At 37.3% G+C, this 144,179-nt stretch overlaps 1 protein-coding gene and 2 long non-coding RNA genes across 3 annotated transcripts; 1 reads left to right on the top strand and 2 right to left on the bottom strand.

Annotated features, from left to right (window-relative positions):
- Window positions 1-64,237: 64,237 nt before the first annotated feature.
- Window positions 64,238-74,275, bottom strand: LOC122032300 (phosphatidylinositol transfer protein 3-like). The gene is made up of 6 exons (XM_042591581.1): window positions 74,057-74,275; window positions 66,982-67,067; window positions 66,676-66,852; window positions 65,925-66,023; window positions 65,572-65,814; window positions 64,238-64,769 (listed from the first exon to the last, which is right to left on the bottom strand). The coding sequence occupies exons 2-6, from the start codon at window positions 67,048-67,050 to the stop codon at window positions 64,413-64,415; spliced, it is 945 nt and encodes a 314-aa protein (XP_042447515.1). The 5' UTR covers window positions 67,051-67,067; window positions 74,057-74,275; the 3' UTR covers window positions 64,238-64,412.
- A 7,195-nt stretch (window positions 74,276-81,470) lies between these two features.
- On the top strand, window positions 81,471-81,952 carry LOC122032609. Its single transcript, XR_006126153.1, has 3 exons — window positions 81,471-81,645; window positions 81,733-81,806; window positions 81,906-81,952. It is a non-coding gene; the product is annotated as an uncharacterized LOC122032609 (long non-coding RNA).
- A 9,844-nt stretch (window positions 81,953-91,796) lies between these two features.
- LOC122032485 lies at window positions 91,797-106,003 on the bottom strand. Its single transcript, XR_006126104.1, has 2 exons — window positions 105,930-106,003; window positions 91,797-91,881 (listed from the first exon to the last, which is right to left on the bottom strand). It is a non-coding gene; the product is annotated as an uncharacterized LOC122032485 (long non-coding RNA).
- Window positions 106,004-144,179: the final 38,176 nt, after the last annotated feature.

The raw sequence follows: 144,179 nt of genomic DNA, 5'->3' as shown, positions 1-144,179 counted from the left end.
AGTCAAGAGTAGTAATTAGATTCAATCTCCTCGAGACTAAAATCTAGTCAAAATCTCAACTTATATTCCCAAATGGATGTAGGTTGGATCGACGCCTACTGTTCTCTCAAATAAGGAACACGTCCTCACCATGTCACTCTCCTCTAGTGACTTACCTTAACTTACCACTTTGCCAGACATCCGGTCAGCCCGTTGACCTGTCTGAACTTCATGCCAACTATTCGGTCAGCCCGTTAACCAAGCTGAACTTCGTGCAAGATATCCAGTCAACCCGTCGATCTATCTGGACTTCGTACCAGCTATCCAGTCAACCCGTCGACTTAGCTAGATTTCTTGCCAGATATCTAGTCAGCCCGTCGACCTATCTGGACTTCTCCTGAACATTTAGTTAAATCGTTAGAACACATTAAACCTAACTTAACTTACTTTTTGATTCATCAAAACTTGAGTTAGACTGTTAGTGCAACCTGCACCAACAATCTCCCCCTTTTTGATACAATGACAACCTAGGTTAAGTTAGGAAAAAATATTATGCAAAAATAAATGACATGATTTTTATTATGCAAAAATATCTAGTCTTGTTTTGATGTTATGCTTGGTATTTTGCTAACTTAATCCACCTAACCGTCCCCCTTTGGCATTTATAAAAAAAAATAGGAATAGTCAATACATGGAAAAAATTTGCTAAGTAACCAAAAAAAAAAACTTTGACAATAGAAAATTTTCAGGATTACTTGAGAGAGTTAAAACAACTTAAGAAAATAAGTTAATTAACTTGAAGAGAGTCTTTAAAGACATCTTGTAGAGTGATTTTTAAAAGTAAAAACTTTATCTCAGGATTTCCAAAAATAAGGTGATTTTGAAATTGTTTTCGAAATCTACAAAGTTTTCAAAATATAAGATTTCCAAAAGATACAAAAATTTGATAATTCTAAGTTTTTGTAAAAATAACTTTAAAGATTAGAAAATTTGAAATGGTTTTCAAAATCTACTAATTTTTCATAAGGTTTTCAAAAGAAAAGTTTTTGCACAAATAACTTTAAGGTTAGGAAATTTAAAATTATTTTTCAAAATAAAAACAAGAAATATTTTAAAAATAGCTAGGTTTTTTAGGATAACTTTTGAAAACATTTGAAAAACTTTTTTCAAAAATATCTTTTAAAATAATATTTCAAAAACTTAAATAGTGGTCAAACTGATTTACAAAACTATCATTTAAAAACACTAACGGTGATAAAGTTGAAGTGTTTATGAACTTTACAGTTTTGAAAATGCTACTAAAAAAATGAATAATTTTTAAGATAATTTTTAAGTTATTAATCCTCCCCTTGAACCTGATATTATTTCAAAATAGATAACTAAAAAATGTCCTTAACTGTCTAACCATTAGTTACTTACTAACTATCAGAAGATAGTAATTTTTTATTTGGTTAGTCAGGTTAAGTTAATTTATCCAATTAGTATTTGACAAAGCTGAAAAACTTAACCTAATTACTGTTAGTTTGGTATTTAATGCTCAGACTTGTATTGATGCACTGATATAAGCATCTTAAGTCTTGATGAAGTGCAATCCAAGTGCAATCCAAGTGGCAAGAAGGAAATATAGTACTCTTAGAAAGAAATTGATGAAGTGCAATCCAAATGGCAAGAAGGAATTGGCTTAGTTTTATGATCACCTTGCTAATGCAAAGAGAAGACATTTTGCGCATAGTGAAAAAGTCGATTTATGGTTTAATAGTACTAAATTCAAATGTGTACAATTAATTTTGCAAATCTTAGTTGACATATTTTTGGTTTCTTTTACATAGTTAAATTATCTTCCAATTAAGATGCATGCAATTAATTTTGAGATCTTGAACATAACATAGCCACGGATTGAATATAGTAAATATTTTGTTTTTGATTGGTTTTTTTATGTTTAATTATTATCTTATATATTATAAATAGACAATAGTTTTTCTTACAAAGACAATGATTTTTAACTATTAAAAAAAGTGATTAAAGACAATGGTTTTGAAAATATTGTGAAAAAATTGAACCATTAACTAACATTGAGGTACTCAAGAAAGATAGCGGTATTTAATTGTTGTCAAAAGCATCTAAAAATAATAGTTTTTAAACATTGTGAAACTATTATATTTGATATTCAAAGACAACGATCTAAAATTGTTATTGTTTAGCGTACTTTTAACAACAATGTAAATTACAACAGTTTTTAAATAATAAAGATAATGGATAAAATTTGTTGTTTATGAGCATTTTTGTTGTAGTGATTTCTTATAGTAGTAAGTGATCCTACACATATAAACATGAGATATCAAAACACACATATAAGTATGGAGTTTAAAAATTCACATGGGCATGGTTCGTGTAAGAATCCATTTGATATACTACCTTGTTGACGAGTGACTCATATTTGGATGAAGGCTAATGCGATGGGCATTATAGAAGAAAAAATCTGTTAAGGTTTTTTGTAATAGAATTCTGTTATGATTTTTCATAATAGAATTTTGTTGTGATTTTTTATAACAAAATTCTGTTACAATTTTACCAGATCTAGAGTTTAGGCACTATTTATAAGGATCATTATAAACATATTATATAATCACAAGAATCATGGAATATGATTCAATTATGTAGAGAGAATTCTAATAAATCTTCGACCGTTTTTGTGGAGTAGGCACATCGCTAAACCACGGTAACTCTTCTTCTTCTTCTGTAACGCTAAAAAATTCTCAAAATAATTTTAGAAATATTCTATGATTTTTCTGAAATTTCAGGATATTTTTATGGAATTTTTAGAATAGCGGAAATAGCAAAAATAAATAGAAACGTAAAATAGCCTAAGCGGGAATTGAACCCGAGACCTATGAGACCCTATGTCTTACAGACAACTCTAGTAACCAGGAGGTCCCAGCAGGGGTGTGTTGAAAGAAGAGGGAAACCATTGTATTTATATTTAAGTTGGCCGAATAAACCACTTAATATAAATAGGAAAATTATTAATTGGGGAATTGTTTTAACGTAACTTTTCCTCTCCCTCAAACCCTCACGCCGCCCTCTTCTCCTCCTCATCCTCTTGGCGCCCAAGTCCAAGAGACCTAGGGTTTCATCCCAAGGGCTATAGGAGTACCTTCCGGTGACAACTCTGGCACGAGAACGCTCCTATCCGAGAGAAGAGCACGTAGACACGAGGAGATCGATGAAGGGATCTTCTCCACCGGAAATCTAGCGACCAGATCATAAGGAAATCTAGCGCAGGAAGTAAGAAACCCCTCACCTGCAGTATAAGTAGCTTTTCGCATGTTTTTATGTGTTAGTTAGTTGTATGCAGATTTTCAGTTCGTAGGGTGTGATCTAGTGCACACCAAATGTTTGATTAAATGTTTAGCTTAGTAAAATGCTACAGTAGACATTTTAATATTCCAGTAAATGCAGTAGAAGCATTTAAAATGGCATATTTAGTCTTGCTTCAGCTTATATGGGACTACGGTCCAATGGGTGGGCTCCCACAGTCGCCTCTAGGTTCAGATAACCTAGCTCTAGGTTCAAATAACATAGAAATAGCAAGATAAGATGATTTAGTTATAAAACAGTATTTGACTTTTATCAGTGGCACTGTACTGGACTTCAGTTGTCCTTGGGTTGGGCTCCCATAGTCGTCCCTAGGTTTAGATAACCTAGTAAACCCTACTAGATTTGGGACTAGCTATCTCAAGTCTAGTTAGGGATGCGCGCATAGCAAGTACAGTTGCCGGCCCATCAGCAGCATGATTAGCATTTTCATCTATTTATGATAAATAGCTTTCAAAAACTTACAATCAGTTATGTGAACATGATTAAATTCAGTATTAGCTTAGTTCAGTTTAGCTCAGTTTATGTTCCAGTTTAGCTCTTTCTTAATGATATCCCATGATTGGTTTTGATGACATGTTAGTATTCATGTTAGTAATTTCAGTATGTCATGCTTTAACATGTTCAGCATATGTTTTAAATAGCATTCTTTAAAAGCATGTTTTCATTGTGTGCATGTTTTTGTGAGGTAGATGATTTCTTACTAAGCTCCCAAGCTTACAGATACTTCTTTTCCTTATACTGTAGATAAAGGTAAAGGAAAGATGGATTAGCGGAGGCTGGAGGACAATGCAATGAAGATGTGTGTGGATAGGAACTTGGAATAAAGATCTTTGGAGAAACTAGCAACCTAAGAACTTAGTATTTCTTGTAGTGTTACTTTTCTGCACTTTTAGTTATTTAAGTGTCTTGAATTGCGATAGTTATGCTTAGATTACTGATTGACATGATCTTAGTTAGCTAGCCATGGGTAATGATAGGTCTAGTATCTTTGTTTTGCTTATAGAGTTGATATATGTGATTTGAGCACGAAACAGTGCTGAAATCAGACTTCTGATACGAAATCAGAAACCTCAATCGATCAGCCGATCGATTGGAGGCTCCTCAATCGATAAGCTGATTGATTGGGCAGCTTGTTCCATGAACAGTAAACTTCTGAATCGATCAGCCGATCGATCGGAGCTATTGTCGTGAACAGTAGGCTTTTGGATCAATCAATCGATCGATCGGGGGATTAGCCCTCGCGAACAGAGAGCTTTGGAATCGATCACTAGATCGATTGGCAAGCCTGGATCGATCAGCCGATCGATCCAGAATTTACCCAGTGCACAGTAGCGAGTTGGATCGATCAGTGGATCGATCCAATAGCTTTCAATCGATTGAGTTCGATCCCAATCGATTGGGAAGCTGGGTTTCGACCAAGAAACCTTGTAGTTTAGTTCCTTGACCATAATGGATGTAAGATATGACAGGTACATCCTAGATTATACACCTTAGCATATGATTGATGATAAAAAATAGTGATTTGGGTATTAGTTCCAGATTTTAGTAGCAATTAGCAAAGTCTTTCATTAGCGCAGCTTTCCGCACCTAGACTTTAATGATGGTCAGGGAGTAAGTTAGCATAGCATAATGTGATGGTCCGGCCTCGCAGCCTAGTTAGTAGGAGGCGGGTCGTTACATCTTCTCCTTTCTCATGTTTATTCCTTTTATGCATGTTTATCTTATTACTCTGCGCGATCTCTCTTTCTCTTCTTTCACGTTAAAGGTTGAGAGATGTTTCCCCCACCTCTTTGCGCAACAATTGGTATCAGAGTTATAGGTTTTGGCATATTTCTTCAACATGTTGGGGATGACTTCTGCGAAGTTTGATATGGTGAAGTTTGATGGAACTGAGATGTAAAAACGCCCACCCTTCTTACCCAAGGGCGGCGCTACGATCTTATACTACTTACGTTCATGCTTTAGTTATACTATAACAGCGGAAAATTTTAAATCATTCCTTTTATTTAAATAAGCATGATATCACATATTCTGATTAGTTCGAATGTGCATATATTGATCATATAACTAAAAATATTAATTTGTCCGAATCGTTCTTGCCGAGCCACCACCACACACATCACTATCTGCTCCTCCTGCTGCTCTGTTGTACATCCAGCTTTCTCTTTTATCTGCGGTACAAGGAAAGTAAGCTATGAGCACTCATGGCTCAATAAGTTCCTTTCCTACTCACTAAAACCGAATTCATATCATTGCATATCAATATCATGCGAGGTATCATAAGCATACGACATACAAGGGTATCATATTCATATCATAATATCACATGACATTATATCTAATCATCATATAATTCAAGCACATATGAATGTAGGCAATGCATCGTGAATTTGAAAACTTATACTTAATAGTACTTGAAATTAATATCATCATTAGAGGGGATCCCGGTTTGTACCACATACATAATGCGCGCGCTTCATAGGTAGGTCCAAGGTAGCAAGTCTTGAACCCTACCATGCATACATACTAGGCCCGAGTCTTACTCCATCGACCTAGGGCATTCAGAGGCCCATTACTGACGAGGCCCGAGTCTTACTCCATCGACCCCGGGGCGTTTACGGAGCCCACCCTTGGTACAAACCATACAAAAAAAATAACTTATCATGCATAACTATCATATCATGTCCCTAACAATCTTTCATGCATTTCCTTTTTCATTTCTTTTCATTATGTATAACATTTCCTATGCTATAACATATCATTACGTAACATAATTTCATTTCTTCTCATTATGTATAGCATTTCCTATGCTATAACATATCATGGCATATTACGTAACATAATTTCATTTCTTTTCATTATGTATAGCATTTCCTATGCTATAACATATCATGGCATATTACGTAACATAATTTCATTTCTTCTCATTATGTATAGCATTTCCTATGCTATAACATATCATAGCATATTACATAACATAATTTCATTTCTTCTCATTATGTATAGTATTTCCTATGCTATAACATATCATGGCATATTACATAACATAATTTCATTTCTTCTCATTATGTATAGCATTTCCTAGGTTTCTTTCCCTTTTTCTTTTATTTTCCTTCATGGCTGAAACCTACCAGTCCTTAAGCTAGGTTTCTTAAGTGGCCTAAAGCATGGAAAGCCTAAGTAAATATCATGGCAAAAGTTACTAAGAACATCATACACAAAATTGGATCATAAACAAGTTAGGACTCTTGTGATCTTACATGTCTTATATCATGTAACTAATTTTCTACATTCCAATTAAACATGAGAGCATTAATCAACTTTCATATCATAATATCACAGAGGTCTTGAGCATATTAATATTTTTGTTTAGGCTAATCTAAGCTATCCCTTTTATCATGGCCGAAAAACCCTAAAAAGAGTTCATGAGTTTCTAGCAATGTGAACACCCTTTAAGAAACTTTATATCCTATCATAGGAGCATGTTTATTTAATTTTTTTTTTGAAGGTCTTTCTAACCCTTAACCTTTCTGGTCCGAAGCATACAAGTGAGTTTTCTTTTGGTTCCAATTAATTTCCAAGCAAGAAAACTATAGAAAGGTCCTTAGCATTTCATAGAAGGAACCTTGCACTAGTTTGGTTAGACAATAATCTTCCTAGCCTCTTTAAAATATTTTTGGTTAAATCCTAGGGTTAGATACTCCTCTGATCATACATCATATCAGTATAAAATCATGGAAAAGAATCCTTCTACATAGCATAGAAAATCTTATCATGAAATGAGGTCTTGTTTAAATCATCTTAGATTTGAAAACCTTTTCTTTAGTCGAATTTTCTTAAATTCTTTCCTAGGTTTTCTAATCCTTATAAATCGAAAATCACATAAAGCCTTGTACCACAGGTGAGGGAAGCTTACCTTCTTTGCTTAAGTTTCCTAGAGTTGAGAACTTGCTTGTGGACCTTTCTTCCTTGCTTGCTTTGCTCGGCACCAATGGAGGAAGAAGTGGCTAGGTCTTTTGGTGGAGAGGAGGAGGAAGAAGAGGCTTCTTCCTCTTGTGTTGCTCGGCAACAAAAAGAAATAAAGAAAAGAGGGAGTGTCTCGACACCTCTAGGAGAAGAGGAGGAGAGTGAGTTGAGGATGAAGCCACCCTCCATGCCTATTTATACTAAAATGAGGGAGGAAAACTTGACTTGATTCATCCTCCTTATTTATTTCTCCTCTTTAATGATAAGAATATTCTAGAGAAATGCTTCTTGAGTTCTCTCTTTTCTTTCCTTTAATTTCACTCTTTTCTTTCCTTTAATTAAAATTCCTATCTCCTCTTACAATATCCTCTCCTATCACACTTGGTTAACATATGCATGCATCCACAAGAGAACCAAGGATCAAAACTTGGTTATGTATATTTTTACTTCTTTTTACTTCCTTTTCCTTTTAAATAAAAGAATCCTTTCTTATTCTTAACTACTTAGTCCTTTCTCTCCTTATCAATAATTCTCCTATCCCTTTGATATCCTATACATGTTCCTTACAAGAGGTCCAAGGTTCAATCCTATTTCTCTTCTAACATATTATTGATATTCTTTTGTACATAATAATTCATATATCACCATATTATGCATTATGCATAAATATTTCATACACATATATATTATCTCATATTCCTTCCTTTTGTTTACATTAATTCCATGTATTATAAATATAGATGATTTATATTCTCAACTTTATTTTCTTTCATAAAGTTTTAATCATCTAAATCCTTCCCATCTTAATATTCAACTTAGAATATTTACACCTTCTTTTCACTACCTTCAAACTCTCATTATCCTTACTTTCTTATCTAGGCTTTCTAGGGGTGTTACAATCTCCCCTACTTATTGAAAGTTCGTCCCCGAACTTAGAATGACAATTTCTGCTCAGATTCCTTAGACGTTGGTGGAGCTTCCAATCTCCCTTGACTCATTGAAGGTCCCTCAATAGAAGTCTGCAGTTGGTGTAACCTTGCGGGACCACCTTGATTCAGAACATACTGTGGTGCTTTAGTTTTGGTAGGGCAGTCTCTAGATAGATGTCCTTCCAGTCCACAGTCGTAGCATTTAATTTTGCCCTTACGACAGTCTTTTGCTTTATGACCCTCTATCCCACAGTTGTAACACTTATTAGTGCTCGTACGACATGTTCCTGGATGTTTCTTCCCACATGTATTGCACTGAGAAAACTTGAGCTGCTTGTTGGACGGACCATTCTTAGTGTCGTTCCGTCGCTTTCCCTTTCCACCGTGGTTCCCTTTCCAGTTGGCCTTGATATTTTCCAGTTCTTCCATCTGAGCTTGCTTCTTGTCCTTGCCTAGTGCCTTCAGGTAGTGTTCAGTATTCAGGGCACTGCTAATTAACTCCTCTGTGGTCCGCGGCCTGTTAACTCCGCCGGCCACATTAAGTGCTATCTCGGGTCTGAGCATCTTTAGCATAAGCCTGACCCTTTCTCCCTCCGTCCTAACTAATTCCGGGCATAGTCGTGCCAGGCGGTTGAATCTTTTCATCGCTTCTTCTACCGTTAGGTCACCTTGCCGAAATTCGGTGAATTCATCATAGTGCCTACTTGTCACCCGAGTGTGGAAGAATTCTTCGAAGAATTCCGTCTCAAAATCTGCCCAACTCATTTGGTTTACTGGTCTTTTCACTTTCACTCTGTCCCACCACATTCAGGCGTCTCCCGTGAGACAGAATGATACGCATTTGACCTTTTCATGCTCAGGCCAGTCCAATAGTTCTATCATGCTCTCCATTGTCTTAAACCAAGCTTGTGCGTCCCATGCTTCACAATTACCAGAGAATTTCTCTGGCCTCAGTCTTTGCCACTGGATCAGATACGCTTCTTGACGAACTACCGGTGCCAGATTCACTAGTGGTACCGGTGCTGCTACTGGCTCCGGTTCAACTACTGGTATAGTTGGCGTATTATTCTGATTTGGGGTAGCAGGATTCCCTTGTTGATTCATCATGGCAGCAATCATCTGTTGTTGTTCCGTAAGCTGTCGTTGTAGCTCAGTAACTACATGTGCCCAATCAGGTGGAGGTACGGTCTCCTCCGTTCTGGCATTTCGTCTTCTAGTCATACTTATTTTCCTAAATGATAATAAGTTTAGTCTAAGTTATCATTTATGCATGAATATCTTAACATATCATGTCTAGGTTTCATGCCATGTTTGGGTTATCGTTGAGGTATTCTTTCTTAGGTTGTCATATCATCTTTAGATTACCTTACCATTCATACGCGTCAAGATCTAGCCGATGGTATTATCATTCTTACTTGACTCATGCCTAAATTGATACCATTTCTACTCTTTTTATTCATCAAAAGCTTTTATTACATTTTTTTGTTCATAACTTCTTCTCTTAAAAGGCCAGGTAGGTTGTGACTACTCCTGCCATAAAGGACATGATAGCAGTAGTCATCATCAACCCAACCTGTATCGACTTGCCCAGATCATTCTGGGGTGGATCAGGCATTATCGGAGGTTGAATCTCCGATGCCTCTTCCGGGTCGATTATTGTCTCTTCATCCATTCCCTCGTCTTCTTCAACATGTTCGTCCGGTTCCATCGGGTCTTCGTTTAGTTCCCCCTCGAGGTTGTTCAGTCCCCACTCGAAGTCTATTATATCGTTGGGGTTGAAACCCATTTCCATGTATTCAGCAAGGTTAAATTCATCCTCGCCCATCTCAGGAAACTCGTTCTCTCCTTCATAATATTCCATAATTTCTGAATCTTCATCTTCATTATCGTCCGAATTCCCTTCCTCGATTTCCTCGAGATCTTCCTCTCCGAACTCGCCGTGTTCCGGAGATTCCGAGTCGCTCACATAGTTGTCGAAGTATTCCAGCATATCGGGTTCATCCGCGAACTCGAGGTATTCGCCAAAATATTCTACATCCTCGGGATCGTATTCGAACGGGATATGGTCCATTTCTACAAGATTTTAAAGATTCATTATTCCTCTTATGTTATAGCCTAAGGTTCTTGTATCTAGGCTACCATTCATGCATCCTAGAATATCACCTACTTATCATCTTGCACCATTTTCTAGGGTATAACTTAAGGTATCCTTCCTAGGCTACCATTCATGCATCCTAGAGTATCATACTATTTTTAACACATACTTGTCATCATGCACCCTTCTCTAGGGTATAGCTTAAGGTATCCTTCCTAGGCTATTATTCATGTATCCTAGAGTATCGTACTAATTTTTGCATATAAATAAATTAAGCAACTGTACTTACTTGGAGCGACAGGAAGGAGCTTGATGTGTGTGTAGTGAGCTGGCAAAACTTTGCTCTGATACCACCTGTAAAAACGCCCACCCTTCTTACCCAAGGGCGGCGCTACGATCTTATACTACTTACGTACATGCTTTAGTTATACTATAACAGCGGAAAATTTTAAATAATTCCTTTTATTTAAATAAGCATGATATCACATATTCTGATTAGTTCGAATGTGCATATATTGATCATATAACTAAAAATATTAATTTGTCCGAATCGTTCTTGCCGAGCCACCACCACACACATCACTATCTGCTCCTCCTGCTGCTCCGTTGTTCATCCGTCCCATATATCTGTGGTACAAGGAAAGTAAGCTATGAGCACTCATGGCTCAGTAAGTTCCTTTCCTACTCACTAAAACCGAATTCATATCATTGCATATCAATATCATGCGAGGTATCATAAGCATACGACATACAAGGGTATCATATTCATATTCATATCATAATATCACATGACATTATATCTAATCATCAGATAATTCAAGCACATATGTAGGCAATGCATTATGAATTTGAAAACTTATACTTATAAGTACTTGAAATTAATATCATCATTAGAGGGGATCCCGGTTTGTACCACATATATAATGCGCGCGCTTCATAGGTAGGTCCAAGGTAGCAAGTCTTGAACCCTACCATGCATACATACTAGGCCCGAGTCTTACTCCATCGACCTAGGGCATTCAGAGGCCCATTACTGACGAGGCCCGAGTCTTACTCCATCGACCCCGGGACGTTTACGGAGCCCACCCTTGGTACAAACCATACAAAAAAAATAACTTATCATGCATAACTAACATATCATGTCCCTAACAATCTTTCATGCATTTCTTTTTTCATTTCTTTTCATTATGTATAGCATTTCCTATGCTATAACATATCATTACGTAACATAATTTCATTTCTTCTCATTATGTATAGCATTTCCTATGCTATAACATATCATGACATATTACGTAACATAATTTCTTTTCTTTTCATTATGTATAGCATTTCCTATTCTATAACATATCATGGCATATTACGTAACATAATTTCATTTCTTCTCATTATGTATAGCATTTCCTATGCTATAACATATCATGACATATTATATAACATAATTTCATTTCTTCTCATTATGTATAGCATTTCCTATGCTATAACATATCATAGCATATTACATAACATAATTTCATTTCTTCTCATTATGTATAGCATTTCCTATGCTATAACATATCATGGCATATTACATAACATAATTTCATTTCTTCTCATTATGTATAGCATTTCCTAGGTTTCTTTCCTTTTTTTCTTTTATTTTCCTTCATGGCCGAAACCTACCAGTCCTTAAGCTAGGTTTCTTAAGTGGCCTAAAGCATGGAAAGCCTAAGTAAATATCATGGCAAAAGTTACTAAGAACATCATACACAAAATTGGATCATAAACAAGCTAGGACTCTTGTGATCTTACATGTCTTATATCATGTAACCAATTTTCTACATTCCAATTAAACATGAGAGCATTAATCAACTTTCATATCATAATATCACAGAGGTCTTGAGCATATTAATATTTTTGTTTAGGCTAATCTAAGCTATCCCTTTTATCATGGCCGAAAAACCCTAAAAAGAGTTCATGAGTTTCTAGCAATGTGAACACCCTTTAAGAAACTTTATATCCTATCATAGGAGCATGTTTATTTAATTTTTTTTTTGAAGGTCTTTCTAACCCTTAACCTTTCTGGTCCGAAGCATACAAGTGAGTTTTCTTTTGGTTCCAATTAATTTCCAAGCAAGAAAACTATAGAAAGGTCCTTAGCATTTCATAGAAGGAACCTTGCACTAGTTTGGTTAGACAATAATCTTCCTAGCCTCTTTAAAATATTTTTGGTTAAATCCTAGGGTTAGATACTCCTCTGATCATACATCATATCAGTATAAAATCATGGAAAAGAATCCTTCTACATAGCATAGAAAATCTTATCATGAAATGAGGTCTTGTTTAAATCATCTTAGATTTGAAAACCTTTTCTTTAGTCGAATTTTCTTAAATTCTTTCCTAGGTTTTCTAATCCTTATAAATCCGAAAATCACATAAAAGCCTTGTACCACAGGTGAGGGGTTGCTTAAGTTTCCTAGAGTTGAGAACTTGCTTGTGGACCTTTCTTCCTTGCTTGCTTTGCTCGGCACCAATGGAGGAAGAAGTGGCTAGGTCTTTTGGTGGAGAGGAGGAGGAAGAAGAGGAGGCTTCTTCCTCTTGTGTTGCTCGGCAACAAGAAGAAAGAAAGAAAAGAGGGAGTGTCTCGACACCTCTAGGAGAAGAGGAGGAGAGTGAGTTGAGGATGAAGCCACCCCTCCATGCCTATTTATACTAAAATGAGGGGAGGAAAACTTGACTTGATTCATCCTCCTTATTTATTTCTCCTCTTTAATGATAAGAATATTCTAGAGAAATGCTTCTTGAGTTCTCTCTTTTCTTTCCTTTAATTTCACTCTTTTCTTTCCTTTAATTAAAATTCCTATCTCTCCTCTTACAATATCCTCTCCTATCACACTTGGTTAACATATGCATGCATCCACAAGAGAACCAAGGATCAAAACTTGGTTATGTATATTTTTACTTCTTTTTACTTCCTTTTCCTTTTAAGTAAAAAGAATCCTTTCTTATTCTTAACTACTTAGTCCTTTCTCTCCTTATCAATAATTCTCCTATCCCCTTTGATATCCTATACATGTTCCTTACAAGAGGTCCAAGGTTCAATCATATTTCTCTTCTAACATATTATTGATATTCTTTTGTACATAATAATTCATATATCACCATATTATGCATTATGCATAAATATTTCATACACATATATATTATCTCATATTCTTTCCTTTTGTTTACATTAATTCCATGTATTATAAATATAGATGATTTATATTCTCAACTTTATTTTCTTTCATAAAGTTTTAATCATCTAAATCCTTCCCATCTTAATATTCAACTTAGAATATTTACACCTTCTTTTCACTACCTTCAAACTCTCGTTATCCTTACTTTCTTATCTAGGCTTTCTAGGGGTGTTACATGAGAACTTCAGATTATGGAAAAGAAGGGTCAAAAACTTGTTGGTGCAACAAGGCATGATAAATATACTAAGAGAAAGGAAATCAGAAATCATGGAGAGATCAGATTGGGAAGAACTCTAGGCAATGCAGTGATAATAATCAAGCTTTATCTTACAGATGATGTAATGTACCATGTCATGGACTAGGAGTCACCAGTGCCAGTTAGGCAAAAGTTGGAAAGCCTGTATATGCCAAAGTCATTGATAAATAAGCTGTATCTTAAGCAGAAATTATTCGGGCTGAAGATGACAGAAGGAATCGATCTGAGTTAGCACATCAATGTATTCAACTTGATTGTGAGCAATCTGAAGCGGGTTGATGTGAAGATCGAAGATGAAGACAATGTTCTAATGTTATTAAATTCTCTACCTTCATCTCCTACATATGAGAATTTGGTTATTACTTTGATGCGGGGTAAGAAAACTCTTAAATTGGAGGAGATCATAGGTGTGTTGGTAGATTTTCACCAAAGGAATAAAACAAGTGATGAAGTTTTTCAGGGAGAAGGACTTGTGGTAAATAGCAACCAAGAGTGTGGTAGGAGCAAATCTTGACATGGATCTAGTAACAACAACAAGGTTCGTTCTAAGTCAAAGAGGAAGAAGGTGATCACGTGCTACAAGTGTGGAGGAAAAGGTCATACAAAGAGAGATTGTCCAGAGATAACAAATATGTTGTAGAGAATAAAGGTAGTTCGACAAAGTCTGTAAACATAGTTGAAGAAGAAAATTCAGAGAGCGGTGATGGAGATATACTATCAGTTATGTCGAGTTCAGAGCAATTGACAAATGCATGGATTTTAGACATTACAGTTCATATAACATGACTCCAAACAAAGATTGGTTTGACACCTATAGGGCAGTGGATTATGGTTCAATGTTTATGGGAAACGATGTGTCATGCAAAGTTATCAGTATAGGGAACATTAGAATCAAGATGTTTGCTAGTGTGATCAGAACTCAATGTGATGTTAGATATATATCAGAGTTAAGGAAGAACTTGATCTCGCTAGGCACACTAGATAGTATTGGTTGTAGTTACAAATCAGTGAGCGAGATGATAAAAGTTAGCAAGTTAGCAAGGGAGCTCTGATGGTAATGAAAGGACAAAAGTTAGCAAGAAATATCTATAAGTTGATAGAGATTATAGTTATAGGTGGAATCGCCTCTCTAGAGTCTGAATCAGGTAGTACAATCTTGTGCCATATATGACTAGGGCATATGGGTGAACGTGGGATGCTAGAACTTTATAAGAGAGATTTATTGAAGGGTATCAAGATGTGCAAGCTTGAATTCCATAAACTATGTGTTCTTGGGAAACAAAGTAAAATGCAATTCAAGATGGAAACAAATAAGATGGAGGGGATTCGAGACTATGTACATACGGATCTCTGGAGACCAGCCAATGTGGCATCACGTGGAGTGCACTTGTATTTTATGAGTTTTACTGATGATTACTCATGAAAGGTTTGGGTATACTTTATGTGTCACAAGTCAGAAACTTTTACAAAGTTTAAACTGTGGAAAACTGAAGTGGAGAACTAAATTGGAAGAAAGATCAAATGCCTTAAATCAGACAATAGGATTGAGTGCATAGATTTAAAATTTCAGGAATTTTGTGAGCAACATGGGTTAATGAGGCATTTCTCAGTTTTTAAGACACCTCAGTGGAACAAGATGACAGAAAGGTTGAATAGGATAATCATTGAGAAGGCAAGATGTCTAGCAAAGAATTTTTGGGCAGAAGTGGTTAACATGTCATGTTATCTCATTAATAGATCACCAAGAGAAGCACTAGAAGGCAAAGTATCAGAGGAAGTATAGACTGGGAATCAAGTAGATTACTCTCATCTTTGAGTTTTTGGATTTTCAACCTATATGCACATATCTAGTGAGGAAAGATCAAATATGGATGTGAAGTCAAAGAAGTACATTTTTCTAGGGTATCAGAACGGAGTTAAAAGGCTTTAAGCTTTTGGAACCTAAGGCAAACTTGGTGGTGATCAACAGAGATGTGATGTTTGATGAGAAGGCTATGATATACTATACTTAGGAAGAAGGAAAGAAAATACCACAGAGCAACATAAAGAAAGATGTTATGCAGGTGGAGTTAGAGACTCATGACTCTGATAATTCTAGCTCAGAGCACACGGAGCATTGCACTATAGCTAGTGACAGAATGAGATGAGTCGTAAAACCATCCACCATATATGGATTCAAAGACTTGGTATCTTATGTTCTTTTCACTAGTAGCAGAGACCTTATATCTTTTTAGGAGGTGATACACAGCTCTGAGGACAAGTGGATGGGTGCTATGGCAGAGGAGATGAAGTCATTGCATAAGAACCAAACGTGGGATCTAGTGGAACTTTCTGAAGGAGAGAAAGCTATAGGGTGCAAATAAATATTCAAGAAGAAAGAAGCAATGTCAGAAGGAGAAGTGAAGTTCAAGGCTCGGTTGATAGGAAAAGGGTATTCACTGAAAAGGGTATTGACTATGAATAAATTTTCTTTAGTAAGACATACATCAATTAGAGTGGTGTTAGCTTTGGTGGCATATCACGATTTGCAGCTGGAGCAAATGGATGTAAAGATGATATTTCTTCATGAAAATTTGGAGAAACAGATTTTTATGTCACAACCTGAGAGATTTAGTCAGCTTGGACAAGAGCGGTTACTTTGTAAGTTGAATAAATTACTCTATGGATTGAAACAATTCCCTAGGCAATGGTGCAAATATTTTGATTCATACATGATTCAAAACAGATATAGAAGATGTGAGTATGATTGTTGTATATATGTGAAGAGTTTTGAAGATGAATCACTAATTTTCTTACTACTATACGTCGATGACATACTCATTGTTGCAAAGAAGATGAAAGAGGTCAATAAATTGAAGAGGTTACTAAGCAAGGAATTTGATATAAAAGATTTGGGAGAGGCTAAGAAAATTCTTGGGATGGAGATTCATAGGGATAGAGCTGCAAGGAGATTATGGTTGTCTCAACATAGCTATATGAAGATGGTGTTGGATATGTTCAACATGAAAAATGCAAAGTTTGTGAGCACACCCTTTGTGCATCACTTCAAGTCATCTAATACACAGTGTCCAAAGACGGATTACAAGATCTAAGAGATGTCAAAGGTTCCTTATACAGTGCAGTTGGTTGTCTGATATATGTCATGGTTTGTACGAGACTAGATTTGACACAAGTAGTTAGTATGATAAGCAAGTTTCTTCCAATCTTGATCAACCATATTGGGATGTAATAAAGTGGATTTTCATATACTTGAGAAATATAACTGATAATGGCATCATGTTTAGTAGACAATCAAAAGATCCTTCAGTTGATGGGTATGTAGATGCAGACTATGCAAGAGATTTAGATGATAGGAGGTCTACTACAGGATACATGTTCACTGTGATAAGAGGAGCTATCTATTAGAAATCTATGATATAATCTATTATTGCATTGTTTACTACGAAGTCAGAGTACATAGAAGTAGTTGAAGCAACGAAGGAAGCTTTATGGTTACAAGGTTGGTCAGAGAACTGGGCATTCAGCAAAGTGGAATTAAGTTATTATGTGATAGTCAAAGTGTTATCTATTTGGTAAAGAATCAGGTGTATTATGAGAGATCCAAGCACATCAATATGAGGTTTCACAAGATCAGAGGGTTGATTGCTTACAAAGAAATTTAACTTAAGAAGGTCCACACTGCAGATAATGTTGTAGACATGTTGACAAAGCCAGTGACCATAAAGAAGTCCAAGCATTGCTTGAACTTGATCCATATCTCTAGATGCTAGAGGAAGGAAGCCTAGACCCAGAGATCTAGGTGAAGTTTTGTTCAGATACTCATGTTCTTTGAAGGAGTGAATATTCACCAAGGTGGAGATTATTGACGGGAGGCTCATATTTAGATGAAGGCTAATGTGATGGGTGATGTGCATCAATTATATATATCTCTAGGCATTGTTTGACACACATCTATTTGAATTTCATCCATATAATCTATTTTTATTGTACCCTATTTCATTATAATATCATACTTCTATTATATTCTATTCGGAGATCTATTCTTTGCATATTTTCATTGTCAGAATGCTATTTGAAACAAAAATAGAGTAAAGGCACATTGGAGAAACACACGAAGATCCTTGACAAGGGTCATGCTAAAAAGAACGGTCGTGTGCCTTGTCCGGAGCACAATCTAGGGCTGGCCTTGCCTTAAGGCATGATTGTGTCTCCCGAACATCAACCAATAGGCTCGGATCATGTGGTTTCACACAGCCATGACCTCCGACCAGAGCTCAATCCAGCTCAGGCTATGTGGACTCACACGGCTATGCCAAGATTTCAAAGGCCAATAGAGGTCTAGTCGTGCCTTTTGGCATGGTCGTCCCTCTGTGGCCATGCCCAACAACACCCAGACCATGCCAAAAGGCACGACCATGGCAAACTACCTGAAGGGGGCATGCTCCCTACTATAAAAGGGGATTTCTCTCCCTTTAGGTAGTTGGGATCTAGGGGAAAGGTTCTCCCCCTTGGGAGAGCCCTAGGCTTCATCCTCGCCGATCTTCACTGATCCGTCCACCTCCGGAGCAAGGGAGCGCTTCTAAGGATGCTATGATTCAAAGATAAGCATCTCTTCTCTCTATCTCTATATATTGAGTTATAGTTTGCATCTTTCTTCGTATTTGGATTGCAATCCCTTATAATAGAGTAGATCTCTAGATCTAGGATATAGAAAGTAGTTATAATATGATGTGATGTATGAACTATGTATTTGGACATTTTTCCTATGCAATGATGTGTTTACTACTTGTTCTATGTGTTATGTCTTTTACGTGTTTGACGAAATGCGTGAATAGTATAAACATATAGATATGAGAGATTTATCTCTATATTAAGGTTGCTACTAGACTGGATAACCGGGGGATCCTTAGTAATAGAGGATACCGATTTAACCGGCATATTATGCCCTTAGTGACAAAGGGAATCGATACTTACCCACTTTCTAGAGTCAAAAGATCTTAACATAGGGACTAATCCTTATTACGGCATTCTAATTGGAGTGGATGCTCCAGTGCTACCGTTAATAAGTGACTTTGTAATCTAGGAACGTATGACCGGGGGTCATAGTGATAAGGATTTCCTCTTAACCGGACTTCCTAAGTTACCTCTTATCTTAATGGCATTAGAACTTGGGTAGACTCTCTAGTGCAACCTAACCGGGGGTTGTGTTAAGCTTTAGTTAGAATCCCTACATAAGTGCAAGCATGGAGTTAGGTAGATGAATAATGCATAGGGGCATTAACTAGCATTATAACGAAATTGAAATCCTAGCATCTATCCATCTCCAAAACCAACTTCACCTTCTTCTTTTGTCTCTCTCTTCTCACTTAACCTCTAGTTTCCAAACCTGTCAATCAACAATTCGAATGTCTAGATAATTCACCGTGCAAAGTTAACTAGTGCTTAATCAATAGTGCCTATGGGATCGATATTTTTATTACTGACGAGTAGCCGTGCACTTGTGGTTTCGTAACAAGTTTTTGACACCGTTGCTAGAGACTGTTCGCATTAACATTAGTTGATTAACATATTAGTTACTCTAGATATTTTTCTTTTCCTTGTTACATTCTCTTTCTTATTTTCATTATGCATCTTATTACTTGTCTTTAAATTCTTTATTTATTTTTAAAAAAATTAAAATAAAAATTGGTTGAGTGCCTTGGTTATTTTATATCTCCTATATCCATGTGATATGTGATGATTACTCACCGTGTCTTGTGAGTTTTGTGCTATTGTTTCAGGTGAAACTAGAAATTTTCTTTAGTCATATGTATATGCATTCTTGGCAACCTAGAGGGTTCAATGCAATATATAATTTAGATAACAAGCAAAATGTGAACATTTGCATAGCATATAGTAGTATAACCCATCCGGTTGTCATATGACACCTCTTCCAAAATGAAGTTGGCCCTTCCACAGAACCAACTAATGATATCTGTGTAGTTTGTGGGAGTCCATCCCATCCAATTGTTATATGTGACTTCTTCCAAAATGTTGTTACCTCCTCCACAGAACTTCAGAATCTATTCCAACCTATGCATCAAGACATGTATGATTCAGTTCCTAGTACTTCTAGCTACGACTGGGGAGATCAACAAATTCAGAATTTTCAACCCTAGCACACTTCTGAGGAGGATGAGCAATTACTATTACAGTAGCAGATCCCTGACTCACCTCAACACATCAGTCAAGATGTGATGGATTATTAGAATTTTGAGTACAACAACATTCAAAGTATTGAGCAGTCTTCTTAAGCAAATCAGAGTCCATCAAAATTTCAAGATATTCACTATTAGATAGACCACAACAGTTACAATATTATGAGCTGACTGACTGGGAGGACTTCCAAGACTCAGATATTTCTGCTCCCAGTCAGATGAAGACCAAAATAGTTAAAAGAATTAGAAGAGCTCTTGATATAAGAGGGGATCTTGTTTCTCCGATCCCTACAGCAAGATGATGTGTCAAGTCCAAATTTAGAGCCTCAGTTGAAGGATGATTTGGAGGGGATGGAATGTAAAGCTGAAGGTAACTGTGATCATGATTCTGTAGCTCTACAGGACTCCTCTATTGCTTTTCATAGTGATGATGTATTTGGTGATACTCTAGACCTCCATAGGCCTCAATGCTAGTCAAGGAAAAGGATCGAGATGAAACCCTGTAGTACATCTTCGTGATCGATCACAATCTATCACATGAAACATTGTTGCCCAAGGATTTCAACCACTCAGTGATGAGATAACCAAATGGCATATGAATGGTACCATGGACAAGTTTAGTGAAATGGATGATAAAATGAAACATGTTCAATGCTATATTAATGTTAAGAGTATGACAGAAGCCATAAAGCATGAAGAGATGGGAAGGTCGAATGGAAGCTAATCCCCGAGACACAATAGGTAACAAATAATTGATAACAACCTTGAAAAGATGTGGTCCAAATTGGATCTAACTCTTTCATAAGAGATGTGGTCCATCTGCGCTTCCGTTCTAATAAATATTTTCATATTTATCTTATGTATGGTCCAACCAAATATTTATCTCTTGATCTGAAAATCCTATTATCTAACTTGTTTTATGTCTTTTAGAGACTCATAGTGCATGTAACCCAATAGGTTTTCGATTTATTTTAGTCATCCATAATTAACTACTTAATTATGGAACAATTATGAGTGATACTTAGTAGTACATTATGATTCCCAATTAACTAAAAAATCATAGTTGATGTCAGAACTAATTCTAAACTTTTTAGCAGCTACAGTGAGTCGTGCCTCGTTCCTTTCGCTCATCTTATACCCACTTGATTAGGACATGGTCTATGTGTCTGCCCCCACTAAGTTGAATACATCACACCTAGCCCAAGTAATACTTCCTCGTTCTACGGATTTAAATTGCTCGAACATGTATACAAGAGTTCCATACTCTTAACATGTAATACTTTGGCTAAAGACTTTGAGTAATAATCCTAATGAGTGGCCATAGGGTATACATCTCCTTGTAAGGAGCAGTGAATCATCTGTGGGCTATCCAAATATCTTCGAACAGTTCGACTTATACCCAATCATCTCGAGTCCACACCTCCAAGAGATGTTTACTTAAGATGTCAAAATATAAGTCTCCATGACCAAGATGACTTGTATATCTCAAGTCGAAGTAAACTTGCACTCGAGCTACAGTAAGAACTTCAGACATATCCATATATATAGAGAGAACCATATGAAGTCTTACAATAAGTCACTCCAATAAACTAGTTACCATAACTAGCATCCACATTTAACTCTCGACATCCTAATGTCTCCAGCTAGTGAGAAACAGCTACTTGATTGAACCAAGAAGTATAACTCATGCTGGTCTTACATAATTGATGATGTCTGAATACACCAATTTAACAATTAGAGAAATCCTAATACGTTCATAATTATACATGTAGCGATAATCACAAGTTGTGATCCAATCATAAATTCTCTCATGTTATGAATTGTATCACAGACATTTAGTAAATGAGTTTAAGATTATTCCAACATATAATATGTACTCAAATAGTGAATCTATATTTATCAAATAAATAGCAAACCCGTAAGATGATTTACCTTAGGGCATCCCTCAAAATCTAATAGGAATGAATTAATTAGTTAGGACACTAGGTTTTAAAATTGTGCCTACCAATCGATTGGCTAGTTTCACCAATCGATTCAGTGAGTCATGATTTGATCAGCACAATCTATTCAAATAATTTGTGTGCTTTGGGAAAATCAACGCCAATCTATTGGTATTGATAAATCGATCACCGAGATTGAGTCAACAAGGTTCTGTGCTCACAAAAAGAATCACTCATAATCGATTAGACCAATCAATTGGTCTAGCCAAATCGATCACCATAATCGATTTAGAGAGGCTCTATGCTCACGAAAACTTCACCATCAATTGATTGAATTAATTGATTAGTAAAGACCAATTGATTAGTGTGATCGATTAGGCCTGGTTCTTTGTCTATATAAATATTTCCCAATTAATTGGCCAAAATAACCAATCGATTGAGCCATCAATGGACCCCCACGAGATCAATTGCCCCAATTGATTAGGAATTATTCTGTGGTAAACTACAAAGCTATCAATCTATTGGCTTAATCGATTCCGAGTCTTTCTATGGCAAACCTTAGGATTACCACTCGATTGGCACCAATCGATTGGGATAACTAATAAACTCTGATAAACCTGATTTTTGTCCCATTTCGTGCTCATTTTCAAGGTTAATGACTTTTAAGCATGTGATGTAGTGTAGTTATGTTATATATATGTGAAGTTAAGTGTGTTGAATGATTGGTTATGGGTTTCTTCCATTGAAATGTCCAATCACAATCTTCGGACCAAATACATATTAATTATATATTGGTGTTCCCTATGATTGGTCAAGTCAATGATTCATAAAGGATTTCAAAATAATACATCATAATGAGATTATAATCAAGAAGATTGTCCCTAGCATCTCACTCCTATTTAGATAAATCAAAACACAAACTAGGTAAAACCTATGTTCTTGTGAGATACATTTTGAAGGTAAAATGAGTTTCAATGAGTTACATCCTTGAATCATGAAGGGTTGTTTGTTTATTCAACAAAACATATTTCCAATTCCCTTTGTAAATAATTAAATTCAGCTTGGGGGAGTGGTTTAGTGAAGATATCAGCTAAGTTAGATTTTGACTCAATATAACTAAGGACAATATCACATCTTGCCACACAAGCTCGATTAAAATGATGTTTTACCTCAATGTGCTTTGTTCTTGAATGATAAACTGGATATTTGGTCAACTTTATGGTACTCACATTTTCACGAAGGACATATACATTTTTGTAGATGAGTTATCCTCTAAAGTGTGAGTCATCCATAATGTAATACACACTCTCCCATAGCAATGTATTTAGTTTCGATTGTAGAGAGTACAACACAATGTTGTTTGTGACTTGACTAACTAACTAGGAGGATTCAAGGAATTGACATCCTCTTCTAGTGCTCTTTCGATCTAATTTTCATTCTACATAATCAGAATTGGAGTATCCCACAAGATCAAAAGTTTTAGTACTAGGATACCAAAGACCTACATTTTGAGTTCCTTTAAGATATCAAAAAATTTATTTGATGGCACATAAACATGACTCCTTGGCATAATATTGATATCTTATATACATACCCATGACAAACAATATACCGGATCTACTAGCCATGAGATAAAGAAGACTACCTATAGCACTATAATACAATTTTGTGTTAACTTCTTTACCTTCAAGATCATTGCCTAATTTTGTTTTAGTGGCCATAGAAGTAGATATTTCCTTGACATTTTCCATCCCAAGTTTCTTGAAGATTTCTTTGGTATATTTAGATTGATGAATGTATATGCATTCTTTTATTTGTTTAATTTGTAGTCCTAATAAAAATATCAACTCACCAACTAAACTCATTTCAAACTCACTTTTCATGTGATTTATGAACTCATTTAGATAGTCTCTATTTGTATAACCACAAATAATGTCATTTACATAAACTTGGGTCACAAAAATATCATCTCCACTCTTTTTATAAATAAAGTAGGACCAATTTATCCTCTATGAAATCCTTTTGACACTAAAATTATTGACAACCATTCATACCAAATACGAGGTGCTTGTTTTAGCCCATACAAGGCCTTTTTAAGATTATACACATGGTTTAGAAAATCTAAATTTTCAAACCCCAATGGTTCTTAACATAGACTTCTTCCTTAATAAAACTATTTAAAAATGTTGATTTCACATCCATTGATACAACTTAAATCCTTTATGAGCAATGAATGTTAACATCATCCTAATGGACTCTAATCGAGCTACATGCCCTTCTACTTGATTAAAACCTCTAGCAACCAATCTAGCTTTGTTTCTCACAGCCACTCCCTTATCATCAAGTTTGTTCCTAAAAATCTACTTTATATCAATAATTGATTTTTCTTTGAATCTAGGAACTAAATCCCAAACTTGACTTCTGTCAAATTGAGATAATTCATCTTGCATTGCTAAAATCTAATCCAGATCAAGCAAGACATCATCAATAGTTTTTGGTTCAATTTGGGAGATTAAGACTATTTGACTTCCTTTATTTCAAAACTATGATCTAGTTTTTACTTCTTGTGTAATATCTCCCACTAATTTATCTATGGGATGATTAACATTTATCTATGGGATGTAGTAATTGTTGGTTCAACCTTAGGTCAAGGTTGACCTGGTTGACCCGACTCGAGTTGACCTGACTCGAGTTGTATTTTGATGTTTGACGAGAATAGAAAAGTTCTATTCTGATGTTTGACGAGAGTAGAAAAGTTGTATTCTGATGTTTGACAGAATACAAACTTGGAAAATTGTGGGTGCAATCTTTGGTCAAGGTTAACCTGGTTGACCCGAGGTGAGTCGACCTGATTCGGGAAATCCTGGTGAGTGAAGCCAGGTGAAAGTCCTGGTGAGTGAAGCCAGGCAAGGGAAAGTCCTGGTGAGTGAAGTCAGGCAGTTGGAAAGTCCTGGTGAGTGAAGCCAGGCAAGGGAAATCCAGATAGGTCAAGATTGACAAGACATCTGGTGAAAAGTCCAAGCAGGGAGCTTGGCACGAGAAAAGTCCAAGTATGGAGACTTGGCACGGAAAAGTCCAAGCAGGGAGCTTGGCACGGGAAAAGTCCAAGTATGGAGACTTGGCACGGAAAAGTCCAAGTATGGAAACTTGGCATGGGAAGTCGGAGAGGACTTGGGAGCTCGTTCTCCGAACTGTGGTCAGAGAGGGCTCGGTAGCTTATTCTCTGGACCAGATGGAGTCTAAGAGGGCTCGGTAGCTCGCTCTCCGAACTATGTCAGAGAGGGCTCGGTAGCTCGTTCTCTGGACCAGATGAAGTCGGAGAGGGCTTGGTAGCTCGTTCTCCAGACTAGGTCAGAGAGGGCTCGGTAGCTCGTTCTCTGGACCGGACATGGGAAGTCGGAGAGGGCTCGTTCTCTGGACTAGGTCTGAGAGGGCTCGGTAGCTCGTTCTCAGGACCAGGTAGGGTTTAGGGCTGGGAGCTCTAAACCTGGATCGGTCTGGTGACCGATCCAGTGATACGCTGGTTGGCTGATCGGTCTGGTGACCGATCAGTAACCAAACAGTGTGTTTCTTTGAATTACCTGATCAGTCTGGTGACCGATCAGTAATCATACAAAAGCGAAGAAGATCAGGAGAAGAAAAAGGGGGATCGGTCTGTGGACCGATCCACCTGAGTCCTGATCGGTCCACAGACCGATCAGAGAGTTCGGCAACTCTCTGTGAAGCGTGCTGATCAGTCTGGGGACCGATCAGCATAGGTCCTGATCGGTCCCCAGACCGATCAGAGAAGGTCTGGACCGATCAGGGTGGAGCCTGATCGGTCCAGCTCTAGCCGTTGAGTCACAACGGCTAGCTTTCTGCTGTATCCTCTGCCCTCTTCGCAGGTTCGCAGGTTCAGGGATATAAAGGGGTCGAGTGCCTCTACAGTAGAAGGAAGCCACTCTTTTCTTTCTGATCTTACTGTAATCAGAGCTTTGCTGAGCTCTCATTTTTCTGAAGCTTCGTGGAAGCTTCCTTCGGCTGGTTCCTGCTGTTATAGGTGTTTCATGAAGTTGCTGCTTCATCCAGTCGACGAGAAGGCAAGCTGTGTTTTTTACATTCTTACTGCCTTTGTATTGTGCTGTATCTTTGTACTCCTATCTTGCTGTTGCAAGAAGTTTGTGGCGAGGTTTCTCCACCCAGAAGGAGTTTCTATTAGCCGGTTTTTCGGGGTCTCATCCACCGACGGATTGATAGGCTTCGTCCACCTTACGGACACACCGAGGAGTAGGAGTATCATCTCCGAACCTCGTTACATCATCGTGTTTGAGGTTTGATCTTCTCCACTTTCGTTTCTACATTGTATTTCCGCTGCGTTAACCTAAATTGTAGGAAGAAACGTGAATTTGGGGTCGGCTATTCACACCCCCCCTCTCTAGCCGCGTCCGAAGGTCCTAACAAGTGGTATCAGAGCGAGGTTGCTCTTCGTCGGATTAACACCCGGGGGAGCACAAGCTAGAGAATGGATCTACTTGGAGAAGACATCACGATTCCACCCTTCTACGATCGCGACGACTTCGCGTATTGGAAGGTAAGAATGAAGTATTTTCTTATGACTAACCTAGTGAATTGGAATTGTGTACGAGTAGGTTTTACTCCTCCGGTGGATAAAAAGGGAGAACCTCTTGAGAAGAAGAAGTGGACGAAGGAACAAATCCACCAATCCACAATCAACGATGAGGTAACGAAAATCCTTGAATTTTCATTACCTAATGATATCTTGTGTAAGATAGGTGGATACAACGATGCCAAGGAGTTGTGGAACAACTTGGCTAAGTTCCATGAGGAGAGCTCCAATTCAAGTCATGAAGAGGAGTCAAGTGAGCCAAGTAGCTCACATCATGGAGGTATGGAATTAGAAGTTGAGGGCTACTCAACATCTAAGGAAGAAGAGGAGGAGAGTTCTTCATCAAGATTGGTTCAAGAAGAAGCCTCTACCTCCGGAAGGGATGAAGAAGAGAGCGTATATCCATCCTCAACCCTAGGTAACTCAAGCAACTTAATTTCAAATAAATTACATATAATGTGCTTTGAGTGTAGGGAATATGGTCATTACAAGAGTAAATGTCCAAAGAGGATTAGGAAGACTCCACCGGCGCCAAAGGTCAAGGAAGCCGGAGTCCCGATACGCAAGGGCAAGGAGCACGTGGTGTGTTTCCAATGCAAGCAAAGGGGACATTATAGGAGCCAATGTCCGAGGGGGAGGCAACCTCACAAGGACAAGAGACCAAGCACATCAATAGGGGGAGCTAAGGCAAACCCTAAGGTACCCTTTAAGGCACATTATTGCAATTCTAATAAGAAACATGCTAGTAGCTTTATTTCAATTGCCAATGATGATAAGCATGATAACCATAGAATTCGATACATGTTCTTAGGTGCCAAACATGTTAGTCTAGGTAAGGATAATACTAGAAATGCCAACCCTAGAATTAATTCATCTAAGGTTAAGGAAAACCTAGATAGAAATCCCAAAACAACTAGACATATGCCTAGGAATACCTCAAAGAAAAATGGAAAATTAAAACTTGAGGTATTAAAGAAGGAAAATCAAGTCTTGAGGTCAAGACTTGACAATTTAGAAAAGGCCCTTAAGAATTTAGAGAAGTCAACTCTAGGGTCTAAGGGTCAAAAACCAAAGCCCAAGGACATGAGAGGTTTGTGTCACAAACCTAAGTCTCAAGTAGTCAAGCCCACTTATCATGATGTTCCATTCGATTATGGAACAAGACCTAGGGCTAGGAAGACCATCACCAAGGTCACAAGGGGAGTCACCCCTAGAGTTGATATTGATGAGTCTCAAATGACCAAGGCTTTAAAGCCTAGGAGAGTCACTAGGAGGGTTGCTAGGGAAGTCATCCCTAGTGAATATTTAGTGAACCCAATGAGCTCAAATAGGTATTGGGTTCCTAGGAGCGTGATTCCATCACGCTAGATGAATTAGGGTGTGCCAACCTTAATTGAATAGGTAGTTAACCTAATCATGGAAAAATGTGGCACTTTAGGAATGTTCAAGGTGTAATCAAGCCTTGAAAATGAGTTTAAAAAAAAATTATTCCTAAGGTGATTAGCATGTGCCAACCATATTCGAGGAATTCTCTAGGGTCAATCTAGTTGGCACATAGTGATCTAAAACCCTTAGTATATGATTTTAGGTCTATTACACTTAGGAATATAGAATTTATGGCAAAATGATCAAAATTATCAAAATGGAAACTAAGGCTAGAATTAGGTATTTTCTATACCTTTATATATTATTTGCCATGTATTGTTTGTCATATGCCATGTCATGACATCATATTTAATTTATTATCATTTGGAATGTCATGATAATACTTAGGTTAGCTATATGTCATGCCTTATTTAAGTTTCATACTTTATGACATGACATCATGACATCGGCACATATGTTCACTTATGATATTATTTTATGTCATGTCATCATCTCTTGTATTTATGATCAATTAAATTGATTTAAGGATAAAAACACAATTTGATATGGAGATCAAATTGTTGTTTAGAAAATGCATGAGAACTTAGCTTAAGATGACCTAAACCCATATCTCACATCAAAATTGACTTGGATGTGTTTGATACACCTTAGATGTGTGTGATATATTAGGATTATGAGTTAGGATCAAGGTGCATAGTTCTTGTACCTAGATGAGCCTAATTCGAAATTGAGGATCATAGGGAAAGCATGCGTTCAAGTCATGTACACTTAGCCCTAAGGTTGTGGTCCTAAATTAAATGGTTTAAAATCATTTCAAAATTGATTTGAAAAACCTTGATGAAGCTTTTCTAGTGATAGCATTCATCATTGAGCAAGTTGATACAAAGATGGATTAACCTTGAGCTATTTCAAAGTTTTTCGAACTTTGTATCAAGATTTAAAAATGGAAGTTATTTTCATAGAAAACTATTTTTCCATGATAATATATGTTATGAGGAATGTATCCTCAAAATTTTACAATTTTTGGAATTTTCTGTGAATTTTTAGGGGTTTCTGAATTTCGGGAGAAAAATCAGAAATTCCTATCAGAGCTTTGTGGACCGATCAGAGGGGATGCTGATCGGTCCAGGGAGGTCTGGATCGGTCACTGGACCGATCCAGGGAAGTGTGGATCGGTCTGGTGACCGATCCAGTAAAGGGCTGAGCATGCCAAAATGCTGATTTTCGACTGATTGTCTGAAATTTCAGCTGGAAGTTGGTATTTTAGATTTCTAAAGGATTGAAACTCTCCAAGACATTGTTGGTGCAATGGTCAAGGGGGAGTTGACCTTCAGGGGGAGTTTTACCTATTGGTCAAAGGGGAGTTGACTTTTAGGGGGAGTTTTTACTCGATTTCTGAGGATGAGTGATATGGGATTATCACTAAGTTGATTATTGTCTTTAGTATCAAGGGGGAAATTAAGGGTTTCAATGAAAGGTATGGGACTTTCATTAGGAAGAAACTCTTAACCTTGATTCACTCTTTTTGATGTGTGTCAAAAAGGGGGAGAATGTTTAGAAAATGTTCAAGGAAGAACATTGGAGTTTGGGGAGAATGTTCAAGGAAGAACATTCATTGGAGAACTATTGGAAAACCTAAGTTAGGTTATCGGGTTAACCTAACTTGATTATGGTTTTTGTCAAACATCAAAAAGGGGGAGATTGTTGGTGCAACCTTAGGTCAAGGTTGACCTGGTTGACCCGACTCGAGTTGACCTGACTCGAGTTGTATTTTGATATTTGACGAGAATAGAAAAGTTCTATTCTGATGTTTGACGAGAGTAGAAAAGTTGTATTCTGATGTTTGACAAAATACAAACTTGGGAGATTGTCGGTGCAATCTTTGGTCAAGGTTGACCTGGTTAACCCGAGGTGAGTCGACCTGATTCGGGAAATCCTGGTGAGTGAAGCCAGGTGAAAGTCCTGGTGAGTGAAGCCAGGCAAGGGAAAGTCCTGGTGAGTGAAGCCAGGCAGTTGGAAAGTCCTGGTGAGTGAAGCCAGGCAAGGGAAATCCAGATAGGTCAAGATTGACCAGACATCTGGTGAAAAGTCCAAGCAGGGAGCTTAGCACGAGAAAAGTCTAAGTATGGAGACTTGGCACGGAAAAGTCCAAGCAGGGAGCTTGGCACGGGAAAAGTCCAAGTATGGAGACTTGGCACGGAAAAGTCCAAGTATGGAAACTTGGCATGGGAAGTCGAAGAGGGTTTGGGAGCTTGTTCTCCGAACTGTGGTCAGAGAGGGCTCGGTAGCTCGTTCTCTGGACCAGATGGAGTCGAAGAGGGCTCGGTAGCTCGTTCTCCGGACTAGGTCAGAGAGGGCTGGGTAGCTCGTTCTCTGGACCGGACGAAGTCAGAGAGGGCTCGGTAGCTCGTTCTCCGGACTAGGTCAGAGAGGGCTCGGTAGCTCGTTCTCTGGACCAGACGAAGTCGGAGAGGGCTCGGTAGCTCGTTCTCCGGACTAGGTCAGAGAGGGCTCGGTAGCTCGTTCTCTGAACCGGATGAAGTCGGAGAGGGCTCGGTAGCTCGTTCTCCAGACTATGTCAGAGAGGGCTCGGTAGCTCGTTCTCTGGACCGGACATGGGAAGTCGGAGAGGGCTCGGTAGCTCGTTCTCTGGACTAGGTCTGAGAGGGCTCGGTAGCTCGTTCTCAGGACCAGGTAGGGTTCGTGCTGGGAGCTCTAAACCTGGATCGGTCTGGTGACCGATCCAGTGATACGCCGGTTGACTGATCGGTCTGGTGACGGATCAGTAACCAAACAGTGTGTTTCTGTGAATTACCTGATCGGTCTGGTGACCGATCAGTAATCATACAGAAGGGCTGGGGAGATCAGAAGAAGAGTGATCGGTCGCCGAGACCGATCGGGTACGACAGAGAGTTCGGCAACTCTCTGTGAAGCGTGCTGATCGGTCTGGGGACCGATCAGCATAGGTCCTGATCGGTCCCCAGACCGATCAGAGAAGGTCTGGACCGATCATAGTGGAGCCTGATCGGTCCAGCTCTAGCCGTTGAGTCACAACGGCTAGCTTTCTGTTGTATCCTCTGCCCTCTTCGCAGGTTCGCAGGTTCAGGGATATAAAGGGGTCGAGTGCCTCTACAGTAGAAGGAAGCCTCTCTTTTCTTTCTGATCTTACTGCAATCAAAGCTTTGCTGAGCTCTCATTTTCCTGAAGCTTTGTGGAAGCTTCCTTCGGCTGGTTCCTGCTGTTATAGGTGTTTCGTGAAGTTGCTGCTTCATCCAGTCGACGAGAAGGCAAGCTGTGTTTTTACATTCTTACTGCCTTTGTATTGTGCTGTATCTTTGTACTCCTATCTTGCTGTTGCAAGAAGTTTGTGGCGAGGTTTCTCCACCCAGAAGGAGTTTCTATTAGCCAGTTTTCCGGGGTCTCATCTACCGACGGATTGATAGGCTTCGTCCACCTTACGGACACGCCGAGGAGTAGGAGTATCATCTCCGAACCTCGTTACATCATCGTGTTTGAGGTTTGATCTTCTCCACTTTCGTTTCTACATTGTATTTCCGCTGCGCTAACCTAAATTGTAGGAAGAAACGTGAACTTGGGGTCGGCTATTCACACCCCCCCTCTCTAGCCGCGTCCGAAGGTCCTAACAGTAATCACATGCTCAAGTGGTGACTCTTCTATTCCTTCACTCTCACTCTCTTGGTTTTCTTCCCTGTGATTATTTTTCTCATTTAATGTTAATTTTTCCAATTCAATTTGTAATTTGACCTCAATTATTTTTGTATGATTTGAAGTTGAATTTTCTTCAAAAATAATATTTATAAATTCTTCAACTATTTTAGATCTCTTATTGTAAACTCTATAGACTTTGCTATGATTAGAGTACCCTACAAGGATACCCTCATCCACCTTAATGGAGAATTTTCTTAAATAATCTTTGGTATTTAGAATGTACACTTTACATTCAAACACTCTAAGATATTTAATTGTGGGTGGTCTTCAAACCATAATTCATGTGGTGTTTTGTTCAAAACCCTATGTATTAGGATTTGATTTTACACATAGAATGTCATATTTATTGCTTTGGACCATAGGTAACTATGAAGTGAATATTCATTCAACATACTCCTTGCGGCCTCTTGTAAAACTCTATTCTTTCTCTCAATAATTCATTTTGTTGAGATGTCCTAAGGTAGAAAATTCATGTTTATATCCATTTTGTGAGCAAAAATTGGTAAAACTATCATTTTCAAATTCATCTCCATAATCACTTCTTAATTGATTTATTTTTAGATTTTTCTCATGTTCTACTCTTCTACAAAAAGCAATCAATGTTTCTAAAGTATGATCTTTATGTTTCAAGAAAAATACCCAAGTGTATCTAGTAAATCATCTATCACAGCTAAACAATATCTACTACCATTCAAGGAAATATGTTTACTACTATCAAATAAGTCTATGTGTAGTAGTTCTAATGTGACATATGTACTAAAAATAGTTTTACTTTTGTGGGTAGCTTTGATTTTCTTACCCATTTGACATGCATCACACAATTTGTTCTTTTGAATTGTCCTTTTGAAACTTCAACTTTAGCAATCCTTACACCAACTCTTTCTTCGATAGCCTTTTGATATTCCTCATGTTGGTATGAGCAAGTCTCTGGTGCCAAAGCCAAGTCTCTTATTCTTTAGACAGGAAACACTTAGCAAACACATTAGGAGCACTAAATAATTCAACTTGATAAATATTCTCCTTCCTATGACCTATAAGCATGGTGGTGTTTAGTTCACTATGCTTGATTAGACATTGAGATGAGCTAAACTCAACTCTATATCCCAAACCACATAGTTAATTAATACTTAGAAGATTGAAGGTCATACGTTTAACTAATAAGATATTTTTAATCACAAATTGTTTAGAAATTTGAATGTCTCTTATTCCTATAACCTTAAGTTCACCACTATTACCAAAAAAATTGTATCTTTATTTTTATTCTTAAGTGATGAGAATTTTGATGAATCCCCTGTCATATGCTTAGAGCATCCGCTATCTATAAATCATGTTGTTGGATGCTTCCCCTCGGTGCATGCTTGTTCAAACACAATGAACTAAATGTATCGGTACCCAAATGTTGGGTCCAATAGCATCAATAATATATTGCTTGGGTATCCAAACTTGCACAATTTTAACTTTTGAAACATGATTTCTACTAATTAGGGGCATAAATTTAATTTTTTTGTGCTTTGGTTTGTACCCTAATCTTGCTTTGTTATAAACCGCCCTTTGAGATCCTAAAATTATGTCTAAATATTTAGAACTTGAAGTAAATTTTTTGAATGTCCTTCTAAGATCATCTATTTGCAATTTTAATGATGCATTTTCATTCTTGAGCTCATCAAATTGACTAATAGCATTTTCATAATGCATGCAAGTCTCACATGATACATTTTCCTCTCGAAATGACTTCAATTTATTTTGCAATTTACTAACCTTACTTTTTAATTTTGACAAAGTATTTGTTAAATATGTGATAGTAGCATACATCTTATCAAGATTGGGAGAGGTTATTACCTTGTTATCACTAGATGATGACTCACTTGAGAATTCCACATCCTTACTATGGCTATCTTCACCTTTACTACTCTCCACATTGCTTAACACCATGAGTGCCACATGCCTTGAACTCTTCCCTTCATCTTCATCTAATGAGCTTGAAGAGGAGTCATCTCATGTGGCTTTCAAAGCCTTCTTCTTCATAAGTTTATCCTCTTGCTTCTTCAATTTTAAACATTCAGATTTGAAGTGTCATTTCTTATTGCACTCATAACAAACCACATTAGTTTTTTAGACTTTGAATTCACCAGAGATTTACCTCTTCTTTTTTTGTTATTGTTGAACCTCCTAGAGCATCTCATCATTTTTCGAATAAAGTTTTCCATCTCGCTTAATGATAGCTCCTCGTCACTATCACTCTCTTGTTCAGATTTGAAGGACTCTTTATTATTCTCCTTCTTTTTTTTTGTTCTTCTTCTTTCTCTTTTCGCTTCTAACTAAAGTTATACCTTTCTCCTTATGACTTGCATTAGCTTGTTCATTCTACTTCATAAAAATAATTCATCTAGTTTAACAATTAATAAGTCCCTTGAAATCTTGTAGGCATCTACCATTGATGATCATAGTGAGTTTCTTATGAAGGATTTAAGAGCATACCTAATGCGAACTCAGTTCTCCACACTTTATCCAACCGAATGGAGACCATTTAGAAGTTCCTTGAACCTCTCATGTAGTTGACTTATAGTTTCTCCTTCCTTTATGACAAAATTTTGCATTTGCTTTATTAGATTGTCCCTCTTTACAATTCTTGAGTCCTTTGTGCCTTCATTTAGCTCAATGAGCTTGTCCTACAATTTCTTGACACTCTTGGATAGACCAACTTTGTTGAGTTGCTCCAAACTTAGTCCACATTGAAGGATTACAGTAGCCTTAGCATTTTCTTGTGGCATCCACTTTTGTGAAGTAAACTATTAAGAAGATTCTAGAATTTTTCCATCTTCCAAAGTTGACACAACGAAGCCCTTGGTCATAGAGAACCAATTATCAATTTTTGTCATGAGATTGTTCTCCTTGCGACTCTTCCAGTAGGTGAAGTTGTTTCCTTCATAGTGGCGATCGAGTAGTGCTATGACCCTCTTTCAAAGACATTTTGTAGCTCTAAACTTTTGCTCCTTTGGATGTGAGTTTTCTAAAGAAATCTTACTCTGATACCACTTGTTTGAAGCTTGAGAGCTAGACAGGGGAATGAATAGCTCGCTTCACTTCTTCAAAGTTGATTGGCAGCGAAAAACTTAAAATAAAACACAACACTAACACCTGTAATTTTATTTAGTATCTACCTCCTTAAGGTGATTAATTCAAGGGTCACTCCGAGCTATCTACTCCCACTATCACTTCTCCTTCTCGGACCAAAACTAAAGGTGGAGAAACATTTTTTACAATGCGATTACAAAGATTTGCAAATGAAATAGCAACAGTAGAGAAGAAAAAAATATTACAAGTTTTTGGCTTAGTTCTCCTTCTCTTGGTTGCTTGAAGATCTTGTAGATGGAAGCTTAGAACTGAGATAAGCAGAAGAATAACAATGGAATAATAGTTTTTGTAAGTACTCCAAGTTGATTTTGATGTAATCAACCGAGTTAAAATAAGTCCTATGTTATTTTGATATCTTGTATCTAAGTGTGTAGGAACTTAGGAATATATGAAGTCGAGTGGAAGATGTAGTAGATGAGAAGGATGGCATGGGAAGTGAGTCGACGAACTCAATGCATTCAAGGGATGAGATACTGTGAAAGAGTACACAGGTGTACGAGAAGGATGTGTGTGACATTCAAGGGTTGAGAAGCTGGGGATGAAGCATGATTGAGGAGAAGGTCAGAGTTGAGTTCGGGTGAGCTCAACTCCTGACGGTCGGAGCATCACCCAAACAAGAGTGAAGAAAATTTAACCAGTTTTGATGCTTAACTAGTTGAGCTATGTAGTGGAAGGCACCCTCAAGGTGATGGAAGACGCCCTCATGCCTGGTGGAAGACGCCCTCAAGGTGATGGAAGATGCCCTCTTACCTTTTCATAGAAGAGACTCTCAAGGTGATGGAGGGTGCCCTCAATCTGGTTGGAGGTGCCTCCAGAAGTCGTTACCCTCTTGTTGGAAAGGATAAAACTCCATTGGATTAAGGATAAACTTTATCCTCTTGAAGGTGCCCTAAACCTTATTAGAGACACCTCCAAGCGACGAAAACCAATGGTAACATCTGTCCAAAATGCTATCCTAGCTATTTTCTTGAGTTATCAATGTTTGTAAGAGACTTCTCCGCCTACAACTAAGGAGATTCTTTTAGTGCTTTTATTGCCTTGTAATAACAACCATATAGGTTGTAACCAAGTAAAAAATCTATGCCTCTTATTTTATTTCTTTATGTTGTTATTAATTATTCTATTTATCTAATATTCATGTCCTTGCTAAGTTCTAAGAAAAAGAAATTTCTAACTTCAATTATAGGGCTATTCACCCTCCTCTAGCTGGACTACTAGGACCTATAAGTGGTATTAGATTCCAACCGTCTTAGAAGAACTAATCACTAACTGAAGCAATGAGATAATGGTCAGATCTAGTATTCATCCGCTAAAGTTCTAGGGGGAGTCCGCGATGTAAAAAAAGCAAATGGAGGTATTTTTTAAAATACTTTGAAAATTTTTAATAATCAAATATGGTTTTGTAGCACCTAAAGATTAAAATGAAGCTTAAAAAGAATAATACATGTGGACCAAAAAGGAACGTTCTGACTTAATGGCGAATGATAAATTAGAGTTCCATCTGCTGAGCCTTCTTCTACCCCAAGAAGTCAATCAGATCGACAACTATGGCTCAGCTAAAGACATTTGGGAGAAGTTCCTAGAGTACATGAAGAGACCTTGAAAGTTAAACTTGCAAGATGGAACCTACTCCAGAATCAACTCAGCAACCTCCTGATGGAAAAGGAAAAGATAGTACCTCATATACACATAAGAATCAAGGAGCTAATCACCGGATTAATGAACCTCGGAGAAATAGTAACTGATCGGGACTTGCAAAGGTTGCGTTAAATGTGTTCCCAAGAACACTGGAATGAACGTCTATAGTAGACTCCTACTATATCTCCAAGGACCTCGAGGATAAATACTTTAGAAAGTCTATTTTTTACTTTTGAATTACACAAGTTTTAATGTGTAGTAAAAAGAAAGGAGCCAAGTTAGAACCTAGCTTTACAAGCCAAGAAGGACGAACTGGATTCTGATACATCCCTCGACAAAGATTAAAGAGCATACATGGTAAGAAAATTTTTAAAATTCTTTAAGTCTAACAGTTTTAACAAGTCATAGGACAAGAAGCCTCTTTGAGGAAAAAGGAGAATAAGGTGGTACAACTGTAATAAAGAAGGTCATGTAAAAAATAACTACCCAAAATTGAAGGAGAAAGACAAGGACAAAAGGCCAACATGAATGAAGCACAAGAACCTTAAGACGATGTGGGATGAATCATCATCATCCTAATCAAAGATCGATGCATACATCGGACTTACACTAATGACAAGTTACCAAAAAGATAAAGACAAAGAAAGTTTATCCGAGATGAGCATTGATGAAGGAGGAGTTATTTCAGAGGAAAGTAGCGATGAAGGGGAAGAGTCAAACTTCAAGATCGACATGGTAAATGAGGTATGCCTTCTTCCCCCTAACCAACTTTATGAAGGTATAAAATTAATGTCTAAATTATTATATAAGTTTAAAATTGAGAATATCAAATTGAAAAAGGAAAATGTAGATTTAAAAATTATTTTAGTTAAAGCATGCCCATTAGAAGATTTTGATAGAATTACAAATGAAAAAATAACTGAACAAATAGAAAAAGATTTTCCATGTTCAAGCTCATATGCCCCCACAAAATAATTTTAAAAATTTTAGAGGGTTAAATTGGTATTTTAGATCTCATAAGGGTCAAATTAGAAAAGTAACTCAAAAATATATTCTAAAAAATTATCTTGTTAATCATGTAGGTAGAAACTTATATTGGGTTCCTAAATTATCCTTAGTATAATTAAAGTAAATTTCTATACATGCTTTAGATTTAATCTGCTTTAATTTTTAATATTGCTTACAAAATTAATTAGTTTATATACATAATCTTCATAATTCCTATTGAATTTTTTCTCTTTAATGAAAAATAATTAACTGATGGTATAAAATTTTTCAGGATATTTAGACTACTAAATAATTTTTTTATGAATTTTTTTATCAAAACATGTAATTTAAAGTTTAAAATTTTTTGGAGATGAATTTTAAAAAAATAAATTTTTGATAATTACCATTGTATTTTTAATATCTACAAAAAAAATCTTCCATGTTTTTAGAATTCAAAAATTAGTTTTAAATATTTATTTTTAAAAATAACTTCATTTGTTTAAGGCAATTCCTACTGTGAAAATAAAAAATATTTTATGCTTGAAATTTTTATTATGATTTCAAATTATTATGTTTATCATTTCTAAAAAGTTTCAAGATTTTTTGACACATTAAAATAATTATTAAATTATTTTTTAAAAACCCCTGATTAATTGTTTAAAAATTATCCTTTTTTGAATTTAATTTTGATAAAATGTCATATTCTTGAAAATTATTTTAAACACCCTAAGAATATTTCCCAATTTTTTAATTACTATTTATATTTTTCCTAATATTTTTTTATGTGATCAAAGGTGGAGAATAATTAAGTGTTAAGTCTAGGGGCGATTTTATTGCATTTATCACTTGCAATTATATGACATATTTATTTAGTTGAAATTTTAATTATCATATTTAAGTTATTATTTGTTTGTTTAACCCTAATTTTAAATCGGTTGATGCACATCAAAAGGGGAAAGATTGTAAGTATCCCAAGTTAGTTTTGATATGATTAACTGAGTTAAGTTAGGTCCTGTGTTGTTTTGATAACTTGTGTCTAAGTGTGCAGGAACTTAGGAACACAGGAACTCGAGCGGAAGATGTAGCGGACAAGAAGAATGGCATGGGAAGCGAGTCAACGGGCTCAGTGCATTCAGGGACAAGATGTTGCGGAAGAGTACACCGATGGACGAGAATGACGCGTATGATGTTTGAGGGACGAGAAACTGAGGAGGAAGCCTACTCAATGAAATGGTCGGAGTTAGGTTCCAGTGAGCTCAACTCCGGGTGGCCAAAGCATCACCCAGAGAAGATTGGAGAAGACTTAACCAGTTTTGAAGGTTAACTAATTGAGCTGGCTGGTGGAAGGGACCCTCAAGGTGATGGAAGGCTCCTTCGTGCCTTTTCATGGAAGGAGCCCTCAAGGTGATGGAAAGCACACTCAATCTAGTTGGAGACGTCTCCAATAGCAGTTAACCTCCCATTGAAAAGGATAAAACTCCATCGAATTAAGGATAAACTCTATCCTCTTGGAGACGCCCTGGACCTCATTGGAGGCACCTCCAAGCGACAAAAACTAACAGTAATATCTACCCAAAATGATATAAATAACATCCTGAAGTTAGGAACTAAGACAACAACTTCTGAAATTAATTCCTAACTATTTTCTTGAGCTGTCAACATTTGTAAGAAGCTTCTCCGCCTATTACAAAGGAGATTTTTTTTAGTACTTTTTATTATTTTAGATTAATAACCATCTAAGTTGTAACCAAGTAAAAAATCTCTGCCTCTTATTTTTTTCTTTATGTTGTTATTAATTATTCTGTTTATCTAATATTTGTGGCGTTGCTAAGTTCAAAGCAAAAGGAATTTCTATTTATCGAACGGCTTGGTCAAAACTCGATTCAAGCTTGAAGTTGACCGAGCTTAAGTCGAGCTTGAGCCAACTTGATTAGAAATTGAGTCGAGCGTGAGCCTAATTATTACATATTATAATATATATTATAATATATAATATATTAATTTATTTATTAAAAAATAATAAAAAAATAAAAAAAATTCGAGCTTGAGCTCGAGCCCATAATTAAATAATGAGCTCAATTCTACAAGCTCGAGCGAGCTTGAGCTCGAGCTGAGCCAGTATAAATTGAGTTGAGTCGAGCTTGATCCTAGACTGGCTCGAGCTCGACTCGGCTCGTTTACTGCCCCTACTTGAGTTCAGATCCTTTGGTCCACAATCCCTTATCCCCTCCTAGTCTCTTCTGCCATTTGCACATCGAATCGTGGTCAGAATCCAATCAAAATCTATTACAATTTCTCCTGGATTCACCTTCTCACCTAGGTTATAGTTTGGGTCAAACCAAGGGGGCGGAGGACGCCTGCTGTTGGATGGATTGTATGGTGCTGACAAGTGGGTGGCCCGCCCACCGTCTGCGGCCTCCGGTAGCCTGGCTTAACCCAAACTATAACTTAAATGGGAAGGTGAACTTAGGGGAGATTGCAACCAATTTTAACTGGATTCTGACTGTGATCTAACATGCAAATGGTGAAAAAGACCAAGACAGAACTAGGGATTATAGACTAGAGAATCTGTTCCCCCTACTTGCCCTTGTTGGCTCCAACCCGCTACCATTTGATAAGATTTTAAGGAATTATTGTTTTATTTCTTTGATTCATTCGTTTACTCTTGGAGAATTATTCTATCTATAATAAAATTATACTTTTAATAAAATTTTATTAAGCTTTGATTGGCTTAAAATTTAATTTCTTAAATATGTTGTTATAAATTTAAGATTTTCCATACATGTAATAATAAAGTTTTTCATTTTTTTTTAAAATTTTCTAATTTGGTCTCTTACCATTTTATCTTCTATATTTGTTCAATAATTTTTAAAAAATAACTCTCAGATAGATGATGAAAACGAAATAAATGTAAAATGAAAAGACAATGAAAGAAAATTGTAATTAAATAATCTCAAAATATAGCCTATGTGGTTTGGATATATAATCTTAAACCAATATCATTAATTTACTTTAAAACACTTAAATTTTTTTCCTTTTTGTCAAAATATTTTAATTTTGATAAAAAAGAAATTATAATATTTTTTTAAAAAATCATCCATAATTCCAATTTTTATTTTTGTTGGCAAGACTTTCTTTTTCCCTTGATGAGATGAGATGAGATGAGAAGAGAAGAGATGAGATGGATGAGAGGAGATATCATACCATTATAATAAAAGATAATTATATTCATCCGTTTTTCACAAGTCATTTTCAGATCGTATAAAAAGAAGTAAATCACGAAGTCGATTTATATTTAAGTGTCAAATGAATAGGCAGTGAGATGTTATACAAGAACATGAAAAATGATGAATGTGGTGAGTAGAAATGAGTGAGACTTGTCCCCCATGATTGGTGGCCCTATGAGCTGGCCTTTAATTTCTCCCTTTATTTTTAAAATTTTTATTTCAGTTGCACACAGATGGCTGTGTGGAATGCAAAATAAACACTCAAATTTTGATTTTTCAATTCGTGTATCATGAACTTGTAGCCATTCCTTATTAATTGTACGTCCTAATCGATCAACTACATGCCTTTACTACCATTGTCGATAAGTCGATGACGACATCATTAGATTAGACACGAGATTAAAAGGAAGAGAAAGGGCAATGGGCTACCGATGTGAGAATATCAAAGCTCTTACCTCATTTTTTTTCTAAAATATATATTTATTTTGGGCGCTATTGTAGAACTTACCACATAGAATTTCAGCTCTAGTCAACATTTGTAATACTATGTTATAACAATTAGAAAAATGTAGCTCCTATGAATATTTCATCTTTGACAACACTGATTAACATTATATTATATAGTTATGAATTGTAATTACTACAACATAACATAGACACTTGATTTCTAACTCATACTGATCAATATTATATTATAACAACTATGATTTATAACTATTACTACTACTAATTTTAAATTATTATTTTTAGTTGCTATAGTAGTTATACCCGGTAGCTACTATAATATCATAAAAACTAAACCTATTTGTAGAATGAAAATGAAGTTAAGAGGGATGAGACTTGTTTTTGATGATAAATAAAAAAAACACACGCAATAAAAAAGAACACCTGTTTAATTTTTATCCTTTTTATTTAATCCAAAGAATTAAAATTTTTAAACTATTAGTAACGCTAAGAAACGCTCAAATCTATTAAATTCTAGATGAAGCCGCTGTCTAAAAAACGTAGTTGTTTTACTAAATTCCGGCCACTCCCTTCCCTTCCCTTCCATTAGGATCTAATTAAGCATTTTTTTTCCCGGCCTTATCGGACCATGGAGTCCCAACAATTGAATCAAGCAACTCATCTTTGCGGCTAGGTGCATCATCGAGCATTTCATCTGCTCTTAGTAGTGTGCTATTTGTAGAAATGATTTAACAGGTTTTCATGCTCAAATAAGTGACGTAACCCTATGCTGATCATTAAAAGATTACACAATCTCACACACACAAAAACAAAAAAAACAAAAATCTTGAACCATTGGAAGTGGCATTGATGCAATCTGTTATTACCAAAATGATGAACATAACAAAAGTAGTATGGAACGAACAAATAAGGTGTTCCCTCAAGTGCTCCCAAGAAGGAGATCAGATGGTGGCAAACTTGGGGCTTGCAGTCACTTGGGGGACTTGGTCTGCATGAGCTGAGTGCCATTAGAGGTCTCAACTCTGAAGATCTCAGTCACAGAGGTCTCAACTCTATAGGTCTCAGCCACAATTCCAAATGTCTTGGCCATACTCTGGAGGTCTTGGTCATAGAGGTATCGTGTGGGTCTCAACCACAGGGTTCTCGACTATTGCTAATAAGTCAATCGAGAGATAGCCCACTACTTAGTCCAAGCATGTAGAAGAGGCCTAACTTCGCCTCTGTGCAATCCAAGCCCAATTGGAGCAGCATGTAAGAAATCATCACACCATATCTCCAAGAGAATGTCTCTGCCACCGACGAAGATTGGGATAGGATTCCCTCATGGGATAGAACTAGACGTTTTCCCCATATGGACCCAACACCCGCTTCCATCCTAATGGGATTGAATTCTCCTTCTAGAGGAGAAGGCAGAAGAGAGACTTTAAATAGGAGAAGGGCTAGCATTCAAGAAAAGAAGTAACTCGCCTAGATTCCATACTTCTAAGCTTCATCCCGCCATTCCTTAAGAGTTGAAGTTGTCACGTTTTCTTGGCGGCATCCATGAACATAACAAAAGTTGTATGATGTCCTTCCACAGTAAAGTGCAAGTAGTTCTGTCTATGAGTGAACATTTTTTGCAGTAAGTTTTGTCAGTGTATCTTGTAGATCCATGTTATCCATATTTTTATTGATTAACAACGAGCTACAGAACAGAATCATGTCAAAATAGACGTGCATAAAACAAGAAGATGACCATTGTAGCAGTTTACATCAACATAAATACATAATATGAGCTTATTAGAGACTATTAAGTATCAAAATTTAACCAAAATATGCAAGTCAAGTTGTTCTAGAGGTAGCTTAATCTGACAATGTTATGTTGTGCCAAAACAGGGCGATATGATTCTTGATCACAATGGCAATCTACATCCTTGTATGCCTACTCGTTAAGCTAAACCGACAGCTAGTGTTAAAAATTGTACTGACAAAGACAATTATAAAACCTTATCATTGTAGAAACTTACCTCTACAAACTCATATCAAACTGTTCAATGCCTAAATTTGATGAAATCAACTTGACTGAGAGGTTTATATGCCAAAATGCATCTATATATATCAATGAAACCATTTACGTACAATCACAAAGAATAGCATGTTGAACTGTAAAGGAAGCTGAAAATTGCTTCTGATACATCACCATTCTTATCACGACATTATTTCATTTCACGGACTTAAGAAGGAAAAAAAAATCAAAAATTATATTTACCTTTAAAAAAATGGTTTAAGATTTAAACACAAACTATACCACATACCAATTTACGATCTCAATGCCAGGCAAGACTAATGAATGAGTGTCGTATAGCAATTTAGATTGGGAATTGATCTAATGAGACCTTCAATTTTCAGATGCTATACAAATGAATAATATGTTGAGCACACACTTCATGCCAAAATGTATGAAATTTTGCATCTCATGGGTGTAAGATCATCGCGCCATCGTGATATGGAGTAATTGCTGGGAAGAATGGTTATGATAAATGAAACCCTGGGCCACTTAAAGAAGTCCATGCAAAAAGACCTCCACACTGCCAGCATTCAAACTCTTGGGCTGGTGCAACAACAGCCGGGTAGCAAAGTCAAACTGGAAGGAGAAGTACTTACAGTTGAAGCAATTGACTATGCAACAAGCCTCAGGCGAGTTGCTCCATCCCATTGTTAGCACCATCCACGCTTCCTACAGAACCTCACCAGAGGCCACATGCCAGGACACTATTTCATTGATATTGTACAATAGTGCAGAAAATAAAGGTATTTTTTAAAATAAAAATATGTTGAGGTGGGATGGAGTTTGATAATAAATAAAGAAGGATCCCCTTTTAAGGATTGCAATAAAAAAGAGCACTACTTTTATTTTTGCCCTATATATACAAATGCTCAAGTATAGACTTTTGTCATATGAAACAAGATAAAATTATTTAAGTATAGATGATGATATAGTAAAAAATAGAGTTCAATGGAATAAAAGGATCCATATAATCGAGATATATATATATATATATATATATATATATAAATCTTAAAATTTTTGATATGACTTTTAGATTAAGAAGAATTGTCTTAGGCCATTAAAAATTTATAATTGACCCCTATCAACTCAAAAAAAAACACTTAAATACTCCACATGCGACTACAACTAAACCTTTTATATATTTTTGTCAAAGTAAGTTATTTTAGATTATCAATTCACTATTTCTACTTAGCTTTTGAATCTAAAACATATATGTAAAATACAGAAAAAGAGAAAATAACCATAAGGAAATTTTTTGAAATTTTTCAGGAATTTTTCAGAGTCCGTATGGCTTAAGTTACGGGGATAAATATTGGGTCCCGGGAAAACATGTTTAGGCTATCCCGTTTTAACGAGGAAAAGTCGAATTTTTCCTTTTCTTTTATTTCTTTTTCTTTTTCTATTTCTTTTTCTTTCCTCCGTTTTCTCCTCCCGCGTGCCGTGCCCTAACCTCCGCGTACCCGATCCATCCTCGACGTCGATTCCCTTCTCCTCTCACGCTGATCTCTGCCCTAACCGCACACGGCGGTTTCTTCTTCCCGAGGGTACAAAACCCGTGCCCGATCACTTCTCGCCTCTTCTTCTTCTCCCGAACTTCTTCCCCTCTTCCTTCTCTACCTCTTCATCGCCGGCGATCACCGATCGTGAGGCGTAGGCTGTCGTGCGACCTTCTCGTTGTGGATGCCGATCATTGTCGCTAGGGTTGATCCACCAATCTCCCCTGCTACGACATTGTGCCCTAGTCCCGACATCACTGTCGAGCCCTAGCTTTTGTACCCGACACCAGTAGAAGACTTGCCGCACTGACCTTCGCCAGAGCAGGTCGAGACCAGCGCTATGGCGTCCACGATCTGCCACCGTCGACCCACTACTGCCCTACCGTGGCCACCACTCCGGGTCCTTATACCGTCGTTGTCCCTCTGCTCCGGTCCACTTCCTCAGTAGCCACCCACTTTGACCTGGCATCGCTGATTCTCCTTCCTTTACCCTCTGCCTTTGCTAAAGAGGATCAGATTTCAGACAGGAGCAAGGAATCCAAGCCCTAGTCTCACCCTATGTTAAATCTCCGACAGAGAGGAAGAACTTGATATTAAGTTAGGTAAGACCTAATTGGGAATTTGGATTGGGATCCTTTGCTGAATTTGTTGGCTGATAATTGTGGTACTCGTCACTGTTTTTCCACAGCATCTCCTGCGAATTTCGGCAATGGGTTCGTCAGGATTGGTTCAGCGGCTGAGGCATCAGTTTCGGGTGAGTTTTTGGATTGAGGTAAATGCATTGATGTTAGTATAAAAAGGGTTACATAGTTAGATGCTATTCATCTTGTTCGTTAGGTTTAATCCAAATAATGGAATAACTAGGGTCAAAAGGTTGGATTAATCTAAGCTTCGGGTTAGATCCGATTTATTTAAATTAATCGAGATTAATGAATGAATTAGGGTTCCTGATAAATAAGGATTTTGGTTTAGTTATCTTGTTACAATAAAACTTACCTAAACCGTACGATTTATTACAGAATTCGGATTCGGGACGAGCACTTCGACATAGAGGTTGATTAGCTCGATCTACATTGAAGGTGGGTACCTCGACTTATCTATTTTGATATGTCATTTGATATGCATAGTAATTTTTAACAAGTAGTAATGATTATGTTTCATATCTGCATCGATTTGTCACTACCGGATATCTGTTACATGCTTGTTTTTGCTTACCTATTTTGCATTTCATGTTAGTACCCACCTAATTATATATGCTTATAGGGGTAGTGACATAATCATACCTTATTATGTTCAGGACCTAGGTTTTTATACCATATCTGCCCTGTGTACCTAGACCATTGATCGAATCTATTTATCCTATGGTACACATTATGTAGAGATGGACAGGATCAGGATATTTCCATTCTTAGTGTCATGCACCATCTCGCATGATTGCATGTTGTGCGATAGTCGGCTCCATTATTGTTGAGCACATCGCCAGTTATATAGATCTGCACACACCACCACTCATGGGTTAGTGGTATGTCAGGCAGGGTGTGTGGTAGTTCTACTGTTAGGCTCCGCTGGTCCGGTGACTCAGCGTGGTAGCCGGCAGACAGTTCTACTCTGTTAGGCTCCGCTGGTCTGGTGACGCAGCGTGGTAGCCGGCAGACAGTTTTGCTCTGTTTGGCTCTGTTGGTCCACTCATAAGTAGTGTAACGCGGTATGGTAGCCGGCAGGGATCCCTCCTCTGGACTGGTTGTTGGGTTTTTCGGGCCGTGAAAATCGCTTTTTCGCGTCACGGAAACCCCGAAACTCCCTAGCCAACGGATCCGTGCGAAGAGTATAGAACAAAAATTTACATGTACGAATTTACTAACTAGATCTACACTTAGATCTACATGTTTAGAAGGTTACCCTTGTTGCGTGCCTTTTGCGAATCCCGCTCATCCAAGGTGCGCCGGATCTCGAGTGTGTTCAAACGTACACACCTCTAGTAGTATCCACACGAACAAGAAGTGTTCTCTAACACTCAAGGATGGAGAAGAGAACACCACAAGTGTGCTAGCACTTCTTGATGCTCTCGGATAGGATTGGAAGATGAAGAAAGGAAAAGAAGAGAACACACTCCTCTAAAAACTCTATGTGACTTTCACTAACCTTTCTTCTTGGATTAGATTCACTCACCTTTCTTCTTCCTTGCTTGAAACCGGCAACAGTAGCAAAGGAGGAGGAAGAACCCAAGGAAGAAGATGCAACAATGAACACACATCAATGCCACAAAACAAAAACCTCCACCCACATTAGTGTGGCCGGCCACATCTTGTAACTGCCCTCATTTAATGTGGTCGGCCACATTAAATGGAATGGGATGTGTAACCTCCATGAGGTGGCACACCATGATGAGGTGGAGATGATGTGGCAAGGTTAGTCATGCCATGTAGGATGAGTCAACCTTCATGATGTGGCAATACATCAAGTCAAACTTGATGTTTCAACTTCCATTTGGTTAAGTCAAAATTGACCAATTCTCTTCCTTGTTGAGTTAAAACCAAACCTTTGGTTCAAGTCAATTTTAATCTAATGAATCTCAATTCATTAATATAAATTGACTCAATGAATCAAATTTAAATTAGACTCATTCAACAATTGAATCTAATTGAGTCTAACTCAATAAGTCTAATTTGAATTAATCTGAATCCAATCTTTGATACATCATATGAACCTAATTCAATTGGTTCATCATATGAACCTAATCTCCATCCACTTGTTCTTTGTGTGTGACCCAATAGGTTCTTGTAACGTTGGCAATATTTCTAAACTCCTTTAGAAAACATAAGCAATGAGCGGCATCTAGCAATACATCATTGCTACCCAATGTTACAAGAATGTTGAGATCCAACATCACATTGTGACTACTAATTGTGACTCCTCACAATATATGACAAGTGTCCTTCTATCCTAGACATCTAGATTGATCAATGTGAGGCATAGACCGTGTCATCCTCTGATCAATCTAAATCTTGAACTCCAAGTAGACTCACTAAAACAAATGAGCTCAATATCTCATATTGACTCATTTGGGCATGACTATGCACTTCGTGGTCTCACTCTATCAAGAATACCGATGTCTCTCCCGTCATATAGGAGGGATAGATCCCATCTACATCACTCACATCCCTCTGCATAATTCGTTACATACCCAGTAATCGCCTTTATAGTCCACCCAGTTACGGGTGACGTTTGACGAAACCAAAGTACATAACTCCTTATGTAGGGATCCATGGTGACTTCAGGTCCAAGGACTAGTAGTCATACTAATAGCCACATGAGAAAGTATATGACACTCATATAACGATCCATGATACTTTCTCATGGCGGGTCATTCAGTATACATTATCTTATGCATACTCATGTGTCAACTTGATATCTCTATATCCATGACTTGTGAGATCAAGTCATCGAGTTGACTTACATGCTAGTCTTCTTGCATTAACATTGTCCCTGAATGTTAATACTCGACTAGGAATGATTAAGAGTAGTGTTCCCTATATCATCTCACTATCGGTTCAGCTAACCGATTGATATAGGTAAGAACCTTCTACTCAAGGACGTTATTATACTTAGTTTATTTGGCACCAATACAAGTAAGTATAATAATAAAAAACCAAATACCTTTATTTATATAGAATATGATACAACAAGTCCACAATACAATCATCAAATGATTGGCTCTAGGGCTCTAGCTAACACTGGTTCAGGGAGATGAGAGCATTGAACTCCCCCACTTATGATTTGGGATAAGGAGGATAGGTGTACTCCGACAACATCCCGTCCACTCGGTCACTCAGGAGCAGTGATGGCAGAGTGCAAGGTTGTCACAACCCTACCCACTCGGTCTCACCATCGTGTGTGAGATGGCTGACTGCAGTAGGGGTGACCAGGACATGTCATTGGCATCATACACATTGATGCATTTATTGCTTGTGTTTGTTGCACTTATATGCTACATATTTGGTGGATGCATATGTTTGACATGCACATAGGATTTCTATACCTCTCGATCTATTATCCATATACCAGGTCATGGTTAATACAGCTTTTCTCCTATATATTTCAGTTTGCGTTTATCATTCCTATATCAGGAGACTGTACGCATAATTATTGCTATTGGTTATTTCTTACTATACATATCAGTAGTTAACCGCTGAGGAGTTGACTCACTCCGTTGTTATTACTATTTTCAGGTTGAGGCTATCCGGAGAGTTCCAATCGCTAGCCCCCCTATAGATCGCGAGGATATTTATTTGGTCATTTGGTTTTTCTTATGATGCTATATAGACTACGTTTTAGACTTGTATTAGTTTTGTTCTATGGATTACTGTATGGTCTTTTGTTTGTCGATGGGTTTTCTTTTTATATTTATTGGATATGTTCTGCTACATGTCTGCCTAGACGGCAAAAGAGGTGAGTTGATTTTATTTGCGTCGTTGTAATTTGTGTTTTATGGGTGTAGTTGAGTAGGATATAAGTTTTGAGCTTTATGGGTGTAGTTGAGTAGGGTTTTTGAGATTGTTTTCCTTATCGTTGCATTAGTTTAGTTTTACTATTAAATTGCGTGGGTGTTTGCTTATTTTTATTGTTATTGTTTGGGTCGTGTTGGCTGAGGTATTTGGATGGTTGTAGGAAGTTTCAGATTGTCACCCGTATAAGGGAGATGCTGTCGAAATTTCTTCTGGCAAGGACTATTTAGGGCGTGACAATATAAGACACACAATGTCTCTCATATACAATGATATGTTTTAGGTATTAAGGTGTTTAAACCAATTCAACTTGTAAACCAATTTAACCCAAAAAAAACCATTTAAATACTCTACTTGAGAGTCCTACAAAAGCATCTAGTGTAAAATGTAAATTGTCCAATAGTGTATTTTGGATATAAACAAATTGATGATCATTTTCAATTCAAAAAATGACTTTAAACTCAAAAATACTTGAGCATTCAATCTATGACACGCAAGAAACATATGTATGATCATGGTTTGAAATCTCATGTCGTATAAGGTAAAATAATCGTTCAGGTAAATCACTAAAACTCGATGTCATTCAACTCCAAAGTTCAAAATCTCAAGTCATGTCATAGTTTCGATCTTTGGCAAGAAAGATATTGTTCTGAGATCGTATTGATGCTTTGAAGCATGGTATCGATGACGGATTAAAGGATGAAGAAGGAAGGAGATGAAGTAAAGGAATGAGACATTCTTTATGCTGAGTGATAATAAATTTTAGTAATTTAGCGGAATGATATGTTTTAATTGTTTTTCTTGACACGGTACAAGCTTTAAAATCATGTTTGACATAGACAATATCTCCTTCCTATGTTATCTCCTTCCTTCTTCAACTCTAATCTATTATCAACATCATACATCAAAACAAAACATTGATACGATATAGAAATTGTATGATTCTAGTCATAGATTGGAACTTCGGTGTGGCACAAGATTTTGAACTTGGTGTATGATTTCCTTTTTCCCATAATGACCTTAATTTGAGTCATCAAAAGCGCATTGATGTCCTATTTCAACTCAAAAATACATGAAAATATTTTGTGTCCATGTTTATCTATATATATTTTTATCATGCTTATAATAGTGTTTTATTTATTGAACGATTGTCGAGGTCATTACAAATCTTTTGTCAGTGGATTGTTCATCTATTTTAATCATGTAGATGAGTTGAGCTAGGTGAGCAAATTGGTTTTAGAGCAATTAGTAAAACAATTTACTTAACTTAGGTGCTTAGTGCTTAGTAAGGAGAGTTAATAATTAATTTGCAAATGAGGAGACTTGAATGAAATTAATATAATGTGACAACTCAAAACCTAAATCCTCAATTAGGAAAAAAGTGTTACCAACTTATGGTGTGTACATGAGGAGGGACCAAAACCTCCTTCTGCCCTAGTCGATCAATTGCTAGGCAAACATCTCTTCTCCTCCAAACCTCTTGTTCTACAAGTCCTCTTCCTTCCCTCTTCTCTATGGGCAGAGGCACTCCTTTCTTAGTAACTAGCGGCTATAAGAGGAAGGGGGAGGTTACGAGGAAGCAATGAGAGCATCAAATTGAGAGGCGCCAAGGGGGAGAAGCAGACCTAGGTTGAGATTTAGAACTCAATTCGAGTTCTTTATGGTTTAAGGAAACACTTAATGGAGATTTATTTGGATCCCTTGGAGAACATAAATCCTTGTTTGGTTCATGGTAAGTATCCTTAAACCTTAGAAGATAGCCTCAAGGCATGAGATTGTTTCCTTAATGTTGTTATCAACAAATTATAAGGAATGACTTTGTGAAGGGAACTCAGAGCAACTCAACAACTTGTTTAACTATAGAAAACTAATTAGAAGACAAGTCTAACTCTGATTATCAAAGTCTAAGATGTGGGAAGGTTTGGAAAATGGTTGTAGATATTTGTACAATAGATCTCAAAAAGGTACAAAGTTTGCACCTTTCTACTAGGAGACAAATTAGAGATCATCTTAGGGTAGATTAAGAAGTGGAAAATGGTTTAGGGGTGGGGGTTTGGTCCTAGGGGACAATTGGGATCACAAAACTAATAGATTTTCTTAGTCAAGTTAGATAAATTGATGTTATTTACACATTGCATAATGATGTCAACCAATATTTATATAATGTTCATATAATGGCATTGACCTGACGTTGCATTGGTAGGCATTGACAATGCACATTATTCTAGGCTTCAACCCTCATACTAATGACGCACAACTAATATACGTGCATGAGGATAGTGTTTGGTCTTCGTATACTTGTATCATCGATGTTTTTGAATGGTTGAAATTATTGTCTACGGGTAGCTTCTGGAGTATGCAAACTGATCGTCGAGGCTAGTGTTCGACACTATCTCCGTAAACGATATTGCTCCGCTACGGTGCTTAACGGATTGTTACAATTCGTTCCCAAGATACAACGACGACGAACGTCTCGGAATCGTAGCACTCCGACTTCCGAGACCAGCGAACCTTTAGTAGACTTCTTGGACTCTTGAATGCACAAGATGTGATGAATGCTTGAGGAAGAGAAGAGAAGATTGAGTGAGTATTCCATCATCTGGAGGGTTCTATTTATACTGAACGAAGAGGTTGAGTGTCCTTTGGGTGAGTGGATGTGTTCCTTGGGCTGGATCGATCTAGATCATCTATTCTGAAGGGTTGTAACCCTTCACCAAGCCCACTTCAATCTCATCCATCAGATCTGAGGAGTTGTGACCCTCAGATCCCGCCTATTGTCATCAGCCATCGGATCTGGATCCATTGATTCGATACTTCAGATCAAGCCTCATCCCAGGCCGTCAGATCGTTACTCTTTGCGATCCAACGCTCTAGATCGCATCACAAGCGATTCATCATATCTATTTGATCAACGTTGATCAACGGTATCCATCCATTCCCTAAGTCAACTGTCCAGTCATCTCCCTTTGCCCACGAGGATGCCGCATAGGCGCTGCCACGTCAGGTAAGAGCCTGACACATCACCCGAGTGCCACGCAGGCGTGCGAAGTGCAAAGTGCGCCTACAAAGCGCCCATTGCGCACGTGCGCACGTGGCGGGTGGCGGGCTCACAGGTGCGAGCACCTGCTCGCCCTGGGCTAAGGGGTCACCTGTCCTTTTATTTTTTGTGTTAACTCCATTAACACATCTTCATTAATAAGTAGAGAATATACATCGAAAATTTTCGATGTGGGACTATTCTCCTATGCACTTTATTAATGAATAACAAATGTTATTTTGGGTTGACTTTAAACATTAATTTCTCATTCACCCTTAATCGGTTTTGAGCAAATTAATAGTCTAAATCTATCTACGCGAATCGTAGATTTCAATTTTGAAGTCAATTACGACTTTCAACAATTGATGGCTTCCTTCCTCTAAATCGTTTTGGTCCATTTAAGGCCCCAATATCCAACAATCCCCCACATGAATGGAAATTAATGCAATGCGTGTATGCATGCTGACATTTTTCAAGAGTCCAATCGATAAGTCACTGCATCGGGAGAGGTAGCTTGTGGCTTTGAACCTTCCGTAGTGAAATGTTATCGAGTATACTAGGCTGCGCAGTGAACGTGATGTCTTGAACTGCTCAGCTGTTGGTGTATACTTAGACAATAACACCCACACAGAGATCTATCTCACCTACTTTAGGTTCTCATGGTTGGTTCCGTTTCGGCCATGGATACCATCTTGGATTCATGAGTGTTTCATTGAAGCGGCCTGTCTTCACACTCACATAGGTGACACTTCTATCAAGAGTATCCTACCATACTCCACCTTATCAGGTATAGAAGTCACTAAAAGCATAAGCTTAACCTCACTACATGAGGTAGGACAGCATAAATTCATCCTAGGATTGGGATAGAGATAAACTATCTAATGTGCTGGACCACAACTTCTGTAACTTCGTTGTCCCATTGAACCAAGATTTTGGGATCTCCAGTCATCAAGGTTGGCTTACCGCTACAGTCGTTTTTAGTTGTAGATTTTTAATCTCATTCCTCTAGATGAGCAGTATACTTGATCTCGACTCAACCCCTTCGTTAGAGGATCTGCCAAATTATCTTTAGACTTAACATAGTCAATTGCAATCACTCCATTCGAGATCAACTGCCTAATGGTATTATGTCTACGACGTATATGTCGTGACTTCTCATTATACATATTACTCTGTGCCCTTCCAATCGCCGATTGACTATCACAGTGGATTAGTACGGCAGGCACAGGTTTCACCCAGCTAGGAATATCTTCCAAGAAATTCCGCAGTCATTCAGCTTCCTCAGCTGCTTTGTCTAGTGCTATAAACTCGGATTCCATAGTTGACCGAGCAATGCAAGTCTGCTTAGTGGATTTCCAAGATACTGCTCCCCCACCGATCATGAATACATATCCACTAGTGGATTTGGAGTCTTTTGTATCTGATATCCAATTAGTATCACAATATCCTTCCAATACAGCGGGATATTTTCCATAATGTAATCCATAGTTCATAGTATATTTCAAATATCTGAGAACTCGCATCAATGCTTTCCAATGGGTGTCGTTTGGATTACTCGTAAAACGACTCAGTTTGTTGACCGTACAGGCAATATCCGGACGTGTGCAGTTTGTGAGATACATCAAACTGCCTATTATCCGAGAATATTCCAACTGTGATATGGTCTCACCATGGTTTTTTGCTAAGTGTTGACTTAGATCCATAGGTGTTTTCACTGTAGAGAGATCGTACGCATTGAATTTTTTCAATACAGATTCTACATAATGGGATTGTGTTAAAACTATCCCTTCTGATGTCCTGAGAATTTTAATTCCCAATATAACATCTGCTTGACCCATATCTTTCATATCAAAATTTCTGGTCAACATTTTCTTTGTAGTTATGATTACATCATGATTACTGCCCATTATTAGCATGTCGTCTACGTATAGACAGACAATTACATAGCCTTCAGGTGTGTTTTTGACATAAATGCATTTGTCACATTCATTTATTCTGAATTCGTTTGACAACATTACTTTGTCAAATTTTTCGTGCCATTGTTTAGGCGCTTGCTTAAGTCCGTACAACGACTTAACAAGTCGACACACCTTTTTCTCATTTCCAGGAGCCATGAACCCTTCGGGTTGCTCCATATAAATTTCTTCTTCCAACTCACCATTTAAGAATGCAGTCTTAACATCCATTTGATGTATTTCAAGGTCATACAGTGCTGCAATGGCTATTAGCACTCGTATGGACGTAATCCTTGTCACCGGTGAGTATGTATCGAAGTAATTAAGGCCTTCCTCTTGCTTGTACCCCTTGGCTACAAGTCTGGCCTTATACTTGGCAATTGATCCATCAGCTTTATACTTACGTTTTAGTATCCACTTACAACCTAATGGTTTATTACCAGAAGGAAGGTCTACTAATTCCCAAGTATGATTATTCATGATAGACTCAATTTCACTATTGACAGCTTCTTTCCACATTGGAGCATCGGGTCTAGAGAGAGCTTCACTTAATGTTCTTGGTTCCATTTCTGACATGAAAGTCATGAAATCTGGCCCGAACGATTTCTCAACTTTAGCCCGTTTGCTACGACGTGGCTCTTCACTTTGATCTTCAATAGTCCTTTTATAACAGCTAAGTTCGGTAACGTCATTTTTGTTTGAACTTCCGTTGTTATCACTTTCAACATTTCCCTTTTTATTTGGGAATACGTTTTCAAAGAATATCGCATTTCGAGATTCTATGGTTGTTCCCACATGTATATCAGGAATATCTGATTTGTGAACTAGGAAACGATATGCACTACTATTATGGGCATATCCGACAAATATCGCATCGAACGTTTTAGGTCCGATCTTTACTTGCTTTGGTTTAGGTACTTCGACCTTTGCCAAGCACCCCCACACTTTCAGGTATTTGTACGATGGCTCGCGGCCTTTCCATAGTTCATATGGAGTTTTATCATTTTTCTTATGAGAGATTCTATTGAGAATGTGATTTGCCGATAATATTGCTTCCCCCCACAAGTTTTGAGGTAAGCCTGAATTTATCAACAAGGCATTCATCATTTCTTTTAGTGTCCGATTTTTACGTTCGGCAACACCGTTTGATTGAGGTGAGTAAGGCGTCGTTGTTTGATGGATAATGCCAGATTCTGTACAAAATTCATCAAACGGTGCACCATATTCTCCACCTCTATCGCTTCGAATTATTTTAATTCGTTTGTCAAGTTGGTTTTCAACTTCTGTTTTATAGGTTCTGAACGCCTCTAGGGCTTCGTCTTTACTTCTTAAAAGAAAGACATAACAGAACTTTGTGCAGTCATCGATAAAAGTAATAAAATATTTTTTACCTCCTCTAGTTTGCACAAATTTCAAGTCACATAGATCACTATGTATTAACTCTAGAGGAGTTGTCGTCCTTTCCACCGAATGAAAAGGTAGTTTCGTCATTTTCGCTTCCACGCACACTTCACATTTGAGTGTTCCGTCAACATTGACGTTTGGTAATAAATTTAATTTGACGAGACGTTTGAGAGTATTATTATTCACATGTCCGAGTCGATCATGCCATAAATTAAAACACTCAACAACATAGCTGGAAGCATTTATTTTATTACCATCAAAATTTCGGAGTACAGGCATTACAACCATTTTGAATAGACCCTTTTCTAGGTACCCCTTTCCTACGAAGACACCATTCTTCGTAAGTACAAAGTTGTCTGACTGGAACACTAGCCTAAATCCGGCCTTTACCAATGCCGCTCCAGAAACTAGGTTCTTACTGATGTCGGGAACATGGAGTACATCAATGAGTGTTAGCTCCTTTCCGGACGTCATCTTCAGAACAACTTTCTCGAGTCCAACAATTGGCGACGTCGTGGAATTACCCATATAGAGCTTCCTGTCATTTATCGGAGTATACTTGGAGAACATTGCTTTATCGGAGCAGATATGACGAGTTGCTCCAGTATCAATGAACCACTGCTTCGGGTTGGTATCCACCAAGTTGGCTTCAAATACAACCGCAGTGAGATCCAAGTCCTCAAGAGAGGTTGCGACATGATTCGCAACATCCTTTGGCCCCTTGGTTGGCTTCTTTGGGCGTCTGCAGTCTTTGGATAGGTGTCCTGCCTTTCCACAGTTGTAGCAGGAGCCTTTGAACTTCTTTGCTTGAGCCTTCCTTTTGAACTGCTTCGGCTTTTTGGCGTTCGGCTCGACCAGGTTGGACATTTCGTCTATAGTCCGCTTGGTTCCTCTGGAGTCGGATAGCTTTCGATTATCCTCTTCTATTCGTAGCCTCAGGATCAGATCTTGCAGCCCTATTTCCTTTTGCTTGTGCTTTAGGTAATTCTTGAAATCCTTCCATGATGGAGGGAGCTTTTCAATTACCGCAGCAACTGCGAATGTCTCGTTCAGCTTCATGCCTTCGGCGTCCAGATCATGCAGTATTAATTGCATATCTTGGACTTGAGATGAGACGCTTTTTGAGTCCACTATCTTGAAATCCAGAAATCGACCGACGATGAATTTCTTCAATCCAGCATTTTCGGTCTTGTATTTCTTCTCAAGGGATTCCCACAAAGATTTTGTCGTCTCCAGAGAACAATATACGTTATATAACGTGTTGTCCAAGGCGTTGAGTATATAATTGCGGCACAGAAAATCTCCATGAGACCACGCATCGCTAGCAGCCTTACTTCCTTCCGTAGCGGCTGGCGTGTCTTCGTGCAAAAACCGTACAAGGTTTAGCGTTGTTAGATAAAACAACATCTTCTGTTGCCATCTTTTGAAGTCGGTTCCGGTGAATTTCTCCGGCTTTTCTCCGTGCGGAATGGTTGTCGGAATGACGGTCGGAACGACGGTCGGAACGGCCGTCGGAATGTCGTTGGTAGCCATATCAGTTTGCAGGAAATATCGTTTACGACTGTTGTCTACGGGTAGCTTCTGGAGTATGCAAACTGATCGTTGAGGCTAGTGTTCGACACTATCTCCGTAAACGATATTGCTCCGCTACGGTGCTTAACGGATTGTTGCAATTCGTTCCCAAGATACAACGACGACGAACGTCCCACGTCAGGTAAGAGCCTGACACGTCACCCGAGTGCCACGCAGGCACTGCAATGTCACCTGGAGCATAAATTTAAGCTCCTCAATGCTCCTCGCGACGATGCGTACGTCGGAAGTGCAAAGTGCGCCTACAAAGCGTCCATTGCGCACGTGCGCACGTGGCGGGTGGCGGGCTCACAGGTGCGAGCACCTGCTCGCCCTGGGCTAAGGGGTCACCTGTCCTTTTATTTTTTGTGTTAACTCCATTAACACATCTTCATTAATAAGTAGAGAATACACATCGAAAATTTCCGATGTGGGACTATTCTCCTATGCACTTTATTAATGAATAACAAATGTTATTTTGGGTTGACTTTAAACATTAATTTCTCATTCACCCTTAATCGGTTTTGAGCAAATTAATAGTCTAAATCTATCTACGCGAATCGTAGATTTCAATTTTGAAGTCAATTACGACTTTCAACAATTGATGGCTTCCTTCCTCTAAATCGTTTTGGTCTATTTAAGGCCCCAATATCCAACAGAAATTGCATGATTTTCAAACTAATAAGTTGTGTAGATGAGATTTTTTTTTGTATACATCCCTTGCACTCATTTTTATTGTTGTTTCTTTATATATATATATTTGGTTTTATAATATAGTATGTATGTTGTTGTTAGATACATTGCTATATACTTCTTTTTATGTTGTCATATTTATTTGTATCATTTCCCTTTAGTTGATTTCCTCTAGACTCAAGTTGGAGGTGTTTTACGACCATACATAACTAAAGAGAGATTTTTTTTTCAGTTGGCACCATATTCAGTTCTGAATATTCTTTAAACCAACTAATCTTGAGATGACCGGCCCATAAAAGCGCTCATGGAGGCCTATCCGAACGACTAGCATTCTTAGGCCCGCTTCTCATTAGAGGAAAAATATCCTATAATGCATCACAGTTGAAATTCGAATCTTAAATCTCTTGGTCACCATTACTTCAGAGGCAATAAAGAGGGATATTGCAATGCCTAGAATAGGTTTGATTTTTGATCAAAATTGACGTGGGTATTGATTTTTGATATTAATCATAGATTATAGTTTTGAAATTGATGCGAATTGCATGTTTTCATGCTTGTATTGTTAGAATTTGGTGTTGTTTGGATTTAAATGGACTTGAATCTAAGTTTGTTGGATATCATTTGATACTTTACGATGTTGTTGTTATTTAAGTATTAGTAGTTATGGCAGTGCCTAGCGGTTGAATAAAAATAAAAATTTAAAAATAATTTTTAAATATATATTAAATTAATTTAATAATTTTATTAGGTTTTAATTAAGTTTATTTAAATTATCCTAATCATACCTAAGAGTTAATTAAAATCATTAATATAAAATTATTTAATTAAATTCTAACTTGACACCTCTTACCTAACATGAAGTAACATAAAGTTCGGAAGAATCGTCGGGATCGCATGATGCTGCAGACGCGTCGCCGAGCTGAGCGACGCGTTCGAGCTCGTCCTCAGGTCAAGCAAAGCATTTGAGCTCATTGCCTAGCCTGGGCAACACATCTGAGTTTATCATCGGGCTTGGGCAACACCTCCAGGCTCCTCGGCGAGCCTGAGCTAGTCGCTGGCCTCGAGCGACGCATCCGGGCCTATTGTCGGGCTTGGGCAACGCCTTCGAGCTCACACGATGCCTTGCCTGCCTCGGTAGCCTCGCCAGCCTCGCTTCGACTGCGCACGATCGCCTAAAGCATGGTCAAAAGTGTTAGGACCAAAAGGAATTTAGATATCTCCACAATGGTATGATATTATCCACTTTGGGTCTAAGCCCTCATGGTTTTGCTCTTGGGCTCTACCCAAAAGACCTTATACTAATGAAGATAGTTTTTTCTTATAAACTCATGATCTTTCGCATGTGTTTTTAATGTGGGATTATGTTTGCAACCTTACAACCCCAACAACCCCCCTCCCCTCAAACAAAGAATCGCAGGATCCCTCCTCAAGTATCGGATTATTCTTGACATACTGAGGGTCTCCCCTAGAGCATCAGGTCACTCTTGACCTACTCAGGGCCTTCCATCAAGCATCAGGTCACTGACCTACTCAGGGCCTCCCCTACTTCGTTCAAGATTTCACCCACATGGTTCAATCTTGGATCATGACTCTAGCTCGTGCTTCTTTCGGCGATTATTCCGGTGAAGAGCAATCTTGCTTTGATACCAATTGTTATGACCAAAAGGAATTTAGATATCTTTATAATGGTATGATATTGTCTACTTTGGGCCTCAGCCCTCATGGTTTTACTCTTGGACTCTACCCAAAAGATCTCATACCAATGGAGATAGCTTTTTCTTATATACCCATGATTTTTCGCATATGTTTTTAATGTGGGACTATGTTTGCAACCTTATAATCCCAACAATTCCCCCCCCCCCCCCAAACAAAGGATCGCAGGATCCCCCTCAAGTATCGGGTCACTCTTGACGTACTGAGGGTCTCCCCTAGAGCATCGGGTCACTCTTGACCTACTCAGAGCCTTCCATCAAGCATCAGGTCACTGACCTACTCAGGGTCTCCCTTACTTCGTTCAAGGTTTCACCTACATGGTTCAATCTTGGATCATGACTCTAGCTCGTGCTTCTTTCGATAGTTATTCCGGTGAAGAGCGACCTTGCTCTGATACCAATTATTAGGACTAAAAGGAATTTAGATATCTTCATAATGATATGATATTGTCCACTTTTGGCCTAAACCCTCATGGGTTTATTCTTGGACTCTACCCAAAAGGTTTTATAGAGATATCTTTTCCTTATAAACTCATGATTTTTCCTATGTGTTTTCAACGTGAGACTATGTTTGTAACTTTGTAACCCCCAACATAAAGTACCACCTAGGTAAAGATAGTGTGGTTGATATCCACCTCCCATTTAGACAAAGATGGTACGATTGACATCTGTTATAAGCAACCCAATATAATTTTATGTTCAAAAGAGCTTAGAAGATATTGTCAAAATTTCCTCAAAAGCTTTCCAACAATCTACTTGGTCATATCACTCCTTGGATTAGACTTTTCCTTGTTTGGACGAGGCTGATTCGAGGTATGACAAACACTCCACCTTAGATTTGTTTGACTAAAAATACCTTGGTGGGTCATTTCACTAAAACCACCTAAACACTACCAAGACTCTCATGTGGACTTTGGTATAATTTTCTAGCTAATGTGGCATGTTTTAAGCAACATGGTGTTTAGACAAATATAAAGGATATTTTCAACTTAAAAAAAAAAGTGTATACTCAACCTCAGATCTAATGGAGCCTCTAATATGATATTCTAGCAAAAATGATATTCTAGTCAATGATAATCACTTTAATAGGTCAAGTTGACCAAACAATCACATTAGATCAATTGTTACCAATTGATTGAGCTAGAAGAATGAGACACATGAGATGAACTAATTGAGCTAGTGAACAAATGGAGCCAAGTAACTTATTGAGCATGTTAGGTAGCCAAAGTTTAACGAATCAATCGAGCAAGATGAACCAATCAAGACAAACATACCCATTTGCTAAATGATTCGACTAAGTCGTCCACAGAAATCAAACCAAGAAGACTAATCAAAGTGGAGAGTTGGCAAGTCTTGCAAGATGGATTGTAATAGGTGGGGTGATTAGGTGGGTCAAGTCAATCAAAGAGGTCAAGGGAGTAGGGTAAAAAGAAAGACATTCATGTTAGAACCAATTGAGTCAGGTGGGTTTATGCAAGTTTGTTTGCTAGACAATGTATTTTGTTGAGGAATATTTTTTCATTATGAAACTATTTCTTGTCCATCACATAAAACACTCCTACAAATCAAACATAGGAATCAAATAAAATATCTATTTCATTCTATCATCGAAACTAAAGAGTAGATTTTTCTTATTTTATTCATTGTCAATTCTATTTCTAAGGAATATCTATTCTAACCCTTATCAATTCCATTCTATGGGTGGCTCAATTTGCTTGACCCGCTTGACAATCCGTTTGATTTGCACGACCCACTTGACTCAATCAATGTCATACAACTCACCACTCAATCAGTTTGTCTAGTTTGATTAGTTTGTCTTTCACAATCAATTCAATTCACTCCAATAGTTGAACTTGATTAGTTTGTCCTACTTAGTCTTTCATCTAGCTTAATGAGTTCACCCTCCTTAATCCATCCATCATGCCCCCATGACCCAACTTGATCGTTTAGCCCAATTGAATCATTCAACCCAAACAAAACAATTAAACCTACTTAACCTCATTGATCCACTAATTCATCCAACCCAATCAATTCATCCAATCCTATTCCTACCAGCTCGACCAATCTACCAAACCCAACCAATACCTATTATGTCGAGTCCAACCTCCTTGTTGGATTTATTTTGAATACTCACTCTGTTGTACCCAACTGGCTCGTTTAGAATAGCAAGCTCGTGCAACTTACTCCGTCTATTAGAGGCTTCCCACGTAACTTGTCTGTTCTTCTTTGTCCAATAGCTTGTACGAATTGCTCAACTCATTCAATTTACCTTTTTTTGTGTGACACGATAAGTCTATTAAGGCCACCAAAATTATTTTTTTGTTTACCTGATCCATCTAGTTTGACTAGCTCATCCGAACCTATATAGTGGACCTCATACTTTCAATCGATCTGTCTCGTGCCCTAATGGTCCTTAGAAATCAAGAGAAAGGATAAGTATCACTTGGAGAATATAATAGATACCGAGTTATTATTTCATGCAATAGAGTAAGAAATAGCTAAGGAGGAAGTTGAGAAATAAAAATTCAATTGCACTAGTATTCATTTTTCTAAACAAACATAGAAATCCTTATTCTAGGGAATTTATAGGTAGTAAAATAATTATTCTTACAAATCAATAGGATTGGAATGAAATGAGAATGATTTATTCCTTCCATAACTCCATTTTAATGTTTGGATGAATAGTTTAAGTGTAATGATCTATTCAAAAAATAGCTTATTCTATTTTATCTAAGATTTAAAATTTCGACCCGTGCTGAGGTTTCAGTCTAGTTTCGGTATCGTATCGTGTCATGTCGATATAATTTCGATATTTTTTTATTTATATATAGTAATTATAAGATAAATATATTTATAGTATGTATAAAAAAAAGTTGTATATTGATTTGTATAAGTTTTCAATTATTGAACAACTTAATATTATTAGAAAAAATAATTAAATATAATTTTATTTAAATAAAATTAATCTATCAATAACTTAATTAAAATTATTCTATCTATAATAATAAGTATACAAATTAATACAAAGATATATAATAATTATATAAATTAACTATTTATTTATTTATTTATTTATTAAATAATATATATTTTAAATAGTAAAAAATATCAAGTAAAAAAAATATAAAATAATAAAAAATTATCAGAATATAAATCTAAGTTATTAGAATTTTTAAAAAGTTTTTACAATTTTTTAGAATATTTTAATTTTTTTTAGAATTTTTAAAGAATTTTTTAAATGAAATTTAAAATAATACAAAATAATTAAAAAAAAATAGAATATAAATAGAATTATTATATTTTTTAAAAAAATTTAAATAAAATTTAAAACATTGAAAAATAAAATTTTAGAATATTAGTTAATAAAATTTATTAAATTTATTTTAATTTTAAATATAATTTTATATATTTTATTAAGATAATTTAATTAGGTTTATAAAAGTTTGTTCGAAATATCACACTTACCTTAAGGAGTATTTAAATTAATTAAATAGAAAAGAAAAATAGAACGCAAGGCGAGGTGCGGCGCGACAGGTCGCGGGGGAGGACAAGGACGCGTTCAGCGTTGTCGGGCGCGTCCGACAGCACCAGAAACATTGCCGGACGCATCCGACGACACCGAGGGCGTCGCCAAAGGCTTCCGCCGGTGCTGGAGGCGTCGCCGAAGGTGTCCCACGTCGAAGGCGTCGTGGGACGCTTTCGATGCCTCCAGAAGTGTCTTGACTCTTTCAGTTCCACCGGAGGCTTCTCGCAACTCCTCCCGCACTGCCTACAATAGAATCGAGACGAGGATGCCTTCGGTGTCGGTTTCGGCCGCTCGATAAAATAGTACATGTCAGGTAACACAGAACGACATTTCATTCCTTGATTTTACCCATTCTACAATGTTCTAGATGAAACATTTACAGCCTATTAAATATAATACTATTTATCATCTCATGTCCAAAGTAGAAATTAAGATACAAATATGAATTGCACAAGCAAGACAAGTCGAGTTTATTGAACAAGTTCAACAAATTATATGAATCAGGTGGGTTATGGTGGCATAGGCAAACTAGTTGGGTCAAGCCATCAAAAGGGACACGCATACCAATTGGGCCGAGCCATCAAGGGGGACAGCAAACCAGTTGGGTAGAGCCATCAAGGGGCCAGCTAAATGAGCAATAATAGATGGATGGACAAGGAAAATAAGTAGGTCATTGTTGGAAAAAAAAAAAAAAAAATGAATACGTTCTCCCTAGCGCTCCCGCTAATCCATCCCAGGAAAATAAGTAGGTCATGCAGTTTGTTTGGGCAGATAGAGCAAGCTAGCAAGATAAATCAATAATTAGATGAAACAAATCAAATAAACCGGATGAATCAAACAAGTCAAAAGAAACCAAATAAATATGAATTGGATTGCCAAATTGGATTAACCAAGTATATCAGAATCAAATTGATTGAACAAACCAAAAATAAATATGAATCATTCCATTTATCATGTCATTCAACTAACGCAACCAACCAAAGGAACAAAATCACCATTCTATACTATTTTCATTCACATTCTCTTCCATCCACAAATCAAACAAAGCCTATGGGTGCAAAAAACTTCAAACTGAAACAATCTAATCCACAAATATAACATTGAAGAGAAGAATGCCATGGTACTCTTTAATCTTTCTAAAACAATTAGTTCAATATGTATAAGTAGGAAAAAGAAAGACTCAGTCAAATTTATTCTAAGAGTAGTAGCAAGCAACAATTGTATTTCATGCTCATAACTTTGAATATTTGGTCCAGAAACATGAAAATGTTAAAGCAAAGATTTCTATCAGTTGGATTACATTGAAACAACTGATCATTTCCACTCCCTGAAATTATTTAAGGCAATGAAGTACCTATGGTGTTGCTTGAACCAACAACGCCATTTTCTGTTGTTCCTCTGGAATCTGGTTCTGATTCACAATTTCCAGCACTAAAATTATCATCTAAAGTTGCAGATTTTTCTGGGGATGAACCATTTTCTTGGCACCAGAAGAAGGGCATTCTCTGTTCATCATCTCTCATCCTAGCAGCATAATCATTAATGTTGAAGCCCACTTGGCTATTTCCTCCAAATGCACAGTCTAATTCATCCATATTGAAGAACTCTTCCATGATCATTTTGGAGTTGTCATCATTTGGGTATACGAACTTTACTTTTCTATAGGTCTTTGGTTCGAGCAAGTGTTTCGCAATCTGTGAAAAAACATAGATTAAGTAAGCCAACTAATATGGATCTCAATTCAATGATAAGGCAGCATGAGAACCAATATATTCTGCAAATTGGCACTTGTATAAAAAGAATAATATTAGATGTATTGATTCTGAGAGTAGTTTCTAGCTTGCAATTTTATCTTTACAGAAAAATAATTAGGAATTCTTTTTTTTTCAAAATAAATTAATGAATATTAGAAGATCTTAACAAAAAAAGAAGGGTAGAAAATCAGATTATAGAGAATCAGTCTTCACATATACCTAAAAACAGTATGATACTAAGAACTGAACAAAATTGATAAAAAATGCCAAGACTAGAGAGATTTATCTAAATTTATAGAATATCTCAATACTAGAAAAGCCAATCTAGAAAAAGTTTTACAGGAAGTTGCTGGATGTGTCCTTGTGTCTTTAAAGATAAAAGGGGTTTAAAGAATATCCACGAGATTGAGTAAGCAACAAAAGCATCTTTTTTCCTTGATGAAAAAGAAAGGAGAGAAGTTATGATTTACTGAGAGCAAAGAATCATGTAATTTATGAAATAAGTATATTGCTTGCACAAGGTTAGCTCATCCTTTATGATCAGAACTGCAATAGCAGATCCACACAGGATACTTAAATTTGAAAGTATGGACAAGGATAAGCATTAGCAAATGAAAAATAAACTTTATTCTGGGATTCAGACACTGGTTTTGTGATGCAGAGCCATAAACAAAATAATATCACAAAAAAGTAACAAGGTCAAAATGTTCAGATATATAATTTGCAAAAGGAGGATGCATACATTCCAGAAAGGTTCAAAGAACTTTGGCGGGTTGTAAAGTATGGCTAAGCCCAATCTTTCAGGGTAATGATTTTGCAATACATCAGCTGTTGCTTTGGTTGTTCTGATTGATATATTTGACAGGTCGAATCCTTTGAAATCAATGAGCCACACCATTTGCTCCTGATCAGATGGAAGATTCAATATGGCATTCTCCATACAGTATACCAAGTATCTAATCTTTCCCTTGATTGACTTTGAGTTCTACAGAATGAAAATCAAGATGTGGAAAGTTAGGCACAACCTGCAAATATGTCTTACCAACTGCAAAAACTCGGAATCTTGAGTGAAGAACAGTCTTAGTATATTCAAACCTCACATCGAGGTCTCATGACAAGAATGCTCCTTCCTAATTTATCCGAGAAACTTGTTCTGTAAATTTTTCCAGTTTCAGCTTCACTTGCTATTTCATCCTAAAAATAATTAAGAAGAAATAGCAACAAGAAATGAGTTCAACAACCCAAATAAGGACATATAGAAAAGTAACAAACTTACCAAAACTTTTCTAAACAAATCCAAAACTATGACTTCCATTGATACATAAAACATTTAGAGGTATAGTATAACCAATAAAATTTGGCTTGGTATAGACATTCTCTCAGTAGCTTGAGATTATTTCCAAAATAACATGATAGAACTTTCTGTTTATTCTGTTTCTCTTATTTTTCGACCTGTTAACAGCTCCTAAGCCAATCTCTTACATCTTACTTCACAAACAAGGATGAATACTTCCATTCCTTTTAATGGTGGTGTTATCGGGGAATCATTCATTCATTTGAAAAAAATGAAAATTGACAAACCATAAAGATATATGTGACGTGATTTCTAATGAAATTCCTCCTGGAAATGGCATTTGAGAAATCTCAAGGATAGGCTCTACACAGTCAAATTTACATAGGAACCTGTATAACATACTGAAGAATCTTCACAAATTTCCTGGAAATTTCAAATCCACTCATAATAAAATATCTTTCCAGAATATTCTGAGATAGGAACTTAAGAAAACAAAACTATCTTTAAAAATACAACAGAAGGGAAAAGAGCAAGAGCAAAGAGTTTACTCACCCAATGAATTTTTTCTGGTTCATATTCAAGTCGCCACTTCAAGGTCTCTTTTAACATTTTAGTTGCTTTTTGAACATTCCAGTTTCTTGCTGTTAAATATCTTGCAATTGATACATCAGAAGCATAAAGACGTAACTTATCTGGCAGTGAACCCAGTGATGCTCTTACCTCATTTATCTGGAATGGGTACAGAAAAACATGAATAATTGGATTTGGGGGAAAAACTCAGACTCATGATACATATCACCCCTGCAACTTAAATTAACAGACAAGTAAAAATGTACAGTTTTTATCCATCAGAAATACCTTTTCCCTTTGTTTTTCAGAAAAAGATTGTTTTTCTGAAAAATTCATGCCAGAGTCAACAGAACTCATCACTCGTCGTATATTTCCTAAGAATTGCAATTAGATAGAAGAAGAAACTGTCAGACAAGTATACTAAGTACAAAATAAATAGAAGTTCAATGCAAGATGTTCCTAGTTGGTCGAATCGCTTAGCAACACAGCTACTTCAATTTGCCAGTATATAATATATTCAAGTGCTAGAAAGAGAAACAAGCAGATGTCATAGTTTCCTAATACCAATGCTTTGATGATACACAGGTCATAAAGTTTCTAGGTTAGGCCCACAGAAACTACTACCACTGCATGGAAAAAGACTTCTCAACTAAATATTAGAATGAAAACAAATATATATATATATATACTACCACTGCATGGAAAAAAACTTCTCAACTAAATATTAGAATGAAAACAAATATATATATATATATGTTAGCCCCTGAAACTTGATGGCAAAGCTAGGCATAAGGATTGGGGAGCTACTCCTTTGATCCAGTCTATTGGGCATGTGTGCAAGGCAAGCCAGGCAGCGACAAGAATTGTGGCAGCGTGCAGGGCTGTTAGATACAATTTACATGTCAAGCAGGAGGTAAACTTAGATTGTAGCGAATAGATGTGAGGATTGGATGTGTTGGTCTGAGTATTTGGCCAAGCAGACTTGAAAAAGATGTAAATGATGGCATGTGATGGGCGCATGCAATGCGACACGACAGTTGGAGCAGAAAGGGGGTTGTTTTGCCTAAGTCCTGGTGCTAGACTTGGGCAAAGCACAAGGCGTGCAAGTTGACCTTTAGCATGGTGCCAAAACAGTAAATTGATATGGGCAAACAATTTTGTATATGTGGAAAAGGTAGTTAGCAAAATTGTCATGTAACTGTCAAGTTAACACCACTGCCTATGCATTATAAATAGGCAAGATTGGGTCGTGGCAACGGGAAAGTAAGCAAATCAGTCATGTTTCACTTTGTAATCCTTGGTTATTGTTATGAATAATAGAGGTTGGGTAAATTGTGTGTTGCTTGCTTGTGGCTTTCGTTGGTCATTTGTAGGAGGCATTTATTGTGAGCATTTTGTAGGATCGAAAAGCGCTAGAGGGGGTTGAATAGCGCTCGTGGTTTTTTCACTTTTTTTGTAAATCAATAGTATACGCAGTGAAAAGAAAGAATTCAAACGAAGAATCAACAGAGACAAAACTAACACGTTCTTACTTGGTTCAGAACCTGTAGCGACTCCTACTCTAAGGTGACGATCGCTTTTGTTGGACAATCCACTAATAATTCTGAATAAGTACAAGTACAAACTGATAATAATTTAAGTGCTATAAACAAAATTATACCGACAACTAAAGATTCGAAAATTCGTGCATTTAGTTGTCAGAGCAACGTTACAATTGAGTCATCTTTCGAGAAACGCGCAAGTTGTTTCTCTTGAGGTGTTGATCAAAGTCCATTTTATAGGCCACCTCCGGGTGCTTGGACGGGTCTCGGGCGCTCTCACGTAGCATTCTTGCGTCAAAACTCTATCCAACAACTTTTATTCTTACCTAGGCGCCTGGACCACTCTCGGGTGTGTGGATGCTGATGTGTGTCGACTAATTGGAACGCGCCAACTCATCTGCACGGACGACTGAGTTCGGCCTAGCCTAGGCACCTAGACCCAGTCCGGGCGCTTGGACGGGCGCCTGAATGCCTATTTTCTAGCCAATCTTCTAGCTTCGATTTCCTACACCACAGAGTTAGCACAACTAGCAAAATATATTATTTTGAATGAATTTGACAGTATTAGGACTGTCCGGTTCTGACTTTCAGATTTCCGTGAAACCTTAGGTCGAACCGATGCCTACTGTTCTCTCAACGTGGAACATATCCTCACCTACTCCTCTTAAGAGAGTTTACTTGATGTCAAACTAGTATTTCAAAATGTTTGAACTTTTGCTCAGCATCCGAGACTTCAGAATTTTCTGCTGGATGTCTGATCCCAGACCCGTCTAGTTTTCGCCTAGTATCCGTGACTTCCAGGACTTTCACGTACTGTCCTCGACTAGTAGGATTTTTCGTCTGATGTCCTCGACCTGCTAAAACTTCCGCCTAGCCCCTCGGACCAGGACTTCCTTGCCTAGCCGCATCTAGGGCTTTTCACATGCCCAGTATTCACTAGGACTTTTACCTTACCTAAACTCACTTAGGACTTTTCTGTGCATTCAGTCAAAATTATTAGAACCATAATAACCCTTAACTTTGAACTCTTTGTCATTATCAAAACTTGGGTTCGATCATCTGGTGCTTCTTGCACCAACACATTTGTGGTGCATTAGTTGGTTGAATCAATTGTAGGACTTGGTGGCCGCGTAGGAACATTTCTAAGGCACAAATTTGACCTGTGAATACCAGGACATAGAAAGATGCTCATAGTCAACCATAAGATTAGAGAACGAATTGCAAATGTTAAAGCCTTAATCAGTTATGTCCATGAGGGAGAAGATGATTACAATCTAATTGTAAAAATTATTGATTTGGAGGCTACTATGGCTGATGGAGGAAATGGCTCAGATTTGTATGAATAATGTTGGTCTGCGCTTCGAATTGGTCATTTTGCAAAAGCAATGGGAACTTAAAAATTTCTTGTGGGATATGATGTAGTACTAGGGTGTTTGAAATTGAGAAAGTGACAATTTTCAATATGTACCTAGGTGGTTATGCAAAATTATGGTGGAGAACATGCATGGTGGATGATTCCAATGCTGGTTGGCAAAATATTAACACTTGGGATTAGCTGAAGAATGAAATGAAGGACCAGTTCCATCCAGGCAACACTTCATGGATTGCATAAGATGGGTTGAAACGTATCAAACAGAAGGATTATGTGAGGGACTATGTCAAAGAATTTAGTTCTTTGAGTATAGACATTAGAGAATGTTTGAAGAGGACAAGTTGTATAATTTCCTTTATGGTTTGCAGCCTTGGGCACGGATAGAACTTTGAAGGTAGAATGTGAAGGATCTTCCTAGTGCAATTGTTGTCATTGATGCCTTGGTTAATGTCTTCCAAATCCATGAACAATTGAAAGGATAAGGAAGGGGAATAGAAGAACAATATGGGTAACAATAAGTGGAAAGGCAAGAATGATCACATTGCATCCCAAGGAAAGAACAACTTGAAGAACCAAGGTTGTTTCTTGTGCAATGGGCCACTTGGCAAGGGATTTTCTTGAGTGAGAATTTAAATGCTCTCTTGGTGGAGAAGAACATTGGATGCCCAAAACAGAAAGTTTCTCTTGTTAACGTTTTACATTTGTTGAATCCAATTATTAATTTTGAATTTGTTGAATTGCTAACCAATATGTCAGAGGACATGGTGCGAGCGCATTGTCTACTCTTGCACATTGCTGTGGAAATGAACAGAAAAATTGTTCATGCAATTGTTGGCACGGGGGCCACTCATATCTTTGTATCTGCCAAACTTGTGCAATCATATGGGTTGTCAGTGAGCAAATGCCCAAGTTATATCAAATAGAATTTAACGACACAGGCTATTGGGGTATAGATTATAATGTCTCTATTACTACTAGGCACTTGGGTTGGGAAGGTAAATATGATGGTGATTTACCTTGAGGATTTTCAACTCATTCTCGGAACTGATTTCTTGCGGAAGACAAAGACAGTACCTTATCTTGCTTAGATAGGATCATGTTGATACAAGAGTCAAATCCTTGCTTTGTTCATTTGTGTGCACCTTTATGGGAAGGGTCGTGATAAGTAGAAGACAGACAACATATCTGTGGTATCACTTGAAAAGGTATTGAAGAGTGGTGAGACATCTTATTTGACTGCCTTGATTAAGAATGAACCTGATATAAAGGTTGAGATGACTGATTTTGTTGTTATTATTTTAAGGGAGTTTGCAAGACATGAAATCTTGCCTCTGCGATTGCTTGATTCTGAATGGACTATCGATGTCACATGGATACTTCTAGCAAGGTCATTGGTGGTATGCTGGAGAAAGAGGCCTACATACAAAAGCATTCAATGAGGACATCGAGTTCTTCTGGTAGGGGTGGTTTGTTAGCCCCTTAAACTTGGAATAAGGATTGAGGCACGGCTCCTTTGATCCAGCCTATTGGGTATGTGAGCAAGGCATGCCAAATAGCAACAAGAATTAAGGCAACGTGCAAGGATGTCCAGATGGGATTGTACTAAAGAGGTTCGAGCATTTAGCTAAGCAAACTTGCAGGAAATGTGAGTAATGACATACGGTGGGTGTATGCAATGCATCATGACAAATGGAGCAGCAAGGGGGTTGTTTCACCTAAGTCGCGATGTCGGGATTAGGCAAAGGACAAGGCATGCAAGCTGACCCTTGGCATGGTGCCAAAACAACAAAATGATGTGGGCATACAGTTTTGTACATGTGGGAAAGGTAGTTAGAAAAACTTCCATGTACCTGCCAAGCCAACCGCCGCCTATGCATTATAAATATGCAAGGTTGGGCGGCGACAAAGAGAGAGTGAGCTAATTTGTCATGTTCCACTTTGTAATCCTTTATTATTGTTGTGAATAATAGAGGTTGGAAAATTTCATATACATTTTATGTTGCTTGCTTGTGACTTTCGTCGGTCATTTGTGGGAGGCATTCTTATGAGCATTTGAGGTGTATTAGTTGGTTGAATCAAGTGCGGGACTTGGTGGCCGAACAAGAACATTTCTAAGGCAGGAATTTGAACCTGTGAGAAATGGTATCAAAGCATAGAAGAATGCATGAAGTCAATCACGAGATCAGAGAAGAAATTACGAATGTTGAAGCTTTAATCAATTTTGTCCCTGACGGAGAAGATGATTACAATCTGATTGTAAAGATTGCCAATTTGGAGGCTACTATATATCAAATTCGGGGGTCTCTATAGAGGAAATGACACTTGAGATGGGTTGAAGAAGGAAATGAAAGATTAGTTCCTTCTCAGCAACACTTCATGAGTTGCACAAGATGAATTGAAATGTCTCAAACAGAATGGTTCTATAAGGGACTATATCAAAGAATCTAGTTCTTTGATGTTGAACATTCAAAATATGTTTAAGGAGGACAAGTTGTATAATTTCATGTGTGTGTGTATATATATATATATATATATATTAAGGCTCTTCTTTAAGACACTAATTGGACTTTGGATAAGAACTTCAAATAGAGCATATCTTTATTATTGCAAGATCATATTTCCTTGGATCCTTCTATAAGTTATCAATAGTTTTTTCTAAGACATTCTGGATAATATTTTTGAAAAAGTATGCAACATATATTTGGTTAAAGATACCTCCATGTTGTTCCATTGACGAATTACAATGTTACCTATATCATAGTGCCAGGACACTAGTATTTCTTCATGCATTTAAGCAAAATACTTCACAAAATCCTTATTGTCAATTGTGTCCTTATTTACGTTTGTAATGTATATCCTTAAAATGATTCATCAAAGCAAGTTTGCAAGGTTTTCAACATGCTTGATTTTGCTTTTAAGCTTCAAAGTGAACAAGGTATTTATTGACTTAGGCAACATGCACTGAATTAATTAATAAATAAGATACTAAGATGCTCAATTGGTAACATTAAACTATTACAATAATGAATGGTCAATGCCCCGAGCTACGGTGCAGTGGAAGGACGCCTAATTGTCACCTAGGCACTTGTAATTCGATCTCTAGCTATGACACATTTGTAGGGATTTTTTCTCCAAATAAGGCGCGCAACCACGGATGTTGGGCTTCTAGCTGCCCATCACGAGTGCTTCCCGATTTACCCAGGTGGCAGGTGGGAAACTTCCGTGGGGTGGGGTCAGTCACCCAGGTTTAGTGTTACCTGGTTCAACATAATAATGAATGGTCAATGGTTGAAAATTTACTGGAAGCAATCTTTCATACAAGATTCAAAATCTCAAACTGTGCTGAAGTTTTGATCAAAAACGATATTATTTCGATACATGGTGTCGGTGATAGATTGAAGTTAAAGAAGGAAGGAGATGAAACACAGGAAGGAGTCATTGTATGTGTCGAGTGGTATCGAGTTTCGGTAATTTAATGGAACGATACATTTCGATTGTTTCACTCGACACAGTATGAGATTTCAAACTATGCTTTATGATTCTTGAACCAGACGGGCATCAGACCTTAGCCTTATATGACATTTTTTCCCCTCTTATCTCTTTAACATTTGTTTATGATCCCTTTCACTTTGTATCTCTGTGAAGATAGAGGTATTTAATAGGTTGAGTTGCTGACTAAAATGATTAATCAATTTAAGGCCTTCAATTGTGTTGTTGTTTATTTTAAGCCAGTAGTCAACACTCTGTTGCCAAATAACAAATTTGAGCTAGTCTAAACAACAGTTGATGATGTGGCCTACTAATGTTGTGCTAGATTAGTTGTGTAGCATTGGCCAAGTTGGTGAGATGGGTCAGATTTTAGTGGTCGGAATACCGAAGAAGGTTAATATATTCGAGCATGTTGTAAATTGACCTCCCATTAGCTGAATACCAATTATTTGCACTTACTTATATGCAATATGACTGTTTTCTCCATAAATCACATAAACTAACAAGCAAGTTCCATCAAGATCGAGAAGATACAGTGTGCAATTGAAGGATGAACCAGCTATTATCTTCCTTGGTTGCAATAATTCCATCTCACAGCAAGGAAAGTGGGACTGAGATTTTTAATTTTACAAACCTGCTTCCATTTTAACTCAAGAAAAGCTAATGCTATTCAAGAAGGAAGAAAAAAAAGAGCAAAGACCTAATGCTGGCTACTGCTACCCTGGCAGATAAACAAACTACAACAAACACATGAAATTGACAAGGTTTCCTTCAAACCAAATGGTGATTCAAGTCGCTGAAATGTGCCATAATGATCAACTACACCCACTAATTCCAAGACAAACGCGTCCGAGATCATAACATTCCAAAAGAAAGCTAAAGGCACCGAGTGCACTAGAAAGAAGCAAGAACAATAAGCACTGAGACAAATCGGCAGAGAGAGGGAACGAGGCGGACTTACCTTCCTAAGAATCCAGAGACGGAAGGCGAAAGCGATGGACGGAGAGATGGATCGCCGGCGAGAATTGAGTCAAGCGATGCCGTCGCCCCTGGAAATGAGTCAATGACTCGGGGAACATCGCTATATTACACGGGATTTTTGTGCTGCGATCAACCATCCGACGGCCAACATGTGCTTCACGTGCGGGGACAGGCACCACTTGCGGACAAATTCATGGATTATTACTCATCCGTCCCTGGTTTCCAAAACTTTACAACTCCGAGCTTAAGCTTGAAAGCTAATGACGACTCTTATTATTATTTCTTTAAAATACGATTTTTTTTCCCCCGGGGTTAGTAAGTGGGACAGAGATTTATAAGTAAGAGTGTCAATTCGGGTGGGTCGGGTCGAGTTGGGTCGGGTTAAATTTTTTTTTTTTTTTATAACCCAACCCGAACCCGACTCGAACCCGAATTCAACCAGAAACTCCTAAACCCGAACCCGAACCCGCCCAACCCGCCCAACCCGAACCCAACCCGTGTAATCCGAAAATTCGATTCAAAATGACTTTTTGGAGCTATTTTCCCTATAATTCTTCACTTTTATCTCAATATTTCATCATTATCATATTAACTTGATATTAATATACATAAAACATCTTAATTTTCAAAATAAAATTTGATTTAACCCTAAAAAACTCCACTAAACCCTATATTTGGGTCAACCCGGGTCAACCCGAACCCGACCCGACCCAACCTGAAAATCTTCAACCAGAATACCCTCCAACCCGAACCCGACCCGAACCCGAAAATGTCCAACCCGAACCTGATTTTTTTCGGATCGATTTGGGTTGAGTCATCGGGTCGGGTTCATTTTTGACACCCCTATTTATAAGGTTGGGTCATCTGTCATGATTTCTGAAAGCTTCCTCATTTTTTCTAATAATTAATAAAAAAACTTTAGAATAAATTAGTCAATTTCATAATTAAATAGAGGAAAAGACTAATGCTTAATAAAAAAAGACTTTTTTTTATTAAAATATTAAAATGATATTTCATAATACTTTTATCTAAAATATTTTATTTTAATATTATCTTACTATTTATTCGAAGACCTTTAATAATTAATTTTGATGAAATCTTAAAATTAAATTAAGTTAATATTCTTCTTTATTTTTTTTTATATTGAAAATAATGTTAAATTTTATTAGTAATCTTCTTTGATTATTTTTTATATAAAAATATATATTGTCATGATTCTTTTAGTCTCACATCTTAGTATTGACAACATTACGAACTGAAAATTTTTTATAAATATCTGGGATTAAGAACATTAGAAAATACATCTTTTTCAATTTTTGGTTAAATCAAATGTAATATATATTTATTAATTTAATATATAATATAAAAAATTAAATTAATTTTTTTATGAATAAGAGTTCTTTACCGTAATTTGCTATTTGGTTTTTTAAACGTTAACTTTGCACTATAATATATTATAGTTATAGTTGGTATAAAGGTTAAAGTAAATTAATTAATTTAGTTAAATTTATCTTGTTTAAAATTATTTAAAATTAATCAAAATAGTTTGAACTGTTTTCAAAATGGCTTAAACTGACAGCTATCTATGGTTATACGTTGAAATAATTTTTATTAACTTTGGCTAATTTTGATGGAGTTAATAATGAATATTTTAATATAATAATATTTTATAAGAAGTGAGAGTAATTTTCCTCTATATTATATGAATTATGATTATAATTATTACAATTACTATAATATTTTAAGTTATCAAAAATATGTTCAGATGCTGTCTTGAAAGTTTTTTTAAAAAAGTACTTTTTTTAAAAAAAAAATAACAATAAGGATGCCTCTTTTTAAATTTTTGCCCCAACAAGAGAATATTAATCGAGGATGGGTCCCAGCCGATCGGAAATTAAGGTTTTAAAAAGGTTCAATTTGCGTAGGTGAAACGTTGGGTGAGAGTAAAATACTGATTGTCGGCTGAAGCACTCTAATAATTGCAATTAATAAACGGGAGCGATTATTGTAATAATGACAACGAAAAGACAGTTATGACTTGTCATGTATTATTTTTCTCCGTGGAATAAAAAATTTAAAACATTAGTGGCTGAACGTTTGTAATTTTAAATTTTCAGTTTGAATAAGTTGAATTTCTGAATAAGTAAAAAAGTATATTTATTATATGTTAAATTAATTTGCTTTTTATATAGTCTGCTTAGTTGGTTTGGCTCTTAAGATGCTATTTTTGTTTTTTCTATTTTTTAAATTTTAATTGGTTAAATATTCAAATTTTTAATTAGTCCTGACAGCTGTCTTTTCAATCACGACTATAGATGCACATGGCTTTTATGCAAGTCGTGTTTTTCATGATCGATCAGTTTTATAATTTCTTTAATTTAACAACATTTGAATCATCTAGATACATCAATAAATATATATCTTGATGCAAAAATGAGGATGATAATGAAGTGGGTCGTGGATGGAATTGCCATCTCTATGTTTTTTTCCTAAATTTCATCCACATCTTTATCTTTATCCCTATCTCCATTCCTATTTTTCCGAGTTTGGAGAATTTCATAATCCAAATTATCAGAGATTAAATCCTCATTCCAGTCTCATCCTTATTTCCATCCCTAAATTAATTTAATATTATTATTATTTTACTATTAATATTAATATAAATATTAGTAATAATAATTTTATTATTAATATTTTTTTAAAAAAATATTAATGTTATTATCAATATTATTATTAATATTTTTTAAAAATATATTATTATATTAATAATAATAATAATAATAATAATAATAATAATATTATTATTATTATTATTATTATTATTGGGACGGATTCGAGGATGAGAACAATATTCCTATACCCGCTTTGAACCCGTCCCATTCTTGAAAAAAATCTCTGAATCCGTTCCCACCTCCGAATAAATTAGGGATCTTCATCTCCATTTTGAATTTTCCTCCTAGGATCCTAAATCCGTAGAGAAAATTATTATCCTACTAGCATCGTAATATCTAGCTTGAGTTTTATATTCCTCAATATAAAAATTAAATTCTTCCTGCCAGATGTCATTGTCTAAGAGCTAGGGATTAAGAAATCTGATCCATGAAATGAACAAATTGTTCCAATAGAAGAAGATCTTAATAATTCAAAGAGGAGGTGGTAACAAATAGTTTGGTTTTGTTCCAAAACAATAAGACTTTTAAATCACTCATTAGATGGAAGAACTTATCTCATAGAATATTTTGTTCCCGTCAACCTTCATACCTTCATAATGTCAAATTTCAAAAACAAAATAAAACAAAAAAAAAATCTAAAATCTCATTTTTGGATAGTTTGAATTTGTAGAAAATATAAGATTTTATGACACTAAAAACACACCAACTGTGACATTATTTACTTTAATTAAAATCATAGGAGGTAAAGGAGAAGGCGTTCTCAGAAATCGTAGGCGAGAACTCTTCAACTAATCAGCTTCCTCTTGGGATGGTCCCCTAGGACCGTGGCGGTGGGGGCATGATGCGAGTGCCTTGGAGACCTTGAGCGCATAGGTGCTCTAGGATCAAAAGAGGAACTCCATGATGTTGAGAGGGAGCTCGGTTAGATTGTCGTCTCCGTGGACAAAATGGTCGCTCATGTGAATAAGGGGAACAATATGATTTAGAAAAAGAAATTAGGATTAATTTGAGAGAAAAATAATTGACGTCTTAAATTTTAAACAATTTTTTTAATCAAAATTATACATTTTTGTAATATGTATTTATTTGCATCTTAATTTTTTCTACATTATATTTCATTAAAATAAAACAGATTAATATTTCTATAGTCCGATTTTGATTTATCTAAATCTAAAATAATTTTAATATTTTCATTGTCAATCTATCTCTGATTATCTAAATCTAAAATATATTTTAATTCCGTCTTAAATTTTTATTAAAATTTAAATAATTTTTTTATAGAAATCATATCGTCTCAAATTATATTTTTATTTTTATTTATAAAAATTTATATGTAATTTTATATAAAATTTGTTAAATTCTATCTTAAATTTCAATTCAAACATTATATTTTATTAAAGTGAAAAAAAATTAATAATTTAGTAGAAAAATCGGTCTTTGATTAATAAAAATTTGAAACGAATTTTATTTTCGTCTTAAAAATTTGTCTCTAGAACCTGTTTTCTTGTAGTGCACAAGCAGAGATGTTTTCAAGTGAGTGCATGGTTGGATTCCTATATTTGTAAAGCAGGGATGTTCCAATGGGAATATTTTTAAAATGAGTGCATGGTTGAAATCCTGTATTTATAGAGATGAGGTCGTGTGGTCGAGGCTGACAATGTGTAGTCACTATGTAACAAGAGTTGAGGTCGTGCGACTGAGGATGAGGTCGTGTGGCCGATGAGTAATAGAGCTTAGGTTGTGTGGCCGCTGAGTAATAGTTATAAGGTCATGCGGCCAAAGCTCAAGTTGTGTGACTGTTAAGTAACAGATATGAGGTCGTGTGGATGAGCCTGAGGCCATGTAACCACTAAGTAGCTGAGATGAGATCATGCGATAGAGGCTAAATGACTGACTTGAGGTCATGTGATTGAGCAATTGAATTAAAATTGTGTGGCTAAACCAATTGACTGAATTGAGGCTATGTGGCCAAGTTGAATGACTAAATTAAGGTCATGTGGCCGAGCTGAATGATTGGGTTGAGACCATGTGGCCAAGCAATTAAATTGAGGTCACCTGGCAGTTAAATGATTGACTTGAGGTAGTGTGGTTGAGCAACTAAATCGAGGTCATGTGGCTGAGCTAAATGACTGACTTGAGGTTGTGTGGCCGAGCTAAATGATTGAGTTGAGGCCATGTTGTTGAGCAACTAAATTGAGTTTGTGTGACCAAGCTGAATGACTGACCTAAAGCCATGTGGCTGAGTTCAATGATTGAGTTGAGGTTATGTAATCGAGCAATTGAATTGAGGTCGTGTGGCTAAGCTAAATGACTAATTTGAGGTCGTGTGGTCGAGCAAGTGAATTGAGGTCGTGTGGCATAGCTATTGAATTAAGGTTGTGTGGCCGAATCTGAGGCTGAGTTACTTACTTATCTGAGCTAGGGCCTAATTGAGGTCTTTACAGACCTAAGTCGGGACTGAAGTGAGGCCTTTACATACTTGTTCGGGGTCACGATGAGGCTTTAACACACCTAAGTTGGGATCAAAGTCATCTAGCTAGTAGACTACCTAGGCATTTTACAAATATCGTTTGGGTGATTGACGAAGGGTGCATCACATTCCTCCCCCCTCTCCCCCCAAAGTCAAGAATTTACAAGATTTGATGATGAAAGTATAGATGGACCCAGTGTAAAATACTGTAACTAATTAATAATAAAATAATAAGGTTAAATGAACGAATAATCTTAAGGGAATTTTTGAAAATTTTTAGAAATTTTCTGAAAATTAATCAGAGCTCGTACGACGTAATTGGAGGGGATGCATTTGGGTGTTTGAGGAAAACCTGTTTGGAAATACCCAAGATGGGAGTTGATAAACAAAATAACTTAGGCTTTAATAAAAGAAACCCTAAGTTTTTAATTATTTCCTTATTCTCCCCTATCTTTTCCTATTTCCTCTACTCGTGCCCTATTCTTCTTCCCTTTGCCGAATTCCTTTTCTTTCCCTTCCTCTTCCCCTACCTCTCATGTCAATTCTCTTCTTCCTTCTTCACGATCCAGCCGGTGCTCCTCTCTTGTGATCTCGCTGCCGTTAGCCACAAAAACCAGCCGCGCTACCAGCAGACACCACCCAAATGGTGCGCTGCCCAGCAACCACCGCCGATGTCGTGCCACCTGATGGACGCCACCGCTTCCCCCTTTTCCTCCTATGATCCCACCAACATCGAGCACCTCTCCTGGTTCTTCATCTCGATGTTATCGCAGCCATCGCCGGAAGATCAAGCATCCCAGCTGTGCCTAGCTTGGATCCTCTGTCCCTCTCTCGATCGCATGGCGCCGTCGGATTGTTGTCAGCCTTGTCGCGCAGCACCTATTGGCCGATGCCACCGACACCACTGTTGATGCATGCTGTCGGAGGTGGTGGGTGCTACTGTTGGCTCTCTTTGGCCGCAGGTAAAGGTCTATCGTTCTTCTTCCTTCGGACGATTGCCACCTCTACAATCGGTCACTGTCAGTCCGTCTCATGCCCTAGCTGCCACTACAAGAAAAACGTCATTCAACAACACTCAAACGACAACGGTTTTATACCAAACCGTTGTCTTTTTGCCTTTTAACAACGGTTTTAACAAAAACTGTTGTCTTTTAGTAATTTTTTTGGCCTATGACAACGATTTTTAAAAACTGTTGTCTATTTATGTTTTTTTTGGGATACGACAACGGTTTTTAAAGGGTACGACAACAGTTTTTTAAAACTGTTGTCTATGTGCGCTTTTTTGGGATTACGACAACGGTTTTTAAAAACCGTTGTCTATTAAGTGTTGTTAAATGCGATTGTTTTTTCTTTCGCCACTTTTTCTCCTTCGTCATTTTTGTCTATTAAGTGTTGTTTACGCCTTGTTTTTTTGTCTCTTTCCCAAAACCCTACTCTTCGCCGCCTCCTCCTCACCGCCCTCTTCGTCGCCTCCCTCCTCACCACCCTCTTCACTGCCTTCTTCGCCGCCTCCCTCCTCACCGCCCTCTTCGCCGCCTCCCTCCTCACCATCCTCTTCGCTGCCTCCTTCCTCGCCGCCCTCTTCGTCGTCTCAACTTTTGGCCTCGCCACCTCCTCCTCGCGGCCTCTACTTTCAGCCATCTTCACCGCCTCCTCCTCGTAGCCTCGACTTTCAGCCATCTTTGTTGCCTCCTTCTCACCAGCGCCTCCTCCTCGCCACCTCGACTTTCATCCATCTTCGCTGCTTCCTCACTAGTGCCTCCTCACTTCTGCCGCTGGAATCATCGACACAAAATGACATGATGGATAAAGGTACGACAAACTATTTCCTTTATCTGCAACAACGACAGACAAAAGTGTTGTTTTTGTTGCTCAAGCAAGGAACAAGCTGATACAAACTCTGGGCCTCGATTCTTCTCCTACAACTCATGAAACTTGCCCACCAACCATTTTGGTAATGGTCGAAGCCAGAGCTTGAAAGATCGCAGGGTGACAAAGATTGGGAAGGGAGGCCACAACTTCCACTCGCAAACTTCGGATTCACCAAGCGGATCGTGCCGCTTTTGTAAGATAGCTGAGTGATCAAGTAGTGTGTGGAGTCGATGGAGATGGTGGCTTTGTCGCCGTCGCAGGTGAGCTTGTACATCCGATACCTGCACTGAGGCGGATCAGTTGTTCGACGAAATGGGTGGCTGATGTCGTGGAACAGACCGCAAGAGAAGGGAGCACAAGTTCTGGATGAGCTTGAAGAGGTGGCTAAAAAAAGGATGATCATGCAGTGGGAAGAGTTGACTTTGATTTTCATTCGAATTTTTCTTGTAGGCACTTTTAGTGTCTGATTTCGGCCCGAAAATTTCGTTCAAGATCGTGGACAGCCTTCGGGAAGATATACTAGCGGGGAAGCTGAAGTCTGGAAGTGAGATAAAGGTGAACTTTTTCTTTCTTCAGCATCTTCCTTGTAGGTTTTTCCCCTTCAGTAACTGCCTAAGTTAATGCTCATTAACAAATATCTAGGAGGCTTTGAAGACGAGCGTGCTCCAGTTGTTGACAAGCAAGGGCAGTAAGACAGAGCTTCAGCTGGGATTTAGGTTCTAGACTTTGAATTATTCTTCATGTATTTTTATCCAATTGGTCTTTCATCCAAGCTGGACTCAATTGCAAAGCCTTTGATTTCCATGTGCAACCAGAAAACCTGCAATGATTATGATTGTTGGTGTTAATGGAGGGGGAAAGACAATGTCTCTTGGTAATCATTTTGATCTTGTATGTTCACTTGCACATTTTCCGTTTATGCTTTCACCTTAAAGAAAGTAGCGGAGTGTATTCTTTTCATCCTTAGGCTAGGTACTTTACCCAAGTTACTCAGGTTTATTTTTTGGTTAGGATTTACTTGTAAGATGTAACAGTGATCGCAAAATCTTTTTAGCAAAGTTCTTCTCAACTCATCTATTTGTGTTTGAATTTTGGAGTTAATTCTACCTCTCATTATGCTCCTGTATTGATTGCAACTAGACATGTAATTCATGTATAGAGATGAATTGGTTGCTGATTGATAAGGCAAGGGCTGTTCCTATTGTGTTGAAATAGTTATAAATTAGTAGCTAATCAAAATCTAGATAAAAAGGAGTTCACAGTTCTTCCTCTTCCATCTCATTGTGTGTTAACTAAGTTATTACTTTTTCTGTCAGGTACTCATAATTAATATTCAATGATATTGGATTTTTTTTAGATTAATTCTGAATAATATGCAAAAAAAATATTATTTTGCCCTTTTGGTTTGAGCATGTAAACTCTTGGACTTGTGTCACATTCTGAGTTATTTTGTTCCCTGCTCCGTGTCACATTCTTGGACTTGTGTGGGAACGTTTGCATTAGATTGTACCTTTTAGAATTAATGCTGCTTGATCACTGGGAAAAATAATGTTTGCATGATTTATAATAGAAGCTTTGTATGCAGTGACATAGAATGAAAATTCTGCTTAATAAGAAATTTAAGAGTCACCATATTGTTTCAAGAGGTTACCATTTATGTTACGTAGATAACGCTTTATGCACTTCTATTAGATGACTATATCAAATAGTTTTTATGGTTATGTAACATTTATGCAGTGCAATTAGAATCACATGTACAATTTAGTTGCTAATTTCTAATATATATCTTTATTCGAATAGGTGTCCTCAAAGAGTATTGGGAAGAATGCCGACAAGCTAAAAAAATGAAGAGACTTTAACAAATTAAGGAGCACTAGGAGCTGCAATCCCTCCTCTTCACCGACATCTAAGTAGAAAATCTTGTGTTATATTGTTCTACCTTTGTTTTAATAGTGTTATCATTTTGTTGATTGCTTATGAAATTTTGTTGGTTGCTTATGAAATTTCTTCAGAATGTTATAGATATTATTTTTGAATGTTAGAAAATTGTATATTAAATTTTATTTTGAAATTTAGTATTTTGAATGATTTATAATATTAGAAAATTATGTATTAATTTTTTTTTTCTAAAAAAGACAACGGTTTTTCACCGTTGTCGTAGATAGTTTAAAATTGTTGTTAAAGACCCTGTTATTAAAGGTAGATGCTCAAAGACAACGGTGAAAAACTGTTGTCTTTGAAGGAAAAGACAACAGTTTTTCACTGTTGTAAAAATGTTGTCTTTGCCTTCAAAGACAACGGTTAAAAACTGTTGTCTTTGGGCACCCCTTTTAACAACACGGCCTTTAACAACAGTTCAAAATGGGCTACGACAACGGTGAGAAACCGTTGTTGTTAGACTTTTTTCTTGTAGTGTGCCACCATCTTGACCTAACACTGGTAGCCGCAGCCACCAGACCTTCTGCTCCAGCCATTTCTTTATCTGTGGAGTTTTGGTAGACCTCTTTCTTGGATCCAACATGATGCATCAGTGGTGAGTCTCCAGCAGAATCAAGTTGTTGGATCAATCCTTGAAGCTCCACCAGGTTATCTTTTCAGGCAGCAAGTTTCTCCAGTAGCGTATCATCATTTGGGGGTATTTTGAATTTGAGGTAAGGTTGCTGAATTCAGGCTTGATTTGGGATTAGAAGGCTAATTAATGGATTCGTAGATTGAGTTGTTAGGTTTACAAGAGAAGGAGGTGGAGGATAGTTGAAGGTTGTCGCTGTTGGCTGTAAGCCACCTCTAGTGCCACCTTGATACTAAATTGGGTAAGTTTGTGATATTGTGATAGTTTTGGATTAATTGAAGCTAAACATTAATTAGGATAATTAATGGTCTATTGATTAGAGTTTTCTTTCATTAGGTTGGGGATTGAATTTAGCTAATTATTGTATTTTAAATTTTGAATGAGCTGAAATCGTAAACATGTTGATGCAGGACTTAGATTCGAGACGAGCGTCTTGACGTGAATTGTCTGATATGATCTTCCTTTTGAGGTGGGTACTTCTGATTTATCTCTTTGATATAGTCATTTTAGATATGCATAATAGTTTATTGCTAGTAGTAATGATTATGTTTTGCATCTGCTTGAGCATGTCACTATTTGGTTATTGTAGTTTACCCATAGTCTTGTCTATTGTGCATTCATGCTTATATTCTCTTGTTTGTTGTCATGTTTACTCCTGTTCATAGGAATAGTGACATACATTGCCCTACTATGTAGTAGTCTAATTAGTTGGTATCTCTGATTTGTGTACCTAGATTTATGTTACCTAAATCATTGGTGTAGGATCCCTTTTCCTTTTTTGCACATATTATGTCGAGGTGGTTATGATTAGGATTTACATGCTTAGTGTCATGTACTATCTAACATGATTGCATGCTGTGTGATTGTCGACTCCATTATTGTTGAACATATCGCCAGTTACATGGATCTGCACACACAACCACTTATGGGTTAGTGATATATCAGGTAGGGTATGTGCAGTTTGCTCTGTCAATGCTCCTCTGATCCACTGATGGGTAGCGTGACGCAACATGGTAGTACGTTAGGGATCCCTTCTCTGGACTGTCACAGGAAGATGAGAGTATTACGCTCCCCCACTCTGTTTGGGGTAGGAGGATAGGTATACTCCGACAGCATCCTATCCATTTGATCACTCAGGAGCAGTGATGGAAGAGTATACAGTTATCATAGCCCTACCCACTCAGTCTCACCATCGCGTGTGAGATGACTGACTGGCGTCAGGGGTGACACATGTCATTTTACATCATTTTGCATGATTACATTTATTGCTTGTGATTGCTGCATATTGGTTGCTACATTTTGGTGTTTGCATATGTTTGACATGTATACAGGTGACATATTATCTCTGGTGTGACTGCCCTTATGTTCAAATAGGAGGTCTTGGTGAGTACAGTTTTCTTCAACCCTTTTTCAGTTGCATTTTCTTTATTGTTCAGAAAACTGTACCGCATGATTATTACTATTAGTTATAACTTATTATGCCTGTCTATTGGTATCCGTCGAGTTGTTGAACTCACACAATTGATATATTTTTATTTTAGGCATCAGGTAGATATTTATGGAGTCGCTTGGAGTATCCTGTCTGCTGATTCCCATGTCACATTTGAAGACCTATTTCTAGTTTTCATTTGTACTTTATTTGGTTTATGTTTTTGGTTTACTTAGCAATGTAAATTTAGGTTTTGGTTCCGGAGTGTTTTGATGTGGTGTTTTGTATTGTTTGTTGTGTTGTGTAAGTCTAGCCGGCTAGCAGTCCTTGTTTTTGGTTTGTAATGATTTTCTATCATTTCCACTGTGTTTTTTTTGGTATTTTGATCCAGCAGAGTGGGTTGTTCGATATATATAAAACTGCATGGTTGTATTTTTTGTTGTACAGTCAAGTGGGCTGAATATAAACTACATGGTTGTGTATATATTTCAACTGTGTGTGGCTGATGTATATTTGTGGATGTAAAAATGATTCAGATTGTCACTAGTACAGGAGAGATGCTGTCAGATTTTTCTCTGGCTGAGACTCCTCGAGGCCTGACACCCAATCAGGTAGCTTAATTTTATATCCTTATTTCTGTAGTCATTGCTGGCCTTTCTGTCGCACATGATTGACACATGACCTATTAGTGCAATTTGTTTGAATCAATCGTAATTATTCGCATTTATGAGGCTAATGTTGACAAGCGCAAGGCACGAAATGGCTTTCGATGTCAACATTTACTATTTGGCATTTGGTCTCAATTGCACCATCACACACTTTGCCTTCTACCTCATCTCAACTGTAGGGACGAAGCCAAGAATTTCATATTGGAGGGGGAGGGGCTCGCAAGATGTGTGTTTACGTTAAGAGGGGGTATGTCATCGGCCTCCATTAACCCCCCTCTCCAATTTCTATACCCCTACACCTCTTGAAATAAAAAAAAAAAATCATCCGCTGGCTCTGTCCCTACTCAAACGCACTTGCGTACCCACATTGTTGGGGTTTTCAGGAATACCAAATGTATGTTTTCAATAAAACACATAGCAAAAGTGAAACGATTTACATAAAAATTTTCATACATCCTAAATGAACAAGATCATACATGTGCAAAACATAATCATAGATAAAAAAAGGTTGCTTAGAAGTTATACCTTTTAAATAATGTGAGATGAAAAGAAATTATAAATACCCTGGGTTAGTTTTGATGTGATCAATCGGGTTAAGTTAGGCTTTGTATTTTTAATGTTTTGTGTCTAAGTATGCAAGGACTTAGGAACACAAGAAGTCGAGAGGAAGACGCAGCTAGCAAGAAGGATGGCATGGGAAGTGAGTCGATGGGCTCGGTGCATCTGAGTGACGAGATACTGTGGAAGAATATATTGGCGGACAGAAGGATGCACATGATGCTTTTGAGGGCGCGAAGTCGGTACGGAAGACTACTCGAAGAGGAAGCCGAGTTGGGTTCGGGTGAGCTCAACTTTGGATGGCCAAAAAATCACCTAAGCGATCGGAGCAGAAGCCAGACAAGTTAACATGAAGTTGACTTGTTCAAGCGCCTGTGTAAGTACTTCGTGGTAGTTTTGATGTGATCAACTAAGTCAAGTTAGGCTCTGTTATATTTTGATGCCCTATGTCTATGTGTGTAGGAACTTAAGAGCACAAGAGGTCGAGCAAAGATGCAGCTAGCGAGAAGGACAGCACGGGAGAGAACTGACGAGCTTAGTGCGTCCGAGGGACAAGGCGCTATGGAAGAGTATGCTGGCGGACAAGAAGGAAGCGCCTGGTGGTTTTGAGGGATGAGAAGCCAAATTGGAAGGACACTCGAGAATGTCAGAAAATGGGTTCAGATGTGCCCTATTTTGGTGGTTGAAATCACTCAAGCAAGCAGAGCTAGAGCGGAAGACCCTGACGAAAAGTCAACTGGATGCTGACTATGCTCTGGGCGTATGGAGCAATTCCATGCGTCCAGACTCTGGGTGCTCATATCTGGTCTGAGTGCCTGGACCACCTCGGGTGCTGAGGGCACCCTTGGAGGTGCCCTCAAATGCGGATTAGGTTTAAGTGAGTTTGGGCGCCCGGAACGAGTCTAAGCGTCCAAACTAGAAAGTTTATCTCAAAGTCAGTTGTCATGATCTATTGAGACTAGGATAAAATTTTATCCCCTTCAGGCACCTAGAACTCTTCTAAGTGCCACGATCAGGTCTATAAATACAACCCTGATCCCATAAGCTATACAACACTTGAAAACGATTCCATTTGAGTTTAACTTTGTAATTATGAGCTTTGACTGCTGTAAGAGGCTACTCCGCCCAAAGGAGATTTTTAGTAAGCTTTAATTTCCTTAGATTAGAAATCCGCTGATTGCAAACTAAGTAACTCTTTCTGCGCCCCTTCCTTTTAATTAAGTTCTTAATTCTTTATGTAAATGTCTATTTTAATCAAACTATAAGTTTCAAGGAAGGTGTTTTGTTTGAATTTATTGTGCAGGCTATTCACTCTCCTCTATCCGACCGCAATGGACCTACAGCCTGGACCAAGTCTAGGCACTTAGACCAAGTCTAGCCACTTGGACCAGCCTGGTACAGAAGAAGTGCCTTTTCAAGACATTGCTAGAATGATGTTCGGAGTCCACATCAGTAACAGTTAGACACCTGGACTAGTCCAGGCACTAGGGTAAGGATAAAATTTTATCTTAAAACCGTTGAAGAGCCATTATAAAGTAAATAGAGTGCACCGCTGGGGCGCCCGGACATACTCCAGGCACTCGGAGCTGCCATGTCAGCCAATGGATAAATTCGACCAATAGGCTATAAATAGAGCCCTAGTCCTAAGAGTTTTGAGCAATACTTTCTATACTTCATTTTCTACTTTGTTTTTTGTATTTACAATTTGTGCTTTCAAATGTTGTACGGGGTTTTTCTACCTTCGATTTTACTCAAATGGTGGTCTTTTCTACCTGCGATCTTTGAATCGTCCTTGTTACAGTGGCGCAAGCTTCCAAATTGACAAGGACGATTCTAGATCGCAGTTAGGGCATGTATTTTACTTAAATGGTGGTCTTTGGTATTGGATACTATAACGATTCCATCTCATTCGAAGGATCATCGATATATGAGATATGAGGATATGCAGAGAACCAAACAATGCTAACATTACGGATCCTTTGACCAAGGCTTTAGCACCAATGAAGCATGATGGTCACACTAGGTCAATAGATATTAGATATTTCAGTGATTGACATTAGTGACATAAGGAGATTGTTCGTGTAAGCCTTAAGAGGCAATCAAGAGTTGATTGACTTAGGACATTTTGTATCATATTTTGTTATTTCATTAGAAGGAAAAGTTTATGGTTATTGTATTTATTTCAGTTCAGTGCCAAATGAATAAGTATAATAATGTCCTAGAGTAGAAGGTTTTAATCTACAATATATCAATTGATTGAATTGATAGTGAGATATTATAGAGAACACTACTCTAAACTATTCCTAATCAAGCATTAATATACAAGGACAATATTAATGCGTTAAGACTAGCATGTAGGTCAATGGAGAACTTAATCTCACAAGTCATAGATATGAGATATCAGGTTGACACATGGATATATATTAGAGAATATGTACTGAATTGACCCACTATGAGATGTTTCATGGATCGTTATATGAGTGTCATAAACATTCTCATGTGACTATTGGTATAAATAATCCTTAGACCTGAAGTCACTACAGTTCCTTACATAAGGAGTTGTGTACTTTGGTATCGTCAAACGTCACTTATAACAAGATGGACTATAAAGTCGATCACTGGGTATGCAATAAATTATGTGGAGGGATGTGAGTGATGTAGATGAGATCTATCCCTTCTATATAACAGAAGCGATATCTGTGGGCCCTTTGATTAGTAGGATACAAGAATTATGACCATACTTAGATTAGTCAATATGAGATATTGAGCTTATTTGTTTAGTGTGTCTACTTAGAGATCAAGAAACACAAAGATTGATAAGAGGATGACACAGTCTATACCTCATTGATCAATCTAGATATCAAGAATAGAAGGATTGGGTCTTACAAGATAATAGCCACAGAAAGGTTAGGTTGGATCTCGACTTTCTCGTCATTTGGGTAGCAATGATGTATTGCTAGATGTCACTCATTGCTTATGTATCACAAATGTTGATTTGAATATATTGTCAACGTTATAAGAGCATATTGGGTCACACAAAGAACATATTAGTTTGGAGATGAATATTTAGTTTGACTAAAATACTAAGGATATTAAGAATAATGGGTAAATTCAAAGTGTTAGTGTCATCTTAGTGGTGATTGACACTAGTGCTAGTGGGAGATTGTTAGTAATTAGCCTTAAGAGCTAATTATGAGATGATTAGGCCTTTTGGGTTACTCATTGAGTTAGACTAAAATGAACTCACTTATTGGATTGAGTCCAATTCGAATTAGACACATTGGATTAATGAGTTATACTCAATGGGTTAGACTTATTGGGTTATTGGATTAATGGTTAATCCAATATAATAATCCAACCCATTAAGAGGAATACAAAGAGACAAAAACCCTTGGTATTCATGAGATGAAATAAATTGGTTTTTTGGAATGAATTTTTCATTAGATGAGAAAGAGATGAAAATGGTGACTCTTTATCTTCCATCTTCTTCCTCCTTCTTCCTCCTTCTTCCTCCTTGGGCGATTTTGCTCTTGGCCAAACCTCCATGAGTGGCTAGCACCATGAAGGTGGTTCTTCTCCGAAGGCTTCGTTCGTGTGACGAACGAAGGATGTGTTCGTGTGGATATCGTAGAGGCGCAGACGCTTGATTGCGCTGAGATCTGCATCTAAAGAAAAAAGGTTGCTGTCGGGATAGTGAAGGGCATGCAACAAAGGTATACCTCTCATGTAAAACTTAGTATATGATTATTTTCTCCTTTGTATGGATCTTCTGGAGAAGATCTAGTTAATTTTCCAATGCGCTTAAGCGTATTTAGCATGCTAGATCCTTACAAGAACACCTCCTAGCGCCATGAGGTTCAGGCACCTAGACCCAGTACAAGCACCTAGATGACCCTTTTCCAGCATCTTCTTTTTTGCATGAGTGTTAGTAATAAAGCAAATATAGAAATAAAAATAGTAACTTATTTGACTGTTTTTGAATTGTCTGGTCCTGACTTTGAGTTTCGCTGAAACTTTAGGTCGGACTGATGCTTATCGTTCCCTTTGTGGGGAACACATCCTCACCTACTTCTCTCCGGAGAAGTTATCTCTTGTCAAACCGGTTCTCCAAATCATTTGGAATTTTGCTCAGCATCCGAGATCTTGGGACTTTCACCTAGTGTTCTCAACCGTAGGATTTCCCGCCTGGTGTCCACGACCCCTAGAACTTTCACCTAGTGTCCTCGACCCCTAAGATTTCGCCAGACGTCCTCGACCTGGCAAGTCTTTTCTCGATCCCACAAACCAAGACTTCATTACCTAACCGTAGATGAGACTTTCCACCTTTTACCAAGATCACTTAGGACTTTCGTACACACTTAGTTCAACTTGTTAGATCATAAGACAACGTAATTTTAAATCTTTACTAATATCAAAACACAAATTTAATTAGCTAGTACTTCCATCACCAATACCTTCCACTTGCCCGATCAATTGCCTTCTTCATAGGAAACTAAAGGGCGGATTACGTTTCCCTAATCACTCGTTCTTGCTAGAAATGTCCGTATACTTTTCCATGCCTCCAATCCTATTGGCTCTGAATTCCTTCTGTTTCATGACTGACTTTTACATAGTCTTGTCTTATTTGCATCTAGCCCCCACCCACCCCTCTTTATTCCATTGGTTCTGAAAGATCTCGGTCGAAGTCATATGAACTGACCTCCTCTACCATAGCTTCTGAAAGATCTCCATCTCCCACCCTACATTTAGCCTTGTGCCGCTCCAGTCTTCTCTCTAAAGAGATATGCAAGAGCATGATACTATAAAAAATCTAGTGTCACTACAACAAAACTAATAGACAACGGTTAAATCATTGTGAAAGACCACAAAAAATCATTATTAATTGACACATTGAGAAAGATAAAAGTATTTAAAGATAATGGTTAAAAATCATTATCCTTTTACTTAAACACAATGATTAAAAATTATTATCATTTTAGAAAATAACCATTATCTTTTTACCTAAAATACAACGATTCAACTTGAAATATAATGATAAAAATTGTTATTTTTAAAATGAAAAGACAATAATTTTTAATCATAGTCTTTGAATATCCCCATCTTTCTCAACGCATCAATTAACAACAATTTTTTGGACTTTCACAACGATCTTTAATTGTTTTATTTCTAGTACAAAGACAACGAATTGTACTTATTGTCTTTGAATGACCTATTTTTTTTAATGCATCAATTTCTCATGATTTTTTTGGATGTTAGACAACAATTTTTAACCCTTGTAATTTATATTGAAATATTATCATATATATATATATATATATATATATATATATATATATATATATATATATATACTTCTTACAAACACACACACATACAAATTTGTAGTAAAACATATATACATAATTATATACAATCCTACAAGTTTACAAATCCTCTTCATCTTCTGGATTTTCAAGTGCAAGTAGATGTTTTTGAAAGCAGACTGATAGTAGCATGTAAATACCCATGCCAATCTCAAGTGATCTTCCTCTATGTCGAGACCCTTCTTTGTTTTGATCATGCTTAACCTGAGGAATTTAAGAAGCAACAACTAATCATAATCTTTATTATATGTAATCATGAGTTTTATATCTATTATGCACTAATACATAAAATATGTTATCCTTTGAATTATAAATATATAAAAAAATTTGAAATTTTTTCACATGTATAGATCTCACCATATTATACAACTTAACTATCAGAACAATATAGAAATTTTAATAATATAAAAGTACATGACCTACACAAAGAAGGAAAAATGAAACATTGTCATGATCTAAGGAGAATAACAGAAAGCCACAATTATAAATTTTTTCTATTTTGTAAGATGAACAATCTAATAAATACCAAATACCATCCAATCCTAAATTACTCAACATAATGTGTAATTCCACTAAAAGAACAAACTTTCTATCCAAAAGAAAGCTAAATTACTTAACATAGTACATGAATCTTCACAACATTAGTTCTCAAATATATGAACTCTTTTTGGATTTTCCAACATTGGTAGTTCTTCTAAATTGATGTAGCTACATATGAGTTATAATAAACTAGAAGAAATAATTTAAAAAAAACAAAGAGAGGAGATACAAATATGTTACCAGACTGTAGTAGTATAACTTTCTTCTACAGAATATTTTTCATGCTAAATCTAACACATTGTAGAAAACATATATACAAGTGCAATTGTAGCAATAAGAACTACAAACATATGTTCACATGATCACTCTTTACAAACATATATATAATACTTGTAGAAAAACTATAAAGACAATTAATGTACAAATCATTTTAAAAGCATATTTCAATAAGAAATTTGAAAATGTCTAAAATTTAAAAATTGCCCAATTATTATTTTTTTTTTTTTGTGATGATCAACTCTGATAAAGAAATCCTCCAACTCTTTGCAATAACTCTACAAAGGAACATACAGACACATTCAATGAGTTTAGCTCGAATAGTGGTGAAAAAAATACTCATACTTTGAAGTAGCAGAGACCAAAGCCACACACTTGGTATAAGAATGGTACAAAACTAAAGAAAAAGACTGCACAACTCAAGAGGAAATATAACCATAAGTAAGAGATTACAATTGCAAAATGATCTCAATAACTAATTTAATACAGTATATAGAAATTGTGTGACAAAAATGGTTGAACTAGTTTCCAAGCCTTTGGCAAGCAAGTTGTGGATAAAAAGTGAATTTATTTGTAATAAAAAAGTGAATTTATTTGTAAAAAAAAGTAAATTTATTTGTAATAGAAAATAAACTTACTAATCATTATATAACAGCAGTCTAGGTTGACACATGCATTCATCTAGCTGACAAATTACAAAGAAGTTGGTATGCCTTCTCAGTGTACAGGCTACAGTACTATGCTAACTAATTTTATGCACTTCTTGCAAACCTTGAAAAGAACAAGACTCAAAAATTTGCCTGTTGTAAGATAAATGTAGAAGGGTTGAAAACAGCAGAAATTAAATGACCCATGTGTTCCATTAATAGAAACTAGCTTCTGCAACTTGAAGTGAGGAATTGGAGGCATGCTACTTTCAAGAAACAATGGAAATATCAATAAATAGGAAGTGTTTCATGATATTTGATTCTACATGTAACGACCCAATTTTCCTTATTTTAAGTTCTAAAAATCCATAAAAATATTTGGAAATACTTTTAAAATATTCTAGAGATTTTTAGGAGTTTTTAGAGCATTTTTATGCCAAATTTTGGAGGTCGTTTAGTAGGGTCACAAAAAGAAAGAAGTTTTGAAAAAAAAAAACGTTGAAGGGGAGACTCGAACCCAAGACCTTGACCCGAACCGAATCTCAGCCGAACCCAGCCCAACCAGCTGAGCTACAAGGTTTTTGTTAACCTTATAAGGAAAGAATAAAGTTTATAGCATAGTTAAGCGATATTTTAGAAACCGAAAATAAACTTTGAAAATAAAAAGGTGCGCGGATAAGGATTCGAAGCCTAGACCCTTGGTTGGTTGAGAGCCGACTAACCAACTGGGCTGCGCGTGTTTTATTAACCTAGTATGGAGAGAAATAGATTTAAGCATAGTTGGAATCGAATTAAAACTAAGTTATAAAGGGTTAAGTGATTTTCCGTGACCTAAACCTAAGCTTTTCCTCTCTTTTTCCTCTCCCGACGGCGCGATTCTTCTCTTGGGCGAAAATCGGCCGGTCTCCAACCGTGGGTGACCTTTCCGGCAAGGAAAGCTCGGGAAACACAAGGAAAAGGGAGAAACTGAAGCTCTACCGAAAACCTAGAGCGCTCCTCGGGTTGTAAGTCCAAGAACACCGTTGTAAGTGCTTCTCACCTGCGGTAGGAGTAGCTCTCGGGGTTTTGTTTTGCATTTTGTTGTGAAATGAACAATAGCAACCTTTTCATTCTAGCATATGGATTAGATTGCAACCCTTGCTTTAACAATTCGGTTTAAGTTTTTTGGGTTAAGTTCTTTTGGCCATTTTTAATGCACGGACAGAGTTTTGATGTTTTCCTTGATTGTCACAGCATGCTTATTTGGATGTATTTACCTTACATTTCAAGCATGTCTAAGTAGCTATGCTTCTTTCCAATCACGACATGATTAAAGAATGGTTAAGATTCAAAAAATGCTTAGTTTCACAAGTTTGTCATTTGAAGCCTGTTACTGCCGTGAGTTTCCTAAGACCATGTAGGCTTTAAATTCTGATTGAGTTTGTTTTGAATATATCCAGATATATATTAGTGGCATATGATTTTAGAATCCCTTGCATAATGTATATATGTGAGAAATACAAGCAAAGTAAGACTAAGGTCACAAATTGATCTTGAATTCCAGAATTTAGAATCAAAGCACACTAAGTGCTTAAATAAATGCCAAGGCATTTTATTACAAGAAGTATTTAAAGAAGGATATAAAGAAAAGTATTTTACTTTTAAAAGGGCATGTACCGGACACAAGGTCCAAGGGATGGGCTCCAAGTTGCCCCTAGACATAAGGTCTAGAAGTGTCTTAATGGTTTTGGGATTAGCTACCTCAATTCTCATTAAGAAAGGCGCGCAAAGTGGTACAATGTCGGGCCCAAGTAAAGTTGAATATTATTTTTAAAGTATAAAAATATTAATTTTGAAAACAAACAGAACAATTTCTTTTATCTAAGTTGCAAATTTCTAGCAAGTTAAATTGTTGTTTCCTTTAGAGATGCATGATGTAGTTCTATCTGCTATTTTCATGTTGAGCATGTACTCCCTGTTTTCAGTTATGTTTATGGATTCCTTATCGGATTTTGTGAGTAGAAAGCACTTACTAAGCTTTTAGCTTATAGATACTATTTTTTTTCCTCCTACCGCAGATATAGATAAAAATAAAGAAAAAGCTAAAGTGTTATAGAAGAAGGCGACAAGGAGATGTTGATGGTGTGTGTGATGGCTGTTATGGGAGCTTGGGACCTTGCTAAGAAATTGCTGCAAGTTAATTTAATTAGTTTTCTTCTTAAATAACTAGGAGAATTTAGAGAAATACAGATTCTTTTTGCTCTTTCTGTTTTGCTGTTTTGAAGTTGTTCAAATGCCTTTGTTCTGTTAAATTTCGGGAACCATTTGGATGGTTAAATGCTTGGTTAAATGCTCAGAAGTTTTATGCATGCTGGATTGTTATATGCTCAGTATTTTCAGTGGTATTCTTATGCTCAGTAGTGTTGTTACAGTTGATTGTTATAAGCTCAGTACTTTATGTGCATGTTAGTATTCTATATGAGTTTTGCTTTAAGGAAAAAAAAAAACTGCCACATGATAAATTTCTGCTGTAGTGATAGATTCCAGTTTGCAGAAATCTATGTGAGTTAATTTGATTTTTATTTGCAGTAAGTGGTATACATGAATAGTTAGCAATTTCCTATGCTCAGTTTTCCTTTTGTTACTGCTGGAAATTGTAATCGGCTGTGAAATGCTAGAAATTTTTCTATGCTTGGTATCACTATTGCTGTCAGTTTGTTTGCCGTGGGAATTAAATCTGCAGGAATTCTTTGGTCTTGTCTATAAAAAAGAAGAAAAGGGTGCTCTGTTCGGGTTGTTAGAAATGCATGAGCAGTAAGAGTTTTGGTGTATGAAAGAAAAGCATGTGTATGAAAGAAAAGCATGTGATGTTTGGTTGTTTTAAACTGATGAACAGTAATTTTAATTTGTAGAATGAATAACTACATTCCTTTAATGAATGCAAGTTAACAAAGATGTAGCAAGCAGTAGAAGTATTTAAGCTTCATCTGTCCGTATGTCTTCTTACTTGTTGCTTCACTTAATTGCATGTTTAATCCTGTAAAAATAAACAAGGAAGAAAAGAAAAGAAAAATATGTATCAAGGAAGAAAATTTTATGCTGCTACTTAGAGACATATTCTGATAGGTGATATGTTTCCATTAGTTTAATATATCTCTAGTGTTAAAGTAAGTAGTATGGTGTTATGTGTAGTTAGTAGAACCAGTAGCGGTCACCCTCAGAGTAGTAGTAAGAAGGGTGGTCGTTACAGTTGGTATCAGAGCAGGTCCATTTTCCAGCAACACACACACATCAGCATCATCTTTGCCGTCTTCAAGTAAGAAAGTATTTAAGTTTTTTCTTTATTGCTTTCCTTTATTATTATTATTTGCAGTATGGATGGATTGTTTATAAGTGATTAAGTAAGATAAGAGTTTTTAGCTATTTCCTTTTTTAATATATAAATGTGTATGTTTAGAAAGGGTAGAGAAATTATCAAATTTTCTTATTTGTTTAACTAGATGTCGAGAAGAGGACGTCCCCGTACCGCTCGTACTGAGGACCAGGTTCAGGAGGAAGAGGGGCCAGGCTCAACTGGGCCCAATCTTTCTGAAGTTGTTGCCCAACCGTAAAACAAGTAGTGGCATGAACAAGTAATTGCCAATCGATGGCAAATCAACAACCACTCCTCCTATGCCTCAAACAAGAATGTGGAGACTCCAGTGGTAACGAGGTTCTGACCTACCAAGGAGTCGCACGGCATCTCGTAGACAAGAATCCTACCTCATTCGGTGAAGCTGAACAAACCAGAGAGTTTCTCGCAGAACCTGGAGCCCGGATGCCTGTGCTTGGTTAAAACTCTCGAGAGCATCATGGAGCTTCTCTCGCAGTCGAGAAAGTCAAGTGTGCCTCCTTCTGCCTGACCGAGACGCACGCATGTGGTGGGAGAGAGTAAAGAGCAAGAGGGCAATCAATCGGATGAAATGGATTGATTTTGAGACGAATTCTACGACGAGTTCTTTCGCCAAAAGATCACCAACAAGCACTACGAGGAGTTTATGGAGTTCAGACAGGGGGATCCGACAGAGGAAAAGATTCAACAAGCTAGCTCGTCTCGCCCGGAACTAGTAAGTAGAGAAGGAACGAAGTCGACACGGGTGTAATGCTCAATCACTTAATGTGACTACATGGAACTCATCAGCGGAGAAGAGTTGGTCAAGTAGAGCCTGGTAGTGACTATCTGCATATGAAGGCAAAAGAGAGCCTGAAAGGCCAATCAAGATGGAGACCAAGGCGGGAAATCGAAACCCCGGTTAAATAATCGAAGCGGAAAGACAAGGATACTAAAAGGAAGCGGTGGATTGGAAGTAATCGAAGGAGGACCGTAAACAAACAGACTAAGCTCTTTCCCCCTTAAATGTGGGAGAACACATCCAGAAGCCTGCTCTTGGGTAAGATTGGATGTTATTCTTGTGGTCAAGAAGGACATGGCCAACATGTCCTAACAAGTTCAAAGCACCTCGCCACGCACCATACAATATGGAGCCAAGCCTCAACTACATTATATGCTGCAACTCGAAGGACCTCGGATCGGTCAAGGAAGGTTGGAAGCTCCACAGTTCCGCCTTTGACATGATGCGAGTATTCTCCTTACCAAAGAGGAAGCTGCTAGTGCCTCCACGCTCGTAACAGGTCAAGTAGTTATTTTTCAGCATATAGCTACTGCACTATTTGATCTTGAGGCGACCCATTCTTTTGTATCCATACCTTTTGCCAAAGAATTACAGGTACCTACTGAAAGCATGAATTCAAGTTCCGACAACCCTACCTTCAGGGGAAGTCATGGAATCTAGGTGGCTTGGTCTGTACCAGTCAGAATTTCAGACCGAGAGCTATGTGTTAATCTGGTAGTCCTCGCTATGCAGGATTTCGATATCATTTTGGGTATGGATTTCCTCAGCAAGTACAGTGCTTCAGTGGACTGCCGCAGAAGAAAAGTGATCTTTAGTCCAGAAGGTGAATCATCCTTTGAATTTACCGGAGTACCAAAGAGGAAGACCCAGAAATTTCTCTCATCCCTCACAGCTCACCAGATGCTAGCTAAAGGGTGTGCTGGTTTTCTTGCATTCAATGTGAGTACAGAAGAAGAAGAAAGACCTAAGCAGGAGGAAGTTCGGGTAGTCTGTGAGTATCCGGAGGTATTCCCAGAAGAGCTACCTGGACTACCTCCAAACAGAGAAGTGGAGTTTGAGATTGAACTGGTTCCTGGTACCGGTCCAATTTCAAAAGCTCCATATCGCATGTCTCCAGCAGAGCTAAAAGAGTTACAAGAGCAACTTCAGGAGCTACTTGACAAGGGTTTCATCCGCCCTAGTCACTCAGGGGAGCTCTGTGTTGTTTGTCGAGAAGAAGGATGGATCTATGCGGATGTGCATAGATTATAGGCTCGAATCAGTGACCATCAAGCAATGTATCCACCGCCCAGGATCGATGATTTATTTGATCAATTGAAAGGGGCAACAGTGTTCTCCAAGATAGATCTGCGCTCTGGGTACCATCAGTTAAAAGTGAAGGAGAGTGATATACCCAGAACTGCTTTCAGGACCAGATATGGACACTATGAATTCGTGGTCATGCCTTTTGGTGTGACTAATGCACCTGCAGTCTTTATGGACCTGATGAATAGAGTGTTCAGTGAATACCTTGACAAGTTTGTCATCGTGTTTATCGACGACATTCTAATCTATTCCAAAACCCCAGAGGAGCATGACACGCACTTGAGAATAGTTCTGCAGACCCTTCAGCAAAAGCAGCTCTATGCTAAATTCTCAAAGTGCGAGTTCTGGTTGGAGCAGGTGGCATTTCTAGGTCACATTGTTTCAAAAGAAGGCATTCAGGTAGATCCAGTAAGCGGTGAGTAACTGGAAGAGACCCAAGAATGTCGGGAGATCGAAGCTTCCTTGGTTTAGCTGGGTACTACAGAAAAATTTGTGGAGGACTTTTCTAGAATAGCCTCTCCACTTACAACCCTCACCAGGAAGGACAAGAAGTTTGAATAGTCGATAAATGTGAGCGAGTTTTCAAGAACTCAAGAAGACGACCCGCTCTATCTTGTCCGATTCGAGGGTGACAAGAGTTTGACATCTATGATGCTTCCAAGATGGGCTTAGGGGCTGTACTCATGCAGGAAGGAAAAGTTATAGCTTATGCTTAAGACAACTCAAAGACTACGAGAAGAACTACCCACTCATGATCTAGAGTGGCAGTAGTCTTTGCACTGAAACTCTGGCGACACTACTTGTATGGAGTCCAGTGCAGAATCTTCACTGACCATCGAGTCTTAAGTACTTCTTCACCGGAAGGACTTAAACATGAGACAGCAGGTGGTTAGAGTTGGTCAAAGATTATGACTGAAATCCTCTACCACCCGTAAAGCTAATAAAGTGGCGGATGCACTAAGAGAAAGTCCAGTGCATCCTTGATGTCCTTATCATCATTAGTCCGCCGCCACTGAGAAGGAGTTGTCGATTCGGACTTGAAATTATTTATGGGCAACTTTCGCATTGACACTAGAGTCAACCCCGCGAGGATATACAGAGAAAGCAAAGCGAAGATCCGATATTCAAAGATCAGCAAGGGATACAGAGAAGAAGGAAGTTGAAATTTGGTATCGAGACGGTGGAATTCTTTATCGGGAAATCGCCTTGTTCCCAATGATGAAGAGTGAAAGAAAATTTTAGAAGAAGCCCATAGTGCACCATACGCTATGCATCCCGGTTCTACCAAGATGTACCAAGACGTGAAACAGATTCCGGTGGTCCGGACTCAAAGAGATGTAGCTAAATATGAGACACTGACCGACGCCGGTCAGCAGAACACCGAGACCGGGAGGAGTTTTACAACCTCTTCCATACCGAGTGGAAGTGGGAAGATATATCTATGGACTTCATGGTCTCCCAAGAACCACGAATGGATATGATGCGATATGGGTGATAGTGGACAGATTGACCAAGTCACTCATTTTCTAGCCATCAAAGTGTCTCACTCTATAGAGCGGTTAGCACAGCTGTATGTTAAAGAGGTGATAAGACTTCACGGAGTTCCCAAATCTATTATTTCACGATAGAGATGGGCGCTTCACCTCTCACTTTGGGAGTGTTGATGCACTAGGCACCAAGCTCGAGTTCTGACCTTCCATCCTCGATCGACGGGATGAGAGCAGCGAGTAAATCAGATCCTAGAAGATATGCCGGGGCTTGTGACTAGATTTTAAAGCGGTTGGTGCAAGTATCCGTATAGTGAGTTTGCTTACAATAGCTATCAGCTACCATCAAGATGGCACCGTACGAAGGCGTTGTATGGCAGAAAGTGCAGATCACCTATATCTGGCAAGAAGGGTGAAAGAAAAGAAATGGAAGTAGAGTGGCGTTAATGTGATAGAAGAAACCACTCAGGCTGAAAATCAGACGGAGGATTGAGGCGCCGGTGTAGACAAAAAGCTATCTTGACACACCTTGTCTTTGGAATTTCAAGTAGGAGATTCGGTTTTCTCAAAGTTGCTCCTATGAAGGGGTGATGAGATTTGCAAGAAGGCAAATTGAGTCCTCATGTAAGGACCCCTCTGACATGGACGAGTTGGAAAGTAGCTTTGTTGGAATTACCACAAGACATGTCCTCAAGATACACATGTTTCATGTCTCCATGTAGAGTGCCTCGACCCTAGCAAGTGGAGCCGGTCTGCCACAGATCCAAGAGATCTTAGTTTGATAGACATGAGATAGTGACGGATGAGGACTAAGAGAGACCAAGAAGAAGAAGTGAAGCTAGTGAAGGTCGGTGTATGGGCGGCCACGAGAGTCACTTGGGAGCGAGGCAGTGGTAGGAGCAGTAAGGGAGTATTCTAAGTTCGAGGACGAACTTTTTTAAGGTATGGGGAATTATGATAACCACATTTTCCTTATTTTAAGTTCTAAAGTCCATAAAAATATTTGGAAATATTTTAAAATATTCTAGATTTTTAGGAGTTTTTAGAGCATTTTTTGCAAATTTTGAAGGTCGTTTAGTAGGGTCACAAAAGAAAGAAGTTTTGAAAAAAAAGCGTTGAAGACTCAACCCAACCTTGACACTTGAACCGTGACACGTTGAGCAAGGTTTTTGTTAACCTTATAAGGAAAGAATTAAGTTTATAGCATAGTTAAGCGATATTTTAGAAACCGAAAATAAACTTTGAAAATAAAAAGGTGCACGGATAAGGATTCGAAGCCTAGACCCTTGGTTGGTTGAGAGCCGACTAACCAACTGGGCTGCGCGTGTTTTATTAACCTAGTATGGAGAGAAATAGATTTAAGCATAGTTGGAATCGAATTAAAACTAAGTTATAAAGGGTTAAGTGATTTTCCGTGACCTAAACCTAAGCTTTTCCTCTCTTTTTCCTCTCCCGACGGCGCGATTCTTCTCTTGGGCGAAAACCACAGCCAAGGCTAGGGTTCCTCCTCCCGACGCCGGCGAGGTGTTTTCCGACCGGTCTCCAACCGTGGGTGACCTTTCCGGCAAGGAAAACTCGGGAAACACAAGGAAAAGGGAGAAACCGAAGCTCTACCGAAAACCTAGAGCGCTCCTCGGGTTGTAAGTCCAAGAACACCGTTGTAAGTGCTTCTCACCTGCGGTAGGAGTAGCTCTCGGGGTTTTGTTTTGCATTTTGTTGTGAAATGAACAATAGCAACCCTTTCATTCTAGCATATGGATTAGATTGCAACCCTTGCTTTAACAATTCGGTTTAAGTTTTTGGGTTAAGTTCTTTTGGCCATTTTTAATGCACGGACAGAGTTTTGATGTTTTCCTTGATTGTCACAGCATGCTTATTTGGATGTATTTACCTTACATTTCAAGCATGTCTAAGTAGCTATGCTTCTTACCAATCACGGCATGATTAAAGAATGGTTAAGATTCAGAAATGCTTAGTTTCACAAGTTTGTCATTTGAAACCTGTTACTGTCGTGAGCTTCCTAAGACCATGTAGGTTTTAAATTATGATTGAGTTTGTTTTGAATATATCCAGATATATATTAGTGGCATATGGTTTTAGAATCCCGTGCATAATGTATATATGTGAGAAATACAAGCAAAGTAAGACTAAGGTTACAAATTGATCTTGAATTCCAGAATTTAGAATCAAAGCACACTAAGTGCTTAAATAAATGCCAAGACATTTTATTACAAGAAGTATTTAAAGAAGGATATAAAGAAAAGTATTTTACTTTTAAAAGGGCATGTATCGGACACAAGGTCCAAGGGATGGGCTCCAAGTTGCCCCTAGACATAAGGTCTAGAAGTGTCTTAATGGTTTTGGGATTAGCTACCTCAATTCTCATTAAGAAAGGCGCGCAAAGTGGTACAATGCTGAATATTATTTTTAAAGTATAAAAATATTAATTTTGGAAACAAACAGAACAAGTTCTTTTATCTAAGTTGCAAATTTCTAGCAAGTTAAATTGTTGTTTCCTTTAGAGATGCATGATGTAGTTCTATCTGCTATTTTCATGTTGAGCATGTACTCCCTGTTTTCAGTTATGTTTATGGATTCCTTATCGGATTTTGTGAGTAGAAAGCACTTACTAAGCTTTTAGCTTATAGATACTATTTTTTTTCCTCCTACCGCAGATATAGATAAAAATAAAGAAAAAGCTAAAGTGTTATAGAAGAAGGCGACAAGGAGATGTTGATGGTGTGTGTGATGGCTGTTATGGGAGCTTGGGACCTTGCTAAGAAATTGCTATAAGTTAATTTAATTAGTTTTCTTCTTAAATAACTAGGAGAATTTAGAGAAATACAGATTCTTTTTGCTCTTTCTGTTTTGCTGTTTTGAAGTTGTTCAAATGCCTTTGTTCTGTTAAATTTCGGGAACCATTTGGATGGTTAAATGCTTGGTTAAATGCTCAGAAGTTTTATGCATGCTGGATTGTTATATGCTCAGTATTTTCAGTGGTATTCTTATGCTCAGTAGTGTTGTTACAGTTGATTGTTATAAGCTCAGTACTTTATGTGCATGTTAGTATTCTATATGAGTTTTGCTTTAAGGAAAAAAAAAAACTGCCACATGATAAATTTCTGCTGTAGTGATAGATTCCAGTTTGCAGAAATCTATGTGAGTTAATTTGATTTTTAATTGCAGTAAGTGGTATACATGAATAGTTAGCAATTTCCTATGCTCAGTTTTCCTTTTGTTACTGCTGGAAATTGTAATCGGCTGTGAAATGCTAGAAATTTTCCTATGCTTGGTATCACTATTGCTGTCAGTTTGTTTGCCGTGGGAATTAAATCTGCAGGAATTCTTTGGTCTTGTCTATAAAAAAGAAGAAAAGGGTGCTCTGTTCGGGTTGTTAGAAATGCATGAGCAGTAAGAGTTTTGGTGTATGAAAGAAAAGCATGTGTATGAAAGAAAAGCATGTGATGTTTGGTTGTTTTAAACTGATGAACAGTAGTTTTAATTTGTAGAATGAATAACTACATTCCTTTAATGAATGCAAGTTAACAAAGATGTAGCAAGCAGTAGAAGTATTTAAGCTTCATCTGTCCGTATGTCTTCTTACTTGTTGCTTCACTTAATTGCATGTTTAATCCTGTAAAAATAAACAAGGAAGAAAAGAAAAGAAAAATATGTATCAAGGAAGAAAATTTTATGCTGCTACTTAGAGACATATTCTGATAGGTGATATGTTTCCATTAGTTTAATGTATCTCTAGTGTTAAAGTAAGTAGTATGGTGTTATGTGTAGTTAGTAGAACCAGTAGCGGTCACCCTCAGAGTAGTAGTAAGAAGGGTGGTCGTTACACTACACATCTTTGCTATTTTTGCTTTTATAGATATGGCTCTAGGGCATAAAAAAAGAGATTTGAGGAAAAGCCAAATGAGGTGGCTTTACCATAACATAAAGGATGCATGCATGCACTATGCAATAAATACAAGTTGGACAAAGGGGTTATTTCTCTTCCACAATAAAGAGCAGGCCAACCAAAAGTTAAGCAAATAGGCAAAAAATATACTGAAACTTTTTTAAAATATCATTACTTTAGATGTCACAGCTGACAGCTGACAGCTGACACTTGAACTCACGAATGGAGTGTTCAACCTCTTTACCAATGTTCTCTTCTGTGCCATTGCTTTGTAATTGGTATAATGCTTGATAGGGTGTCTCCTTTAAACAGTAAGAATGATCTTGCTTGTCACATTTTAGAATTTTTTTTCTATTTAATTAATCCAAGCTAGTTGGCATTAGTTAACCATAAAACCTTTAACATGAGAATGCTTGAAAAAGACTATTCTTATAAACCTAAATTGGTAGAACCCATGACAATGGGGTGAAGTAGATAATGAACTTCAAATCAGCAAGGAAATTTATAACATGGGCTCCTTAAAAGTAAAATTTTCATGCTTCTAATGTTAGAATTATCTAAAAATAGCATGCAAGGTTTGTTACAGAGAGTTCAACTGTTCGTAGGATCACTAGTGGAGCCTTTAGCAACCCCTTATACAAAAAAAATTCTATGATGGAGAATGACCTACCATACTATATGAGACAAAATTAGAATTAAAAAATTGTTTATCAGATTGAAAAATAGAGAGAAAATATAGAGGCTTGGGTAATGTTAGATGCAAGTTGAAAATTAAAAATTTCTTGTTGATAACGATAATTGGGAAAAGCTTTCTTGTTGTTAATAATGCAATTAAGGAATATGATATTAATAACCAATTATATTTCAAAATAGACATCTCTGTTGAATATTATGTTAATTCAAAGAGTTTAATTAGATTAAATTTGAAGCTCAAATTGTAAATAAAATCAATTACATAATTTTAGTGCTAAGAAAGTAATTGAAGCTTAAGATGGGAAAATGCGGAAACCCTAAGTAAAAGTTTTAGGTATCTCAAATTTACTATTCTACAAGGAAGATATTGTTCAAGGTATAATACATTAAATAAATATTTGGTGGTCAAAATAAAGAAGAGCTTCTAAGATTCAATGTGATCATCTCTTCTCCTTAAGCTAAAAGATAAATTTCATAAATTCTAGTATAATCTATGACACTTTGTCAACCAAAGTATAATACTATTAATAAAAAAAATGGTCACACGTACAACGGTTAATGTAGCCAAGGCAAAAAAATAATTAAATTGATTTTAGTAACTAAAAATAATTGAAGTTCTATGGGATATAATATTCATGTAACATACATCCAATTAGTTGGGACAAAACAACTAGATGATAATAAAACATGAATTATGTGGAATTTAAAAAATATTATTATTGAGCAAATAGGTATAGCACCAATTGATGACAACATAGGAAAAGAATTAGAGATGATAGGACATGTTCAAAGGTCAATAGTAAATCGTAGCTACATTTAAAGGAGTTGAATTGATCAGAGTTGAACCAATATGATGTAGAGAGAGACCAAAGAGAAATCTAATAAATAGTTTTATAAAAAAGGGAGTTAATTAATTTCAATATTCCTAGTGATAAAATATTGCATATATATAGTTCAATGGAAAGATAAGATCCATATTGTTAAGCCCAAATCATTAAGACAAACACATAACGATTAACATGATAAAGGTTAATAATATTAAAATTAACAACCCCAATAATGGAGGCGATGGAAGATTGCAGTGATGCTTATTTCACCAAAAAAAAAAGCCTTTAATGATGAGCATGAATGGCATCATCACATTGACAGAAGATAAGTGTGGTCCTATGTTGTCTTTAAAGACTTGTCTCAAAAAAATAAATGGGAAAATTACTTTCCAAAATCTTCATTATAGATAAACAAATACCTTTATAATTCCAGAAATTGAGGAAGCCATCCTCAGTAGTTGCCAAAAATTGATGCTTTGTTAGGAAACCACTGGAATAAAAGTCAAAAGGATAGTAAGTTATGAAAGCATTTAACAGAAGTATTCCAATGCTAATAAAAAGATTTAAAAATAATATAGTAATATAGCATGCCTGAACACAAAGAACAGCAGCCTTGTGACCATCAAGCTTGTGTACTGATGCACCAACACCACCATAAGTTAGGCTACATTGATCAGACATATGCACAGACTTATCAACAAACCTGAGAAAAAATATGATCATAGATAAAGAAATGCTAAGGCTGCATATAATCACTGACTCACAAACTCAAGACATCATGTTTATAGGAGAAAGTAACAAAATACTGCCTAAGAACCAGCAGAGGTTATAGAATGGGAACAAATAAACATCAGGAATATACCTAGCTAAAATAGGATTTTGATTATGGGGGTTCAAAGAGGAGGTTATTAGAAAAAAGTAAAATAGAATAAGATGAAACCAAAAAAGTTCCCATTCAACATATAGACATAAATGCATCATTAAGATTTGTTTGTATCAATCTGTGCAAATTCTTAAAGGGACAAGTAAGGACCTCCAGAAAGTAGAAAAGGTTTAGTAGAACACATAGACAGTGCAAATTCTGCATTCTATTAATGTCCTGTCAATATCTAAAATATGTGACCTTGTTATTAAGATGAACATCCATATGTATCGATGAAATAGTTTGTCAAACTAGTATGTATAGTATTTCTCCATATGCTCAAAGTGAGCAATAACTTACCACCAAACACAATTATTAAACAACTAGAAAAGAAAGCTTAGCACATTGGAATATGGCAAGGGTAAAAAGCTCCAATTATGAATTTGAATGCAATATAAGCACATGAGACCTTAGATGCAATGAGTTTGAAAGGGGTTGATCTGATCCTAAGATCCCATTAAGATGGCATCAACTTTTGAGATTCTCAGAGTGTCAGTGGAATGGAGAATGGATTTGGGCAGAGGAGGAGAAGAAGAAGAAGAAATTAGTAAACTTGGACGGTGTGGTTCTTGAGCAAGGGATGATCAAAGGCTAGTTGTTTCGAGATGTGTACATAGTCTATGATGTCTCCATCTGAGCTCTGCAGACACAGGAACAAGTTCTCAAAAATTAGGGTTATGATTCTTGGTACTCAAATGGCCGAAATTTGGGCAGTAGCAGAAGAAAATATGATAAAAATCAAAAGAGTGACCATGATGCTCTTGACGGTCTGCTTGTTGAGCTTCTTGAAATGTCACTGCACCTCTGCCCTCCGCACCGTCACCGCTGCCACCACTTCCGTTCATGACCAGAACATCATCGTCACCGCTAGCAATCACGCCGCCTGATGACTCGTGCTAAATTGAGTCGACATTCCTCCTGTTCTGCATCGACCCCTACTCTCACTTCTCTTCTACAGCAAAAAGGAAAAATGTAATGCTGCTCCTTAAAATTTTTAACTCCTTTTAGGGAACCCTTTCCCCCCTCACTCTCTCTAATTCCCCACACTCCACCCACTCTCTGTTCTTTAGCGCTAACGTGGGTCGCCAACACTCTTCATCCGCTATCGTTTATGTCATTGCTATCTATAACACAAAAGCAAATTCTTCTCTTCGATTACTTATCTCACGTGTAGTAGTGGTAGTGTGCAGGAGAGAGTGGATAAGAAACAAATGTCTTACTTTACAACTCGCTCTTTGTCTTCTTCTTCTTTCTCTTATCCTGTTTGCGATGCTCTCTTCTCTGCGATTAACAAAGATTGTGATTTCTTCTCCCACTAAGAGCCCACTAAGAGGAAGAACCCTTAGTGGGAGAAGAGAACAAGGAGATGAGTCGTAGAAAGAAGGAGGTGGCTTGGAAGAACAGAACAAGGAGATGAGTGGTAGAAAGGAGGCGGCTCTGAAATTAGGGTTCACAAAGGGGAGCAGGAGAAAAAGTTATAAGGAGAATTTTTTGTGTGAGTTTGAGGTGGAAAAAATACAACCATTATTATTTCATTAACAGTGATATATAACCTTCTTATTAGCACAACAATAACAGTTTATCTATCGTTCTTCCTAGCATTATAAAAATATTTTTATTGACAATGATTCATTATATTATTGTTCTAACTATTGTTAGGATTGTCTTTTGGGATAACTTTTGCATCAAAGATAATAATTTTGTCAAAAATCATTATTTTTTATCAAATTTATAATAATTTTTCTTAAAATAGTTATCTTTTTGGTGTCGTCTTTGTGCGGTTTGTTATAGTGTGCTAGCGACGGACTTATTCTGTCACTATGCAATTAGCAACGGATTAATGATGAAATGTATTCTATCATTTAGATTTTCATCATTAGAGAACAGAATTTAAATTCTGTAAACACATTAGTAATGGATTTATATAAATTTGTCGCTAATTAATGATGGTAAGTTAATTGATGTATACATTTCATATATATTTTTATTGTAGTTTGACACACATTCTTATTGGGATATATACTATAAGCCTAGCTTTTGTATAAATATCTGTTTTGAAATATTTTGAAATGAGAATCACTTTGATCAAATGTTTGCATTTTATATTTATATATATGTCGATGCAGTTGTCCATTTAATTTATATTATAGATAACATGGTGTGTGGTACCACACAGAAAATCATGTTATCGGTTCCTTATAAATTATAAATAATAGCTCACAACCAAGATGGATAGGGACAAATCATTGGAACGATTGTAGTGTAATTTGGTATTAGTCTGTCTTGACTATAAAATTACACTAGTACACTATAAGTGTATTGAGCAGGACCGTTTGAGGTTGTTCGATTTGTACTGACTACATAAAAGAACAAAACCTCTGTTATTATGGATGTGCGTCCTCTTAATCCTGATATAATAACAAGCATATATACTTAGTATTTATTTCTTTAACTTATCAATGAGTGAGATTTATTCGTTAAATCAATAGACCCGATAAATTAGGAAATAATATTATTTATACGGTGTGTTGTTGATTATATAAGGAATCTGTGTCCTAATTATTTATGTTGATAATGTCCCCTTGAGGGGCTCATAAGGATTATCATGTAAACCCTGCAGGCGGACTTAGTCCGGCATAATAATAAAGTTGAGTAGTACTACTTTTGGAATCAGATGTTAATTAATTGGATTGTCAGTAACTCAATTAATTAACGGACATACGATAACTTAAACACAGGGAGATTAACACACTCATGATAAAAAGGAACCCATATTGTAATATGAGATTGGTGCGGTAGTTCAATAATAACCCTTAAGTGGTATGAGTTATTATTGATGGACTTGAGTTGGGTGTTCGGGCCGAACACAGGAAGCCCAAGCCCATCAGGAGACCTAAACCAATTCCTCCTCTAGGTCCCTATTGTAGCCTCTATATAAAGCCTCGCATCCACCCATCCTTAATTTGATTTGGTTTAACTTGGTTTGGCTTAACTTGGTTTGGCTTAACTTGGTTTTGGTTTGATTTTAGAAAGGGAGATTTTTTCTAAACAGAATTATGTTATTTGTTTTTCTTTGTAACCGACGACAAAGGTTATAAAAGGAGTAGGTGGTGTCCCCTAAAACTTAATTTTTCCATAAGCCTCCTCTTTTCCTTAGCTAGGGCCGATGCCATTCCCCTTCTCCTTAGCTAAGGTCGGCGCCCCTCCTCCTTGGTGACTGGCGCCCCCTCCTCCTTGGTGGCCGGCGGATTGGAGAAGAGGAAGAAGAAAAGAATGAAGAAGATTAGAAGGTGCCCCATCCTAGAGCCTTTTTTTGTAACCGGCGGTTTGGAGAAATGAGAGGAAGGGTGGTTTTTGTCTTGGTAGATCATCGGCCACACGACGTCCAAGAAGAGGAGAGGAATACGGCAGAAGATCAAGAGATCTTTAGCTACGAAGAAAGGTACAACTAGTTCTTTAATTCTGCTGCGTAATTAGTTAGTTTTCTTTATATCATTTTTTGAAATATCAACACAAGAGGCCAGTGATCTTGTACTTCTATCAAGGTGTGCTTTGATCATTCAAAAATTTGCTTGATTGATCAAATACATGATTGATCGAACATGCGGGTTGCTAGGAAAAGTTCTGCTCTTGTATAATTTTTTTGTACAGGGAAATTGAAACAGAACAGAATTCCAGCGCCTTTAAGTGGTATCAGAGCAAGTTTTCTAGTTCTGTGTGATTTGTTTTTGGTTAAATTATGCACTGTTCGTATATAAGTTTAGGCCGGATAATAGTAGGATGTGCTAGAAATATTAACTCTATGGTTACATGCATCCTAGATCCAACTATTATGGCTTTTTGTGTTTGTGTATGATTTGAACCCTCGGGTATGTCGAGGTTGTTTAATATGCATAATTGTAATAATTAAATGCAGCCCGTGGTTGTATTATTTTTTTTTTTTACATTTTGTTCGATCTAGAGTACATGTAAATTCCTTTGTGAAATATAAGATCGATAAATGTAAATTTTTATTTCTTTTTATTGCGGCTTGTATCCTTGCTATGTATAGTACCATTTTGAGGGTCGGAGGTACGGTGGAGAAGGAAGCGACATAGACACGATGGCTTGATCCATTGGCGGTATATTGGAGGACAGCGATAGATGAGGCCATATTAGCTGAAAATTTTATTTTCATATTTATTGTCATTATATGATGTTTTATGTGTTGTGATACCGTTTTTATGTGCTGTTATATGTGTGCATGTTAAAATTCCTCAATTTAAATAACTAAGTAGGAGAGAGAGATTATTTAAATAAATTCCACGGTCTCCATTACTAGTTTATAAGTGACACATTCAAACTTGCGCATTGGCTTTAAGTGCATTCTGATGGATCGAAAGCGCTTAGGGTTAATAGCGCTTGTGGCTATTTTAGCGATTTAAAACTAAGAGTAGAAACACAGCGGAAAGTAAATGCAAATACACAGAGACGCAAGTGGTTTACTTTGTTCGGAGCCTATCTCGACTCCTACTCGAAGGCCTGTGGTCCTTGACCGCTTTCGATGGGCAACAACTATATAGCGCAAATCTTTACAAATAGATGAGTACAAGTAAGAGCTTAAAAAGAAAGATTATACCGACAAAATACAAATATGAAGTGGTTGTCAATTGTCAGAGTAGCAGAGTCTAGTTGAAGCTTTCGGAGCAGCGTATAAGGTCACACGTTCTTCTGTTCGAATTCGATGTCTGAGCTGCACCTCGAGGCCTCCTCTTATAGCTCTGCAAGATCTGATCCAGATCCCCAAGTCTCGGGATCAGCTTTGACCCGAAGCGGATTGGTCGACCGATCCTCATGTTCGGTCGACCGATCAGATGATCTCCACCGCATCTGGTCTGTCGATCTGTCGCTCCGCTTCGATCTGGTCAAACTCTATCCCTGGGTTCGGTCGACCGATCCCAGGGTCCGGTCGACCGATCAGTCTCCTCTGACCCGCACACCTCGGCTTGATCCAGTCGACCGATCCCGAGGTCCGGTCGACCGATCCCTGGTCGAGCCCAGTCCAACTTCTGGAGACCTGATCTGTTAGCATGGAGGTTCGGTCGACCGATCCCAATGTTCGGTCGACCGATCTCGGTCAGTTCTAATCCTGCACAAAAATATTAGTTTCCTGCAAAACATAGTTAGAACACAAAAGATAATATATACAAATAAATTTGACAGTCACCAGACTGTCCGGGTCTGACTTCGGGTTTCCAGCCGGAAACCCTAGGTCGACCCGACGCCTATTGTTCCCTCTACGGGGAACGCGTCCTCACCTGCTCCTCTCAGGAGATTTACTTGTTGCCAGTACGATCCTCCAGATCGACCAGACTTTTGCTCAGCGTCTGATGCTTCCGGTCTTCATGCTGGATGTCCGGTCCTCGACCCATCCAGACTTCTACCCGGTTCGCGACACTAGGATTTTAACCTAGGGTTACCACCCCCTAGGATTTTTGCCCGAAGCGCCGACCCGCCAAGACTTCCCGCATAGGGTTACCACCCCCTATGACCTAGGGTTACCACCTCATAGGGTTTTTCCTTGCCTAACCACAGCTAGGACTTTTCTCCACCTAGGGTTACCACCCCTAGGACATAGGGTTACCACCCTTTAGGGTTTTCACCTGCCTAACCACAGTTAGGACTTTCCTGAAACACTCAATCATACACATTAGATAACAATTAAACTTAACTTTGAATCACTTTGCCATTATCAAAACTAAGGTTCGATCGTCGGATGCTTCCCGCACCAACAATCTCCCCCTTTTTGATTATGGCAACCGAAATTCAAAGTTAAGTAAAAAAAATACAATAAAGGTAAATATAAATGAGTACAAGCATAAATAAAACCTAAGCACATTGAAGCTCCCCCTTAATGGGAGCTCCCCTTAAACTGATTTCTTTGAATTTTTGAATTCTAGTTTCCTTTTAGTCTTGAATTTTTCCTTTGAATTTCCTTATACTCTCCCCCTTTGCCATATATCAAAATAAGGAGGGGAGAAAAAAAATGAGTTCTGAAGTAAACACTTAGCTTTTCAAATTACTTTTCTTGTAAACATTAAAGTCTAAGTGTTTCTTTTAAAAAAAATTCCTTCTAAACTCTAAGTTTTTAAATTATTTTGAAATAATTTTCAAAGTATTTTTCAAATAATTTTTGAAATTAATTTCCAAAGGATTTTTCAAATGATTTTTGAAATTAATTTTCAAAGTGTTTTTCAAATGATCTTCAATTAATTTTCAAAGGATTTTTAAGATGATTTTCAAATAATTTTTCAAAGGATTTTTAAAATAATTTTTTAAAGGATTTTAAAAATGATTTTCAATAAGTTTCAAATAATTTTTCAAAGAATTTTTAAAATAATTTTCAAATAATTTTTCAAAGGATTTTTAAAATGATTTTGAACTTAATTAAGTTTTAAAAGATTTTGAAATTGCTTTAAAAGAGTTTTCAAATAATTAATTCATTTGATTTAAGTTAATTAAGTCGTTTCATTTGATTAAATTGAATTTATTTAAGATTAAGTTTAACCTAGATCCATCTCACCCGATTCTAAGTTGTCAATCAGGTAATCTTATATAATTTTGTGAGATGGTTATCTGTAATTTAGGTTATTTATAAGGATTAATTTACATTTGAGTTAAAATTAGATTTTTCAATTAGTCAATTAAATATATATTTCAATGATTGGTTCCCAGGTCAGGGCGAGACTCTAGGCCTTCTTGGGTATGGGATCATCCACCCCTTCCTAGACAGAACCGTTCAAAGAAAATATATGTTTAATTTTCTTTTTGAAACCCCTAGATTTAACTAACAAGTGTAAATTATGCCTAGGTCCTTAAGCTATCCTAAATCTAAACATGCATAATGTAAAGAAGAATAAATAAACAAGCATCAATTTATCTCTTGGTAAAGATTGTAAAATACTGAAAATTAGCGAATAATGATAAGGGATTTTTCCAGAATTTTTGGAAATTTTTCGAGAATTTTTCGGAGCTCGTATGGACGAGTTTACGGGGATAAAATAGGGCCCCGGGAAAAACCTATTTAGGCTACCCATTTAATTGAGGAAATGTTATTTATAACTATATTTTCTTTTCTATTTCTTATTTCCTTCTCCCCCGCCGAACTCATGCGCCGACGCCGAACATTCTTCTCTCGATCTTCTGCCCTAACCGCCACGAGAGCACCGCCAGCTCCTCCTCTCGGCCAATCTATCCTCGCCGGCCGACGAGAGCCAAGGATAAAGCCTTGTCGCCGGCCACACACCGAGCCCTAGGTCTTTCTCTCTCGGCGCCGGTTGCTTCTTCCTCCAGTACTGGAGCCGTGGCCGAGGGATGTGCTTCTCCTCCCTTGCCGGTGCTCTCGGTTTTCCCTCTGCCTCTTTGCCTCCTCACCACAGAGATCTTCCTCCGCCGATTCTTCCTCCTCATACATTCAGAGCTGCGCGCCGATCACCGGCCACGGGAGCCCAGTGCTGATCGTTAGCTGACAACGTGCCCTAATGCTGGTACAGATTCATCACCTTCACTCTCGAGCCGTGCCCTAGCTTTGATGGAGGTGGACGAGCCCTAGATTCGATCTCTGTGCTTTGTCCAGTTTTGGTGAGGAGGATCACTACCGGAGCAGTGGTTGAAGGCTTCGATCTATCCACTCCCTTCTCTGGATTTGAAGAGCAGCCACCAGGTTTTCTCCGTGCATAGGAGGTTACGATCCAATTTACAGAACTAGTATTTTGTTGAATGTTGTCCAGCAAGTATTGATTTGTGGTATTTGGTATAAGGGTAGGAGCTGCACTTAATTTGACTTCAGTTGTAACCTCCAGCAGCACTTCGAGTTATCAAGGGTGTTTCTTACTTGGGGTAAGTCGTTAGCATAAAGGTTATGGATTTAAGGTTAGGGTTTAAATTCTCAGAAATATATATATATATATATATATATATATATATATATATATATATATATTGATTTCGACTTGTAGGTCAATGGCTTCATCCAGCTTTCGGTCACACTAATCTCAAGTTAACAGTGGAGAATCCAGAATTTGAGTGAGTTTTTGGATTAAGGTAAATGCATTGATGTTAGTGTGGAAAGGATTACATGGTTAAATGTTATTCATCTTGCTCGTTAGGTTTAAACAGATGATGGACTAATTAGGGTTAAAGAAATGAACCCTAGTTAACTGTTGGATTTAGTTTAGGTAGACAAGTGGTTATGTTGATTAGGGTTTTCCCTAATTTAGTCTTGTGGATTTTATTTAGCTATTTAAATTCTTATGAGTATTAGCTAAATAAAAATATATATTGATTGACACAGGACCTTGACGCGAGACGATATCTCAATGTCAGATTTGGACCAGATACGATCCTTCCTATTGGAGACGGGTACCTTGACTTATCTTTTTGATATGTCATGTTGATATGTCTAGTAGGTTATAGTCTTTAGTAATAATTATGTTCGTCCTTGTTTCGGTACGTCACTACCGGATACCTGTTACATGCTTGTTTGCTCACTTGATATGCATTTTATGCTAGTACCCACATGATTATATATATATATGCTCAGAGAGGTAGTGACATACCATGCTTGTTATGTTCATGACCTAGGTTTTGATATCTTATCTGACCTGTGTACTTTAGATCTTCGTATTTGACCATCGATATTACGGTACTCATTATATATATATGGATATGGTTATGCTGATCAGTTTATTGCTATGCTTAGTGTCATGCATCATGATTGCATGCTGTGCGATAGTCCGCTCCATTATTGTTGAGCACATCGCTAGTTACATGGATCTGCACACACCACCACTCATGGGTTAGTGGTCGATTCGAGGGTGTGTGCGGTAGGGACTTTGTTTGGCTCGTTGATCGCCATGGGTAGCTTGATGCAGCGTGTTGGATTCCTCCCGTCATCGTAATCTTTGGGAGTTGAGGCATTGCACTCCCCATTTATGATTTGGGGTAGGAGGATAGGTGTACTCCGACGATTACATCCACTCGGTCCACTCATCGAGTAGTGACGCAGAGTGCAGCGGTTGTCGACCCTATCCACTCGGCCTCACTATGTGTGTGAGATGATCGACGGGTGACCAGGACGCATCATTGGCATCATACGCATTTATGTATTTACTGCTTGTGTTTGCTGCACTTATATCCTGCATTTGGATGGATGCATATGTTTGACATACATACAGGATTTATGACACTTTCAGTCTGACGACCTGATTATTCTGATAGGTGGCCCTGGTGAGTACAGTACTCTTCAGCCTTCTCTATTATGTATTACCTTCTTTTGTTCAGGATACTGTACTCCATAGTTATTACTATTTGTTATAGTTTACTATACATGTCAACTAGGTATCTGCTGAGTTGTTGAACTCACCCCCGTGAACACTATATTTTTTCAGGTACCAGGTTGTTTATGGTGTCGCTTGGAGTATGCTGTCTGTTGGTCCCTACGTCACATCAGAAGACTTATCGGTTTCACTTATGTTTTGTTTGTTTATGTATCAGTTTGTGTAGCTCTGTACTCCGATTTTGTTTTTGGAGTGTTGATGTTGTTATGTGGTATTTTGTATTGGTTGATGGTTGTGTAACCCTAGCCGGCTAGCAGTTTTTGTGCTTTGGTTTGTATTGGGTTTCTGTCATTTTCTGTTGTGTTGGTTTTGTTCTAGCTGTGTGGGCTGATGATATATATATAACTGCGTGGTTGTGTGTATATTCTAGCCGCCTGTGGCTGATGTATATTATGCCTGTAGAAATGCTTCAGATTGTCACCCGTACAGGGGAGATGCTGCCAAAATTTCTTCGGACAGTGACTTTCTCAGGGCGTGACAAAGATGGTCTTTCTATTGGCTCCCCCTGGATCATAGCCTCGATAGGGTCTATCAAGGTAATGGATCTGATCCTTGGGGACCCAATATAGTCCAAGTCCAACTTGATTAACCAAGTTTGATTTGGGGACCCATGCTTGAACTATGGTTTTATTATTTCTATTTACTAAAGATAGATATGATTTATATTTGTTCTTGGTTTTAAATCTAAGTCCGGATTTATTGTAAACGGCTCGCTGTTTTCCAAGAATCAGATCCGAATTCTTGGAACCCATAGTGAACCGTTCCAATGTGTCCTTGTGTTCTTTAATTTGAGTTTTCAAATTGGAATTTTCTTTCTCAAGTTGTTGGACTTGAGTTGAACTTCCAATTCGAATAGGCTCAATTAAGGAATTCGAGTTCGTCACCTCCTTAAGGGTTGTTACCTCCTTTTGGAGTGACTTGACACGAACATTGGATTTAGCCAATTTCTTAAGCAAGTAAGGAATTAACTTTTGCAAATCAAATTGAGTTTCGGCAAGTAAGGCACTTACAGTGGGGTTCGGTCCTTCGGACACGGATGCGGATCCGTGGCTTTGCTCGGACTCAGTTTCTGACTCGCTCTCGGTTTCAGACTCGAATTCGGACTCAGTTTCATCAATATTTACTTGTACTGGCAACGCGAGGAAGCTTGTTGGTTCTTCTTCATCAGACTAGGATTCATCTGATGACTCGGACCAGGTTGCCTTTAATACCTTCCTTCTTTTCTTCTTGTTTGGACAATCTGGCTTGTAGTGCGCCTTCTGGTTAGAGCCGTAGCAGGTCACTTCGAATTTGTCCTTTGAGCTTGGTTGGGCTTCTTTAAACTGGATGCCCTTTCTGACAACCTTTTTGTTGAAGCCCTTCTTTTTGCAGAGTTTCTTTACCAGGTTGACTATTTGGGTTGTAAGCTCATCGTCGTCGTCCGAATCTGGTTCTTCTTCTGACTCTGGTTCGGTTCTGCGTTTTATCTTTGATTCACGCATTCTCCCTATTCCTGCAACCAAAGCCAACCCTTTCTCGGTCGGGCGTGCATTAATCTGTTCATGAAGTTCAAATTCTACAAAAAGTTCATCTAACTTAATGGTAGATAGGTCCTTAGAAACCTTGTAGGCATCTACCATGGATGCCCACAAGGTGTTCCTCGGAAAGGCGTTTAAAGAGTACCTTATGATGTCCCAGTTATCTACCTTCTGCCAATGAATCCGGGCGTGGAGTTGGGCAGCTATCTCACCTTCCTGCAGTTTGATATTAAATAATTTATTGAAGATTAGGTCTCTTTTACTTACTTTGGTGTCGGACGTTCCTTCGTGAAGTTCAATGAGCTTCTCCCACAGCTCCTTGGCACTGTTGAAGGGGCCGACGTAGTTAAGTTCTTCTTTTGATAAGTCACACTGGAGGGTGCAGGTCGCCTTGCCATTAGCTTCCACCTTCTTAATCAGAGATGCATCCCAGTCCTCGTACGGTAGTGGCTTGCCGGCGCTGTCAGTTGGTAGTTGGAGTCCGATTTTGACGATCATCCAGACTTCAAAATGAGTCTGGAGATATGCCTCCATCCGACCCTTCCAGTATATGAAGTCGTCTCCGGTGATTAGTGGGGGGGGGGGGGCGAGCTGTACTGTAGCCTTCTTGAAGGGCCATTAAAAACTTGCACACAAAGAAGAAGAGAAAAAAAATATGTACCAGGACTTAATCCTGGATTAGCAGTGCGGTATGAATAAAAAAAAACTAACTCGAGTGGTGTTGCACCAACCTCGAGCGAAATCGATACGAGCAAGAAAAAACTGGAATATAGCAATAATACTAATTTCAGTTGACTCCGAAAAAATTAAAAATACCACGAAAAAGATGCGTGATTGGTGGTTGCACCAGATTAACGCGACCCCGCTCTGATACCAATTGATGGATCGAAAGCGCTAGAGGGGGGGGGGGTGAATAGCGCTCGTGGCTATTTTAGCGATTTAAAACTAAGAGTAGAAACGCAGCGGAAAGTAAATGCAAACACACAGAGACGCAAGTGGTTTACTTCGTTCGGAGCCTATCTAGACTCCTATTCGAAGGCCCGCTGTCCTTGACCGCTTTTGATGGGCAACAACTATATAGCGCAAATCTTTACAAATAGATGAGTACAAGTAAGAGCTTAAAAAGAAAGATTATACCGACAAAATACAAATATGAAGTGGTTGTCGATTGTCGGAGTAGCAGAGTCTAGTTGAAGCTTTCGGAGCAGCGTATAAGGTCACACGTTCTTCTGTTCGAATTTGATGTCTGAGATACACCTCGAGGCCTCCTCTTATAGCTCTGCAAGATCTGATCCAGATCCCCAAGTCTCGGGATCAGCTTTGACCCGAAGCGGATTAGTCGACCGATCCTCATGTTCGGTCGACCGATCAGATGATCTCCACCGCATCTGGTCCGTCGATCTGTCGCTCCGCTTCGATCTGGTCAAACTCTATCCCTGGGTTCGGTCGACCGATCCCAGGGTCCAGTCGACCGATCAGTCTCCTCTGACCTGCACACCTCGGCTTGATCTAGTCAACACCTATCCCAGGTTCTATCGACTGATCCCGAGGTCCGGTCGACCGATCCCTGGTCGAGCCCGGTCCAACTTCTGGAGACCTGATCTGTTAGCTTGGAGGTTCGGTCGACCGATCCCAATGTTCGGTCGACCGATCCCGGTCAGTTCTAACCCTGCACAAAAATATTAGTTTCCTGCAAAACAGAGTTAGAACACAAAAGATAATATATACAAATAAATTTGACAGTCACCAGATTGTCCGGGTCTGACTTCGGGTTTCCAGCCGGAAACCCTAGGTCGACCCGACGCCTACTGTTCCCTCTACGGGGAACGCGTCCTCACCTACTCCTCTCAGGAGATTTACCTGTTGCCAGTACGATCCTCCAGATTGACCGGACTTTTGCTCAGCGTCTGATGCTTCCGGTCTTCATGCTGGATGTCCGGTTCTCGACCCATCCAGACTTCTACCCGGTTCGCGACACCATGATTTTAACCTAGGGTTACCACCCCCTAGGATTTTTGCCCGAAGCGCCGACCCGCCAAGACTTCCCGCATAGGGTTACCACCCCCTAGGGTTTTTCCTTGCCTAACCGCAGCTAGGACTTTTCTCCACCTATGGTTACCACCCCTTAGTTCCTAGGGTTACCATCCCCTAGGGTTTTCACCTGCCTAACCACAGTTAGGACTTTCCTGAAACACTCAATCATACACATTAGATAACAATTAAACTTAACTTTGAATCCCTTTGCCATTATCAAAACTAAGGTTCGATCGTCGGATGCTTCCCGCACCAACACATTCCTCCATATCGGATGAGTTTGTTTGCGGGTCACTAGATCAAACTTCCTCTATGGATGATTATAGGAAATTATTTAGGTTTGTGTGATCTTCTCCATCTGAAGGGGCACAATCCTAATTAATGGACTAAGTATCAAGTAATGGTATATATTTAGGCACATTTAATAGTATCCTCCCCATCGGAGTCACTGCTATTATTTGTGTGATCGAAGATGAACCAACTATTAATTGTATTTGTCATAAAGTTAGGTTAACAAGATAATAAAATTAATGGGTAAAACCTCCTCTTACAAATATTTGAATTAGTATATGTCCACATTATCGTGGCATATAAAATTCACGGTGTTTTGAGGTGTTGGTGAATTTAAGTGATATTATTTGAGGAATCAATATTATTTTAAATTCTAAAGTTTTGACCAAATATTTTATTATGTGATTCTCAGGATTTCAAAATGTCTTTCAATCCTCTTGCTGCTATTTTAAAAGAAAACAAACTTACTAGTCCAAATTATATTGATTGGAAATGAAACTTGGACATTGTCTTAACTACTAAAGAATACAAGTTCGTACTTCTAGAGGTCTGTCCTAACGTGCCTGATAATAATTCTAGTGAAGAAGAGATAGAGAGACATAGGAAATGAGTCAAGGCAGATGAGATGACACGGTGTTATATTTTGGCTTCTATGACAAATGTGCTGCAACATCAGTATCAGACCCTACACACTGCCTATGACATGATGCTCAATCTCAAGGAACTCTTCGGATACCAGAATTGGGTTGCCAGGCAGGAGGCCATGAGAAACTTAATGATGACCACCATGACTAAAGGGACACTCGTAAGGGATCATATCCTCAAGATGATGACTCATTTAAATGAGATGGAAGTCCTTGGAGCTAAAATCGATGGGGAAATCCAGGTCGATATCGTTCTCCAAATGCTGCCCAAAAGTTTTGAGCAGTTCCACCTGAATTTCAACATGAACAAAAGGGTTTATTCATTGGCGGAACTTCTGACAGAACTCCAAGCGGTAGAAGGGCTATTTCATCAAAATTCTCAAGTTCACATTGCTAAAAATGTTTCTGCTTCTAAGCCGAAAGGCGAAAAGAAGAAGAAACAAGTTGGTTCGGTAAAAAAAGTGATTTGACCTCAAGAGACTGGGTTGCAGGCAGGTGTGAAGAAGCCGAAGGGCAAGTGCTTCACATGCAAGTAGTCTGGACATTGAAAGGTGGGCTGTCCTCGCAAAAAGGATAACAATAAAGGTAAATCTTATTCATTGGTTATTGATGTTAGAGTGTATACTAAAAGCCTAGCTTTTGTATAAACATTTATAAAAGAATCACATTGGTCAGTATTTACATTTATTTGTTAAATGTAATTGTTCAATTAATTTATATAGTAGATAACATGGTGTGTGGTGTCACACACAGAAGATCATGTTGTCGGTTCTTTATGAATTATAAACAGTTGCTCACGACTAAGATGGAAAGGAACAAACCATTGAAATAGTCATAGTGTAATTAGGTATTAGTTTATCTTGACTAATAAATTACACTAGTACACTCTAAGTGTATTGAGTAGGACCATTTAAGGTAAGTTCTTTTTATACTGACTTGATAAAAGAACTAGACCTTAGTTATTATGGAAGTGTGTGCTCTTAATCCTAATATAATAATAAGCACATATATTTAGTATTTTTTTCTTTGACTTATCAAAGGATGAGATTTGACTCGATAAATCAATAGGCCCGATAAGTTGGGAAATGATATTACTTATAGTGTGTGTTGTTGATTATAGAGGGAAACTGTGTCCTAGTTATCTAGGTTGAGAATGTCCCCAAGAGGAGCTCATAAGGATTGTCATGTTAAACCCTGCAGGTGGACTTAGTCCAACGTGACGATAAGGTTGAGTGGTACTACTCTCGGACTAAGATATTAATTAAGTGAGTTGTCAGTAACTCATTTAATTAGTGGGCATTCGACATCTTAAACACAGGGAGACTAACACACTCATAATAAGAAGGAGCCCAAAATGTAATTTGGGATTGGTGCGGTAGTTCAATAATAGTTCTTTAGTGGAATGAATTATTATTGATGAAATTAAGTTGTGTATTCAGGGCGAACACGGGAAGCTTAATTTCATCGGGAGACCAAAACCAATTCCTTCTCTCGGTCCCTATCGTAGCCTCTTGTATATAGAGATTTATACCCACCACATACCCACTTCTTACCCACCTTTATACCCATCCTATTGGGGCCGGCCAAGCAAGCTTGGAACCTAAGCTTGGGATGAGTTGAGTTGGTGTGGCCGACCCTAGCTTGAACCCAAGCTTGGTGTGGCCGACCACATCATATTAAAAAGGGATTTTTTTTAAATTATTTCTTATGTGGATATCATGGTTTTAAAAGAGAGTTTAAAATTTAAATCTTTCCTTTTATAACTTTATACAAAGGATTAAGAAAAGATTTGAAATCTTTCCTTATTTGTAGATTAAAAGGTGGATTTTAATTTTAAGAAAACTTTCCCTTTATAACCATGTTCATGATTTAAAAGAGAGTTTAAAAATTAAATATTTCTTTTATAAATCTTCTTCAAAAGATTAAGAAAAGATTTATATCTTTCCTTATTTGTAGATTGAAAGAGATTTTACTTTTTAGAGATAACTTTCTTTTTATCCATATGTTTAAAAGAAAGATTTTAATTTATACAAATTCCTTTTTATAAACCACCATGAAGGGAAAAATTATTGGAGAAATTTTTTATAAATTTTTGGCGACAAATTAGGAAGTTTTAATTAATTAAAACTCTCCTTGTTTATAGCTTTAATGTGGTTGGCCATGTAATGTGAGAAGAGAAAAATATTTTTAATTAAATAAATTTTCCTTTTCATGGCAAAAAAATTAAGGATGTTTTTTATTTAAATTTCCTTATTTGCCAAGACCAAGGATTATAAAAGAGGGGGTAGAGGTGTCTTCATGGCTAACGACTCTATTTCATTCTTCCTCTCTTTTCCTCCTTGGTGGCCGGCCCTAGCTTCTCCCTCTTCTCTTCTTCTTGTGGCCGGCGACAACTTCTCTAGGAGCTTGGTTGGTGGTAAGATTTTACTTGAGGAAGAAGAAGAAGAAGGAGGCTTTGTTTCCTAGCATCCCTTGGAGCTTCGTGGTGGCCGAACCTCATCCTTTCATGGAGTTATTGTGGTGGCTGAATCTTACTTGGAGAAGAAGGTGGCTTAGGTGTTTCTCATCTCGGTAGATCGTTGCCCACACAACGTCTGGGATAAGAAGAGGAATACGGTAGAAGATCAAGAGGTTATTTGCTTACAAATAAAGGTATAACTAGTAATTGTTTTCCGCATCATACTAGTTTTCCTTGTATAGTTATTTTTGGAAATACCAAACACAAGAGGCATATGATTCTAGAGTTTTCGGATTTGTTTTGAATTTGTGTTTCTTTTGTTTTATTTTTTGAATTTGTGATTCGATTGTTCTTTTTGGTTAAACCTAGAGTTATTTAAGGAAATTAAATATTAACTTTCCTTAAAAGGCTTTGTCTAGGTGGTGGTGGTTGCTCCCATATCCAAGAAGGCCTTATGCCTTGCCATGCAGTCCTGGAAGCTAATTTTAGAAATTAATATTTAATGGAATTAATAACATAGGTGGATTTGGATTAATAGTGTTAAGTTCCACTTGCGATCCAAATTTAAACCATTAAGAACAAATAAGTTAAATTTAGAATCAATGATGTTAAGTTCCGTCTGCGATTTCTAATTTAACTTCTAAAGAACACAATAGGTTATTTAAGAAAAGGTTCGACACTTGTACAAAATTTTTATACAGTGGAACCGGTACGATTTTCCTAGGACTAACCAACAATTGGTATCAGAGCTAGGGTTTGCCTCTGTGTGTTTGGTTTTCAAATTATGTTATGCACATGTCATACATAATTTAGGCAGCATAATAGTAGGATGTGCTAACTTTGTAGTTGCAGGCTCCAACTATTATGGCTAACTTTGTAGTTGTAGGGGCTTATGTCAAGGGCATTATTTTGTGTGTGCATGATTGTATGTGACTAATACAGCAGGAGCTGTATTAGTCCTAGGATTTTAGAATTTTATTTTCGATTTAGATTACATGTACATTCCCTTGTGGAATATAGGATCGATATATATAAAATTCTATTTTTGTCGCGGATCGGATTCTTGCGAGGTGTGGTACTTTCGGAGTACCAGAGGCGCAGCGGAATAAGAAGCAAGATAGATGCGACAACTTGACCCGATGATGGTGGCTAAAGATGGCAGTAGCTAGGGTTGGAGCACATGGAGGACAGTGATAGAAGAAGCCATAATAGTTGGAAAATTAATTTCCATATTTATTACTTTTATTTACTGTGATGTGTGTGTGCATGTGATGTATGCTAGGATAGTTTAAAATTCCTCACTTTAAATAACTAAGTGGGAGAGGGATTTATTTTAATAAATTCCACGGCCTCCATTACTGGTTTGTAAGTGATGCAAACAAACTTGCGCGTTGGCTTTGAGTGCCTTCCTCCATATCAGATGAGTTTGTTTGCGGATCACTAGATCAAACTTCCATTTTAGATGACTATAGGAAATTAATTAAGAGCGTGTGATCTTCCCCATCGGAAGGAGCACAATCTTATTAATGGACTTAGTGTCAAGTAATGGTATACACTTAGGCACATCTAATAGTATCCTCCCCATCGGAGTCACTGCTATTATTTGTGTGACTGAAGAAAACCAACTATTAATTTGTCACTAAGATAGGTTGACAAGATAATAAAATTAAAACCCCCTGTTACAAATGTTTAGTTTTGTATACGTCCACACTATCGTGGCATACAAAATTCATGGTGTATGAGGTAATTTTATTTGTCAAGTTGACAAGAAAATAAAATTAATGGGAAAAACTCCTCTTACAAATGTTTGGTTTTGTATACGTCCACACTATCGTGGCATACAAAATTCACGGTGTTTGAGGTAATTTTATTTGTCATAAAGATTTATTGACAAGATAATTAATGGGTAAAACCCTCCTCTTACAAATGTTCAATTTTGTATACGTCTACACTATCGTGGCATGCAAAATTCACGGTGTTTGAGTTGTTGGTGAATTTAAATGATATTGTTTTGAGGAATCAATATTAATTTTAAATTCAAAGTTTTGACCAAATATTTGATCAAAGACAGATCAACTATTAATTTTATTCGTCATAAAGTAAAGTTGACGAGATAATAAAATTAATAGATAAAATCTCCTCTTTGATTTTGTATACGACCACACTATCATAACATACAAAATTCATGGGGATTTTAAGGAGTTAGTCTTGACCAAATATTTTTGTGATTTTAAATCAATCCCCTAGTTGTTATACTATAGAAAAGACTTAGTAGTCTCAATTATAATAATTGGAAATAGGACTTGGACATTAAGGTAGACTGCCCTCTTAGAACTGAGAACAATATAGGTGTATTTAATTCATTAGTTGTTGAAACATGTTTAGTGGTGTTATCTACCAGTACCTGGAGTGTTGATACAGATGCCACTAATCATGTCTGCAATTCATTGCAGGGGTTCCAGGAAACCTGACAACTATATGAAAGGGAAATCACCGTCTATATGAGCACTACTGCAAAAGTAACAGCTGTTGCAGTGGGAGATGTTTATCCTCTGATAGGAATAAAATATGGATTTTCAGAAATTGTCTTTACGTACTAAGTTTAGAAAAGAACCTGATTTCGGTTTCTAAACTATTAAAGAATAGATATTCTGTCTATTTTGATAACTTGTTATCAAGAAAAATAGGGAAGTTATCTGTTCTGGTACGTTGGTTGATAATTTATAATCCAATAACTCCCACGATGCAATAAATGGAAATTAATAACACATTTTCTAAATAAAAGAAAATAACCTTCAGAGATGAACCAATCATATTTTTAGCATCTAAGGCTAGGTTATATTAACTTGAGTAGGATTCAAAGGATAATAACCAATGAACTCTTGGGTTAATTGGTAGTGGAAATCTTTCCAACCTGCGAGTCTTACTTGGAAGGAAAAATAACCAAGAAGCTTTTAAGTCTAAGGGGTGTGGAGCCAAAGATATGTTGGAATTGGTTCATTTTGATTTGTGTAGACCTTTGACTATTCAGGCAAGAGGCTATTTCGAATATTTTGTCTCTTTTATAGACGACTATTCGAGATAAGGATACATTTACTTGACGCACCATAAGTATAAGTGCTTTGATTAGTTCAGAGAGTACTAGGCTGATGTGGAGTAACGTCAAAGTAAAAGTATCAAGACACTACGGTGAGATCGTAGTGACAAGCACTTCTTAGGAGAGTTTAGGAGTCACTTATCAGAAGTCGAGACTCAATCCCAACTAACTGCACCCCAATAGAATGGTGTAGAAGAAAGAAGGTATAAAGCTCTTATGGAATAATTAGATCGATAATGAGTTATTCAGAAAATTACCAAATTCATTTTACGGATATACACTGGAAATGGAAGTGAACATAGTACCTCCTAAGTCAGAACTCTCTACTCCCATAGAATTGCAGAATGGGCGTAAGCCTAGTCTGAAGCATATTCGGATTTGGGTGGTCTAGCACATAGACACTGATAAGTTGGACATGAGTTCACTTGTTTGTGAGTTATCCTAGAAAAATGAAAAGAGGTTTATAGTCCTTAAAATCGGAAGGTCATTGTTGGCACCAATGCCCGATTTTAGAAAAGGACTATACTATGAACCACAAACCCATGAGTAAAAATTGTTCTTAAGGAAATTAAAGGACACATCTAACCTAGTACCAACTGTACAAGATGAAATATCACAAAAAACTGCAACACGTATCACAAATGATACACAATTGCAGAAGTGCCTCGTCGTAGTGGGAGGGTTGTTAGGCAACCTAAAAGATTCATGTTTTGGGAGAGTCTTTGGACTCGATCCCTGATGGACATGAACCTGATCCCCGGACATATGACGAAGCACTCCAAGATAAAGATGCAGCATCTTTGCAAAGAGCAATAAATACAAAATTAGAATATATGTATTCTAATAGAGTCTGGGAGCTTATAAAATCACCAAATGGTGTAAAAGCCATTGGGTGAAAATTAGTCTACAATAGGAAAAGAGGGATAGACAAGAAGGTAGAAACTTTCAAAGCAAGGCTTGTTGAAAAAGGAAACTTTTCCACCGGTAGCCATGCTCAAGTCTATTTAGATTCTTTTATCTATTACTTCTCATATGGACTATGAGATTTAGCAAGTGGATGTCAAAACAGCTTTCCTTAATGGAAGTCTTGAGGAAAACATCCATATATAGCAACCAGCAAAGAGCATCTTATGTGTAAGCTCAATCAGTCTATGGACTGAAGTAAAACTTCAAGGTCTTGGAACATCCAGTTTAATAAAGTAGTCCAGACCTATGGATTTATTTAATAACCGAATGAGTCTTGTGTATACAAAGAGTGTGATGGAAACGTGATGGTATTTCTTGTACTATACGTAGATAACACTTTTGGTAGTTGGAAACAATATTAAAGTGTTGTCAGAAGTAAGGGTATGGTTGTCCAAACAAATAGATATAAAGGACTTGAGAGAATGCATATATTCTTGGGATCAAAGGGATCGCAAGAAAAGAATATATTTTACTTATCCCAAGCTTCATTTATCAAAACAATCCTTGCTCGTTTTAAGCATGCAAAACTCCAAGAAAGGTTTCTTACCTTTTCAGCATGGAGTAGCTTTATTTAAAGAGATGTCTCCGAAGACATCAAAGGAGATAGAGGAAATGAAGGCAGTTCCTTATGCTTCGGCTGTCGGAAGCCTAATGTATGCTATGCACGAGATCAAAAATCTGTTTTGCCAAGGGTATAGTTAGCAGATATCAAAGTAACCCTGGACAAGGACATTGGACTGCGGTAAAGCATATATAAAAATATCTTAGAAGCACTAGAGATTATATGCTAACTTACAAGGCAGATAATTTGCTCCCTGTGGGTTACACGGATTTTGACCTCCAATCAGATAGGGACAATAGTAAGTCGACCTCGGGGTTTTGTGTTACTTTAGGAAGTAAAGCCATAACTGTGGAGGAGTGTTAAGCATATGTGTTTTTCGGACTCCACCATAGAAGCTGAGTATGTGGCAGCCTCTGAGGCAGCCACGGAAGTAATATGGCTCAGAAACTTCATGATGGACTTAGACATGATTTCTGGTTTGTCCAAAATTATTATAATTTATTGTAATAATAGTGGTGCAGTAGCAAATTCGAAGAAACCATAAGTCCATAAGGTAAGTAAACACAATAGAGCACAAGTACCACCCAATACAAGAAATCGTATAACGAGGAGAAGTTGTTGCCGCCTAGATTGCATCAAGTGATAACCTGGAAAATCCTTTCACTAAGGCCCTTAAGGCGAGAACTTTTGATGGGCATGGTGAAGGTTTGGGAATCAGATGTACGACAGGATATATGACAGCATAGTCTTTTAGTATAAGTGGGAGATTGTTAGAGTGTATACTAAAAGCCTAGCTTTTGTATAAACATTTATAAAAGAATCACATTGGTCAGTATTTAAATTTATTTGTTAAATATAATTGTTCAATTAATTTATATAGTAGATAACATGATGTGTGGTGTCACACACAGAAGATCATGTTGTCGGTTCTCTATGAATTATAAACAGTTGCTCACGACTAAGATGAAAAGGAACAAACCATTGAAATAGTCATAGTGTAATTAGGTATTAGTTTATCTTGACTAATAAATTACACTAGTACACTCTAAGTGTATTGAGTAGGACCATTTAAGGTAAGTTCTTTTTATACTGACTTGATAAAAGAAATAGACCTTAGTTATTATGGAAGTGTGTGCTCTTAATCCTAATATAATAACAAGCACATATATTTAGTATTTTTTTCTTTGACTTATCAAAGGGTGAGATTTAGCTCGATAAATCAATAGGCCCGATAAGTTGGGAAATGATATTACTTATAGTGTGTATTATTGATTATAGAGGGAAACTGTGTCCTAGTTATCTAGGTTGAGAATGTCCCCAAGAGGAGCTCATAAGGATTGTCATGTTAAACCCTGCAGGTGGACTTAGTCCGACATGACGATAAGGTTGAGTGGTACTACTCTCGGACTAAGATATTAATTAAGTGAGTTGACAGTAACTCATTTAATTAGTGGGCATTCGACATCTTAAACACAGGGAGACTAACACACTCATAATAAAAAGGAGCCCAAAATATAATTTGGGATTGGTGCGGTAGTTGAATAATAGTTCTTTAGTGGAATGAATTATTATTGATGAAATTAAGTTGTGTATTCGGGGCGAACACGGGAAGCATAATTTCATCGGGAGACCAAAACCAATTCCTCCTCTCGGTCCCTATCATAGCCTCTTGTATATAGAGATTTATACCCACCACATACCCACTTCTAACCCACCTTTATACCCATCCTATTGGGGTCGGCCAAGCAAGCTTGGAACCTAAGCTTGGGCCGGCCAAGTAAATAGGATGAGTTGAGTTGGTGTGGCCGACCCTAGCTTGAACCCAAGCTTGGTGTGGCCGACCACATCATATTAAAAAGGGTTTTTTAAAAATTATTTCTTATATGGATATCATGGTTTTAAAAGAGAGTTTAAAATTTAAATCTTTCCTTTTATAGTTTTCTACAAAGGATTAAGAAAAGATTTGAAATCTTTCCTTATTTGTAGATTAAAAGGTGGATTTTAATTTTAAGAAAACTTTCCCTTTATAACCATGTTCATGATTTAAAAGAGAGTTTAAAAATTAAATATTTCTTTTATAAATCTTCTTCAAAAGATTAAGAAAAGATTTATATCTTTCCTTATTTGTAGATTGAAAGAGATTTTACTTTTTAGAGATAACTTTCTTTTTATCCATATGTTTAAAAGAAAGATTTTAATTTATACAAATTCCTTTTTATAAACCACCATGAAGGGAAAAATTATTGGAGAAATTTTTTATAAATTTCCGGAGACAAATTAGGAAGTTTTAATTAATTAAAACTTTCCTTGTTTATAGCTTTAATGTGGTCGGCCATGTAATGTGAGAAGAGAAAAATATTTTTAATTAAATAAATTTTCCTTTTCATGGAAAAAGAATTAAGGAAGTTTTTTATTTAAATTTCCTTATTTGCCAAGACCAAGGATTATAAAAGAGGGGGTAGAGGTGCATTCATGGCTAACGACTCTATTATATTCTTCCTCTCTTTTCCTCCTTGGTGGCCGGCCCTAGCTTCTCCCTCTTCTCTTCTTCTTGTGGCCGGCGGCAACTTCTCTAGGAGCTTGGTTGGTGGCCGGATTTTACTTGAGGAAGAAGAAGAAGGAGGAGGCTTTGTTTCCTAGCATCCCTTGGAGCTTGGTGGTGGCCGAACCTCATCCTTTCATGGAGTTATTGTGGTGGCCGAATCTTACATGGAGAAGAAGGTGGCTTAGGTGGATTCTCATCTCGGTAGATCGTTTCCCACACAACGTCCGGGATAAGAAGAGGAATACGGTAGAAGATCAAGAGGTTATTTGTTTACAAAGAAAGGTATAACTAGTAATTGTTTTCCGCATCATACTAGTTTTCTTTGTATAGTTATTTTTGGAAATACCAAACACAAGAGGCATATGATTCTAGAGTTTTCGGATTTGTTTTGAATTTGTGTTTCTTTTGTTTTAGTTTTTGAATTTGTGATTCGATTGTTCTTTTTGGTTAAACCTAGAGTTATTTAAGGAAATTAAGTATTAGCTTTCCTTAAAAGGCTTTGTCTAGGCGGTGGTGGTTGCTCCCATATCCAAGAAGGTCATGTGCCTCGCCATGCAGTCCTGGAAGCCAATTTTGGAAATTAATATTTAATGGAATTAATAACATAGGTGGATTTGGATCAATAGTGTTAAGTTCCGCTTGCGATCCAAATCTAAACCATTAAGAACAGATAAGTTAAATTTAGAATCAATGATGTTAAGTTCCGTCTGCGATTCCTAATTTAACTTCTAAAGAACACAATAGGTTATTTAAGGAAAGGTTCGACACTTGTACAAAATTTTTGTACAGTGGAACCAGTATGATTTTCCTAGGACTAACCAACAGTTGAAATATGTTTTGCGGTGTTATCTACTGGTACCTGGTGTGTAGATATGGGAGCCACTGATCATGTCTACAATTCATTGCAGGGGTTCCAGGAAACCAGATGACTACATGAAGGGGAGATCACCGTCTACATGGGCAATGCTACCAGAGTGGCGGCTGTTGCAGTGGGAGATGTTTATTTATCTTTTGATAGGAATAAAACTTTGATTTAAAAAAATTATCTTTATGTACCATGTTTTAGAAAGAACTTGATTTTAGTTTCTAAATTATTTATGGATGGATATTTTGTTTCTTTTGATGACAAAGTGGTTGTCAAGAAAAATAGGATGGTTATCTGTTTTGGTGCGTTGGTTGGCAATTTGTATACTCTTAATCCAATTACTCCCACTATGCAATAAATGGAAATTAATAACACATTTTTTAATTCTAATAAGAGAAAGCAACCTTCAGAAATGAATCAAACATATCTTTGGCATCTAAGGTTGAGTCATATTAACTTGAGTAGGATTCAAAGGTTAATAGCTGATGGACCTTTGGGTTCATTGGTAGTGGAAAACTTTCCGACCTACGAGTCTTGCTTGGAAGGAAAAATGACCAAGAGGTCTTTTAAGGCAAAGGGGTATAGAGCCAAAGAAGTGTTGGAATTGGTTCATTCTAATTTGTGTGGGCCTATGACTATCCAGGCAAGAGATGATTTCGAATATTTTGTCTCTTTTATAGATGACTATTCGAGATATGGGTACATTTACTTGATGTGCCATAAATCTGAGTGCTTTGATAAGTTCAAAGAGTACAAGATTGATGTGGAGAAATATCATGGTAAAAGTATCAAGACACTACGATCTGATTGTGGTGGAGAGTACCTCTTAGGAGAGTTTAGGAGTTACTTATCAGAGGCCGGAATTCAATCCCAATTGTCTGCACCTGGTACACCCCAACAGAATGGTGTGGCAGAATTCAAGGAATAGGACTCTTATAGAAATGGTTTGATCAATGATATGTTATTCAGAATTACCAAATTCATTTTGGGGATATGCTCTGGAAACGGCGGTGTACATTCTGAACTTGGTACCTTCTAAGTCAGTACCCTCTACTCCCATAGAGTTATGGAACGAGCATAAGCCTAGTTTAAAACACATTTGGATTTGGGGTAGTCCAGCACATGTGCTGAAAGGAGACGTTGATAAGTTGGAATCACGTACAGAAGTTCGCTTGTTCGTTGGATATCCTAGAGGAACGAAAGGTGGTTTGTTTTATAGTCCTAAATATTAGAAGGTCATTGTTGGCACCAATACCCGATTTTTAGAAAAGGACTATGTAAAAAACCACAAGCTCATGAGTAAAATTGTTCTTGAAGAAATAAGAGAGGACACTTCTACTTTAGTACCAACGATACAAGATGAGATACCACAAGTAATTGCAATACGTGTCACAAATGATGCACAATTATAGGTAGTGCCTTGTCGTAGTGGGAGAGTTGTTAAACAACCTGAAAGATTCATGTTTTTGGGAGAGTGTTCGGACTTGATCCCTGGTAAACATGAAGCTGATCTCTGGACATATGATGAAACACTCCAAGATAAAGATGCAGCATCTTGGCAAAGTGCAATGGACTCTAAAATAAAATCTATGCATTCTAATCAGGTCTGGGAGCTTGTAAAACCACCAAATGGTGTAAAATTCAGTGTCCGGATGAGTCTTGTGTATACAAGAAAAGTGATGGAAACGTGATGGTATTTCTTGTACTATACATAGATGACATTTTTCTCATTGGCAACAATGTCAAAGTGTTGTCAGACGTAAGGGTATGGATGTCTAAGCAGTTTGATATGAAGGACTTGGGAGAATATGGACATATTCTTGGGATCAAAGTAATAAGGGATCGTAAGAAAAGGATGTTGTGCTTATCCCAAGCTTTATATATTGATACTATCCTAGCTCATTTTAGCATGCAAAACTCTAAGAAAGGTTTTCTACCTTTTCGGCCTGGAGTACCTTTATCTAAAGAGATGTGTCCTAATACATCAAAGGAGATAGAGGAGATGAAGGCAATTCCTTATGCTTCGACTGTAGGAAGCCTAATGTATGCGATACTATGTATGAGATCGGATATCTGTTTTACCGTGGGTATGGTTAGCAGATATCAAAGTAACCCAGGACCGGGACATTGGACTGCAATAAAGCATATATTAAAGTATCTGAAAAGGACTAGAGATTATATGCTGGTTACCAGGTAGATGATTTTCTCCCTGTGGGTTACACAAATTTGGACTTCCAATTAGATAGGGACAGTAGTAAATCAACCTCGGGGTATGCGTTTACTTTGGGAGGTGGAGCCATAGCATGGAGGAGTGTTAAGCAAAAATGTGTTTCAGACTCCACCATGGAAGCTGAGTATATGGCAGCCTTTGAGGCAGCTAAAGAAGCCGTATAGTTAAGAAACTTCTTGATGGACTTAGATGTGGTTCCTGGTTTACCCAAAGTTATCACAATTTATTGTGATAACAGTGGTGCAGTAGCAAACTTGAAGGAACCACGAGCCCATATGGCAAGTAAATACATTGAGCGCAAGTACCACCTGAGGAGCGTAAAATGAGGAGAGGTTGTTTTTGCCAAGATTACATCAACAGATAACCTGGTAGATCCTTTCACTAAGGCCCTTCCGGCGAGAGCTTTTGATAGACATGTTGAGGGGATGGGAATAAGATGTATGACAGCATTTATGACAGCATAGTCTTTTAGTATAAGTGAGAGATTGTTGGGATGTATACTATAAGCCTAGCTTTTGTATGAACATTTGTTTTGAAATATTTTGAAATGAGAATCACTTTGGTCAAATGTTTGCATTTTATATTTATATATATGTCGATGCAGTTGTATATTTAATTTATATTATAGATAACATGGTGTGTGGTGCCACACAGAAGATCATGTTATCGGTTCCTTATAAATTATAAATAGTAGCTAGCTTACAACCAAGATGGATAGGGACAAACCATTAGAACGGTTGTAGTGTAATTTGATATTAGTCTGTCTTGACTATAAAATTACACTAGTACACTATGAGTGTATTGAGCAGGACCATTCGTGTAATGACCCGACCCTTTGGCCTCTTGGGCGACCCTTATGGCGGCCCAACTGGCGGCCCTTATGTCGTCGGCCCATTTGGCAACCTCTCATGTCATCGACCGACGACCCTTTGGCCGTGCCGTTACTAACTAGGAATTTCCACCCATGGCAGTGGATTTTTGCCTCCCCCAGGATTCGAACTCTAAACCTCCAGGCTTAAGTATTAGAGTTTATGAATCCTGGTAACCAAGTGAGATGACAAGGGTTTACCAAATTTCTCTAGCAGAGCTAAAAGAGTTACAAGAGTTAAAAGAGTTAAAAGGGTATACCGATTTTTACCGAATTTCTCTAGCAGAGCTAAAAGAGTTACAAGAACAATTTCAGGAGCTACTTGACAAGGATTTCATCCGCCCTAGTCATTCACCCGGGGAGCTCCAGTGTTGTTCGTTAAGAAGAAAGACGGTCTATGTGGATGTGCATAGATTTTAGAGCGCTGAGCGAAGTAACAGTTAAGGACAAGTACCCTCTTTCCAGAATAGATAATATATTTGATCAGCTAAAGAGGGAAACAGTGTTCTCTAAAATAAACCTGCGTTCTAGGAACCATCAGTTGAAAGTGAAAGGAAGTGGTGCGCCCAGAACAGTTTCCAGGACCATATATGGACACTACGAGTTCGTAGTCATGCCTTTTGGTGTGACTAATGCACCTGCAGTCTTCATAGACTTGATGAACAGAGTGTTCAGAGAATACCTTGACAAATTTATTATCATGTTCATCGACGACATTCTAGTCTATTCCAGAACCCCAGAAGAGCATGACACGTACTTGAGAATAGTCCTGCAGACCTTACAGCAGAAATAACTTTATGTCAAATTCTCGAAGTGCGAGTTAGGTCACATTATTTCTAAAGAGGGCATCCAAGTGGATCCTGCCAAGATAGAAGCGGTCAACAACTGGAGTAGACCCAAGAATGCCAGGGAGATCAGAAGTTTCCTTGGTTTAGCTAGGTACTACAGGAAATTTGTGGAGGACTTTTCCAAGATAGCCTCTCTACTAATAGCCCTCACCAGGAAAAATAAGAAGTTTGAATGGTCAGATAAATGTGAGCAGAGTTTCCAAGAGCTAAAGAAGAGACTGACCAGTGCTCCTATCCTGATAGTTCCAGAAAGTGACAAGAGTTTTGACATCTACAATGATGCTTCCAAGATGGGCCTAGGAGCTGTACTCATGCAAGAAGGAAAAGTTATAGCTTATGCTTCCAGGCAACTCAAAGACTACGAGAAGAACTACCCCACTCATGATCTTGAGCTGATAGCTGTGGTCTTTGCACTGAAACTCTGGCGACACCACTTGTTGTCACGCCCCAGAGGAGTCCCTGTCCGAGAAAATTTCGGCAGCATCTCCCCTGTACGATGGACAATCTGAAACTTTTCTACATCTCACAAATACCTCAGCCATAGGCGGCTGGAATAATAACAACAAAATAAAACATCACCACACAGTTATATATGATCAAACAAAGTAGTAATACTCTGATTCGAAAACCACCCTACTCAACTACACTCGTAAAGCTCAAAACCGACGAACTCACCTCTTCTGCCGTCCAGGCAGGCATATAGTAGAATAAAAACCAAATCCAAATCCATCGATATAATAAAATCTATACCATGTCCATAAGTAAATAAATCCAGAACATAACAAGTTCAAACAGTCTAGAACAGAAAAGGGAACCAAACGACTGGAACTCTCTCCTGACAGATCAACCCGAAAATATCAACAATGGAGGCGGGTGAGTCCAACACTCAGCAGGTACAATTGATATGCAAAGTAAAGAAATAACACCTAGCACTAATCATGATACTCGATAAAAGAAAGATAAAATATGCATCCAGAAGTAAACAGGAGAACTAACCAGACTCGAGTATAAGGACAAACAATCGAGTGGTATAGGAATCTCAGTATGCATGTCAAACATAGGTATCCAAACAATATGCGGCATATGCAGTAAGCACAAACACAAGCAATAAATGCATCATGCATATGATGCCAATGATCCGTCACTCGCCAATCGATCATCTCACACACAATAGTGAGGCCGAGTGGGTAGGACAACCGTGCACTCTGTCGTCACTACTCCCGATGAGTGACCGAGTGGACGGGATCCTGTCGAGTACACCTATCCTCCTACCCCAAATCATAAATGGGGAGCGCAATGCTCTCTCCCGGTACATGATGACGGGGAGGAATCCTGCCGGATAACACGTTGTGTCCCACTACCCATGAGCGGACCAACGGTGCCTAACAGAGTCCCTGCTGCAACACACTCTGCCTGAACGTAGTGGTGTGTGCAGATCCATGTAACTGGCGATGTGCTCAACAATAATGGAGCGGACTATCGCACAGCATGCAATCATGCAAATGGTGCATGGCACTAACCACAAGAATATCCTGACCTAATCCACATATATATAAAAATGCATCATAGGTCAACGAATCCAAAACCATCCAAAGGTACACAGAAGGTATAAAAAATAGGTCCTGAACATGGTCAAGCATGGTATATCACTACCCCTATAAGCATGTATAAACAGGTAAAGTATACATGAGATGCAAAACCAATCAATCAATCAAGCATATACCGAGATTTGAGTAGTGATTAACCGAAACAGATAAGAAACACAATTAATGCAACATGTTAATTTCATTACTAAGCATATCAAAGACAAAAAGTCAAAAGTACCCGCCTCCAATCGAAAAGTCCAATCTGGTCCAAATACGACGTCGAGTTACTCGTCTCGCGTCAGAGTCCTGTAACAAACAACATATAAATATTTTATTTAGCTAAATTCATAAAAATAGCTAAATAAAATCCCTAAGACTAATTTAGGGTAAAACCTTAATGACCTCACGATTAACCTACTTAAATTAGATCAAATGCTTAAGCAGGATTAATTACCCTAATCTCAATCATTCCATTAGCTTAGAAATGGAAACCTAAATCCACTACACATAAAAAAAAAACTAATTAAAACCTTTAATGTAAAACATGATCTACCACTGTTCTAATACAATTAACCAACCATATCAACCATCTAATAATCCAAATTTATCCCAAATTGATACATAACACATACCTCAAGCTCAACCCAAACGTGTACTCCTGAAAGAGGTCCAATCGAATCCAAGGTGCTGCTGGATCAAAGAGCAACCCACAACACAGAATCTTGCTAAAATCTTTCCTCACCGATTTCAACCGAATCAAACAGGAGATCACTAATCAAGCAACCACCTTCTAGTTGTTGGTTGCTACTCGGAAAACCTAGAGGTTCCACTGTACAAAAATTTTGTACAAAGGTCTGAACCTTTTCCTAGCTACCATGTGTTCTTTTAAATTAAATTTTGGATCGCCTGCGGAACTTAACACTTTTGATCCAAAACTTAATCTATATGTTCTTTTAAGTTTAGACTTGGATCTCCTGCGGAACTTAACACGTTCGACCCAAATCACCTTAAGTTATTAATTCCATTAAACATTAATTTCCATAATTGGTTCCCAGTACTGACGTGGCGAGGCACATGGCCTTCTTGGATATGGGAGCAACCACCACCGACTAGACAAAACATTTTATGGAAAGCTAATATTTAATTTCCTAAAATAACTTTAGGTTAACCGAAAAGAACAATCAAATCACAAGGAAAAGAAAAACAAAAGAACACTATATCAAAAATAAATTCGAAACACTAGAATCGTAAGCCTTTTGTATTTGGTATTATTTCCAAAAATAACTAGTATGATGCGGAAAGAAAAAATACTAGTTATACCTTCTAGAAAGACCTCTTGATCTTCTACCGTATTCCTCTTCTAACCTCGGACGTTGTGTGGGCAACGATCTTTCGAGATGAGAACCACCAAGCACCTTCTTCTTCCTTCTAGGTTTCGGCCACCAAAATTCTCCAAGAGAAGTAGAGGTCCGACCATCACCACCAAGCTCCAAGGGATGCAAGAAACAAAACCTCCTTTCTCTCTTTCTTCTCCTTGCTAGAACCTGCCACCATCAAGAGCTCCAAGAGGGATTGCGGCCGGCCATAAGAAGAAGAGAAGAGAAAGAAGCTAGGGCCGGCCACCAAGGAGGAAAAGAGAGGAAGAATAGAATAGAGTTGTTCACCATGAAGCCTTCTCTACCCCCTCTTTTATAATCCTTGGTCTTGGCAAATAAGGAAATTTAATTAAAAACTTCCTTAATTATTTTGCCATGAAAAAGAAAATTTTATTTAATTAAAAATAATTTCCTTTTTACAAATACAATGGCCGGCCATACCATTCCACAAATCAAGGAAATTTTAATTCACACAAGAATTAAAACTTCCTAATTTACTTTCGGAAATTTAAAAATTTCTCAAATAATTTTTCCCTTCATGGTGGTTAATAAAAAGGAAATTTTATAAATTAAAATATTTCTTTTAAACATTTGGATAAAAAGAAAGTTATCTCTAAAAATTAAAATCTCTTTTAATCTACAAATAAGGAAAGATATCAAATCTTTTCTTAATCTTTTGTAAAAACTTATAAAAGAGAATATTTAATTTTAAACTCTCTTTTAAATCATGAACATGATTAAAATTGAAAGTTTTCTTAAAATTTAAAATCCTCCTTTAATCAACAAATAAGGAAAGATTTCAAATTTTAAACTCTCTTTTAAACATGTAGATGATTTACAAATAAGGAAAGTTTTTACCAAAAATTAAAACCATCCTTTTAATCTACAAATAAGGAAAGAGATTAATCTCTTCTCTTAATCTTTTGTAGAAAGTTATAAAAGGAAATTTTTAATTTTTTAAACTCTCTTTTAAAATCATGATATCCATATAAGAAATAATTTTAATAAAAATCCTTTTTAATATTCTAGTGGCCGACCACCTAAGCTTGGGACCCAAGCTTTGGCCGGCCACCTACATGGCTCATCCACTTGGACTTGGCCGGCCCTAGCTTGGGTTCCAAGCTAGCTTGGCCGGCCCCATTGGATGGGTAAGAAGGTGGGTATGCGGTGGGTATAAATCTCTATATACTAGAGGCTACGATAGGGACCGAGAGGAGGAATTGGTTTTGGTCTCCCGATGAAATTAAGCATCCCGTGTTCGCCCCGAACACAACTTAATTTTATCAATAATAATTCATTCCACTAAAGAACTATTATTGAACTACTGCACCAATCCCAAATTACATTTTTGGGCTCCTTCTTATTATGAGTGTGTTAGTCTCCCTGAACAAATGTCCACTAATTAAGTAAGTTACTGACAACTCACTTAATTAATATCTAGCTCCAAGAGTAGTACCACTCAACTTCATCGTCATGTCGGACTAAGCCCACCTGCAGGGTTTAACATGACAATCCTTATGAGCTCCTTTTGGGGACATTCTCAACCTAGATCACTAGGACACAGTTTCCTTCTATAATCAACAACACACACTATAAGTGATATCATTTCCCAACTTATCGGGCTTATTGATTCATCGAACTAAATCTCACCCATTGATAAATTAAAGAAATAAATATCAAATATATGTACTTGTTATTATATTAGGATTAAGAGCACACACTTCCATAATAACTGAGGTCTTTGTTTCTTTATAAAGTCAGTATAAAAGAAACGACCTCTAATGGTCCTACTCAATACACTCTAAGTGTACTAGTGTAATTATATAGTTAAGATAAACTAATACCTAATTACACTACGACCTTCCAATGGTTTGTTCCTTTCCATTATGGTCGTGAGCTACTGTTTATAATTTATAAGGTACTGATAACATGTATGACACCACACACCATGTTATCTACAATATAAATTAATTGAACAACTACATTTATCATAAATGTAGACATTTGAGCAATGTGATTCTTATTTCTAGATAAATGTTTATACCAAAAGCTAGGCTTTTAGTATACACTCTAACAATCTCCCACTTATACTAAAAGACTAAGCTGCCATATCTGCTGCCATACATCTGATTCCTAACCCTTCAACATGCCCATCAAAAGCTCTTGCCTTAAGGACCTTAGTGAAAGGATCTATAGGTCGTCACCTGATGCAATCTGGGCGGCAACAACTTCTCCTCGTTTATACTATTTCTCGTATTGGGTGGTACTTGCGCTCTATTGTGTTTACTTGCCTTATAGACTTATGGTTTCTTTGAGTTTACTACTGCACCAACATTATTACAATAAATTGTAATAATCTTTGGACAAACCAGAAATCATATCTAAGTCTATCTTGAGGTTATTGAGTCATTCAGCTTTTATGGCTGCCTCAGAGGCTTGCCATATACTAAACTTCTATGGTGGAGTCCAGAAAAACACTTATGCTTATCACTCTTCCATAGTTATGATTTTACCTCCTAAAGTAAACACAAAACCCCGAGGTTGACTTATTATTGTCCCTATCTGATTGGAAATCAAAATCCATGTAACCCACAAGGACCAAATTAACTGCCTTGTAAGCTAGCATATAATCTCTAGTACCTCTAAGGTACTTTAATATATGCTTTACTGCAGTCCACTGTCCTTGTCTAGAGTTACTTTGATATCTGCTAACTATGCCCTTGGCAAAACAGATTTCTGATCTCGTGCATAGCATACATTAGGCTTCTGTCAGCCGAAGCATAAAGAACTGCCTTTATTTCCTTTATCTCCTTTGATGTCTACAGAGACATCTTTAGATAAAGTTACTCTATCCTGAAAAGGTAAGAAACATTTCTTGGAGTTTTGTATGCTTAAAACGAGCAAGGATTTTTTCGATGTATGAAGCTTGGGATAAGTAAAATATTCTTTTCTTGCGATCCCTTATTACTTTGATCTCAAGAATATTTACATTCCTTCATATCGAATTGTTTGGACAACCATACCCTTACTTCTGACAACACTTTGATATTGTTTCCAACTACAAAAAATGTTATCTACGTATAGTACAAGAAATACCACCACGTTTCTATCACGCCTTTTGTATACACAAGACTTATCCGGTTACTAAATAAATCCATAGACTTTAATAAACCGGATGTTCTAAGACCTTGAAGCTTTGCCTCAGTCCATAGACTGATTGAGCTTGCACACAAGATGCTCTTAGCCCTTTGCAATGAACCCTTCTGGTTGCTTTATATGGATGCTTTCTTCAAGACTTCCATTAAGGAATGCTGTCTTGACATCCACTTGCCAAATAGATAAAAGAATCCGGATAGACTTAAGCATGGCTACCAGTGAAAAAGTTTCCTTTTTCATCAAGCCTTGCCTTGCCTTCAGGGATCGAGTCCAAAAACTCTCCCAAAACATGAATCTTTTAAGGTTGCTTAACAACCCTCCCACTACGACAAGGCATTTTTTTTTAATTGTGTATCATTTGTGATACGTGTTGCAGTTTTCCTTGTGGTATCTCATCTTGTACAATTGGTACTAGATTAGACATGTCTTTTATTATTTCCTTAAGAACAAATTTACTTATGAGCACGTGGTTCATTATATAGTCCTTTTCTAAAAAATAGTCATTGATGCTAACAATGACCTTCTGATTTTTAAGACTATAAACCTACTTTTGTTTATCTAGGATAACTTACAAACAAGTGAACTCCTATCCAACTTATCATTATCTCTCATATGTGCTGGATTACCCGAATCCGAATATGCTTCAAAATAAGCTTACGCCTATTCAGCAACTCTATATGAATAGAGAGTTATGACTTTGGAAGGTACTACGTTCACTTCCGTTTCCAGAGCATATCCTTAAAACAAATTTGGTAATTTTCTGAATAACTCATCACCTATCTAATTATTCCATAAGAGTCCTATACCTTCTTTCTACTACACCATTCTGTTGGGGTGTACCAGATGCAGTTAGTTGGGATTGAAATCTAACTTCTGATAAGTGACTCCTAAATTCTCCCAAGAGGTACTTGCCACTACGATCTTACCATAGTGACTTTTACTTTAACATTTCTCCGCATCAGCCTTGTACTCTTTGAACTAATCAAAGTACTTAGTCTTGCGGCACATTAAGTAAATTTATTTGTATCTTGAATAGTTGTCTATAAAATAGACAAAATATTCAATACTACCTCTTGTCTGGATAGTCATAGGATCACACAAATCAGAATGAACCAATTTCAACATATATTTGACTCCATACCCCTTAAAAGCTTCTTGGTTATTTTCTTTCTAAGTAAGACTCGCAGGTTGGAAAGATTTCAAAAGTTCATCAGCTACCAATGAATCCTACTCAAGTATAACCTAGCTTTTAGATGCCAAAGATATAATTGGTTCTTTTCTGAAGGTTGCTTTCTCTTAAAATTAGAAGATGTGTTACTAATTTCCATTTGTTGCATCGTGGGAGTTATTGGATTATAAATTGTCAACCATCATACCAGAATAGATAATTTCCTTATTTTTCTTGATAACATCTTTGTTATCAAAATAGACACAATATCTATAATAGTTTAGAAACTGAAATCAGGTTCTTTCTAAACTTGGTACGTAAAGACAATTACTTAAAATCCATATTTTATTCTTATCAAAGGATAAACATCTCCCACTGCAACAACTACCACTTTTACAGTAGTGCTCATGTGGACGGTGATTTACCTTTCATTTAGTTGTCGGGTTTCCTGGAACCCTGAATTGCAGACATGATTAATGGCATCTTGTATCTACACTCCAGGTTCTGGTAGATAACACCACTAGACATGTTTCAACTAATGAATTAAATACACCTAAATTGTTCTTAGTTCTAAGAAGACAGTCTACCTTAATGTCCAAGTCCTATTTCCAATCATTACAATTGGGACTACTAAGTCTTTTTCTATAGTATGACTACTAGGGATTGACAAACATCCTAAGAATCACAAAATATTTGGTCAAGATCAACTCCTTAAAATCTCCATGAATTTTGTATATACAAAATTGAAGAGGAGATTTTATTCATTAATTTTATTATCTCGTCAACTTTACTTTATGACGAATAAAATTAATAGTTGATCTGTCTTTGATCAAATATTTGGTCAAAACTCTTTGAATTTAAAATAACATTGATTCCGCAAACAATATTATTTAAATTCACCAACACCTCAAACACCGTGAATTTTGCATGCCACGTTAGTGTGGACATACAAAATTTAAACATTTGTAAGAGGAGGGTTTTACCCATTAATTATCTTGTCAATAAATCTTTATGACAAATAAAATTACCTCAAACACCGTGAATTTTGTATGCCACGTTAGTGTGGACGTATACAAAATCAAACATTTGTAAGAGGGGTTTTTAATTTTATTATCTTGTCAACCTATTTATTTGACAAATTAATAGTTGGTTTTCTTCGGTCACACAAATAATAGCAGTGACTCCGATGGGGAGGATACTATTAGACGTGCCTAAGTGTATACCATTACTTGACACTAAGTCCATTAATAAGATTATGCCCCTTCCGTTGGGGAAGATCACACGCTCTTAATTAACTTCCTATAGTCATCCAAAATTGGAAGTCTGTTCTAGTGATCCACAAACAAGCTCATCCGTTATGGAGGAAGGCACTCAGAGCCAACGCGCAAGCTTGTTTGCATCACTTACAAATCAGTAATGGAGACCATGGGATTTACTTAAATATCCCTCTCCCACTTAGTTATTTATAAATGAGGAATTTTAACTATGCTAGCCTATGTAAACTAACATGCACACACAGCACAATATAAAAGCAATAAATAGAAAATATAATTTTCAACTATTATGGCTTTTATCTCTAGTTGTCCTCCGTGTGTTGTCATCCCAAGCTGCTGCCATATTTGGCCACCGCCACCGGGTCTAGCTGTCGCATCCATCTTGCTCCTTGTTCCGCTGCGCCTCTGGTCCTCAAAAAGTTCCACGCCTTGCAAGATTCGATTCGCGACATATATAGAATTTTTACATTTTTCGATCCTATATTCTTCGAAGGAATGTACATGTATCTAGATCAAAAAATAAAATCCTAATAAAACTAAATACAGCTCCTGCTGTATTTTATAATACAACCATGCACACACAATAAAATGCCCTTGACATGTCCAAGGGTCCAATCACACACATAATAGCTATAAGCCATAATAGTTGGATCCTGCATCTACAAAGTTAGCACATCCTACTATTATCCTGCCTAAATTATGTATGACATGTGCATAATTAAACTAATACCAAATACACAGAGGCAAATCTAGCTCGATACCAATTGTTGGTTGCTACTGGAAACCTAGAGGTTCCATGTATAAAAATTTTGTACAAAGGTCTGAACCTTTCCTAGCTACCATGTGTTCTTTAAATTAAATTTTGGATCGCTCATGGAACTTAAC

The sequence above is a fragment of the Zingiber officinale genome, chromosome 11A (genome assembly GCF_018446385.1).
Source record: "Zingiber officinale cultivar Zhangliang chromosome 11A, Zo_v1.1, whole genome shotgun sequence".
Classification (NCBI taxonomy): Eukaryota; Viridiplantae; Streptophyta; class Magnoliopsida; order Zingiberales; family Zingiberaceae; genus Zingiber; species Zingiber officinale.
Note: the sequence above shows the minus strand (reverse complement) of the source record. Positions and strands in the feature narration are given on the sequence as shown.

What these genes read in the sequence shown, in the direction of transcription:
- LOC122032300 (XM_042591581.1), bottom strand. Translation starts at nt 67,050, where the DNA reads ATGAGTTCTGTTGACTCTGGCATGAATTTTTCAGAAAAACAATCTTTT. An exon ending in CTGAAAAACAAAGGGAAAAG is followed by an intron (nt 66,853 to 66,981) that starts GTATTTCTGATG and finishes TACCCATTCCAG; the next exon opens with ATAAATGAGGTAAGAGCATC. An exon ending in TCATGAGACCTCGATGTGAG is followed by an intron (nt 65,815 to 65,924) that starts GTTTGAATATAC and finishes TTCATTCTGTAG; the next exon opens with AACTCAAAGTCAATCAAGGG.